The sequence below is a fragment of the Hyaena hyaena genome, unplaced genomic scaffold (assembly GCF_003009895.1).
Source record: "Hyaena hyaena isolate Hyena2069 unplaced genomic scaffold, ASM300989v1 scaffold_39, whole genome shotgun sequence".
NCBI lineage: Eukaryota > Metazoa > Chordata > Mammalia > Carnivora > Hyaenidae > Hyaena > Hyaena hyaena.
Genome location: NW_024080671.1, coordinates 826,021 through 960,812, shown reverse-complemented (window position 1 = coordinate 960,812; position 134,792 = coordinate 826,021). Strand labels below are relative to the sequence as shown.

The 134,792-nt window shown below is 39.8% G+C and overlaps 2 protein-coding genes across 2 annotated transcripts in view; both read left to right on the top strand.

The window, feature by feature from the left end:
* The first annotated feature begins 20,483 nt into the window (after positions 1 to 20,483).
* On the top strand, positions 20,484 to 82,812 carry ABCA9 (ATP binding cassette subfamily A member 9). Its single transcript, XM_039229787.1, has 39 exons — positions 20,484 to 20,515; positions 21,420 to 21,521; positions 23,295 to 23,502; positions 25,511 to 25,675; positions 26,493 to 26,596; positions 27,188 to 27,414; positions 31,880 to 32,021; positions 32,270 to 32,455; positions 33,558 to 33,705; positions 34,546 to 34,714; positions 35,453 to 35,514; positions 36,694 to 36,804; positions 37,444 to 37,619; positions 38,167 to 38,286; positions 38,501 to 38,639; positions 39,463 to 39,553; positions 42,554 to 42,693; positions 45,521 to 45,640; positions 48,044 to 48,242; positions 50,032 to 50,198; positions 50,835 to 50,968; positions 54,824 to 54,961; positions 59,018 to 59,125; positions 61,969 to 62,142; positions 62,330 to 62,443; positions 64,946 to 65,065; positions 67,570 to 67,638; positions 68,101 to 68,192; positions 69,637 to 69,757; positions 70,599 to 70,716; positions 71,442 to 71,533; positions 76,088 to 76,248; positions 76,893 to 76,968; positions 77,043 to 77,137; positions 77,681 to 77,800; positions 77,980 to 78,120; positions 78,954 to 79,033; positions 82,061 to 82,116; positions 82,247 to 82,812. The coding sequence occupies exons 1-39, from the start codon at positions 20,510 to 20,512 to the stop codon at positions 82,343 to 82,345; spliced, it is 4,890 nt and encodes a 1,629-aa protein (XP_039085718.1). The 5' UTR covers positions 20,484 to 20,509; the 3' UTR covers positions 82,346 to 82,812.
* A 30,422-nt stretch (positions 82,813 to 113,234) lies between these two features.
* The window catches only part of ABCA8 (ATP binding cassette subfamily A member 8), a 71,843-nt gene continuing 50,285 nt past the window's right edge, over positions 113,235 to 134,792 (top strand). Inside the window, exons 1-9 of the mRNA XM_039229814.1 lie at positions 113,235 to 113,356; positions 120,424 to 120,525; positions 121,688 to 121,892; positions 125,172 to 125,336; positions 128,889 to 128,995; positions 129,885 to 130,111; positions 132,438 to 132,579; positions 132,886 to 133,071; positions 134,081 to 134,228. Coding sequence (XP_039085745.1) covers positions 120,430 to 120,525; positions 121,688 to 121,892; positions 125,172 to 125,336; positions 128,889 to 128,995; positions 129,885 to 130,111; positions 132,438 to 132,579; positions 132,886 to 133,071; positions 134,081 to 134,228 — 1,276 coding nt within the window. The 5' untranslated portion in view covers positions 113,235 to 113,356; positions 120,424 to 120,429. The remainder of the gene's footprint in view (positions 113,357 to 120,423; positions 120,526 to 121,687; positions 121,893 to 125,171; positions 125,337 to 128,888; positions 128,996 to 129,884; positions 130,112 to 132,437; positions 132,580 to 132,885; positions 133,072 to 134,080; positions 134,229 to 134,792) is intronic.

The following is a 134,792-nucleotide window of genomic DNA, read 5'->3' as shown; positions in this document are numbered from 1 at the left end:
TAGAAATTGAATAAAATTAAAGAATCACCACACTTTCTCCATACCAAAAAAAAAAAAAAAAATCAGCTTCTTTTTTCTTTAGTGAACTTTTTTATTTAGGTGGAATCATAGTGTGCCTAATTTCTTAATTAAACATAGGTGCATATTTACTGATATAACATTGAAATTGTTTTAATTTACTTTTAAACCTATGATGGAGTTCCAGTTTTCTATGTTTGCATTTTATTTTGTGTTAATTATTTGTATTCTTTGTTCATTCATTTTTGTGCTTTAATCTTTTTCATATCCATTTTGTAAACTTTCATACGATTAAATATTTTATCTGCATATATTACATATACCATAATTATATCTGGAACATTATATTTCTAAATCCATGATAATTGATCTTACTGTTTATTCAGGACCCTTCACACCCTGTAAAGACAAATTTATATCATAATGAGAGTTGCATTTAAATTATTTCTAAAACTCAAGCAATAAATTCTCTTGTCTTGCTCAGATGTTTAAGACCACAACGTATATAACCCTTTCACGTAATGATATGATAAAATCTTTGTTTCTATTCATTACAAGTTATAAATGTTCTCAAGTGTTGTAGAAATATGTTTACAAAGGACTGAATCACCAATATCAGATGTTGTGTAAATATTTTAAAAGATTAAACTGGACATGATTTGCTAAAACCATCATAATATACTTGTTTTTGAAAACTTGGGTTTCTATTAGAAATATGTTCAAAAGCAGATACAAGGATATGAAAAGAGAAGGAGATCAGAGTAAAACAAAAGATTTTTTAAAAAGGAAAAATAGTTGTATCATCTCTAACTCTATTGTAGACAGATCTTGTGTTGGTTTTGCTCTTTATTTTCCTACTATACCCTTTCCAGGGGAGGCTGACCACCGTGGACTGCTTCACCAAGTCCCCACTTTCATGGTTGGCTTCCAACTGGGTCTGACCAATCTGACGGGAAAGAGCAACAATAGATGCAAAGGTGGAAGAGGAGAGAGGTCAGAGGATCTCTTCCCTCTTGCTCTCATGTTCATTCCCGATCTCAAGCAGTAGATGTATTCTTCCAGGCTTAGAGCCTTTGCCCTCCACCAGTTACATGTACTTGCTTCTGCCCCTCTAACACTATTGACCCCAGGAATGTCCTGTTCTCACCTCATCTTCACTCAGGCTCCAACAATTCATCCAATTACCATTTCAGGTGTCTGTTCCTAGCAGTTCTTGGCTCTACTGGCTTCTGCTTCAGGTAAGCTGATCTTGGCTACAATTCTCTATATTCACTTGCAATAATAATAATTTTTATTATTATTTATATATTATATTTTATATATAATATAATAATATATATTCGTATATATTATATATAATATATGTATGTATAATATAATAATATATATTCATCTATGTATGAATATATATATAAAGAATGTCTCTGCTCCCAGTTTCTTCTAATATTTGGTCTTGGACCCCAGTTCCTGACACAGAGCTCCTAAGACCCTGAATTTCTTGGATGATAGAAGTCTCTTTTGTTCTAATGAGATGACTCTGGTGGGCTCTAAGATCAGCACTGGTCATCAGAAAGACCAAGACATGGTTAGAAGCTTGGTAGTTTCAGCCCTACCCCTATTCTCCAGAGGTGAGAGAAGGGTTAGAAATTGAATTAATAGTCAATCACCCCTTTCTGATGAAGTCTTGATAAAAACCCCAAAAGTATAGGATTCAGGGAGCTTCCAAGCTTGTGAACACATCAATGTGCTGGGAAGGTGGTGGGTGTCTCCTAGTTCCTGGGTGACTGATGCTTCTGAGCTTGGAACCCTTCCAGAAGTTACCCCATGTATCTCTTCATCTGGTTATTCATTTGAATCCTTCATCATACTGTTTATTATATTATCAACCAGTAAATATAAGTAAGTGTTCCCTTGAGGTCTGTGAACTGTCCTAGCAAATTGTCAAACCCAAGGATGGAGTCATGGAAACTCCATTTAGAGCTGGAAGGCCAGAATCAGAGAAGGCAACAGGGACTTGGGGAAGTCTTGTGAGACAGGGCTGTTAACGTGTAGGATCTGACACTACAGACAGACAGCATCAGGATGAAATCAAATCGTAGGACACCCAGCTGGTATTGGAGAATTGGTCAATATGGTAGGGGGGGAACCCCACACGTTTGGTGGCCAGAAGTGAAGTATGAAAGCAAAGGAAAACACAAAGGAAAAAAAAACCTTGTTGTTCCTAGACATTTGGTGTCAGTGAAGTGGAATTTGCTAGAACAGTTCTGGCTCATGGAAACGCATGATTTGGAAAGAGAAAGAAACAAGGGCAGGGATGAGGGGCACTGATCCCTGAATGGCTACCTAGTCACTCATGGCATAAAACTGTAACTATTCTTCTTCAGTGGAATTAGAGATGTGAGTAGACCCAACTCCTAAGGAACTGGCTCTTTGGACGTTGGATACGTAAGGAAGTGGAAAATAACAAGCATGCTAAATATGCAATCTCTTGGTTTATCATTATCTGTCATAGCTAAAATGAGAGAGAGTTCTGAGTTGGACCTTGATGCTGGAGCAAGTTCAAATTTGGATCAGTGTGAGCTTTGACCACTAGTCTCAAAGCTGCCCACAGAGGGAAAAATTATGCCAGGAAACTGCCTCTTAAGCCTTCTGATCACCAAAAAGGTAGTCAGTGTGGTGGAGGGCGAAACAAAAAAAACAAATAAAGCCAGGGGATATCCTGTGAAAGAGATGTCTCATGTTGTGGATCAAATTATCATCTTCCTGAGGAATCTTTACAAAGACAGACTGTGAGGGTAACTAATTTGGGGGCTATGTCTTTGGTTTTGAATGCTGCAGAGGGGAAGAGCTTGTTTGGTTTGATGCAGGATCTGCAGTCCACTACTGAACAACCACAGAGGGTTATATGTGATTCGGACACACAGACGGTTATTCCTGAAGAATCGACTCCTAGGAGACTGGATAAAAGCCACCCTAAGGTGTGCTTACCTGAGAAGGAGGACTGCCCAATTCCCCCTATACCTGCCAAGTGAATCACTTCAGATGAAGCAACTGATATGCTTTATGGGCAAATCAAGTGGGATTCACCCACAGAATATGCCCGTTATCAGGTTATGGTAAATGCTGTGATTAAGGAGACCCCTGTTCCATAGACATCCTATGTGACATTACTCTTGCAAAACCGAATAGTCTGAGAAGCTTTATCCATTTTTGCTCTCTCAGCTTCACCATTTGGATCTTCCTGATACCAAGGTCACCAAAGTAATTAAAAAGAAAATGGGAGAGACAGAAAGGAAAATCAAGGGACTCTACCCAGCAGTGTGGACATCTTTAGATGGTTACTGAAAATTCAGAGGGATGAATGTGGTGGACATGGACAGTGTTGAAACAAAGAAGTAGATGCAGCATTATTGAAGCTTGCATTGACCGGTGAGACTCCCCATGGGTCCCCCAATATAAGAAGGCCCCCAGACAAGTTCTCTCCATTTATCCCACTTTGGAAGAATTTTAAAAGCCAGACAGCAAAGAGAAACACCATCCAGAATTGCCTGGGATATTGGGTAAGCAGATTAATCAAAGTAAATATTGGAGACGCCAGAGTCTTCTGGCCAAGCCTGGTGGGGACCCAAGGCCACATGCACACACATGTATGGATAAAATGGCCAGGGAGGGGAAGAGGAGGAGAAGAAACATTTTCTTGGACTCCTTAGCACAGGAGTCAATGTACTGTGATTTGAAATCTATTGGTAGGGGCGCTTGGGTGGCTCAGTCAGTTAAGCGTCTTTAGCTCAGGTCATGATCTCATGGTTTGTGGGTTTGAGCCCTGTGTCAGGCTCTGTGCTGACTGCCAGCTCAGAGCCTGGAGCCTGTTTCAGATTCTGTATCTCCCTCTCTCACCCTCCCCTGCTCACACTGTCTCTCTCTCTCTCTCTCTCTCTCTCTCATAAACAAACAAAACATTAAAAAGTTGAAATATATTGGTAATGTCTTAATAGCAGCTTAATTTAAATGAAGAAGATATAGAAATTAAAATGTTGATGGGATTAAGGTGAAAGTTTATATGAAAATTGGGATTTTTGAACAAACTTTATGTGAGGTGGCTAGTTCCCCTTTACTTGAATGTATTGCTGGGGTGGATATTATGTCCAACTAGCAATTACTTCCCCTACCTAATGTTGGAAACAGAAGGCATGACCATCCCCCTCAGGCCAGTCTTAATTGGACACACTAAATGGGAACCAGTAGAATTTCTTGAGCCCACTCAAGTCGTTAATTTAAATTTATTTCTCTTTTTTTTAATGTTTTATTTATTTCTACGAGAGAGAGAGAGATAGAGAGCGTGAGCAGGGGAGGGTCAGAGAGAGAGGGAGTCAGACTGAAACAGGCTCCAGGCTCTGAGCTGGCAGTCAGCACAGAGCCCGACGCGGGCCTCAAACCCATGAACCGCGAGATCATGACCTAAGCGAAAGTCGGACGCTTAACTGACTAAGCCACCCAGGCGCCCCTCAAGTCGTTAATTTAAAACAATGCGGAATACCTGGTGGGCAAAAAGATTACCTCTTTAATTAATGACATGTTAGAAGCTGGAGTTCTGGTATCAATGAATTCTCTGTATAATAGCCCTGTGTGGCCTATGGAAAAGTCTTTATAGCTCATGGAGATGAACAGTGGACCACTACATCAGCAGTTCCAGACATGGCTTCAACCATCCACAAAATACAACAGGTACCCAGTGATTTTTTTTTTTTTTTCAAATACTTTCTTCTCTATCTCAGTCTTGGAGAAGAGCCAACCATAGTTCGTTTTCACATGGGAAGGATCCCAGTTCACATTTGCTGTGCTATCACGGGTCATCGGAACTCAGCAGCTCACTGTCATAATTTGGTCAGAAGAAATTCAGACCTGATACAGGTCTCCAGGGGAATAATACACCATATTGGTGATATGATAGTATGGGAAACTGAAGAGAAGTCTTGGGACTGATTTGAATGCAATGATGACTCACAGACCCAACCAAGACTGATTAATAAATCCAGCAAAGGTCCAAGAACCTGCCCTAGTGATAACATTCTTAGGAATGCCCTGGGCAGGAGCCACAGAGAATGTTCTGCAAGTGACGATTTCTCCCCACCCTTAGGACTGAACAGGAAGCCCAGTGTTTGGTGCTTTATTTGGGTTTGGGGGGATGCATATCCCCCATCTAGGAATATTGCTAGGTCCTTGAAAGAAAGCCATATGTGAGTGGGGACCTAAATAAAAGTATGATATATCTGAATTATAAAAAGTGATAGGTTTCTCCTTTGATCCAGACCTCAAGGCTGTGGTTTGCTCTGACGCATCAATCTCCAGTGGGTCTAGGAAACATCACTGATTTTCAGTTTGTTTGGCTTTTTCTTATTGTTAGAAGCCAGATGACTTCCAAAGTGTTTTACCTGTCAGAGGTAAAGAAACTTAATTTTAAATCTTAATGGTTTAAATCTTAAAATTTAAATTTGAATACCCACCTCAGGCTAGTGGCTACCATATTGGATAATGGGTTTTTAAAGTTAGTCAGGATTTCAGACCTCATCCTAAGTGATAAGATTTCAAGGGAACTGAGTTCTGATCATCCCTCTCTCTTCTTCCATATTATTGCTGTGATATTTTAGTTCCTATTGTGACTAACATCTCCCTCCTACCCCAAACACAAATTAATCTTTGTCACCATTACTTTGCACAATCATATTTGTTTAGTTTATCAATATAATTACTAGTTTTCAACATCCAACTACTTCCTTCTGTGTTCAATCTTTTTCTTCTTGAGGGGTGTCTATTAGTTCTTTCTGAGATGTCTATAAAAGAGCAATCTCAGGGGCACCTGGGTGGCTCAGTCGGTTAAGCATCTGACTTCAGCTCAGGTCATGGTCTTGTGGTTCACGAGTTCATGCTCCACATGAGGCTCTGTGCTGACAGCTCAACGGCTGGAACCTGCTTTGGATTCTGTGTCTCCCTTTCTCTCTGCCCCTCCTGAACTCACACTCTGTCTTTCTCTCTCTCTTTCAAAAATGAATAAACATTAAAAAATTAAAATAAATATTAAAATAAAAAACACAATCTCAGATTTTGTTTAAGGATATGACTGTTTTATTCTTACACATGAATTCTATTTTAGCTGGCTTATCAATCAGCCTTTGCTAAACCACCTAAAATTTAACTGGCTTAAAATAGCAATCTTATTTTAGCTCTGTTTTCCTGTTTCATTTCTGGCATCTGGCTATTTATTTTTGTTTGAATTTGATATCTATTTTTGTTATATTTTATTCATGCATTTAAAGTCTTCGTTGAGAGAACAAACACATCAGCATCACCCAGCAATTGGTAGAAATCTTGTGATTGTCTTAAAATTATACCATGTGTTCTTTTGGATCAATTAAAAGGTAATTGGTCCAACATTTTCTCCAGCTTTTTAAGTGTTACACTAAGCAAACTAGGAAACTTGGAAGAGTAGTTGTGGGGTGGGTTTAGAAGAGTAACAACTGTACATTGTAAATATTTTTAGGTAACAGAGTAGATTTTTGTTTGAAGTTTTCACTATTTTTTACAAAACGGCTGAGCATCTGTGCTTCTTATATAAGAGTAAATAATTTGTGGATATGGGAAGTTAATCAAATGTCTAAATATATATATCTATATATAGCCAAAAATTAGTAGCCAATTAGTAGCCAAAAATGTTGTGGATTGAAGCTTGGATTTTCTAATCTATACTGGAGGAGCCAAATTCCCCAGGCTCCATTCAGGCATTCTGCACTGAGATTGGCATCCACCATTACTAACAAACTCCCTTTTCACAGACTTCCCTGGGATATTCCCCCACTGTCAACAAAATCAAGGAGGAAATCAATGGCAGTATTGCTCAGTTCTTTCAAACCCAGTGAGCTGTGTGCAGCTTCTATAAATCTATCGATAGCTTCGATGTACTTATAACTGGTGATGTGCTGATAACTGATGATTATGTTCAACAAACCCCAGGCTGAACAGGCTTATATAAAGTAAAAAAATTAAAAAATAAATAAAGGAGAGAAACCTGTGTAGACCCAATGACTTTACACATTCAAAATTGGTGAATACAAGTAAAAATATGAAGTCATATTTAATTGTACATTAGGCAAATCACCTTTTGTAAAAAGAACAAAATAGCAAAACTCTTACAAAATTCAGCACATTTTGTATTGCTATTTTTGTTTCCGAGCTATGAGCTGACACAAAAATAGCTCCGTGTCCTGAGTTTGAGTAACTCATTTTGTCCAGTAACTATGTTTTTCCTTTCTTGCTCATTTTAAGTATCTTCAAGTCATTCATGACTTAATCAGTTTCAGTAGCCATTGATACCTTTATTGATCCACCAATGATTTAAATCATCAATAAACAGCTTCTGGAAAATAGGCTCTTTTGGGCCATCAGTTCAGAGGCAAGCTTCACAGATTTTCCTTCTGTTTTAAAGAGTCCTATCAACCTCTGCAGGGCTCTCGGCATGCCTTGAGAGTTGCTAACATGCCTAAGGAAAACTTCTTCCATTCTTCTGATAGTGATGTCAAAACTCTTAACACCATCCTCAGTTGCCAAGCACATCTGTTGGTCTGTTCTTAGAACTTGCTTCCCACTTGACAGGAAAAAAAGAAATCTTAACTCTCAGAGGTGAAATCTTTATGCTTCTTATTTAAAAATTTACTTAGCCCTCTCTTTCACCTCCCTTTTTTCTTGTGACAAAGAAACTCTCCCTTCTCCTGTTCAAGTCTCTTCTCTCATCTGGTTCAGACCCATGCCCATCTTGTCCACCTCCCACTAAGAAAAGGCAATGCTCCATCTGTTACTTAATTTCTCTGGATTATCAGCATTTCCAGTTTTACTTTCCTTTCTAAATACCATCTTTTAAAGAAATCTACTGTGGGTGGCTCAGTCTGTTGAGCATCCAACTTTGGCTCAGGTCCTGATCCAATGGTTTGTGGGTTTGAGCCCCGTGTAGGGGCTCTGTGTGGACAGCTCAGAGCCTGAGCCTGCTTCGGATTCAGTGTCTCCCTCTCTCTCTCTGCCCCTCCCCTGCTCAAGCTCTATCTTTCTCTGTCTCAAAAATAAATAAACATTAAAAAATAAATAAATAAAATAAAATCTGGTTTGTCTGATATAAATATGGCTACTGCAGCTTTCTTTTGAGGTACATTGGCATGATAGATGATTCTCCATCCCCTTACTTTCAATCTGCAAGTATCTTTATGTCTAAAATGAGTCTCTTGTAGGCAGCATATAGATAAGTCTTGTTTTTATATCCATTCTGATACCCTATGTCTTTTGACTGGAGCATTTCGTCCATTTGTATTCAGAGTAATTATTGATAGATATGAATTTACTGCCATTGTGTTACTTGTAGAGATAGTGTTTCTGGTGATGCTCTCTGGTCCTTTTTAGTCTTTGTTACTTTTGGTCTTTTTTTGCTTTCTCCACTCAAAGAGGACCCCCCTCCCTCCTTAAAATTTCTTATAGAGCTCATTCAGTGGTCACAAACGCCTTTAGGTTTTGTTTCTCTGGGAAACTTTATCTCTCCTTCTATTTTGAATGACAGCCTTGCTGCATAGAGTATTCTTGGTTACATATTTTTCCCATTCAGCATGTTGAATATATCTTTCCACTCCTTTCTGGCCTCCCAGGTTTCTGGCCTCCCAGGTTTCTGTGGACAGATTTGCTGCAAACCTTATATGTCATTCCTTATAGGTTAAGGACTTTTTTCCCTTGCTGCCCTCAGGATTCTTTCCTTGTTTGTGTATTTTGTGAATTTGACTGATATGTCTTGGCAATGACTAGCTTTTATTGAATTTATAATGGTTCTCTATGCTTCTTGGATTTTGATGTCTGTGTCTTTCCCCAGATCAGGGAAATTTTCAGCTATAATTTGTTCACATAAACCTCTGGCCCTTTTTTCTCTGTCTTCATCTTCTGAGATTCCTATGATATGAATGTTATTATGTTTTAATAAACATAAGTCTGCCTAAGTCCCTAAGTCTGCCTTCATGATCCCTGACCTTTGTTTCCCTCTTCTTTTCAGTTTCATTATTTTCCATAATTTTATCTTCTATATTGCTGATTCGCTCCTCTGCCTCATCCATCTTTGTGTTTATGGCCTCCATTTGGGTTTCCATTTCGGTTATAGCATTTTTAATTTTGGCCTGACTAGAATTAGTTATTTTATCTCTGCAGAAGGGGATTCTCTGATGTCTTCTATGCCTTTTCAAGCCCAGCTTCTACCCTTATAATCATTGTTTTAAATTCTACTTCAGATATTTTACTTATATCTGCATTAATTAAATACCTGGCCGTTATTTTTTCTTTCTTTTGAGGTGAATTCCTCCAACTTACCATTTTAGAGGAAGAAAACAACAACAATAATTAAAATAATAATAGTAATCATAGAATGAAATAAAAATTGAAAAATTTAAAAAATCAAATAAAGGAAGCTAGATCCTAGGTGTGTTTCAGTCTGCTTGTTAACAGAAGCTTGATAACAAAGAGAGAGAGAGAGAAGAAAAAAGAGTGGAAAAAATAATAAATAATATGATAAAATAAAAGTTTTAAAAATTTTGCCCTTTCTGTGTCCAAGAAACAAAAGAAAAGAAAAACAACAACAATAAAAACAAAAGCAACAACAAAAACAAACAAATGAACAAACAAAAAAACCCAAATGAAGCTAGATCCAGTTTCTCCTAGAGCTGAAACTTTGCAGCACTCTATGGTCAGCAGATAAGTGCATGGAGAGGGATTTGTTAGTCCTCTGGGGAAGGGGCCTGCTGCTCTAATTCTCAGGTGGGCTTGCCCTAGTGGAGATGTGCCTCGCACAGGGTTGTGGGTCTTGGTGTAATGGCTCCATTCTCCACTTGGTGGTCATGTTTAACTCACCGGGTTTGATCAGTGTTGGTGGGCAAATGGTGAAAATGACTTCACTCCACTCTCCAGAGCACGAAGTCACCCCTTCTATGTCCCCTGTTTCTGTTAGCTCCCTGCCTTATCCCTTCTGTCTGAGCTGTCTGCCTACCAGGCAGCATCTCCCTCCAGAGTTTTATCGCAGGCATGGCTGTGTTTCAAAACCCCACACTTCAGAGACCCCTGCAGCTCAGACCCACAGTGATTTTCTGGGAGGGTCTCATCACAGTGTGCCAGCTTCTACCAGGAAATGGTCATATCACCATGCAGTGACAGCAGCTCAAAGTTTATGGTAAATCCCAACACAAAGCCAGAGCCAGAGTTTGCTGCCCTCAGTTGGAGTCTTTGTCCCTATGTGGTATGGTGGCTCGATGGTTGGTACCTTCTGGGTCTTTTGCTCACAGAAAGGCCATATCACCTCTGCCAAACAGGGGAAGTGCTTCTCCCCCATGTGACCCAGGGGATCATCACACCACACTGCCCCACTCCTGGGTCTCTGCCCTGCTTCCTCACTGGAGCACCACCAGGTGCTGACTTCTGAAACTCCAGACCCTGTGCTCCACTCTTTATAGGAAACTGGTGGTATTGCAACCATCTCCTTTTCCCCCATGCATGGCTTCAGGGAACAGTTTTCTTATGCTGTCCCTTGCATGCTTTCACTCTTTCTCTCCACCTGGTTTCAGGGGGAGTGTTTTCTTTTGCAAACTGGATAAGCTGCTCTCTCTCCCCTCTGTATTTCTCCCCTCTATAAAAACGACTCTCTCCCCTCTGTGGCACCATGCTCTTCTCTCCTCTAGTTCACCTCTGCACACCATGTATCTGTCGCATTCTCTCCTCAAATTACACAGATTGTTCTGTTAATCCTCAGATTGATTTCCTAGATGTTTAAAATGATTTGATGTTGATCTAGCTGAGTTTGAGGGACGAGACAAGCCCAGGGTCCCCTTACTACTCTGTCATCTGAACTTCCCCTCATTACATATTATTTTTTAAATAAATGATTTAAGATATTTTTAGTCATAGTAAAAAACAAAAGCATAAACAAAAAAAATCCAGAATGACAGAGCAACAGAAATATAGGCAGAAAAAAATGAATAGATTTATTAGTCAATTTACAAATGTCCAGAGATTATATTAAAATATGCTTGACATCACAAGTAACCTAAGAAATGTATGGTAAGTCATTAAGGGGCTATTATTATTTTATCAATCAGATTAGTAATTTTTAAAAGTAACTATAATTTCCAGGGTAAGCTGTGTGAAATAGACAAAGAGGATTAAGAGTGCATTTACCTTGATGAGCACTGATTAATATATAGAATCATCACATCACCATATTGTACACTTGAAACTAATAAAACACTGTATGTTAATTATACTTGAATAAAAAATACCCATAAATTCCAATTTTGCCAAGGCTGTGGAGAGTATAATAGCTAGCATTTTAATGAGTGTTCACTCACTGCTAGGTACTGTGCAAAATACATGTGTTGTTTCCTTTAATCCCTACTCTACCCCCAAATTCTAAAAAGTTTCAAATCCTAAAAGACTCTTTTTCTTTTTTTAATGTTTTATTTATTTCTAGGAGAGAGAGAGAGAGAGACAGCGTGAGCAGGGGAGAGAGAGAGAGGGAGTCACAGACTCTGAAACAGGCTCCAGGCTCTGAGCTGGCAGTCAGCACAGAGCCCGACGCGGGGCTCGAACCCACGAACCGCGACATCATGACCTAAGCGAAAGTCGGACGCTTAACCGACTAAGCCACCCAGGCACCCCCAAATCCTAAAAGACTCTTTTGCATAGGAGTGTGACCTCTGTATCTTACAGGTGAGGAAGCTGAGGCTTCCTGGGTGAGTCTCTTACTCAGCATTGCATAGCTGGTAAGTAGAACTCAGGTTTGTTTGTTTTTTTTAATGTTTTTTTTTATTTATTCTTAACAGAGAAAGAGCATGAGCATGAGCAGGGAGGGCCACAGAGAGAGTGAGACACAGAATCCGAAGCAGGCTCCAGGCTCTGAGCTATCAACACAGAGCCCAACGCGGGGCTCGAACCCACGAACCATGAGATCATGACCCAAGCAAAAGTCAGATGCTCAACCGGTTGGGCCACCCAAGTGCCCCAGAACTCAGGTTTCAAGGTCAGATATGCTGGCAGACTTATCCACATGGGATGGAATCTAGTCACAGAAATAGCAGGTCATAGGGGGAAGGTATTTAGAGACTTAGGCTGATTTTTTACCTTGCCAGAGCAAGGCAGGTTCAAGTATGTTTGTCAGCATTTAAGGGTGATCACTAGTAGAATAAAAGACTAGAAAGTTCCTACCCAGGACTTTCCACATGAGAGGAGAAAAGGATAAGTGGAACCTAAGAAAAGGAACAGAGAACAAACATGATCAGTGTGGAAATGAAGAAAAAAGAAAAACCACAGGAAAGCTTAATTTGGAGATGGTATAATGAGATGACTGGATCAAATGATGTGGCTATCCCAGGAACTTCTGTCTCTCACAGGAAGTAAAAGATTCACAGACCAGTGAAAAGAAAAACAAAATTATACTACTTCAAGAGACATCCTGTAGACTGATAATAGAATTAGGTAAAAATATATCTGAGAAATGCAAATGTAAATAATAATCAAGGGCAAGAACATATCATACAAAGAATGTTTCAATGCAAAATAGAGAGCACAAAACAGAACCAAGTAGAGTTGTTTCTAATATTTAAAAAACAAAAAAAAGAGAGAAATTTTTGGAGAGTATTTGCCAAAACCCAAATACAGCGAGGTGGCTGGGTCCAAGGAAAAACAGAACAGCAAAGTCTCTGGGAATCAAGCAGATGTCCCCAGCTTCTCTGTCTCTCTCTCTCTCTCTCTCTCTGCTGGGTGGCTCCACTCTTCTTTGTTTGCAAGTCAGGTTTTTCCGCTTTTGCACAAGTATTGAGGGCTGTAACCAAGTCCATGGTGCTATAATCAGCCAGGGAAAAATTCAAGAAGAATGCTTTACACCGCATGAAATCTATAAATTTTCTAGCACTGGAGACTGTTGTTGCAAAATATATGAAGCAAAAAGCAAGATGAGTTGTAAAATATGTACACCTAAGTGAGAATCATTGAATGAAGAGAGACACATACAAATGAGATACCAGAGCATTTGTTACTTAAGCCACAGACTGGAGACGGTCCGAGTTCTACCCAGGATCTGCTACTCACCTGCTGTGTGCTTTGGGGTACATTATTTAAACTCTCTGGGCTTCATTTTTCTCATCTGTAAAAAAAGGGGTGATTATAATAGTGCCTACCTGTAAGACTATTATGTGGATTAAGTGTGTTAATATATAAGTGTGCCCTGTACATTTTAAGTGCCATGTGTGGCTGCTTAGTAATTACCTTTTGCATAAATTCAGTGCCATTTCATCTTCAAAATTCCAAGGGCATGATTTTTTTTTTTAATTGGCAAGCTGATTCTAAAGCTTCTTTAGAAGAGTAAATACATGTGATGAATCAAGAACATGTTGAAAAGAAGATTAATGAGGGTGCTGTTGCTCTGTTACAGAGGTACAGAGATGACAATGTGGCTATGTTGAAGCGAGAAACCAATATTCTGAAGGAAAAGAATAGTGTCTGAAGGGGAGTCGGAGGTCTAGGCTCCCAGTTATGGAATGAATAAGTCACAGGGATGAAAGGCACAGCATAGGGAATAAAGCCAATGGTATTATAATAGCGTTGTATGAACAGATGGCAGCTACATTGTGATGAGCACAGCATAACACACAGACTTACTGAATCACTATGTTGTACACTGGAAACTAACGCAACATTGTGTGACAATTATACTTCAGTTGAAAGGAAGGAAGGGAAGGAAAGGAAGGAAGGAAGGAAGGAAGGAAGGAAGGAAGGAAGGAAGGAAGGAAGGAAGGAAGGAAGGAAGGAAGGGGAAGGGAAGGGGAAGGGGAAGGGGAAGGGAAGGGAAGGGAAAGGAAGGGAAAGAGAAAAGAAAATAGAGTCCAGAAGCCAACAACTATTTTCTAGGGAAAAAGTTACTGAAAAACATTTCTTAGGGACGCCTGGGTGGCATAGTCAGTGAAATGTTCAACTCTTGGTCTCAGTTAAGGTCATGATCTCGAGGCTGGTGAGTTTGAACCCTGTACTGGGCTCTGTGCTGATGGTGCAAGGTCTGCTTGGGATTCTCTCTCCCTCTCTCTCTCTCTCTGTCCCTCCCTTGATTGTGCATGTTTTCTCTCTCTCTCTCTCTCTCTCTCAAAAGAAATAAATAAACTCAAAAAAGAAAGAAATGCATTTCCTAAATTATATTCTGTTTAAAAAATGCTGGTTGATGTTATTAAAAGTGATGATTTTGTATTTTCTACAGAAGGCAGCAGGCTTGCAGAAGCACCCAGCAAATTTGTTTTTTTCTTAACTTCCATAGTCTCATACATTCCATGTACTAATGAGTCCGATCTGTGTCTCCTTTGCTTGCTGAACAATCTTTGGACTCACAATTAGCGAAAGAGTACACATGATTGAATAAACATTAAGGGATGGGAAATAGGTGAGGAAGATGTGATTATCGTGGACAATGGGGCACAGATGAGTCTATTCAGTTTAAGAACTGCGTGCACAGCACACTATTTCTCCTTCAGTTGTGTATTCAGAAAGCATTCAGAAGTGCAGAAGCACCAAACAGACTTACAGACTGCAAGCAGAAAGAGTGTGGTCCTTTTTCACATTTCTTCTCTAGCCAAAAACAAACTGTGCATTACAAGGAGTTTTGGAATTGCCTTGTCTTAAACCAAAATGAAATGCTCAAAAAAGATAGAATGGCAGCTCTTACCTGTTAAAAAGGTTTCTTGAAAACTATGGAGGGGCGCCTGGGTGGCTCGGTCAGTTAAGTGTCCAACTTCAGCTCAGGTCATGATCTCACGTTTGGTGAGGTCGAGCCCCGCATTGGGCTCCTGGCTGTCAGCACAAATCCTCTGTCCCCCTTCTCTCTCTGCCTCTCCCCAACTCCTCTCTCTCTCTCTCTCAAAAATAAATAAACATTAGAAAAAAAAGAAAAATATGAAAAACAGGACACACTAAAATCCAGAGGGTGGTTGTAGAGAAAGGGGTTTGTCTGCTGGGACTTATAGAAACAGCAAGGTCATGGGAATGGCAGACGCTCTTGCATGAGGCGGCTCAAAGGATTTTCCTATTTTGCGCTTCCAGGAAGATGCTGTCAATGGCTCGCATGCAGCTGGGATGCAGATAAAAATTCAGACTTCATTGTTTTCCCCTGAAAAAATTACATCGCTTCATTGCCTATTTCTGTATCTCAGTCTTAAGAACTAAATTTCAGGGAAGGTTCTGAGTTACTTTCTGACCTGATTGTATATTTCTAGCTATCATTTATTTTTTAATCTTTTGTTTTTCATCCTCTCTCTGCTCTGCTTTTCTCCGAACTGTCTCTTTACTTATGTTTCTTTAAAAAGACTGTGCTGGGGGCCAGCTCTCCCATTAGGGCTTTGTATGAAAAAGCTAATTGAGAAAGACTAGATTCTCTTTGGTTTGATAGTTCCTAATGTTTTGATATGTCCAGCCAGCCATCTGCAACTACAAACTCCCTGCTGAGATGCTGGCCGGGAGACAAAGAAATGGAAAACTGCAGAGAAGTCACCATGTGATGTGAGCAGAGAGTTTTTGGCAGGCTGGCTGAATTAAGACCATAATCCTTTTCGGAAATCATTCTAAGACGGAACTATTCACAATAAACATAAAATTAAAAGCATGATGTAGTAGTGACCCAAAAGGAATGTGAATTCTTCTCCAGGACATGCAGAGACCTGTGGATGAACTGTTTCTAGATTCTTGCTCCAGCTTTCCTGAGAGTAAGTTAATCTCTAAAATTATGATTGTTTTGCATATAAAACTATAACTTACGACTTCTAATAGGGAATGCCAAACATTTGGATGGAACCTATTCAAGGCAGTAAATTATCTGTTGTTTTGATTTTCCCAAATCATCTAAGTATTTTCTGTTTTGTGGCTAAATAACCAGTTGGAGAACTAAGTGGGGATGGGTTGTTGTTTTTTTTTTTTTTTTCATTTTTATCCCATGACTAAAGTATGTGTGGACAAATAGCATATATTATCTAAAAGGTATTGGATGAATTGAAAGGAATGTTACTTTCTGTTGCCTCTTTGCAAGTAGGGGCTATTTCCCAAGTTATTAGAATTACTCTTTTTTGTTTGTTTTCAGTTTTACTGCCAGAGGATTTATAAGCATTGGATGGGGGGGACACACAATTGTCTGAGTTTTTCATTGTTTTAGCTCGCTGGAGAAGATATTCAAGCAACCTTAGGGCAACATTTTCATTGAACTTGTTTATCATACTACATCTATAGGAGTCTTGATCTAATTTGTCATACAATGTGCTTATTTTCTGAATATGAGGGATTCTTTCTGGCAGGAAGTGACCGGCTTTTTACAGTCACGTTATTATTTCTAGATCACACAACTTCCTATTCAGAGCAACGTAAGCTAGTTAGAAGTTTTGTGCTACTGTGGTGAATAATAATTTTTCCCCCTGATATTTACATCAGGATGTGTCATGGGGGGAAAGAAATCAGTCTTAACAGTCAGAAGTAATTACCCACAATCATGACAATTGATCATGTTGATTTTTCTATATTCATCAATATTTTCTAGCACATGCATTACTAAAGAAAGAAGGGTGAGTAGGCACATGGACGATGCATTTAACCCTCTCAGATACCCTGACTTACCAGGATACTGATTCTTAATTGGTGATGTCGTAGTGTCATTTCAGTGGGGGTCTCCAGGCCATCACAGCCTGCTCTGATGGCTCTATGGTCAAGAGCTCATCCCCATAGCTTCTGAATCCCTTTGTTCCGTTTTGGACATTTTTTAAAATAAATCTATGCCCTCATTTGTTCCACAAATAACCCTTTGTGTCCTAAAGCCCTCGCCTTCATCTTGTTCTCGGTGTTCACGCTCTCAGACTCCTTGGGTGCTCCTTGTATTAATTTTCTGTTGCTGCTGTAATGGGTGACCATGAACTTCATGGTGGAAAACAAAACAGATTTATCATCTTACAGTTTGAGAGGTGAGAAGTGTGATGTGAGTCTCACTGGATGAAAATCAAGCTGTTGGCAGAGTTGCCTTCCTTTGGCGGTGGGGGGGTATTCTGTTTTCTTGCCTCCTACAGCTCCCAGAGGGACCCGTATTCCTGAGCTCATGCTCACCTTCTCCATCTTCAAAGCCAGCAATGGGTTGAGTCCTTTCAACATCACCTCATCTGACTGCCTTTTTTACCTCCCTTTTCCACTTTTCAGAACCCTTGTAATTACCTGAGACACCTAGATAATCCAGGATTATCACTCTGATTTTGAGTGATTTTGATCTGATTTTGATTAGCAACCTCACTTCCATCTGTTACCTTACTTCTCCTTCCTGTGTAATGTAATATATTCACAATTTCCAGGATTAGAATGGAACCATTATTCTGCCTACCATGTTCCTCTTCGATTATTCCGTGCCTTTCAGACCAAAAGAGCAGATTCACAATATTCTCTGCAAACTACAATGATTACGTTTTATCTCTGACGGTGCCTCCCAAGGCTGCCTTGAGTAGCTGATCTTCCTATTTGAGTACTTCCTGAATACCAGTGGGGACCACCATAGTCATGGCTTTGGTCTCACCCCATGGATAAAATCAGCATTAGGCCATGAATCTAGTAGCCAGAAAACAACCTCATTAGCCATGTTGTGGAAGAGACAATACAGCTCTGTGGTTTCCATCCCTTTTCAATATGGAGCCAAAGGAGAACACGACGACCCTGAAAACCCAAGTCTTGTTGGCCAATTGACCTTGTGCTCTAAGCTTTGTGCCAAAGCTCAAGCCACTACCCTTGGACCATTTCCTGGACCAATTTCCACTCCTAGAATATTGTGTTCCATTAAGTACAGTTATGCTTCATGGTTTCTTTATCAACTAAGATCATTCATGGGCACTCATGCTGTACAAGTCTCAGAGGAATTTTGTTATTCTTCCTGATGGGAAAATAATGAGATAGACCTCTTGCAATTCAGTTATGTAACTCAATCTGGGAGATATACTAGTAATTCTTGGGCTGCACTAAGATGACTATGTAAATAATTGCATCACACTACCACTACCAGACTGAGTGTTATATCTAGAATCTGCTACCTTCACTAGGTTTGAAAGAGATCCTTTCATGGCTGTTGGACAGATATGTCTTGAATTGTTATATAGGTTCTAGATATATAATGCCCTCTGCAAACAATTCTACAGCGTTGCTGATGACTTGGCCTACATATTGGAAACCAACAGTCTGGCTGACTGGTAGACCTGTGTGTAAGGCTGAAGGCTAGTGCTCTCTCCCTGTGAGTCTAGGCCCTTGTGTAGGTTGCCCCCAAGGCCAAGGTTGAGCCCATAAATAGGAGGCAATGGATGACTATTCTACTGACAACAGCAAAATGCCTACATCTATGCCTACAAATAGGCCTATATTGCCTCTGATAATATCCTATTAGAATGAAGCTCCAACTCAAGAAACTCCAACTAAAAATTTACCTGATTCATGTGTCCATTGTCTGCTCACCCCTCATCCCTATTTCCACCTCCCACCTATCTGCTACATGCATGGGGAAATAAGAGGTCATCATGAATCTGAAAATTCTTTTAGGTGCTTCTTTTCTGGTGGCAAGAAAATGGGTCCCACTACCTCACAAGAATCAAATTTGTCTGTAATGACACCATGCACACCTCTTTACCAAACAGACCTTACCACAATAGCTATAATTTTCTGCCCATGCTTTTCCAACAAAGAGCACTTTCACACCACTGGGTTCAACTCTGGCAAGGTCTTGGAAATCTAGACAGCAGGAGGAGGGACAGAACTTCAAGGGTTCTCTCTATTTTCCAGGACTTTTTTTTTTTTTTTTTTTTACCTCTTTCACTTTTGTTTGTTTGTTGTGTTTTAAGAAAATCCAATGTGGCTGTAGGGTGAAGAAAAATTGTTTATGCTATTTTTATTCTTTGCATTTTAGACTCTTTTAGAATCTACTTTTTGCATCCCACCCGTACATCATCTAAGGTTTGATTTTTTTCCTCCTCATGTCTGCAAATACCCTTTGCAGTGGACACATCTTATCTCTCTGCCCACACCCAGCTAAGGTGCTTGCCCCGGATATAGAAGCTACAAGGTTGGCTCTCTTTGCATCCATCATGGGCTTGGTTCTCTTGACAATTCAGGTCATCAAGGTCTCCTTGCATCTGTTGTTTTTTGTTTGTGCGATGGGAAATGTGGTTTTAATTTTGTTTGGGTTATTGTTGTCTTTACCATTGGTGTAAAGATGTTCCACATTCTTCTAAATCCCAGCTGTGGACTTGAAGAAAACAACAGTACTGTATTCGTGTAGATCCTCATCACCTTCCTTGACATTCCACGAGGTGGAACCAGCTGCCATGCTTCTGCCATGGCCTTTAACCCTACAGGTCATTTCAAAGGAAAGAATATTGTGTGTTTTAGGGATTTATTAATAATTTAGATTCCATTAACTTTGTCGATTAATTTTTATTAATAAGCACATTTTGGTCAGGAGAGTTAAAAAAACTCTTTTGTGTATATTTCTTAATTTGAAGCAAAACTTAATAATTTGGTGGGAGGGTATCTGTGGTTTGGGGTTAAATCATTTTAGTTTTATTGCAAATAAATATTTCATCAGTGTTCTTTATTTTTGTCCCTTTGGGTAGATTTTTCAAAGGAAAGTGGACAAGTCTCTCTTTCATTTCCACTTTGAAGACATCAGGCTGATTTTTGTTCCATTATAAATTGGTTACTCATTCCTTCTTGAAATACCCCACCTCTATGCTGTCAACTTGATTCTAACTTTTCCCTCTATCCTTTAATTTTAAAAATATCATTTTAAAAAATATTTTCTGTCATTGTATTTGGCACTTGGAGAGCTTTTTTGGGAAATACACATCTTTCCACTACCTTGAAAAATTAATGCCCATTGGGCTTTTTACAATGTTTTCTTCAATGTATTTTTCTTGCAATTGTGTTTTCTTCTTTTTGGGTATCTCTTTACCAAATACTTTACTTTGGATTCTTTTTTTTTTTCTTTCTACTTCATGTAGTTTTATCTCTCTCATTGTTTTTAAGTGAGTTTTAATTTTCTTTGAAAATTAAATCTGGGAGGATTATGAAATTTTTCTGTGTATCAGGAGATTTTATACTCTTTACTGACTTCAATGGGAATTTTAGGTAGGTTATTGGCTTTTTATTTCTTACCTTTCTCCTTGATTTTAATTAAAGTTCATTATATGAAAGATTTAAAAACTTGTCTTCTGTTTATTATAATAAAGTTGTCTTTTTAAAAAATCATATATTTTCCCTGTGTCTTGAGAGTAATCAATCTCTCCTATGTTCCAGCATTTGGGGGTTCCTGATAATGACTGCACAGAGCAAAGCCCGTGGATAAGTAGTCTGAGTGGATTCCTCCTGGAGCTCCTCATCACCTGTCTGGATGCTGGTAGAATCTCTGATCTTGCACTAAATGGAGAACTGGTCGGGGCGCCTGGGTGTCTTAGTCGGTTAAGCGTCCGACTTTCACTTAGGTCATGATCTCGCGGTTTGTGGGTTCGAGCCCTGCGTCGGGCTCTGTGCTGACTGCCAGCTCAGAGCCTGGAGCCTGTTTAGGAGTCTGTGACTCCTTCTCTCTCTGACCCTCTCCTGCTCTCTCTCTCTTTATCTCTCTCTCTGTCTTTCCTAGAAATAAATAAAAAACATTAAAAAAAATTTAAAAAAATAAATGGAGAACTGATCCACACGATCCCTAGATGAATTTCTTTTTTTTTTTTTTTTAACTTTTTAATGTTTATTTATTTTTGGGAGAGAGAGGGAGAGAGAGAGAAGGGCAAAGAGAGAGGGAGATACAGAATATGAAGCAGGCTCCAGGCTCTGAGCCATCAGCACAGAGCCCAACACAGGGCTCGAACTCCCAGAGCACGAGATCATGACCTGAGCCAAAGTCAGATGCTTAACCGATTGAGCCACCCAAGCGACCCCCTAGATGAATTTCAACAACACATGGCACACTGGTTAAGAGGTCTCCAAAAGTTGGTTATCTGAATTAAAGCTCTGATTCTGCCATCATTAGCTGTGCTTGGCTACTCAGCTTCTGTGTGCCTCATTTCCCTCATCTTTAATATGGGAGAATAATAGGCTCTACCTCACAGGTTTATCATGGGGATTAAACTAATCTATATGTTAGTTAACTTCAACTTCCCTTTGAATGTTTTTAGCTTTCAGGCTCCGTTTTCCACACCTGCAATTGAACACCACTGTTAACAATGTTTTTTGGTTTGATTGTACAACATTTCCTATAGCAGACCTTCACAGTTACTTTCTTTACTTTCTTATTTCAAAATAAACAGGTCAGAATGAGCAAGAGGCACATCAGCGTGGCTCAGCAAACGTGGGCCCTTCTCTGCAAGAGCGTTCTTAAAAAATGGAGGATGAAAAGAGAAACCTTGTTGGTATGCTTTAGAGTCTTCTCATGTTTCAAAGAGGGAAATGTGGGGGTTTTTTGTGGGGGCTGGTACAAACACTTAGTCTCCATTATTTGTTTCATATGTATATTCTATTTTTAACTAGCAGGCTGGATTTCTTTTCCCAAATTCTGGACTTTGCTATTACTTTAAATAAGAGCCCTTTAAATATATCATTAGCATATGTCTTACTGGAGGCTTTCCTTAAATAATTGATGTTTGGAAGCTCCCTGAAAACTAAAGCCGTATCTGTATACTGCAGAGATAATAATTCTTAACATCTGAACTCATTTGAAACTCACAAAGGAATAGGTACAAAAGTTCAGGGTCAAAGTCAAAGAAAGAGGCAACTTTCATCCAAAATTAATGCAGCAAATAATCCAAAATCTGGAAAACCCAACAACTCAAAGGACAAATTGTAGCACTTCTACACAATTGCACTATGGATGCAGACATCAGTTTGAAGGAAATCATGGCTATATAAAGAAACATGAAAAGCAAATGGCATTTTGAACTTTTGCTCTGTTGAGAGAGTACTTCTTTTCTTCTGATAAGAAGGAAAAGACTTGTTTTGTGTGGAAAATTAAGTAAATTGATTAAAATATAATAAAAAAGTTAAATCACCCATAAAATACCCATAGTTCAAGAGTTAATATATTAACTTTGATTTTATGACCATTGTGTGTGTGTGTGTGTGTGTGTGTATTGTTTTAATAAATATGTATCGAATGCTTAGCCTGACAGTAAATAAAGCATACAAAAATCTTGCATGGAGTAAAGATTATGTAAGTATAAATATAAAAGTTGGATTCTACTCTGTATAGGTGTTTTACTTCCAACCTTTTAACTGTTTTTAATATAACCATTATATCTATCAACTGACCTATCTGGACAGATGCATTTGGTATAGGTATAGGGCAGCAGACATACTAAAAGAAGATCAGGGGTGCCTGTGGGGCCCAGTCTGTTAAGTGTCTGACTCCTGGTTCCAGCTCAGGTCATGATCTTGTGGTTTTGAGAGTTCAGGCCCCACATCGGGCTCTGTGATGGCAGCATGGAGCCTGCTTGGGATTCTGTCTCCCTCTCTCTCTGCCCCTCGCTGACTCCTTCTGTCTCTGTCTCTCTCAAAATGGATGGATAAACTTTAAAAAATGTGTTTAATAAGATCGATGGTAAGTAAGATCTATACCTTTTTAAAGCTCATGTGTTTAGATTTGAAGGTAAATAATAACATGTGCTCTTACCTCCAGACTTCAAATGCATTCTTCTCATTTCCAATTTTGGAATGCTGTCACAATGACAAAGGTTTGTAACGTTCTTTGGATGAGCGGTATTTTAGGACTATGTTCTTTCACATGCAGGGTGGCTGCAGATAAAAATATGACCCTCTTGTTGATGGAGCTGGTAACCTATTTCATAATGCATGACATTTCTTTATCATGGACACTCAGGTTTCAGCACGACTATAAGCCATTGGGCCATTCATGAAGCAATCCAGCCTCTAACACTCACATGAAAGTGTGATAAATATAGAGTCTCAATGATAATTGGACCTGATGCCATAACTCCATCTTGATGGATGATGAGTTATTTCAAAATATGCAAATTAAAAGACAAAAGAAAATTGAAACACTTGGAAACTGGGAGAGAAAAATGGTCCAAGCTATACAACAAAACTAAGTGTTTTAAGTTGTTCATAGATGACTTATCTGTGGTTGAACAGCTATTGATTTGCTTTATTTTTCTCTCATTGCTGTGTAGGAATGGTTTTTCTCATTTCTTCTAGTATTGTTTGCATACCGACTTTCCTCCGATTTACATCAAGTTAATGACTCTCCTCAGTTGCCCACAATAGATCTGGGACGTGTAGATCATTTTAATGATTCTAATTATGTGATTGCATTTGCACCCGAATCCAAAACAACCCAGGAGATCATGAACAAAGTGGCTTCAGCCCCATTCATGAAAGGTATGTTCTCTGGCCATTCTTCGTGTTTCTATTTGCCAAACACACACATTTATGTTGGGATTACCTTTTATCCTCATTACAGTCCATATCAAAAAAAAAATAGTCCAGTATTATTCAAATGTATGTTAGTGAGAAGATTCTGGAAGTATTGGACAGCACATGGTTTTTAAGTCTCCTCAAATACATAAAAAAATGAGAGAGAAATTAGATAGCAAAACCAAGAAATCACGGGCAGTAGTTACAAACAAAAAGGTGGCGAAGTGTTTCCCCAAGTCCCACAGTATAAGTGAGAGGAGACAGAGTGCCAACAGCCACCGGGCCTGCGTGGCATCTCTCTCTGGGGTGCTGGGAGAGCAAAGGGAAGCAATGGGGTATCAGAAGGACCTGAGAAGAGAAAAGAACACCTGGAGAGGAAGTCTGCAAAGGAGAGAAGGCCAATCTGCAAACTGAAGCCATCTTACCTGCTGTACAGGTAGGGTAGTATTATAGCGTTATTCCAAAGATGTTATATATAGGAAGTAGGATTTACCAAATAAGTAATTACGGAATAGTCTCTTTCTCTAACCCCCACGTCCTTGAAGCCCAAGAGACTCAGCTCTGGCAGAAAGGAGATGCAGAATTCTTAGACAGGATATCTGCAGGGTGAAGAATGTTGTCATTCCAGATAGCTAGGAAGCCGGCCAGGATGAATAGGTTCTGTCAAAAAGGCTCAGCCGTCAACTTGAAGAGACACCTACTGGTCAATCTTGGCAAATGCTGAGCTTCAACAGGAACAATAAATGCAACCATCTGAAACACAGCCCATGTACACATGAAATCCAGACCTTCATAATGTATTAAAAGAAAAAATGTTGCTTTGGGAGGATGGTACAAAATCAGTTCCTATTATGAAAATCTGCATATAAAGGGAAAATACCAGTATTTATCCTATATGAAGTGTACTGTTGGATCATCACACAGATGATAGAAAGTACTGTTCCACAAACATTTTCTACTAATAAGTAAAAAACATATGATGGGAATATAACATCACCATTTTGAAACTCCCATTGAATTAATGGATCTAGGCACTGAGTGCCCATGGCTGCTGATAATGTCTCAAAAAAACAGATTATCAGAGAATCATGACACTCTGATGAAAGAACACGCACCACCTGAGTCTGATGAAACCTCTGGATGCAGCTGCCAGATTGCAGGAAATGCAGAGACGATGAACATGTTGACTGGCACCCAATAGAATCCAGACTGCAGGAGATTGCATGGTTTAGGTGGCCTGGGTTTGGTCAGTACAGTCATTAATTTACATTATGTCTTTGGAATTAACAAATTATCTTGAGAAAACATTCTCCAAATTTAATAATTTTATGCTGTTTTTGGAAGTTTGGCCACATCAACACCATTGTCAAATGAAAATATATATTTTAATTATTGCATACATTTCAACTTTGGATTGATCTATTTATGCATGAGTGGTGGTGCTATTATCCCTAATTCATTGTGTTTTAAGCCATGGTTTTAAAAGTTTTGGGGGGAACATGATCTATTTATGATAAAAGTGATTGCCACATAACTCTGATTTTCTCTAGATTCTAGACCCCCACCCTCAGGATTAGTGTCTTATTTAGGACAAGCACAGCCTTGAATAAATAAAGAATTTCAACATAGGGGCGCTTGGGTGGCCTGGTCGGTTAAGCATCTGACTTCAGCTCGGGTCATGATCTTGCAGTTCATGGGTTCGAGCCCCTTATCGGGCTCTGTACTGACAGCCAGCTCAGAGCCTGGAGCCTGTTTCAGATTCTGTGTCTCCCTCTCTCTCTGACCCTCCCCTGCTCACGGTCTCTCTCTCTCTCTCTCTCTCTCTCTCTCTCTCAGAAATAAATACATTTAATTTAATTTTAAAAAGAATTTTAACCTAAAATAAGTTAAACATAATTGAATATGGGATACAATCTTTGGACTACATAGAAATCCTCTTACTTATTAGCGATTTGTTTCTTTCACACGGCAGGAAGAACAGTCATGGGGTGGCCAGATGAGAAAAGCATGGAAGAACTGGATTTAAACTACTCTATAGATGCAGTGAGAGTCATCTTTAATGATACCTTCTCATATCATTTGAAATTTTCCTGGGGAAGTAGAATCCCTAAGATGAAAGAACACAGAGACCATTCGGGTAAATTTCCTACTAGAATTTTTTTTTTTTTTTTTTTGCTATAATGTCATTAGTCACTAGAGGTCGCATATGATAACTGAAGTCTACACAAACATAAACAGCATGTACTTTGAATTTCTGAACATAAGTGAGATTCATCTCATTATTATTTTTAAAGTTTATTTATTTTTGAGAGAGAGAGTGTGTGGGAAGGGAAGAGAGAGAAGGAGAGAGAGAGAGAATCCCAAGCAGGCTCCACACTGTCAGCATGGAGCCCTACGTGGGGCTTGAACCATGAACCATGAGATCATGACCTGATCCAAAATCAAGAGTCAGACGCTTAACTGACTAAGCCACCAAGATGCCCCAAGATTCATTCTTACTAAATAAAGCCTGTGTTTCAACTATATTGTTTTATTAAGAAATTATACTTGCTATTATTCTTCCTATGTGACTCCTAAATATAACCTGAAAGAAAGAGAGATTTTCGTTCAGTGATCCCCAAATGTTAAAAAAAAATTAGTGCGTTCTTAGCATGAGCAAACAGAAGAGTAAAGCTCAACAAAATATTCTTGGCTAATTGAGAGAATGATAAGATTGAATGAAAATTGACTGATAACTTGTCTTAACAACATTAAGACACTAAACAATTAAACATTAAAGCAATTCTGGTGTATTCTCCTTGGGTACGCTCTATAAACTTCACCCGAGAAGTCCTACCATACAGTATATTATTGCAGACTTGGCATGCATTTTGGAATATCTGAAGTTTTGATTTTTCCTATAACCAAGACTGTCTCATCCTATTTTAAATGGTGGTGTTCTTCTTTTACTAAAGCTCACTGTCAAGTAATGGAAGAAAAAACCACTTGTGAAGGTTCAATGTTCTGGGAGAAAGGCTTTGTAGCTTTTCAAGCCGCCATCAATGCTGCTATCATAGAAGTGAGTATTAAGTTAAAGAAAGCTAATTGTGCCATAAATTAAATTTTAATGCATGGTGCTATCATGGATTGTCCTATCTTATCATTTAATTTATCCATTAATTTATTTTGCACAATCCACTGAACAACTGCTATATTTAAGCCATTACACCAAGTCCCTGAGGATTAGGAAATAAGTACAATACAAGCACTTTTCTCCAGGGATGCTGAAGAGTGAAGGGATAGAAATATGGATGTGAAGTCATAATAAGAGATTAGGTTCTATCAATCATAGAATTATAAATGCTATGCAAGGCAAACTATGGAGCAGAAGATACTCTGATGAGAAATATCAGAGAAGGTGACTAACTGAGGTGACATTTCAGTGCTGACTTTAAGCAAGAGTAAAATTGTGTCCATTGAAGATGGTAAATAGTCATACTCTAAGGGGTCAGGACAAAACTTGGATGTTTCAGGAAGTACAAGGGGCCAGATCATGAATGAGCATGGATATTTAAATGAGAAATGCACATGATTTCTTTAAACTGACAAAAACGCCCGAGGTTATAATTAGCTCGATGATAACAATTTGTTCATTGATATCTTCCCTTAGATAACAACAAATCACTCAGTGATGGAAGAGCTGATGGCAGTTACTGGTATAAATATGAAGATATTACCTTTTGTTGCCCAAGCAGGAGTTGCGACTGACTTTTTCATATTCTTCTGCATTATTTCTTTTTCGGCATTCATTTACTATGTATCAGTCAATGTTGCACAAGAAAGGCAATACATTAAGTCATTGATGACAATGATGGGCCTTCGAGAGTCAGCATTCTGGTAAGTTATGTGGCCACAATCTATCATGCAACATAAATAAATACAGCAAGCTAGCCACTTGGACTCCCTATAAAGTATCCTATTTAAACTTGATTCTTTCATAAAGCAGTGCATTATAAATGAATAGAATAGATTCAAGTAAGCTTGGTAAATTAAACTTTTCATATTTCTTTCAATTAAAGAAAGCCTGGCTCCATAGATGTCTGCTTATACCCAGGTCACTAAGCAATAGAAATGATGGCTCTCGGACCCTAGTTGCCACACATGAGTGAACCCAAATGTGTAAGAACTTGAGGTTTTCAATGTGTGAACCTAGATGTGTAAAAACTTGAGGTTTCTAATGTGTGAACCTAGATGTGTAAGAACTTGAGGTTTCTAATATTCTATGAAGTATACGTTTCAGATGTCTCATTAGATCAGGGGTTGATATTGCCCCTGCATTGAATAAACCATCATTCTGATGACACTGAATGAACAAGCCCATTAAGCTCTTTAAGCACAGAGATTCCTCAGTGGAGGAAGTTAGAACTGAGGCCTGGGGGGCAGGAAGCCATCGATCTTCTCCATCTGAGCATTACCACCCCAAACAAGCTACTTAATCTCTTTCAACCTCAGTGAAACCTCAGTTTCTTTTCTGTGAAACATTGGTAATAGCATCTGTATCTCATTGGCTGTGAAGAGTACAGAAGGGAATGTATTTAAAGTGCTTTGCATTGAGCTTAACAAAAATTAAACACTGAATATTGGGTGGCGCTTGGTAGAAATCTGGGGAGGATCACAGTCTGAGAAGACAGTAGATGTAAGTGAAGAAACCAAGGAGTGAATCTCCAATTAACAGCAACAAACTTTTAATGAGTTAAGCCAAGGAATGTGTTTGAGATATAGACTTAGTAAAACCACGAGTTCTGGACTGAAAAAAGTCATGATTTGAACGTGCTTTTTTTACACACTGATGTTATTCTCGGTGGTAAACAAGATTTGTAGAATACACAGAAAAGATCTAGACATATGCCATGTAGTCTTTAAAAGAATGTTAGGCACTAGTCAGTTGAGTAGGAAGAGCCCGCACATTTTTTCTTCTTTTTTTTTTAATTTATATTTTAGTTAGTTACCATACAGTGCAATAATGGTCTCAGGAGTGGAATTCAGTGATTCATCACTTACATGTAACACCCGGTACTCATTCCAACAAGTGCCCTCCTAATGCCCATCACCTATTTTGCCCATCCCCACCCAACACCTCTCCAGCAACAACCCTCAGTTTGTTCTCTGTATTTAAGAGTCTCTTATGATTTGTCTCCCTCTCTGTTTTTACCTTATTTCATTTTCTTACCTTCCCCTATGTTCATCTGTTTTGTTTCTTAAATTCCACATATGGGTGAAATCATACGGTATTTGTCTTTCTCTGACTGCTTTATTTCACTTACCATAGTACACTCTAGTTCCATCCATGGTGTTGGTAATGGCAAGATTTTGATCTTTTTGATCACCGAGTAATATTCCATTGATCCATTCATCAGTTGATGAACACTTGGGCTCTTTCCATAATTTGGCTATTATTGATCGTGCTTTTATAAGTATGTGCCCCTTCGAATCAGCATTTTTGTATCCTTTGGATAAATACCTAGTAGTGCAATTGCTGGGTTGTAGATTATTTCTATTTTCAGTTTTTTGAGGAACTTCCACACTGTTCTAGAGTGGCTGCACCAGTTTGCATTCCCTCCAACAGTGCAAATGTGTTCCTCTTTCTCCACATCCTCACCATCATCTGTTGTTTTCTTGGCTGTTAATTTTAGCCACTATGATTGGTGTGAGGTTTTGATTTGTATTTCCCTGATGACAAGTGATGTTAAGCATCTGCTCGTGTATCTGTTAGCCAACCAGATGTCTTCTTTGGAAAGCTGTCTATTCATGTCTTCTGCCCATTTCTTCACTGGGTTATTTGGTTTTTAGGTGTTGAGTTTGATAAGTTCTTAATAGATTAATACTAAGCTGTATCTGACATGTCATTTGCAAATATCTTCTCCCATTCTGTCAATTGCCCTTTGGTTTTATTGATTGTTTCCTTTGTTGTACAGAAGATTTTTATCTTGATGAGGTCCCAATTATTCATTTTTGCTTTTGTTTCCCTTGCCTCCAGAGATGTGTCTAGTAAGAAGTTGCTGCAGCTGATGTCAAAGACGTTGCTGCCCGTTTCTTCTCTAGCATTTTGGGATAGTTTCCTGTCTTATATTTAGGCCTTTCATCCATTTTGAATTTAGCAAATGGCAAGATTTCATTCTTTTGATGGCTGAGAAATATTCCATTGTATATATATACTACATCTTTCTTATCTATTTATTCATCAGTCAATGGACATTGGGCTCTTTCCATAGTTTGGCTATTGTTGATAGTGCTGCTTTAAACATTGGGGTGCATATACCCCTTCGAATCAGCATTTTTGTATCCTTTGGATAAATACCTAATAGTGCAATTGCTGGATCATAGGATAGTTCTATTTTTAACGTTTTGAGGACCCTCCACACTGGGTTCCAGAGTGACTGCACCAGTTTGCATTCCCACCAGAAGTGCAGGAGGGCTCCCCTTTCTCCACATCCTCACCAAAACCTGTTGTTTCTTGTGTTGTTCATTTTAGCCACTCTGACCTGTGTGAGGTCGTATCTCATCGTGGTTTTGATTTATACCTCCCTGAGGATGAGTGATGTTGAGCATCTTTTCATGTGTCTGTTCTTCTTTGGCAAAGTGTCTATTCATGTCTTCTGCCCATTTCTTAACTGAAGACCCCACATTTTAATGCTGCCAATTTATACCAAATTTATTTATTTCCTCCAGAAATGTTTAAGTGAGTACAAAAGTGGAGAAAATAGATTGCTGGATTGGTCTAGAATGGGAGTTTTGTCTGGTGTCTCTCTTTTTGTATTAAAATTGTATAACTCATATTGAAGAAAATTTTGCTCATTACATTTTTAAAAGAATAGACGGGGTGCCTGGGCGGCTCAGTCGGTTAAGTGTCCAACTCTTGGTATCAGCATAGGTCATGATCTCGTGGCTTCGTAGGTTTAAGCCTTGCATCAGACTCTATGCTGGCAGCCAGAGCCTACTTGAGGTTCTCTCTCTCCCTCTCTCTCTGCCTCTCCCTTACTCATCCTGTCTCTGTCTCTTTCAAAATAATCAATAAACTTAAAAAAAATAGAAATCTACAGAGAGTCAGAGAAAAGTAAACAATATGCTAAAAAGAAGAGAGAAACCAAATAGTTCCAATGAGGAAGGGGTTAAAAAAATGAGGACTTTTCCCTCATAAGAAAAGGCTGTGACATTCTATTAATACCACATATAAATGATATTAAGAAGCTTATAGGACATGGAAAGATGAACAATTTCAGATGAACAGAAGTGACTGAGCAAAGGGAATCATTACAATTAGGCAAGACTTCCCAAAAACATGATGGCATTTTAAACTTTGAAGAAACCTATGTGGTCATTGTAGACTCGTTATAAACCAGTTGCCACATTACCTACATATAATGTACAACACTTCACTTAATTCTCTTGTTATTTTTCGATAGTCAATAAGGAAGTTTAGAGAGATTAAATAGCTACCTCTCAGGATCATATAGGTAGAATATAACAAAAAAACCCTGAACCCACATCTGTATGATTAGAAAGCTGTTTCTCTCCCCCAGCAAGAATTTTCTTCCTGTTTCTTTGTCATTGATCACAAGAAAAACACATCTTTATATCCATCTATCTTTCTGCATCTATCTATGTCCTATGACTGTGTGAATATCTGTACCTATATCTATTCTATATCTAATCATCGATATCAAGGGTTAGCAGACCATGGCCCTTTTTTGTACAGTCTGCAAGCTAGGAATGGCTTTTACGAAAACGCCGTAAAAAATCAAAAGAACTAAAATACTTTATGACACTCAAAAGTTTATATGAAATTCAAATGTCAGTGTCTACTGACTGCACGTTGACTGCACGTTGCTCATGACTGTTTCCATCCTATGAAAGCAAACTTGAGTAGCTACAAGGGACTGTATAGTTCAAAAAGCCTAAAAGATTTACTAGCTGGCTCTTCCGAGGAAAAGTTTGCTGAAATCTGCTTCATCATCTGTTTTTTTGTCCCTGGTGTTTATATTTTACTGAAAGAAGTCTAGAAACTACACATCATCATAGATGCCTTCCCAGAAAACCTCTCCCAATTAGCCTCATTATATCATCCAGTCTGTTTCTTCCCGATTTTGCAATTAGCTACCCATTTTACCTGTTTACTTGTTAATTGTTTCCCTTCCCCACTCACCTATGAACTCTGGGGACAGAGAAGTTTTCTCATCTATTAGCTGTTGTATTCCCTTTACCCTTGATTTATGGTAAGCTTCTCAACTCCTCTGCAGAGTAAATGAATAAATACAGTGATAAAGTACCAGCCCTCTGAACTAATGCTTTGTTTCTGTGCCAGGCTCTGCTGGGGTTTGATGTATTCTGGCTTCATCTTCATTGTGGCCACTTTGATGGCTCTTATTGTAACATCTGCCCAGGTTGTCGTCCAAACTGGCTTCGTGGTAGTCTTCACTCTCTTTCTCCTCTATGGGCTGTCTTTGGTGAGTTGGCGAATTTAATCTCTGTCTTTCTCTTTCTATCTCTCTCTCTCTCTCTCTCAGAGTCGTTTCCCTCTGATTCTGTTCACACCTGTTTCTGTTTACAGTATTTGAATATTTGCATGGAGCGGTATCTGGGGGAGTGGGGAGGAATGGATATTATATACTTTGGTATTAGGAAAATGTTTTGATTATGCTGATGATGGTTCTCAGAGAGTTATATACTACCTGAAGTTTTTCTCTCCTCTCAGATAACTTTAGCTTTCCTGATGAGCGTGTTGATTAAGAAACCTTTCCTTACGGGTTTGGTTGTCTTTCTCCTCACTGTCTTTTGGGGGAGTCTGGGATTCACTGCTTTGTACAGGGATCTACCTGCATTTCTGGAATGGACCTTATGTCTTCTTAGTCCTTTCGCTTTCACTGCTGGAATGGCCCAGGTAAGAGTTAATATAACTAGTTTCTTTCTTTTTTTTTTTTTAACAAAACATTAAAAAATATTCTCTCTGAGGAATTCATGCTAGATGTTCTAAGCATCAAAATTTCCATCCACTTCTGTATACATCTAAGATATAGGAGAGGTTTTCTTTTTTTCTCTCAGCATGACTGGCTTGATTTTAAATCACTAAATATAGGCTGATCCTGCATTATTGATATAGTTCAGCTTGTACTTTTAATGGGTCGTTCCAATGAGCATTTAACTGATTTAATGCTCAGGAAACAGGACCTTTAACATTATCGCAAGTATTTGAAAACCAGGAATTCAATAGAAATACACTTTTTAAAATTTTATTTATTTATTTATTTATTTAACAAATTGTTTATTGTCAAGTTGGTTTCCATATAACAACCAGTGCTCATCCCCAGAAGTGCCCTCCTCCATGCCCATCTCCTCCCTTCCCCCCCACATCCATCAGTCCTGTTTGTTTCTCAGCATTCAAGAGTCTCTCATGGTTTGCCTCTTTCCCTTTCCCCCACCATTTCCCCCCAATAGAAATACATTTTTAATTTTAATTGGCCTGTTGAATATGAAAATGAATCTTTTTTCAGTAAATTTGATTCCAGGTGTGACATCATAACCATAAAATTGCTACATGACAGTTACATTTCATATAAATACATTGTATCTCACTATAATAAGAATATTTTTCTTCTGTCTTCTGCCCAACTACTGAAGTACTTTTCACTCCATGTTTCTATTTTCAAATGGTGTCCCCTGTCTAGAATGCCCCTTATGTCGCCCTCTTACACCTGATCAAACCCTATAGGCAACCTCTCCTTGGAGTTTTTACTTCTCAGAGGACTTGAGTACTTCTGCCCATGGGTTTCTAAGCCTTTAGTACCTTTCTCCACTCACTACCCAAATCGCTTTTTAGTTAGATGGTTTCACTGCTATGTCTTCCAATAGATTAGAGCTCTGTAAAGATAGGAGCTATGTTTTATTTATCTTTTCAATCCCCGTGTTTAGCAAAAATAAGACAATAATAACTCTTAATATTCTATTTACCCTTTTAAAATCCAATGTATGTATCTTTTTTCCAGCTTATACATTGGGACTATGATGTGAATTCTAACATCCATTTGGATTCTTCAGATAACCCATACCTAATAATAGCGACTCTATTCATGTTGGTTTTTGATGCTCTTCTCTACCTGGCATTGACATTATATTTTGACAAAATTTTGCCCAGTAAGTCATAACATAATTGTAATTCAACACAGTTTCATTCAGTGCATTTCTTTAAAATATCTCTCTAACACATATCAGATATAAATTATCGGGGATGCCTGGGTGGCTTAGTCGGTTAAGCGTCCGACTTTCACTTGGGTCATGATCTCGCAGTTCGTGGGTTCGAGCCCCGCGTCGGGCTCTGTGCTGACAGCTAGCTCAGAGCCTGGAGCCTGTTTCAGTCTGTGACTCCCTCTCTCTCTGACCCTCCCCTGCTCACGTTGTCTCTCTCTCTCTCCTAGAAATAAATAAAACATTAAAAAAAAATTATCAAGCATGTTTTTTTCAAAATTTCTAAAATGAGCCCAAAGATATTTCACACTTTGTTTGTAGAATTGCTTTCTAAGATCTTGTTCTACCACAACACTTAAGATTATTTCTTTCTAAAAAGAGATATTTGTGGGGTGCCTGGGTGGCTCAGTCGGTTAAGCCTCTGGCTCTTGATTTCAGCTCAGGTCATAATCTCACAGTTTGTGAGATTGATCTCCATGTGAGGCTCCAAGCTCAGCATGGAGCCTGTTTAAAATTACCTCAATTCTCTCTCTCCTTCTGCCCCTCTCCCCCACTCATGCTCTCTCTCTCTCTCAAATAAAAACCACATAAAATAAAAATAAAAAGAGATACTTATAAGAGATTAAGGATAATTATACTATTAGTGTTCTATCAGAACAGCATGGAAAGAGTTAGTGCTTAACAGTGTTTAAATGCTTCCCAAAGCAGTTGCCTTGATAAGCTGTCCTAGGATAACCCATCCTTAAAGTGGTGACTGATCCAATATGCAATTGCCTCCTGTTCATGTAGATGAATACGGACATCAACATTCTCCTTGGTTTTTCCTGAAATCCTCTTTTTGGTTTCTACACCAACGGGCTGATCATGTGGTCTTTGAGAATGAACCAGATTCGGATTCTTTACCTAATGATTCTTTTGAGCCAGTGTCTCCAGAATTCCATGGAAAAGAAGCCATCAGGTAAGAAGCAGATTACGGGAAGGAGAACACAAATGAAGAACAGGTCAGGGAACAGAGATCTATGAGGCAAAACACAGATGTGACTAATTTTCCTGGGTGCCTCCTTGTACCCACCGACATCCAGGCTGTTCTACTTATAAAAGGCCACACTCATTGTCACCATTTATATTTACTACTATCTTATGCAGAACAACAAACATCAGTGGATAAATAATCTTCATATTTCCATTTTTCTCTTTTTTCTTTGTTGTGCTGTTCTCTCTCTTTCTGTGCTTGCTCTCTTTATGACAGGCACTGTCATCATGTCCCTTGTTATCTTATCTCCTTTATCTCTATGATACACGTTGTGTCTCTACTCTCTTCTTCCTGATTGATAAGATGAGAAGGTAGAGGTAGATGATGCAGAAAAGGGGAGTCAGGAATCCAGAGAGATGGGAAGAAACCCTAAGTTAGGGTCCTCAGGGCATGCGTGTCTTCCCTCTGAGATGATGTGCATGTTTTATTCGACGCCGATTGCTCTATTTCCAAACAACTAGAAATCCCTAAATTCCCTGGGTCTCTGCCCAAAATGTGTTCATCATTCAATTTGCCATCATCTCCTCAGTAAACCCTTTCCAGACACCTGGGCCTGGGTGAGGGAAAGAGCCCCTAGATTTTCTCACAGCCCCAAAGACTTGACTTCTCAATCCTCTGTCTACTTCTACAATGTCCCTAAAACATTTTCCTTTCTTTTTTCAGAATAAGAAATCTTAAAAAAGAGTATAGAAAAGGAAATCATGCAAAAGTGGAGGCCTTGAAAGGTAATACGCTAACATCATATTTGACAAAGCTGTTGAATTTGGTGACCATGTCTTCATGGAGATACCAGATTTCACCGCTCTCCTCCATTTGAGCACATCGTGTTTCCTTCCAGGCATATTAAAAACCACAGAACAATTTTAGGTGTGCCTGGGTGGCTTAGTTGCTTAAGCATTTGACTTCAGCTCAGGTCACGATCTCATGGTTTTTGGGTTCGAGCCCTACATCGGGCTCTGTGCTGACATCTCAGAGCCTGGAGCCTGCTTTGGATTCTGTGTCTCCCTCTCTCTGCTCCTCCCCTGTTCACTCTCTGTCTCTCGCTCTCTTTCAAAAATAAATAAACATTTCTTTAAAACCATGTAACAATTTTAGAAAGTCAGGGTGTGCCATGGATACCTTATGGGTTCGAAAGATGTATAAGTGAATCATGATAAACTTTCATTTTAACTCATCCCACTCCCTAGTCCTAATAAATGATCTTTATTTTTTAAATTTTTTTAACATTTATCTATTTTTGAGAAAGAAAGATTAGGGGCAGGGGAGGGGCAGAAAGAGGGCAATACTATGAGCACTAAGAGCACCAAGCCTGATGTGGGGCTTGAACACATGAACCATGAGATCACGACCTGAGCCGAAGTCAAGAGTTGGCCGCTTAACAAACTGAGCCACCCAAGTGCCCCTAAATGATTTTTATTATTGTCAGTCAATTTTTAATGACAAAACTGCTCTTTTCCAAAAAATTGTTAATCACATAATAATATGTCATGACAACGCTACAGCTATAAAATGTATATCATGGGAGATACCATTTTATTTTATTTTTATTGTTTTTTATTTATTTTTTGAGAGGGAGACAAAGAAAGAGTGAGCTGGGGAGGGGCAGAGAAAGGAGAAGACACAGAAGCCGAGGAAGGCTCCAAGCTCTGAGTTGTCAGCACAGAGTCCAACTCGGGGCTTGAATCATGAGACCGTGATCTGAGCTGAAGTTGGACGCTTAACTGATAGAGCCACCCAGGGACCCCAAGAGATACTATCTTAAAGGAAAGAATTTGGGGATGGATTTATTTTTAACACTTGTAGCCAAATATGCACATGCTAAAAGGAATTATAAAACTTTGGGAGAATATAAAGTTAACATGTAACTCTCAGTGGAATTTTTTTTTTTTTTGTAATAATGCCAGGTCTGGTATTTGACATATATGAAGGCCAGATCACTGCCCTCCTTGGTCACAGTGGAGCTGGAAAAACGACACTGTTAAATATTCTCAGTGGACTGTCGGCCCCAACGTCAGGTGAGAAGACAATCATGGGCAAGAACATGGGCAAATGACTTAACGGCGCATTTCATTAGCTAATTTGTTTTGTTGGTTAATTTCAATAGTTAATAGTTTCATTAACTACTAGTCACACTCAAGTACTTAAGAGAAAAGTTTTACAGGTTTCTTCAAGTTATTCTTTTAATAAATGTATGCCCTATTTTTTTAGGAAAATCTCTGTCGTTTAAATATTTCAAGATAAATAGCTTTATGTTTACCAATTGGCATTCCAACTGGTTCAAGTGAACTTTGAACATTACATTTTTAGTCAATAGTGTATTCCTTATAGGTACAATATGCCTATAAGATGCTAGTGAGGGGCACCTGGGTGGCTCAGTCAGTTAAGCATCCAGTTCTTGATTTGGGCTCAGGTCATGATCCCAGAGTCATGAGATTGAGCCCCATGATGTCCTCGGGCTCTGAGCTGAGTGTGGAGACTGCTTAAGATTCTCTCTCCCTCTACCTCTCCACCCTCAGAAAAAAAATAAAATGAAAGATTCTAGTGATTGACATACATTGTTTTTCACTTTAAAATATCTTAAATGAAGCGTGATGTGTTCTCCTGATGCTGTCAAGTGTTGTCCTGATGATGACCATCAACTTTTCTGCTTCTAGGTTCAGTCACCAGCTATAATCACAGCCTCTCAGAAATGGCGGACTTGGAAACCATGAGAAAGCTCACTGGAGTCTGTCCACAAACCAATGTGCAATTTGGCTTCCTCACCGTGAGAGAAAATCTCAGGCTTTTTGCAAAAATAAAAGGGATTCAGCAACATGAAGTGGAACAAGAGGTAGAGAAAAATATTAGATGTCACACAGCCATGAACATGAAATTGTTTATCTACAAAATTCTAAATGTATTTGTGTTACTTCTACATGGTTCATCATCAAAAGGGCAAAAGGCCCTTTGCAACGAACAGCAAAATGATTGTGTTGTTGTTTTGTTTGGGGTGTTGTTTTGTTTTGTTTTAATTTTTATTTGTTTTTGAGAGACAGAGAGATACAGAATGCAAGTGGGGGGGGATGCAGAGAGAGAGGGAGACATGGAATCTGAAGCAGGCGCCAGGCTCAGAGCTGTCAGCACTGAGCCCGACGCAGGGCTCCAGCCCACGAACCATGAGATCATGACCTGAGCAGAAGTCAGATGCTTGACTGAGCCACCCAGGCTCCCTAAAAGTATTTTATAACAAACATGCTGGGTTTTGAACTAAACATCCTTTTCTTTTCTTTCTTTTCTTTTCCTTTCTTTCTTTCTTTCTTTCTTTTTTTTTTTTTTTTTTTTTTTTGATTTTTTTTTTTTTTTTTTTTTTTTTTTTTTTTTTTTTTTTTTTTGATTAGGTACAACAAGTTTTAAGGGACTTGGAGATGGAAAATATTCAAGACATTCTTGCTCAAAACCTAAGTGGTGGACAAAAAAGGAAACTCACGTTTGGGATTGCCATTTTAGGAAACCCTCAGGTAAGTGGGGCCCAAACCACTGGTGAATGAGTTTGAGGACTCTGGAACGACTGTATTCAATCGGACTACATGTGCCAATGGTAAACGTAAGAGAACTATTCAAATGCAAAATTACGTACTAAGATGTTTCGCCCAAATACATTTACACATATATTCCATTTTTAAAAATGTTTGCCCAAAAGGGGAAAATGATTTACATTTCTCTACGGTGCAGGTTTTGCTTCTGGACGAGCCAACTGCTGGATCAGATCCTCTTTCAAGGCACCGCGTATGGAACCTTCTAAAAGAGAGGAAATCCGATAGAGTCATTCTCTTCAGTACCCAGTTTATGGATGAGGCGGACATTCTGGCGGGTAATCATTTTTCTTTTCTTTATGCTCCACATATAAGTGAGATCACAGAGTATTTGTCTTTTTCTCTGACTTATTTCACTTGGCCTAATGCCCTCAGTTTCCATTCATGTCATTTCCTCATGGTTCTTGACTTTCTTTCATGTATCTTAGTGAGAAATTAGGGCACCTGTGTGCAATATGTGTAGATAAATTCCCACACAATTGCCATGTATGTGACTGTCATGAACCAAGACAGGAGACTCCTGCTGTCATCCATTTGAGTGTCCACATGTCCATGTACATTGTCCCCTAGATGTATTCGGAACCTCTTGCAAAGTAACTCATTCGTTGTAAATACATAGCATATTCTTAAATATATCTTCTGTTTTATTCAGTATAGAGAATATGAGGTACCTGGGTGGCTCAGTCCGTTATGCCTCCGACTTCGGCTCAGGTCATAATCTCACGGTTCATGGGTTCAAGCCCCACGTAGGGGTCTGTGCTGACAGCTCAGAGCCTGGAGCCTGCTTCGGATTCTGTGTCTCCCTCTCTCTCTGCCCCTCCCCTGCTCACGCTGTCTCTCTCTCTCTCTCTCTCTCTCTCTCAGAAATAAATAAAACATTAAAAAAAAGAAAAAAATATTTAAAGAGACTAGAGAAAAAACTGACATATCATTTTAGTTATTGGAGGACAATGCAACTGGCTTATCTATGACCAGAAATAGATGCAAATATTTGAGTGGGTCACGCTCCTGAAATACATTATTTATTGATGGATTTGTTCTTTGATAAACAACGAGAGAATTACCTCTTAATGCAACTTACTGTTTTTCTTTTCTGCTTAGATAGGAAGGTATTTATATCCAACGGGAAGCTGAAGTGTGCAGGCTCTTCTCTATTCCTGAAGAAAAAGTGGGGCATCGGCTACCATTTAAGGTACAGCCTGTATTGTGGGGGAAATGTTGAAATATATCAGGGCTAGGAGATCTCAGTGTGAGTAAGTTAGAGAAGGCTAGAAAATTATGAAGACCAGTTCAAGAGAGCTGTGTTAGAATGAATCCACAACCGATCTTTCTTAGCTGAAGGACAGGTGGGATTGTAGACACGGAGAATAGAAGGATGAGTCGCTTACGTTTAAACGCATCACTTGCAAAGAGAAATTTAGCGATATTCCAGCCCTTTCTCATCATTCTTCCAAGGCTTACTTTCGTTCATTGTGACGATTTCAGTAGTCTCCTCTCTGTTCCCCTTGACTTCATCTTCTCCCTCATTCCTTTCTATCTCCTTCTCTTCCTGATAATAATTCGATCGTTATTTAGTAATGTCTATCACTTATTCCATGTTGGCTAAATTCTAGGTTCTTGCTAAGATAATTTATGGAAGGAATATTCATATAATCTTATTTAATCCCTCAGATAACTGCAAGAAGATAGTATTATTAGCCTCTGACATGTTAGAGAGTTTTAATAATCTGCCCAATCTCACATCATTTATAAGTGGTAGAATAAGATTATAGATGTGATATGAATCTCTTCCTATACTTCCCACTAAAATATTAATATTTCCTAAAACATAATTTAAATCACTTCATCCTCAGGGGTTAAATGTGGTTAAGTTCCCTCCATTATTTAGTCTGAGTGTTTCACCTGATCAAATCTACCATCCCATCATGACTACTTAGTCTAATCTAATCAAGTCAGTACCTTCCAACTAAAATGAACCACTGTGGGACACCTGGATGGCTCAGTCAGTTAAGTGTCCAACTCTTGATCTCAGCTTAGGTCTTGATCTTGCGGTTGTGACTTTAAGCCCCACATTAGGCTCCATGCTGAGCACAAAGACTACTTACAAAATAAATAAATAAATAAACTGAATCACTTGCTGTTTTCTAAGTATGTTCCATGATTTTGTTGTCTTCCTCTGCTTAAAGTAGGATGTCTGTTTGCAATGTCCTCCTCCAACCCATTTTAACCAAGTTCAAATCTTATCCATTCTTTTTTTTAAGTTTATTTATTTATTTTAAGAGAGACAAAGAGAGAGAAAGCACATACAGGAGGAGCAGAGAGAGAGGGGGAGAGAGAGAATCCCAAGCAGGCTCTGTACTGTCAGCACAAGGAGCCTGATGCAGGACCTGAACTCATGAACTATGAGAACATGACCTGAGCCTAAGTGAAGTTGGATGCTTAATCGACTGAGCCACCAGGCACCCCCAAATCTTATCCATTCTTGAAATTTCTTTTTTGAATATTTTCTCCTTAATAAGCGTTATCTTTTCTGGAGCCCTGAAAACACTATTTTGAATTGTTGCCTTAGGCAATTTAATTAACTTCTTTGATCCTCAGTAATTTCATTGATGTAATAGTGGTAATAATACCCACATTGCAGTAAAGGCTAAAAATACTGAATAAATGAATGCTTGACAAGGTGCTAAGTGTTTAACTGACTTAGCTCAATTTCCCTCATTTACTTCTTTTTTTTTAATATTTTTATTTATTTCTAGGAGAGAGAGAGACAGCGTGAGCAGGGGAGGGTCAGTGAGAGAGGGAGTCACAGACTGAAACAGGCTCCAGGCTCTGAGCTGACTGTCAGCGCAGAGCCCGACGCGGGGCTCGAACCCACGAACCGCGAGATCATGACCTAAGCGAAAGTCGGACGCTTAACTGACTAAGCTACCCAGGCGCCCCTCCCTCATTTACTTCTATACTTTGGTGCTTTATATTACTGTTATGTTCCAAACTCCTCTAGGGAATGTACTGTAATCTTTCTGTTTGGGATCCTGGATAGCATATCACATAGGGCCTTGGAAACACAGAATAGTTTTATCTAAAATGGATTTTTTAGGTTTATGTCATCAAAGTCAACTATGATGCCCTCACCATTCCGTAGCCTCAGTAAATTTTGATGAGTGTGACTAATAATGGTGTTTCTAAAATCCAGTGATGGGGCACCTATGTGGCTCAGTCCAATAAGCATCTGACTTTGGCTTGGGTCATGATCTTGAGGTTCACGGGTTTGAGTCCCATGTTGGGCTCTGTGCTGACAGCTCAGAGCCTGCAGCCTCTTTCAGATTCTGTGTCTCTCTCTCTAACCCTTCCCACTCATGCTGTTTCTTTCTTTCTTTCTTTCTTTCTTTCTTTCTTTCTTTCTTTCTCTCTTTCTCTCTTTCTCTCTTTCTCTCTTTCTCTCTCTCTCTAAAATAAGTAAAACATTTAAAAATTTTTTAATAAATATAACCCAATGATTCATGAAGAATTTTATTGTTCTCACCACAAAGACAGATCAGCTTTTACTTGAATAATTTTTGGACCAAAAAAAAAGATAAAATTAGCTAACATATTCAGAGTTTACTCGGTGCAAGTCTCGGTATGATCACATGCATACTTGATTTTAGTCTGTCTTTCGAGATTCTATGAGAGCTGAGTATTGGCAAACTTAATGGAATTTTGATGGAAATTTGGAAACTAGGTGCCAGAAGACATTAAGCCTGAGTTCTGGAATGTGTATCAGTGGGACATTAGGACCACGTTCTTAATGACTGTACCAGTCTACCTCTGACTTTGTTTTCACCATGTTCATAGTTTTAGCAAAGCCCCCTTTAATGCAGAGGGAAAATGCAAAACAGAACTTTTGGATAGATGGAGACCAAATCAGGCATTTCTCCCACCTCCCCCCAGCCAACATCTAGCTGATATATCTCTTTCCTCCAAACAATAATCCTTGAGTTATTATTTCTAACACTAGTGCCTCTAGATTATACAGTTTGGACTATATTACTGTGGACTATATTTGGACTATATATTTTTAAGGCTTGCTTATTCTATTATACTATATGCATATATATTTTTGTCTCATAAATATTGTGACAAACATGCTACAATTGTTTGTAGAGATGGTGGTGGATAAAAATGGCTTTAACACACTCTTTTTAAATGTCAGTTTGCATCTGAATGAAATGTGTGATCCAGACAGTGTAACATCACTTGTTAAACAGCACATCCCTGATGCCAAATTAACAGCACAAAGTGAAGAAAAGCTTGTATATATTTTGCCCTTGGAAAGGACAAACAAGTTTCCAGGTAACAGAACGTAGAGACCTTGATGATTTTTAATGATGTTGCTAACAATAACAGTGGCATTAAGAATGATGGCTGACGTCTTTAGGCTTGCTAAGTGCATGGAACTGTGCATTAATCATTTCATGTTCCCCAAAGTCACTGCTCATATTAGCCCCTGACATCCCCAGGTCACCGATGAGTAAGCTGAACCAAAAGATGCTAAATATGCTTCAAATGGCAATATGTGCAGTTAAGATCTGTACTTCCTATAGCAGGAGAATATCCAGGTAAAATTAGGAATACTTAGGACATTTGTTTCAGGACCGAAGGAGAGAGTGTGGTCCGGACAAAGGCCTGTGAAAAGAGCATAGAGTTCTGAATGGGAGCTAAGGGAGTGGCATGCTCTATGTAGATAGATGGTTTTATTATCAACACCATAACACAAGGTTATAATCTAAGTTAACTGAATAGTAATTACGATCCACCTGCATGTGACCAAACATTCTAAATTCACAACTTGGCTGCAAGTACAAAGGCCCAGAAGCTCATTGCTGTTCTCACTTTTCTGTCTGGTCTCTCAATGTGCATTTATTTGCCAAGAGTTTTGAGGTAGATTGCGTTTTTAAAGTGTAAAATAAATATGTGTGTATTTGCACTTCAAGGGGTTTGCCAACTTTTAATGGAGGTTACTGGCTCTGTTGCTACCTGCTTGAATCAATACACCTGCCATAATAATCATGGTTAATATGGAGATACCGCACCAGACAGTAGAGTGCAGTGGTTGAAAGCTGGAATTCTACAGTCAGACTGGGGAGATTCGAATCCCAGCAAGGCTGTTATTAGCTCCATTATCCTGGGCAGGTTATATTACTTTTCGGTACCTCAGTTTCCTTATTTGTAAGTGGATAAATGATAATTTATCCATTATCATTTGGATAATGATAGTCTGAGCTTTATAGTTCCTCGGTTATGAGGATTAGATGATTATATATTTAAATTGTTAAAATATTAAATATAAACACAGCACCTGGAATAATGCCTGACATAGAACCTATAGTAGCTCACAAAGTCTAAAACAGCCTCAGGTCTGAGAGATGCTGCCAAGAAAGACACAGAAGGAAGTAGTGCTGGCACAGACGACCACAGGGGAAAGGAAGGAAACATAAGATAAAAACAGAGAAGGAGGTAAATCATAAGAGACTCTCAAACACAGAGAACAAACTGAGGGCTGATGGAGGTAGGGGGGTTGAGGGGTGGGGTATATGGGAGGTGGGCATTGAGGAGGGCACTTGTCGGGAGGAGCAGTTGGTGTTCCATGTAAGTGCTGAATCACAGGAATCCGCTCCTGAAGCCAAGGCCACATTGTATGTTAGCTCACTTGAGAATAAATTTAAAAATAAATAAATAAACAAGACAAAAATAAAAATAAAAAAATAAAACGACGCGCCAGCATTTCATGAAACATGCTCATTTCAAATATGTTGAGAAATGATGAAATATATTTAACTTAGAATCAGTGAAGTAACTGTTCCATGCACATACCATGTCTGATACATGTATACTTAAGCAAACAGAAATCTTTATGAAGCCCACAAACCCAAGTGGTCCATGTTTTTTAAAAAAAAAATTAATATAGTTTATTGTCTAGTTTCCATATAACACCCAGTGCTCATCCCAACAAGTGCCCTCCTCCATCCCCATCACCCCTTTTCCCCTCCCCCCACCCCCATCAACCCTGTTTGCTCTCAGTATTTAAAAGCCTCTTAAAAAACAAAACTTTCATTTCTCCCAATATTTGAATTATCTTTTATTCTACTTCCCAACTACCCAACTACCCCAAAATTATTACCAGTAGCTTAAAAAAAAAAAAAAAGCAACCTTTAAAATCCCTATAAAGACACACCTACCTTCTTTGAGGACTCTATGTAAACTTCATATCATGGCCAGAAGCTGGAAAAGAGAGACAGAGTGAATGCAAAGTTACATGCATACTTTGTCTTTTCCTTTAATTTATACTTTTTTTTAAACTAGGGATGATTGCATAGCACGTAATTATTTCTACAAACATTAGTTCCTTTGCATTTGTTATTAAACTCCTACCAGTTATTCCTAAGAGCATTCTTCTCACAGTTTATGGAATAATATTCCTGAATTAATGGGGTTTTAGGATTGGACATTTCCTACCTTAGTCAGTTTGAGTTGTTGTAACATGAACCATAGACTGGGTGCTTACAAACAACAGACACTTATTTTTCACAGCTCTGTAGGCTGGGAGGTGTCAGATCTGGGTTCCGGTACAGTTGGGTGCCAATGAGATACATTTTGGCGGTTGCAGAGTGCTGACGTCATGGAGCAACATGGCAGGGAGCAGGAAGACGAAGCCAGCTTCCTTGTGACTCTTTCAAAGGCACAAATCCCATTTCTGAAAGTACCACCCTCAGGACCCAATCTGATCCTAATTCCCTTGCAAAGCCCCCCACCTCCTACTGCCATCACACTGGAGGGTAGGGTTTCAACATATGGATTTGTGGGAGGTACACAGCATTCAGTCACTTTATTATACTCCCTGTAATCAAACAGAATTAATTTTAAATAAAACATAATATTTTTTTAAAGAACGCTGCATATGTAGTTTTCTAAGAATGAAACATAGATGTTTACAATTTTGTACCCAAGACACAAAAACACGTTGTATAGGTTATTTTAGAAATAAGGGAATGTCTGTACCATAGCTGTTTCTTATGAATGCTTTTGGCCTATCACACATGTGTTCTGTTGTTGAAATATATAGCTATTCTCTATCTCATAACACATTATGTTTTTAATATATTCTTGTGCTCACTTTTAGATCTTTACAGGGATCTCGATAGATGCTCTAACCAGGGCATTGAGAATTATGGAGTTTCCATGACAACACTGAATGAGGTATTCTTGAAATTAGAAGGGAAATCAGCTATTGGTGAATCAGGTAAAAAAGGGAAAAAAAAGAAGCTTTAATTTCATCTTTCTGTAGAATATCCTATCTTGAAAATACACTTTGAATGATGAGGTTATATGGTTTTGGAGCTGTTCTGATTCAGTCTGGTCTAGAGAAAACTTAGAGTAGAATAGAGATGTATTTCTTCTGCCTCCTTCTTCCCTTGTCTCTCAATGCTGGCCCCCCTCTTGAATTCCTTATTTTATTAAGGGTGTGAGCTATAGCAAGGCATGAGACTAGATCCTCATGGAGCAGACAATAAGTCTGTAATCTAAGAGCCACAGGGAAAAGAAAATTAGAATTGTACGTTGACAGTTACTTTTCTTGTATCATTTTGAGAAAATCATTCCAATGTCTTCAGGTTCCATTGTTGTTGTCAGAAGATTTGCTGTGAGAATAATTAGCATTCCTTGGAAAGTCCTCTCTACTTAATCTAAGACAATTCCTTACTTCTAATTTATGTATCATCCTACTTGGTTTACTCTTTGCTATGTTCTTTTATTTTTTTCATTTTCTTTTTTTATTGATTGAGTGGGTTTTTAAAAATACCTCTTTCTTGGGGCACCTGGATGACTCAGTCAATTAAGCCTCAGACTCTTGATTTCAACTCAGGTCATGATCTCACGGTTATGAGATCAAGCCATGCGTGGGCTCCAGGCTGAGAGTGTGGAGCCTGCTTGGGATTCTGTCTCTCCCTGTCTCTTTGCCCCTTCTCTCCTCCTACATGCATTTTCTCTTTCTCTCTCTCTCTCTCAAAAATAAATAAATAAACTTAAAAAAAAATCAGGAGGCCTGGGTGACTGAGTCAGATAAGCATCTGACTCTAGACTTCAGCTCAAGTCATGATCTCACAGTTCATGAGTTCAACCTCTGCTGTTAGCTCAGAGCCCACTTGGGATTCTCTCTCCCTCTCTCTTCCACCCCCCCATTAAAATAAATAAATAAACTTAAAAATCAAACTCTTTTTCTCTTTTATCCATTTTTGAAGTTATATACTTTTGATTATACTTAACTTTTAATAGACATATATTATCACTTTCTAAAAGTCTAGAGTATATCAGTTTCTCCAGGCTTGTCTTCCGAAAGAGGTCACTTTTTTTTTAAATTTTCAACCATGGCTACTAAAAAAAGTATTGTCTCTGCCAATTTCATATTGTTGGAGGGGAATTGAGAAGGTCCTATGTATACCAGCTTTTTCACCTCAGTCAGAAGTACTAAGATAGCTTATCTTTTGCAATGAGTAGATTTTTCTAGGCTAAATATGGATTTCTTTTCATGGGTTTCCTTAGAATGAATTAAATCCTTTAAAGCTGTAGACACAAAGCTTTTTTTTTTTTTTTTTTTTTTTTTAAGAAAATAAAAAGGACATCTGGGTGGCTTGGTCAGTTAAGTGTCTGACTTTGGCTCAGGTCATGATCTTATAGTCTGTGTTCGAGCCCCATTTCCAGCTCTGTGCTGACAGCTCAGAGCCTGGAGCTGCTTCAGATTCTGTGTCTCCCTCTCTCTCTGTTCCTCCCTCACTCACACTCTATTTCTCTCACAAAAATAAACAAAGATTAAAAAAAGTTTTTTAAATAAAAGAAAATACAAGATTTCTTTTATTATGTCATTAGTTTTTCTTCTTGTATTAGACCGTATTTATTTATTTATTTATTTATTTATTTATTTATTTATTTTTGCTTTGTTTCNTTTTTTTTTTTTTTTTTTTTTTTTTTTTTTTTTTTTTTTTTTTTTTTTTTTTTTTTTTTTTTTTTTTTTTTTTTTTTTTTTTTTTTTTTTGGCTTTGTTTCCTTTAAAAGTTGCTCTAGGGGTGCCTGGGTGTCTCAGTGCATTAAGTGTCAGGCTTTGGCTCAGGACATGATCTCACAGTTCATGAGTTCAAGCCCCACAATGGGCTCTGTGTGGACTGTTCAGAGTCTGGAACCTGCTTTGGATTATGTGCCACCCCCCCTCTGAAACTCCCCCCCCAAAAGTAAATAAACATTAAAAAAATTTTTTTAAGTTGCTCTAGTAATGCCATGACTTAGGTTATTCACATTTTTGCCCAAGATTTCTTTTTTTTTTTAATGTTTTATTTATTTCTAGGAGAGAGAGAGAGAGAGACAGCGTGAGCAGGGGAAGGTCAGAGAGAGAGGGAGTGACAGACTCTGAAACAGGCTCCAAGCTCTGGGCTGGCAGTCAGCACAGAGCCCGACACGGGGCTCGAACCCACAAAGTGCGAGATCATGACCTAAGCGAAAGTCGGGACGCTTAACCGACTAAGCCACCCAGGCGCCCCTTTTGCCCAAGATTTCTACTCTGACACCTTTTGGTGAAAAGATACGGTCAGAGAAAAATATAAGTAAAGCACATCTAAAATGACACATTATAAATTCCTGCCTCTATGTTTTACAGATACTGGAATTGGGGGAGAGTTACAAAGTCCTAGGACAAAGGACACAGGAAGCCTTGTTGAGTTAGCACAAGTCTTGTCTTCCTTCAGTGAAACAAAGAAATTAATCAGTGGCCTGGCCCTCTGGAGGCAGCAGCTCTGTGCAATAGCAAAAGTCCGCTTCCTCAAGTTAAAGGGTGAAAAAAAATCGCTGTTGACCATGTGAGTACCTGAGTGTTTCAGATATGTTTCATCAGCGCTCTCAAAATAAAGAAAAACAAAGGAAAACTTCTGAGGTTAATTCCAGTACTAATGGTCTTTTATAACCCAGAAAACAATTCCTAATTGTTTTGATGGGTATGTCACTAAACCAGGTAAAGTTTAGGCTTTCTCTGCTAAGTTCGCACAGATAAGAATCTGCTCTTATCAAAGGGTTGAAATCGTGTTTCAAAAGCATGGAAGTTAGCATGTAGGTCCCATCCCCCAAACTTACCTCTTTACCCAAAGAGCTCTGGGCCAGCCTTTATCTTAGCCAAGGCTTCATGCCACTGTCTGGAACCCTCCTCATGGTTCACACATTTCTCTGTAGCTTCAGGCTCTTCATTGAGTAATACTTCCTTGAAAAAACCCCTACTCTGCAGGTAGGACTCATTCATTGAAAAAAGTATTTGTTAGCACCTCTGCATAACACGCTACATTACGTATCTGTAACACTTATCAAAATAAATCAGGCATGAGATCTAGCTCCTGGGGGTGATTAGAAGTACTAAAAATTACAGTACAAATTAGACAATACTGGCAACCAGAGCATTCACTATGAGAAAGATTATGTCCCAATATGGGCATCAGAAAAAATAATGTTCTGTGAGGGAGAAACTGAATCTGGCCTAGGAAAGTGTAACGGTTAGCTAAGGAAAGAAACGAGGATGGAAATTCAGGCAGAGGGGGAGGTCCTGAGTCTGGAGACACCTAAAAGGTCAAAAGAATTGTTATCAATTTGAGTGAATTGCAACATAAAGCACACGGAAAAGTAAAAATAATTTTGATAACATATTACATATACCTGAGGAGTTGGGCTTTGTGAATAATGAGGAAATACTGACATTTTATGTTTTACTTGAAAAGGTGATTGACTTCGTTAGAACAGATTGCCAGGGAACCTAATTGGGCAACAGCAGCACAAAATGGTTTGGAAATAGTAGACCCTGGAGACCAGGAAAACAGTCATTAAGGACAATATTGCAAGAGGTCAGGAAGGAGATCATTAAGGTCCAAACTGGAAAAGTGGAAGAGAAGATGTTTTTAGGCCCGTAATAATGATGATACGATAGACATTTTCAAGCATTCAGAAAAGGGACTTTCACAGAGACAAAGGAGTGGGAAATGATTGGTCCTTGGAACTTGGAGGGTTTATGAGACAACGTTGTCATTGGGAACAGGAGGGGGAAAGATTCAGTGTAGTAATATGCCAGGGTGCTGGTGACATGCCGGCAAGCAGTGGTCCAGAGAAAGGAAGAAATGCAAAATGCAAGCAGAGGGTGAAGTGGGAATCAGAGAGAGATTTAAGAGTCCCACTCAGCCAAGGGCGCCTGGGTGACTCTGTCACTTGAGCGTCCAACTTTGGCGCAGGTTGTGATCTCATGGTTCTTGAGCTCGAGCCCAGCAGGGGACTCTGCTGTCAGTGAGCCCGCTTCAGATCCCCTGTCCCCCTCTTCCGGTCTCTCTCAAAGATAAATAAGAGTCCTACGCAGCCAACATCATGAGCTTGAATGACACTTCCCAAAGGGAAAGGCTGGGAGGTGGAGGCATTTAGAGAGATAGAAAGACCAAGCATAGAGATGTAGAAGCCATTTCATTCTAGAAAGAAGAAATGGGAAGGAGGCGGGAAGCATGATTCATTTGTTTGGTTAGTGTTTATAATTTATTTCTATTATAATATCCATTATCTACCCAAAAGTCTACAAAAGTTGCTATAGATGAATTTTTTTCTTTTACATTTTCCTCCATGCAGATTACTGCTTTTTGGCATCAGCTTTTGCCCTCAGCTTTTGGGACATCTGTTCTATGAGTTATATCAAAAAAGCTATTCTTGGGGACTGACTCCTGACATGTACTTCCTCTCTCCGGGACAGCCACCTCAAGCTCCTCTGACGCTCTTACTGGTCATCAATAAAACAGGTAAACATGAGGCTAAAATGTCACTTTTCAATGTTGCTCCTGTCAAGAGATTCCCCAGACAGCATAAACCATGAGGGGGACAAATAAACTCTGTATGTTTTAGAAAACACATATGAGGCCAAGCAAGCAATTAATTTAAAATATGAAAAATTCAAGACTGGGGAGTTTGTTTTAGGTACACGTTTTTGCAAGGTTAACTTGAATCCTAACGTGTACTGCGCCGAGCAACAAAAGGGGTTGTTGGTAAATCACTGACTGATCTTTGAGGTCTTTCCATAACATTCTTTAAGCACTATGCATTCTTGGGGTCTAGGAAAGCATCTGTTCTAAATTTCTAAGAACATCGAAGATCTTTAAGAATTATAATGTTAATTTTAAATAGTATTTCTACATGAACAGAAATTATATGTAAATGGCTAGGCTCGAGGTAAAGTCATCTTGTCATGGTTTTGACATCAGAATGGATTTGGGTATCACATCATCAATGATGCCTTTCTAAGGAAATCCTTAGTCGGCTATTATGGTACGCTTTGGGTGACATCATTTAGTTTAGTTGTTTTTGTTTTTGTTTTTTAGTGTTACTTGACCATTGTTTTACTTCACTTTTGCTTCTTTTGATTTTTACCTTCCTGGTAGGGTCAAGCATTGATAACTTTATACATTCACTGAAGCGACAGAACATAGCTTTGGAAGTGGATGCCTTTGGAACTAGAAATGGCCCAAACGAGCCATCATACAATGGTGCTATCACTGTGTCAGGTGATGACAAGGTATGCTGGGTGCTGAGCTCACCAAAGATGGGGTACGAATGCCATTTGAATCACACGTAACAACTGACATGAAAGGCCAATTTAACACAAACAGATGGGATAGATCTCATTTTTAGAGGAGAAGCTGTACTATAATTATATATACAATAACATAATGAAATGCTGTTTGATTTCATTCCTTATTAAATGGTATGTGCTGCTGCTACTCATAATGAGTTTAAATCTTATCGTCCGCTGTGTTCCGTTATACTCAGTAATTTAAATCATATTCTCAATTGGATTTCCACTCAAATGACATTCTGATGAATCCTCTAATAATAAATCTGATTAATATGTATTATGAACTTCAGTTTCATTCAGAAAAAAATCAGTTCTCAATTTTTGCAGTAGACTTTTGTGTATTTTTATGGGGAAAAAGCTCAAGTCTTACTTGCTAAACTCTACAAATGGGTCAGATCTTCAGGTAAGTATTTATGCTCAGCTATCTGATATTTTTTTAAAAAAGCCTTCATTTCCTGCAACTTGCAGTTCATGAATCAGCATCAGCAGATTACTTAGGCGCTCGTTTGAAGTGCAGACTTGGGGACACCTGGGTGGCTCAGTCAGTTAAGCATCTGACTTTGGCTCAGGTCATGATCTCACAGTTTGTGAGCTCGAGCCCTGTATCACTTCGGGCTCTGTGCTGGCAGCTCAGAGCCTGGAGCTTGCTTCAGAATCTGTGTCCTTCTCTCTCTGCCCCTCCCCCACTTGTGCTCTGTCTCTCAAAAATAAATAAATGTAAAAAACAATTTTTTTATTAAAAAAAAAAAAAGAAACGCAGACTCTGAAACCCCACTCCACACTTACTGAGCATCTGCACTTAAGATCTGCAGGAGGTTAGTATGCTTATTGAAGTTTGAGAAAGACAGCCTTATTTGGCAATTGGTGTATTTGGCAAGATTGGTGTATTTCATATAAAAAGTGAACTTTCTATGGCGTGCCTGGGTGGCTCAGTCAGTTAAGTGGCTGACTTTGGCTCAGGTCATGATCTCATGGCTCATGGGTCCAGGCCCCACATCTAGCTCTGTGCGGATAGCTCAGAGCCTGAAGCCTGCTTCAGATTCGTGTCTCCCTCTCTCTCTGTTCCTCCCAGGCTTGTGCTCTGTCTCTCTGTCTCTCTCAAAAATAAAGAACCATTAAAAATTTTTTTTAATTGAAATTTCTGGCGTCTCTTGAAAAACCCCTCCATGGGTAATCCTGGCAGTCTGCATTTAGAATTGCAAAACAGTTACCAAATTTAGACTTGGACTTCACTCGTCTGTATACTGTTATCTCCACGCTGCTGCTTCACTTAGGTATATTATCTGCCCAGACCCTGTGGGAATTTGGGAAGAGATCCCTGTGGTAGACAAATGAAAAAAGATGACAAGACAAAATTATACATATAAATCACAGCACGTAATTGTCACAAAGCTTGACCATTCGCAACTTGGCAGAGAGCTAACTTTCAGAAATGATTTCCATTTCAATAATAAAGTTAAAAGTTACCGGGGCGCCTGGGTGGCTCAGTCGGCTGGGCAGCTGACTTTGGCTCAGGTCATGATCTCGCAGTTTGTGGGTTCGAGCCCCGCGTCGGGCTCTGTGCTGACAGCGAGCTTAGAGCCTGGAGCCTGTTTTAGATTCTGTGTCTCCCTCTCTCTCTGACCCTCCTCTGCTCACGCTGTCTCTCTCTCAGAAATAAAACATTGAAAATTAAAAAAAAAAAAAATACCTTCAGGGCACCTGGGTGGCTCAGTCAGTTAAGCGTCCAGCTTTGGCTCAAGTCATGATCTCCAGTTTGTGGTTTGAGCCTCCCATTGGGCTCTGTGCTGACAGCTCAGAGCCTGAAGCCTGCTTTAGATACTGTCTTCCTCTCTCTCTCTGCCTCTCCCCCACTTGTACTCTTTCTCTCTCTCTCTCAAAAATAAGTAAACGAACTTTAAAAAAGTATTTGGGGCTCCTGGGTGGCTCAGTTGGTTGAGCGTCTGACTTCAGCTCAGGTCATGATGTCATGATTCTTGAAATTGAGCCCCACATCGGGCTCTCTGCTGTCAGTGCAAAACTCCTGCTTCGGATCCTCTGTCCCCCTCAGTCTCTGCCCCTCTCCCATTCGCTCTATCCATCTCTTTCAAAATAAATAACAAATAAACTTAAAAAAAAATTTAATAGAAATTACCTTGGATCAAACTAGTTCTTGGTATGTCTTAATCAGGTTAGTTACCAGTGTGCTCAGAAAAACAGTTTTAAAGAAATGGCATTCTGGGGCGCCTGGGTGGCTTAGTTGGTTAAGCGTCCGACTTTCGCTTAGGTCATGATCTCGCGGTTTGTGGGTTCGAGCCCGCATCGGGCTGTGTGCTGACTGCCAGCTCAGAGCCTGGAGCCTGTTTCAGAGTCTGTGTCTCCCTCTCTCTCTGACCCTCCTCTGCTCATGCTGTCTCTCTCTCTCTCTCTCCTAGAAATAAATAAAAATATTAAAAAAAATAAAGAAATGGCATTCTTTATAGCAATAAACATTGCTTTAAGTAATTATATACAATTCACATGATTTATTTATGATTGCAAAACTGCATGCCCAAATAATAATTTACTTGTATTCTATTTTCCGGATTTTTAAAAATATTTATTTTTGAGAGAGAGAGAGAGAGCATGCACACAAGTGGAGGGGGGGAGAGGAGGACAGAGGACCCAGAGCAGGACCCCGCACTGAGAGCACAGAGTCCGACACGAGGCTCAAACTCACGAACTGTGAGATCATGACCTGAGCCGAAGTCGGACACTCAACTGACTGAGCCACCCAGGTGCCCCAACCTATATATCCTTTTTATTTGGGGGGTTAGTAATTATGTTATATATATGTATATATATATGTCCTATGGTTTATAAAAGATAGATATCGATGTAACACTTATTTTACTGTATGTTTTCCCCATTTTATTAAGATACAATTGATACACAGAACCGTATAAGTTTAAGGTGTTCAATATAATGACTTGAATGACATACACAGTGAAATGATTTTAAAATGTCATTTTAAAAGAGAATTTACATGCAACAGTGCTACTGCATGGTCCGCATTTGTGAAAGCCTATGTTTTCATTACAAGAGCCACCTGCCTTCTACTTCCAAGTATCCACACATTCTTAATTGTTTTAATAGTTTATTGTCATGTTGGTTTCCATACAACACCCAGTGCTCATCCCCACAAGTGCCCTCGTCCATGCCCGTCACTCCCCCTCCCCTCTCCGCCATACCCATCAGTACTCAGTTTGTTCTCAACATTCAAGAGTCTTTCATGGTTTGCCTCCCTCTCCCCCCGCTTCCCCCCTTCTTCTCCCCTAAGGTCCTCCGTTAAGTTCCTCCTAATCCTCCTATACGTGCAAACATATTGTATCTGTCCTTCTCTGCCTGACTTATTTCGCTCAGCATAACACATGGCCAGATTTCATTCTTTCTCATTGCCATGTAGTATTCCCACACATTCTTAATTTATAAAATGAATGTATCACACTTTGAAAGAAAGCCTACTATCATGTTAAAGAAACATTGCTCTGTGAAGTTTTATGGTGTTGTTGCTAAAAATCACCTGAGGTGTTTTGTTTTGTGAGAATTGAGGCATAAACAGCCACCTGGCCGATGCTATGGCCAGGAAAGAGCAGAGAAAGACCTCATGGTGTATCGGAAATGAATCAAATAATATGACGAATGGGGATATGAACCACAGCCAGAGCCTTAGCTTGCTTGTACTGTTAACAATTCCAATGATTTTCTACCATATCCCTTCATTAAATTTTGTGTTTGCTTCCTGAGGACTTAGGATGCATGTTTGTTATATTTCAGGGTCACAGATTCTCAATAGCGTGTAATACCAAACGGCTGAATTGCTTTCCTGTCCTCATGGGTGTCATCAGCAATGGGCTACTTGGAATTTTGAATTCTTCAGAACGCATTCAGACGGACAGAAGCACATATTTTGAAGTAAGTATAATAGTTCCTCTCTTATCTCGAGCCCTAAGAAGTTTTCAGGAAGACACTTGAAATGCTTACATAATATGGAGTTTTTAAAATAATGTTTATTTAATATTTTGAGAGAGAGAGAGCACAAGCAGGGGCGGAGCAGAGAGGAAAGAGAGAGAGAGAGAGAATCCCAAGCAGGCTCTGTGCTGTCAGCACAGGGTCCATCACAGAACACAGTCTCACAAACTGAGATCATGACCTGAGCCAAAATCAAGAGTCAGACGCTTAATCGACTGAGCCCCCCAGGCGCCCCAACATCATGTTAATTTTTGTGAACTTGTCCTTGAATACATGTATGTTTTACATGTATATCGTTAACATTTCTGCATTTATACACACACACACATATACATACACACGCTATCTAACAATGATTATGTAACATTGCAACCTGAATTGGGTGGCTTAGAGTCGATGGAACAACAGAAAATATAATTAATTGGGAGAAAGAAATGATGGCTTTTCCTCTTAGATCTGTCACCATCTGTGGCACTAGGTAATGAGACCTCATTAAAACAGCCAGTGTCTTAAAGGACAAACTATGTGGACTTCTTAACAACTTGACTTCTGTAGCCTTTGGTTCAGCAATCCACAGAAAAATACAGATAAAAATTTTCATCACAAGGTTTCTTAAGAAGTAAATAAGGCATTGTAAGCACCAGGTTCAGTTGACTGAGTTATTTTAAAGATTCATAATAAGCACATAAACATAGAAAACCACAGGCACTCAGTAAATTGCTCTTATTAACACAATTGCTCTTAATATTATTTTTCTTGGGAATACAACAAGTTTCCATTAAAGAACATTCAGCTTTGACTGGATCGGAGGACAGATTGAATTAGAACTAGAAGCAGTTCTTATTTAAAATATAATTTCCTTGAGGGTGCCTGGTGACTCAGTTGGTTAAGTGTCCAGCTCTTGATTTTGGCTCAGATCATGATCTCACAGTTTGTGAGTTCGAGCCCTGCATCAGGCTCTGCACTGTCAGCATGGGGATTCTGTCTTGCTCCCTCTCTTTCTGCCTCTCCCCTGCTCATGCATGCTCTCTCTCTCAAAACAAATAGATAAACTTTTAAAAGATAAATAAAAATTTAAAATATATATATAATTTTCCAGGTCTGCTGACATCCTGAGTCAGAATCTTCACAGTGGGGGTGGGTGTGCAGATCTATCACCTAGGCATGTTGAATCTCCCTTCACCTTTTTTATTATTTTTATAGTTTATTTATTTTTGAGACAGAGAGAAACAGAGCATAAGTGGGAGAGGGGCAGAGAGAGAGAGAGAGAGAGAGATAAAATCTGAAACAGTCTCCAGGCTCTGAGCTACCAGCACAGAACCCGATGTGGGGCTCAAACCCACGAACTGTGAGATCATGACCTGAGTCGAAGTCGGAGGCTTAACCAGCTGAGCCACCCAGATGCCCCTCCCTTTGCCTTTTGAAATGATACCTTGGGCCTACTCTGAAGCTTCCTGGTCACTCTTTGGTATTAAGACTTATTCCAGTGCTGTCCAAAACTTCAATTTCCTTTCCAATTCAAACACCATGGGGTCAATTTGTTGACCTAATGGATGTGGACTGGGGTGGGTGGGTGGTGGTTGACTTTGGTCTTTATTTCCCCCTCTTATAGTCTAACATCTTGGAGCAGGAAGGAGAGAGTGATCTTGCTCTAGACTCCCGGAACCCCCTTTCTTCTCCCTTCTGAGTAAAACGCTGCTGGAGCTGGAAACAGCAAGGACGGATGGAGAGATTAAGACAGAAAGAAATGGTGCTGTGGAGACATCCCTTCTTTCTCTAGTTGTATCTGCTACCGGTAGCTTCTACATATGTTGTCGCCACAGCCTTGGTGACCTGTGTGATAGTCTTGGGTAGCGCTTAGCCTTGACCCCCATCCCTTCCGTAGATGAAGATGCGCTCGCTGTTGCTGAGCAGAATTTCCCTTCAGCCGCTGCCCAGATGTCCTCACTGCCAAGCTCTCTCCAGTTTCCCTTGTTCATTGTTTGACGTGTCCATCATGCAGGTAGTTAACAACTTCCACCCCTTCTCTAAGCTCTGTGCCTCTTCAGAAAGAGCTGTAAGAACTACTGAGTGCCTCTTGCACGCTGTTTGAAAGCTATAGAGATTTGGGGTGTGATGAGGGCTGCCCTACATTCCTCATAAGCACTTGATGCAGTGTTTTCTCCAACCACATCACAGGAATCTCTCCTCCCAAAATCTCTTAAGCAGAAACAACTGCCTCCCAGTTTACAGGAGGCTCCAAGTGAACTTCAGATATTTAGAACATTTACTGTGTGATTTATATGTATTATCATATTTAAATGTCCTAATAAGACTTTATGATGGACAGTATTATTATTATCATTATTATTACACATTGAAGGAAACTGCAGCATATAGACATACTCATATGTTTGCTTAACTATTATATCTGAAGTGGCTAGTGAATAATCTGGATAACCAAGAATGAGTGCTCCCAAGAATGAACAGGTCACCTGCACTGAGCTCCTGCCTTTACAAAGATGTAACGACAAAGTATTTGCTATCCACCAGCCCAGCTGACCTTGAGTTCATGAGTTGATAAATTCTCTTTGAACAACCCCTGCTGATTTCCACACCCAGGACCTGGCATCCTCCTACAGCTCTGCAAGCCCATCCCCCATGGTTCTAAAGCACAGAGCTTGCTGTCCCCAAGAGTTCCTAACCAGTCACCCCTGCATGTCCTCACCGGACCAAATTACCCAGTTGATGTCAAATGTCTCTGTGGGTCCCTCCAGGCTGAGCCCTACAAAACTCTGACTCTGGGGGGTGGGGTGTAATCTAACATGGACATAGCATGTTGTTTACAAACCAAGTTGTGAGTAAGGAGGCTGGCTGTTTAGACTAATTGGCAATTTTTCCATTCCTAAAGATCTGCCAGATCTGGAAAATCTACAAGGTGGTCACAGGCAAAGGTATCAAATGGGTGATGTGGTCCTTGGTATCTTTTCTACCACATCCAGGGCTGTCTCTCTACATAAGCATCTTTACTTGGGCAGTTTTTATGTGCTCAGAAGGGCACTGAGGTTTAGGAGGGGCTGAGAGGAGAGGGAAGTAACACACGACACATGACCTCAGATGACCTGCTGCGTAGTAAGGCCACTAATCGTATATTAAACTAAGGCTTCTAGCAAAGCCCAAGGTGCTCCTTACCCTGTATAGGATTTTTAATTTTTTAAATTCACTGTCCATATATAGAGGTGTGCTGAGCATTTTTCTCCAAGACCCACCACTTATTTCCTCATATCCACCCACTCATGAATTTCTATCTGCCAGATCCCTGAAGACATTTGAACTTGCCACTTCCACACCACATTGAGCTAGATGAATGATGCTTCGTAAATGTTGAACTGAACTGATTTGTCCCCAATTACTGAGAGTAGTGAAATAGCTCCTCCCACTGACAGTGCACCAACTCTGTTGTCTATTAAAACATGGGCTAATTGGGGGCGCCTGGGTGGCTTAGTCGGTTAAGCATCCGACTTTCACTTAGGTCATGATCTCGCGGTTCGTGGGTTCGAGCCCCACATCGGGCTCTGTGCTGACTGCCAGCTCAGAGCCTGGAGCCTGTTTCGGAGTCTGTCACTCCCTCTCTCTCTGACCCTCCCCTGCTCACGCTGTCTCTCTCTCTCTCTCCTGGAAATAAATAAAAACATTAAAAAAAAATTAAAAAAAAAAAAAAAACATGGGCTAATTGTTGCCGATGAGGCTTCGTGCCTGCCTCACAAGCTATTAATTGGGGACCTTAGCCAGTGGCCCCACACGGACCATGGAGTTTGCGCCTTCCTAAGTAAATCAGGAGATGTGTTCAAAATCCCCGCATTCCTGTGATTGAAAGAACGTGGGTAAGGAGTTGCATATAGGACCTTGGGAAGTGCTCTGGGTGGTTAGACCAGTTCACATATTCAAATGATTTAGTTAAGTACCTATGAACCATATGTCCAACTGCCATCAGCTCACATGTTCTGCTCATGATTTCAGGAGCACATGTCTTACGACCATGAGTACCTGAGTAACGCCTTCTTCTGGATCCCTGTGGCAGCCTGTTTCACGCCTTACATTGCAATGAGCAGCATCAGTGACTATAAAGTAAGTAGAGTTAAAGTTCTTACCTGTTCTTGTCACTCACAGACCCCTTCTCCACGTTATGACCATACATTTACATGGAGGCAGCGCACCTAGTGTATGTGCTTGCAGCAATGCATCATCAGGCATTTTAATAAAAGGTTGATAAACGATGCAATGGCAACTTTTCTGAAACAAATTTGAGACTTCAGGAAGGACAGCTTGGGACGTTCCATCTGCTAACAGGGAACGACAGCCTTCCTCTGGTTTATCACTTAGATTTCATGGATAACCATAGCCCTCCAGCATCATCACAATGTGTCCCTCAGGGATGGTTTTCGCTTTAAGATGGTGGTGAAGTTAGGTTAAAGTCCTAACCAACTCAGCACAGCACTTTGGCAAGTTGTTTTAAAAGATTGCCCTCTAAAGGTTCATTCTTACTTCATTCCATTGGAACATACCTGTAGTAAAAAAATTTTTTTAAGGTATTTATCTAAAATTCAAACTTGTGGCGCCTGGGTGGCTCAGTCGGTTGAGTGTCTGACTTCAGCTCAGGTCATGATCTCGTGGTCCGTGGGTTTGAGCCTCGCATCAGGCTCTGAGCTATCAGCTCAGAGCCTGGAACCTGTTTCAAATTCTATGTCTCCCTCTCTCTCTGCCCCTCCCCAGCTTGTGCTCTTTCTCTGTCTCAAAAATAAATAAACATCAAAAAAATTTTTTTAATAAATAAAAATAAAATAAAATTAAAAATTTATCTAACGTTACCAATTCCATGGTATTGATATCACTTTCTCCTTAACCTCCACAGCCGACTAATGGTGATGTCTTGGAATTTGCTTCTGAAATATGTCTAGAATCTTTCCACATTCCTCCACCCTCTCCTTCAACACCCTAGTCAGGGTCACTGTCATCTCTCTCCTGGACGAGCACATCAGCCTCCCTAACTGCTCACTGTGGATCCTCGTTTGTCTTCTCCGTATCCATTCTCCACACAGTGTGACAGACCAATTACTTAAAAGCACACACCTGACCATGTTGATCGCCTGCCTAAGTCCCCTCAGTGGTTTCTTGCCAAACCAAAGAGTAAGAATGAAATCCTTGCTGCACAACCTGAGAAGCCATGCATGGTCTAGACCCGGATGTCTCTCTCCAGTTTGATATAACACCCCGTCACCCTGATGACTGTGTTTAGCCTGCTGACTTCTTTCCAGTTTCCTGAGGGCATTAACTGTGCCCACTGCCTTCAGTGCTCCCTACCGATCACGCGTATCACCCCTACTCACTGCTTAGACCCTAACTCCGGTCCTTCGCAAGAGAATCCTCTATGATGGATACACTAATTACAGCTCACCTCCTTTATTTTTATTTTTTTTATTTTTTAATGTATATTTATTTTTGAGGGAGAGAGAGAGAGAGACAGAGCATGAGTGGGGGTGGGGAGGTGCAAAGAGAGAGAGACACAGAATCTAAACCAGGCTCCAGGCTCTGAGCTCTCCACACAGAGCCCGATGTGGGACTCAAACTCATGAACTGTGAGATCATGACCTGAGCCAAAGTCAGACACCTAACCAACTAACTGAACCAGGTGCCCCCAGTTCATCTCCCTTCTAAAGGCTCTCATGTGATTCTTATCTTAATATTTTTAATTTTACTTCTTAAATTTTATTTTTTATTTGAGAGAGAGAGAGATCCAGGGAAAGAGAGAAAAAGAGACAGAGAGAGAATCCAAAGTAGGCTCCATGCTCAGTGCAGAACCCAATGCAAGGCTCGATCCCATGAACCTGAGATCATGACCTGAGCTAAAATCAAGAGTCAGACGCTCAACCGACTGTGCCACCCAGGCGCCCCACTTCTTAAATTATAATTAAAAATTTTAATTATGTAGCTTTTGCTATATTTATGTGCATATTGCTTTTATCTCCCTTCCTCACTGCAACTCAAACAACCCCATGACCAGTACAAAGTCAGGCACATGGTCTGCTCAGTAAACAAACACATCAATGAACAGAAAATGTCCAACTCTCTAACACACCCTCACTATTATTCTCTTTCTTGCTTTTTTTCTGGGTACATTCCCTTTCTCAGAATATTTGTCTCCATTCCAACTTTTGTCCTAATGAATGTCTTTATATAGACGTACTTTTAGATTTAAAATTTTCATTACTTGTGTTTCACTGTTAGGAAAATTCAAGGAATATTGTAAGCCTTGTGTTAAAACCGTCACTGCAACCATATAGTTTATAAGTGGGTCACAACATCAAAATCTACTTCCTAGCTTCTCTATGTAATAATGAAAGATGCAGTTTACTTCAAGACAATAAATCAAGACCATTTTTATCTTAGTGATTTTAGCAGACATCTTCTTATGCCAACTTTAAGACTGCGTAATGAAATGGACTTGTTAGAAGATCATTCCTTGGGCCTAAAATAAAATGTCAATTATAAAATGGACTGTTCACATCCAGCATAAATTTTAAGAGTCTTATGGGAAATTATAAACCTACATCCTTTGAATCTTTGTACAATTTGCGAGTCCTCATTAGTGTCAAAAGGAAGAGTAGCATTGCAAAGAAAAGAACAAGAATCTTCTCACTGAGGCGATGCCCCGTCATTCTGTGGGAGGATGTGAGCTGGTTATGGTGGCACATTTCCATTTTGGATGATGAAGTCACCTTACAGTCTAGAGTGTCACAGTTCCCCTGATGGAGCAGGATGGTAAGTGACAGTGTCATTCACTATTCACTAAATCAACGTGATATATGAAAGGAACACAGTGGGGGAAAACGGATGATTTGTGGCCACATATCTGCAATTTCTCAAACCTCAATTATTCAGCACTTTTGATGATCCTTCCTTTTCTTTACCAGAAAAAAGCTCACTCCCAGCTCCGGATTTCAGGCCTCTACCCGTCCGCTTACTGGTTCGGCCAGGCGCTGGTGGATATTTCACTCTACTTCTTGATCCTCCTTCTCATGCAGATAATGGATTATGTGTTTAGCCCAGATGAGATTATATTTATAATTCAAAACCTTTTAGTTCAGGTAAGTGGTAAAAATTATGAGATGGTTTTATTAGACTATATTTCATGAATGCAATAACATGATTAATCTTAAACTAAAGAACTTCAAATTACCTTTCCTGTAGCATAGTTTGGAAAGGTGAGGTTCAAGTATGAATACTTTCCTAGATAGTAGTTATCTTATCCAACCTTCATATTTCTATTTTCAGATCTTGTGTAGTATTGGATATGTCTCTTCTCTGGTTTTCTTGACATATGTGATTTCATTCATTTTTCGCAATGGGAGAAAAAACAGTGGCATCTGGTCATTTTTCTTCTTAATCGTGAGTATGCATTCAGTACATATTTTTAAAATTATTTTTAAATAATTTAAGAATATATGTTTTAAAGGCAAAATCAACAAGGGAAAGAATATCAAACTGAAAAAGCTTCTGCACCCAAAACAAAACAATCAACAAAGTGATAGGGCAATGTATGGAATGGGGGAAATATTTACAAGACATATATCTAGTAAGGGGTTAGTGTCCAAGATATGTAAGGAACCTATATAACTCAATAGCAAAGTAAGCATCATCATCATCATCATCTGATTTTAAAATGGGTAAAGGACCTAGATAGACATTTTTCTGCAGAATACACCCAAATGGCCACAGGTAAATGAAAACAAGCTTAATGTGACTAATCATCAGGAAAATGCAAATCAAAACCACACTGAGATCCCATCTCACATCTGTTAGAAAGGCTATCATCACAAAGACAAGAGATAAGAAATGCTGAATGCTGACAAGGATATGGAGAAAAGGGAATCCTTTCCACTGTTATTGGAAATGTAAATGGGTGCAGCCACTATGGAAAACGGTATGTAAGTTGCCCAGAAATTTAAAAAACAGAAGTACTATATGATCCAGCAATTCTGCTTCTGGATATTTATCTTAAGGAAATGAAATCACTGTTTTTTAGAGATATGTGTACCCCATGTTTATTGTAGCATTATTCATAATAGCCAAGACATGGAAACAACCTAATTATCCACTAGGTGAATAAAGAAAATGTCATAGATACATAACAATGGAATATTATTCAGCCATAAAAAGAAGGAAAGCCTGCCGCTTGCAGGATGAATCTTGGGGAGATTGGGCTAAATGACATAAGTCAGACAGAAAAAGACATATACTGTATGATCTTACATGTATCTGGCACCTAAAAAACCAACCTCATAGAAACAAAGAAATGAATGGTGGTTACCAGGGGCTGTGGGTGAAGGAAACGGGGAGATATTGGTGAAAGGGTACACACTTCGTTATCAGATGAGTAAGTTCTGGGGATCTAATTTATAGCATGTTGAGTATAGTTAACAGGACTGTACCATTTACTTGGAAGTTGCTAAGAGAGTACCTCTTAAATCTTCTCATTGTAACAACAAAATGGTAACAATGTAAAGTCAGGGATGTGTCAACTAACCTTATTTTGGTAATCATTTCACAATACATATGTGTACCAAATCATCACTCTGTACATCTTAAACTTACACAATGTTATATGTCAGTAATATCTCAAAAAAGCTGGGGCAAGAAAGATGAATCGTTTAAGAATGAAATTAATCCAACCAAGAAAGAAGCTAAAATAAAGAATTTAAGAAAATAAGAAATGCTATATAAGCACTGGTCAGGACCACTGAATTCTGTTAAACATGCATGAATATTACATAATTTTGGGGGTCATGGTTATAACACATTTATATTTTAAAAATCCACAATGTATAATAGTTCCTTTTATAAAGTGAGCATAACTTTAGTCACAGACTCTAAGAAAAAGTAAAAAAGGTAGTCAAATTACCTTGGAAAATCAAGGACAGTTCCCTAAACAAAAATATGACAAAGCAAACTCAGAAGTAAGTTAAAAGAAGAAGAGTAGGTCAGTGATTTATTTCAGATTGTGACGATGGCTCAGTATTAGCGGCTATCAAACTAACAGAGGAAAACTGAATGAATTAAGAAAACACGATACAACCCCTTTAAAAATGCCCAGCTAAAAGTATAAGCACAGGAAGGACAAATTACTAAAAACCAAACTAAAAACTAAAAGCAGTAAACTTATACAGCTGTTTGCTTAATGCCAGCAATAAAACAAAGATACCTACAGGAATTAATTATAGTGCCCTGTATCAGTGAGGAGGCGTAACATGGACATTAATTCATGGTTTATAAGAGAATAGACTGTCTCCATCTTTTTGAAAAATACTCTGTTAGTAACTGTTGAAAATTTGAATTCACATTAATGCTAACCTTCATTTACACCTCTCAGAATCTTTCCTTAAAGACTGTAAGCGTCAATCTATAAGGATTTATGCAGACCATCATTTATAGGAGCAGAGAAATTGAAACAACATACTTTATGAAGGCAAATTTGTTGAATTCTTGCACATTCCATCAAAGTACTGTGCAGCTATGAAAATAAATAACTGGTGCAACTAAACCCAAACAGATGTCTATGACCTACTGTGAAATGGAAAAAAAGAAAATTCAGAGTAATATGTAAGAAATAGCCCTTTTGTCAGAATCTGAATTTCAGCAAGAGCTCCAGCTGATTTGCATGCACACTGAATTTAAGAAGCCCTGTTGTGTCTTAAAAACGTCAGTCACTCCAATATAGAATTATGACACAATCTTATGTAGCAAAGAAAAGAAAAACATGGTGGCAGTATGGCCTTACGAGGCAAACGTTGAAAATAAGAACATTTATGAGATGAATTCTCACCCTCTTGGAAAACATCCTACAATTCAGATTGTTTCACATTAGTGAAATGAGGCTGCACTTTTTTTTAGATCACCATCTTCTCGATAGTTGCTACGGATATAAATGAATATGGATTTGTAGGGCTGCTTCTCTGCACCATATTAATACCACCTTTCACACTGATTGGCTCTCTATTCATTTTCTCCGAGGTAAGTAATTTCACACCTGCCCTAGGGTCATGAAATGTGTGGCCATTGGAGATAGCCTAGAATACTGTAAAAATGTAGGTGGAGTCCTTATCTGTATAATATTTGAAGTCTCTGTCTTTGGAAAGATCATTCTCTTACCATAAGCAAGAGTCATGCCAGTCAATAAGGAAGCTCTGACTTGGTTTATGAAGGTCAAAGCCAACTCCACAGTAGTGGAATTTTATAATTCTCATGATAATCCTCTCTCCTGGGAAAAATGACCCTAGTGGGAGGGTAATGAAATATGCTTTTTCTGTTCATTTTGGACATATTAGGTTTAAGGTTCCTAATAGGCATGCAATGGGAAATATCAAGTAGCCAGTAGGATGTCTGAGTCTGAAATTCAGCATGTGGTTACTGAGATTCATTAGCATAGAAGGGATATCTAAAGCCATGGGACTAGATTATTTAACCTACAGAGTCAGTATAGTTAGAATAAAAATTGTGCCAAAGATTTGACCTTGAACTCCAAAATTTAAAGGTTGGGAAGAGGAAGAGTCAGCAAGTCAGGTTAAGAAGGAACCCATGAGGTAGGAGAGAAAATGAGGGGACCGTTGCATGCCAGAATCTCTTCTCAGAAACCCTCCTTAAACACTAAAATCTGTACAGTGGGATGTGTGCCAGATGTCAATGAAGAATGTTTCAGGAAGGAGGGAGTGATTTAGCCACCAACAGGGAGGTCTTAAAAGTTGACAACTGAGAAGAGACCACTGGATTTGACTACATGGAAGTCATTGGTGATATTAACAAGATAGAATTCAATGAAGATTGAACATAAAACCTAACAAGAGTAAGCTTAGTAGATACTGCGAAATGAGGAAGGAATGCAGGGTGTAGAGGCAGCAATTTCTGGTTTTACTAAAAAGGATAACAGAGAGATGGAAAAGTAGATGACTGAGAATATATTTTTAAGAAGAGAGATAACGTGCTAATATAAGAGAAATTTTTGATGAAAAGAGAGACATGAACTACCTAAGAAGCCAAGTCCTTGAATAGCTGAGAAAAAAAAAGTCATATAGCACTCAAAAGAGAGGTCGCCTTCCATAAAGGCAGAAACATTCCATCTGTTTATCAAGATTGTGGCCAACAGCAGATAGTTCAGTGGCTTTGATGGTAGAAAGTTGCATGATTCGCTTATGACTGATCCTATTTTCTTAAAGAGGTGAAGCTATCCACTTAGAGTAAGGTAAACAAGGGTGTTGGGGTTTTGAGGATAGAGGAACATATGTAAACAATCATTTCAGAAAGTAGGTCCATAGAATTGACAGGAAGTGCTCAAAGGGTCCTTGCCCTACTTTTCAAGTGAAGTCAGCAAAGTTGATGTTTGTTTGTTTGTTTGTTTATCATAGTCTCCTTCTCAGATGCAGTTCAGGGTGGGTGGAGTCGGGTTCAATCAGGGTTAGTGTTTTGCCACATGAATCTGACAAAGAAAAAGGTAAAGGAGCAGCAGTTCTGTGTAAGGAGGAAATGTAACCACAGATCGTGGAATGATGGAGTTAAGGAAATTAGGAGGCTTATGGACAGCGAGAAAGTGGTTGGGTTGGTGGACTGGAGGGTCATCAGCTGCAAATGATGGAGTTAAGGATAGTAGAGCAAAGAAGCTGAAGAAATAAAACATGGTAGACAGGGCAAAGATCGGGGGGTCTAAAGTTGATTTGGGATGTGGTACAGTGGTTGGAAGTGAGCGACCAAGGCACGTACAGGACAAGACCCTTTGAAATAACATCAGGGTCCTGGCAAACTCTTCAATGAGCAAAAACAAAATCATCTTTTCTAGATGGTGGATGGCTGTGATAGAGGTTTACCAAATTAGCTTAAAATCGTTCAGAAAAAAAGGTCCTGGAAAATGTAGTTCAGGAAACAAAATTGGCTCTTTACTCACTAAAGAGCTGGGGGATGTTTCAAAATGTATTGTGAATCTAATGAAAATCACGCACTGAAGTATTATGCCTGTGTATTATGTATGCACGTATTGTAAATCTAAAGACAACCATGCAAAACTCCAGGCAAAGAGCTTTGTCTTTAGCTCTGACTATTCTCAGAGCACGTGGAGCAAGGGACAGAGCAATATAAGGGCTCCAGGGTCCTTGGAGAAGAGACGGAAGGAACGCAGATGTAGAGAGCAAGGCAGGTAAAGTTAGAGGAGAGGCTTTGTCCTAAGACAAATCTTGCCCGTGGCTTTGATGGGTCCTCCCCTTACCCACTGGGATTCTCCTAGCAGGGCAAATCCTGCTGACTCACAGTGTTACGTATAAAAGCATCTGAACTTAGAGCCAAGCACAGGGTAACAGGGCACCGAGTGACCTTGAGAGCAAGGAAGGCACATTACACAGAAATTGACTTTTACCTGATGCACAAGAGAAAACTCTGGCAAGGTCATTTAATGGACATTAATTCATCTTATATGAGATGAGATTCAAGAACAGGTAAAGGTTCATCTAAACATGCCTTTCCTCATTTTACAGATTTCTCCTGACTCTGTGGATTATTTAGGAGCTTCAGAACATCAGATTGTGTTTCTGGCACTGCTAATAGTAAGAATACATTTCCACTGAAATGTGCTTGCATGAGAGGGGCGCATGTGTATGCTTAGCGTTAAGTTAAAAAGTTTAATTTTGGCACTTAAAAATCCAGCATTTTAGGCATCTGAAACACCACACACACACACACACACACACACACACACACACACACGGGCTTTAAAATCTGGACCACTGTGTTTATAATCATCACCTGATGCTGAGTATGAAGCCCAAGTTCTCAATGAAATGAATAGTCCTGGGACCAGCTTACTACTCTCTTGTCTGTTATGGTTTCTCTGAAGAGCAGTGTTTTTGGCTCTGAGAGCTTCATTGGACATTAAGTAGATTGTCTTTCAAACTTGTGAAAACATTATCAGGTCTATCTTCATGCTCAAACACCTCAAATAAATTCCAATATTGAAATTGTTGCTTTTCTGGTGATTTCTAATATTGATTGTCTTTTTTTCCCCTTAGCCTTACCTTCACTTTTGCATTTTTGTTTTTGTTCTACGGTGTCTGGAAATGAAGTTCAGGAAGAAACTAATGAGAAAAGATCCTATGTTCAGGTTGAGAACATTCAAAGAAAATTTCATGTTTTATTTAAATACTCATTGTTTAAAACATGTGCCTAAGATGATTAAGTAAAAATTACTGCATGGTATTGTTCTTTTTTAAAATTTTTTAACATTTATTTATTTTTTGAGAGACAGAGACAGAGTGTAAGCAGGGGAAGGGCAGAGAGAGAGGGAGACACAGAATCTGAAGCAGGCTCCAGGCTCTGAGCTGCCAGCACAGAGCCCAACACGGGGCTTGAACCCACAAACCGTGAGATCATGACCTGAGCTGAAGTTGGACGCTTAACCAACTAAGCCACCCAGGCGCCCTGCATGGGGTTGTTTTTTTAGGAATTGTGTACTATACAAAATTATTATAATTCATGCTATTTTAATGAGCTTCCTACCTGGTAAGAGAAGCTACATTAGCACACATAAAACACTGAAAAATTAAGGTAATTTCACTTACATGCTAGAAGAAAGTTATATGTGTGAGGTAAAATCTTTAAAATAATGGGTAAGCGTGGATAAACAATGGCCAATCCAGGAAGATAGAATTGTCTAAGCAAAAGAACAAAAGTTGATATAAACAGCACCTTCCTATAGATTTGAGAAGGCAGCTGGAAAAAAACCTTAAGGTTTGTGCCAGAGGATAATGGAAAATTACATTGAAGCTAAATTTTGGAGGGTTTTGAGAGAGAGAAGCACCAGGAAGTCTTTGCAAATTACATAATGGGAAACAGAGGCAAGTGTGTTTCAGAAACCTCACCTAACTTACCAAATACGAATCAAGTTCAAGTGTGAAGTAGGTGGCAGAGCAGGAGTGTCACGTGCTGACAGCCATGTTTTAGGAAATGTGTTTACAGCAGTAAAGTGTAACAGTATGAAGGAGGGAGCTGAGAATGGACAGTCGTCAGTGGGGGGGATGATGAAGCAAAGAACTGGATGGGTCGCAGTCAGGAATGAGAGATTCTGACACCTATTCCTAAGAAAAGACAGTGCTCACTTGCTGTTAATCATGCGCCCTGGATTTTCTGGTATTGTGTCCCTGATTCGAACTGTTTTAATCCACAGTTCTTGCAATGTCTTCAGAATTCCAAGTTATCTGTGTCAAAATTCTAGCTGCTAGGTGCCTTTCTCATGCAAATGTGGCCCCAAATCCGTTGCCGGAGAGCATGTACTGTTTTATTGTTCAAAAAAAAAAAAAAGCCACAACTGATGCGGAAAATTAAACTGAGGCAGAAAGCAAGGACGATGTAGGAGTTACATCATTTGGCTCATTGATGGAAACCAGGCTGTTTGCCAGGCAGATGGGACAGAGCAGAAAAACGGTGACTGTGTTGTACTCACGGTTCATCTATTCAAATAGCTGAGAGCAGTCTGAAGAATGTTCGCTAATTTTGCAACAAGTCTTTCAACTGGAAACCTGTTATTAACACACTGTTTTGACTTGTAGAATTTCTCCAAGAGGCAGTGATATTTTTCCAAACCCCGAAGAACCTGAAGGGGAGGATGAAGATGTTCAGATGGAAAGGACGGAAACCACAAATGCAATGATGGTTGCGGATGCTGAAGAGGTCGAGCTGCTAAAAATGTTCATCCAAGAAAGGGGGCTACCTCCCAATCTTAATATTTTGAGAAACACTTTGAGGTTCTCTCATCCTTGCCCATGTAGCTCAGTACTTGACTTCAGTGGCTAAGCAATGCCCGCAGAGAGAAGAGAACGAGGGAAATACACACACAGAAACACAGACACAGCCTTGTTAATTTATTTTCCGGGTCGTTGTGTGGGGAAGCAGAGCTTAACATGACAAAGCCTAAGTGAGACTTTGTGAGTTGAACGGGCTGACTAATGCTTGCTGCGAGAGGAGACTGTTCATCTGGGGTATATGTGTGTTTGTGTCATGTGTGTACACGTGTGTGTCTTAACAGCCCTGTTGATTTGGTGGATGTCTCTATTCTATTTCCTAAGGAAGGGCGAGGACAGCTCGTGCGATACGGTGCAAATGTTATTTCCTGCAGGGCTACAGACTGGGAGAGTTCACTTGAAAATGGCAGTGGAGGGAGGCAAACCACAAGAGACTCTTAAATACTGAGAACAAACTCAGTATTTAAGTTTGTTCTTAAATATTGAGGGTTGATGGGGGTGGAGGAGGGGGAAGTGGGTGATGGGCCCTGAGGAGGTCGCTTGTTGGGATGAGCACTGGGCGTTGCATGGAAACCAATTTGACAATAAATTATATTTAAAAAAGGAAGCGATGATACTCTCACTTTAAGAAAAGAAAAGAAAATGGCAGTTTCTGGGGCCTGTCTGAGCTGTGATGCTGCACAGGGAAAAATGTGGCTGGAGGGAGTGTGGAACACTCACTCATTTCAAGGTGAGAATAAAGGCCCATTGTTACTTGCTTGTCTCTGCAGAAACCGGTCATCATTGCGAGCTGTCTGCGGAAGGAGTATGCAGGCCAGAAGAGAAACTGTTTTGCCAAGAAGAAGAAAAAAGTGGCCATAAGAAACGTCTCCTTCTGTGTTAGAAAAGGTTGGAGGCAGTAGTTTTACCTGTCAGCAGAGCCAGCTCAACCTCTGGAGATGAGTTCTTTGGGAGGGAATAATACTTCCTGGAGATGGGGCCATGTGCTGATGAGCATACAAGGCAGCCAGCTCATCGCCACATCCATCCTGCTTAAAAGCCTCAGTGATCATATAACCATGGCTTTTTTTTTTCTTTGCCTAAGAAGACAGTTATGTCTGTTCTATAAAAACAGGCAAATAGCCAATAAAGAATAAAAGTAAAACAAACAAACAAAAAACAATAAAACACACACACACAAAAGGAGTTAGTCTTTCTATTAAGAAGGCTGGTATAGCTTTTAAAGTAATATCATTTATTTCACCCCAGGGAATGTGCACAGGAGGGACCTCATTGCGGCCCAGGAGTACACTGTTCATTCTAACAAACAGCACATTTTGTGCAAGGGTCCTTTAAATGCAACAGACTTTGGGAACAAAATTTGTTTCAATGCCAGCTCAGTATCTTATTGGCTCTATGTCCATGGGCAACGTCCATATCCTCCTGAGTTTCTTGGCCTATAAAAGGAAGCCAGTAACAATGCTAGGTTTGTGTGTGAGTGAAGAATAGGTAAGATAATATATCTGTGCACTTGACACAGAGCTTGGCGCATCGTGAGCCCTCCAGCAGGATTTGTTTATATTTGCACTATAATTATTTGAAGCTATAATTCTAAGCCTACCTATTTCTTCCAGGTGAAGTCATAGGGTTCTTAGGACACAACGGAGCTGGTAAAAGTACAACTATTAAGATGATAACTGGAGACACAAATCCAACCTCAGGGCAGGTCAGTAAACACACAGAAAGCTGGTCATTAATGCTGCCTAGAACAAGCATTAACCAATGAATATTGATGACAGTCTTAAAAATACATAAATGATCCTTTCTTATTAATCCATTAATGTATGCATTGAATGAAGAGGATTAATTAAAAATTTCTCTCCTTAATTCCAAAAATAGTTAGGTGCTGGAAAAGGGCTACCTACTATCTGTAATATCCTTTTTATTGAATAAAAGGTAGCGACATTAAAAGGAAATGTTTGGGTAAGTTAAACTAAACATTAGCTTTATTCATGGTCAAAGATCTTCGGGTTTTTTTGTTGTTTGCTTTTTGTTTTTACTTGTGTATCCTGAGAACTTGTTGAATTGCCAAGATCCAGGCCTTATGCAGAAAATAGAGATGATAGATTAGAGAAAAAAATAATGATTGTCTAAATTCCAAATCAAAAACTAGAATGGTGTGTGAATGCCACTTGGCAGTATGTCTAGACCAAGTCAGATAAAATAATGGATAGGGTCCAAAGGACCACAGCATTGAGGAGGAGCTGCTGCTGACATGTGACCGAAGTTTAAGGGCACAGGAAGCAATCATGAAGAGAAGTTATACAGTGGTGTGGATTGCTACAGAGGTTTCCAAACAGTCTTTCCATTTCTAATCTTGCCTCACGCAGCAGCCAAAGTAGTCCTTAAAAGATGCAGATGAGATCATGTTTCTATCCTACTTAGCATCCTTCTCTTATATTTGACCCCAAATCTTGGGGCGCCTGGGTAGCTCAGTCGGTTGAACATCTGACTCTTGACTTCATCTCAGGTCATGATCCCAGATTGTGAGATCAAGCCCTGTGTCAGGCTCCATGCTGAGTGAGAAGCCTGCTTAAGATTCTGTCTCCCTCTGCCCCTTCCCCTCTCTCTCCCCCTTCTCAAAAAAATAAATATAAATAAATAATAAATAAGTAAGTAAGTAAGTAAGTAAATAAGAAGATCCAAAACCTTTACTATGACCAAAAAAGATCCTGCAAGATCTGGGCTCTGCTCACCCCTTACTCACATTGGCCTTTGGTCATCTTCCATCTCTAGGATGTTTGGGTTTATTTTTCCATTGGCCAAGAGTGCTCTTCCTTCGGCTTTGCATGTACTTGGTTACCTCCTTCTGGTCACCTCAAAATTTACCTCTCCAAAAGGACTTTCCTCGACTACATTGGATCTTCTTTATCACATTTGTTGCCTTGAAAGTATCAAGCAAGGACTATAATTCATCCCCATATGTGCTTACTTGCTTTTATTTCCCCTTTCTCTCTCTAGATTGAAAGCTCTGTGAGTCCACATTAACTAGTTCTCTCCTCTTTTGTACTGGGGAGACACAATATAGTGTCAAGGTCAAGGGCTTAGATTCTGAAGGCAGATCCCAGCTTTAACCTCCCCGGTTTACCTTGGGTGACCTTCTGCCCAGGTTTCTAAAATCGATGCACACATTAGTTTTCTCCTCTGTTAAACAGGGATGATAAAGCTAATACCTGCGTCAAATATGGTTTTTCTTTTCTTTTTTTTTTTTTTTTTTACAAATAGTTTATTGTCAAATTAGTTTCCACATAACACCCAGTGCTCATCCCCAAAGTGCCCTCCTCCATGCCCATCCCCCCTCCCCCCCACATCCATCAGTCCTCAGTTTTTGTCAGCATTCAAGAGTCTCTCATGGTTTGCCTCTCTCCCTTTCCCCCACCATTTCCGCCCTTCTTCTCCCCCTTGTTCCTCCGTCAAGTTCCTCCTAATCCTCCTATACGTGCAAACATATGATATTTGTCCTTCTCTGCCTGACTTATTTCGCTCAGCATAACACCCTCAAGGTCCATCCATGTTGCTACACATGGCCAGATTTCATTGTTTCTCATTGCCATGTAGTATTCCATGGTATAGATAAACCACATCTTCTTGATCCATTCATCTGTTGATGGACACTTAGGCTCTTTCCATGTTTTAGCTATTGTGGAGAGTGCTGCTATGAACATTGGGGTACATGTGCTCCTATGCCTCAGCATTTCTGTATCCCTTGGGTAAATTCCTAGCAGTGCTATTGCTGGGTCATAAGGGAGTTCTATTGTTAGTTTCCTGAGGAACCTCCACACTGTTTTCCAGAGGGGCTGTACCAGTTTACATTCCCACCAACAGTGTAGGAGGGTGCCCGTTTCTCCACATCCTCGCCAGCATCTAGAGTTCTCTGATTTGCTCATTTTAGCCACTCTGACTGGCGTGAGGTGGTATCTCAGTGTGGTTTTGATTTGTATTTCCCTGATGAGGAGGGATGCTGAGCATCGTTTCATGTGTCTGTTGGCCATCTGGATGTCCTCTTTGGAGAAGTGTCTGTTCATGTCTTCTGCCCATTTCTTCACTGGGTTGTTTGTTTTTCGGGCGTGTAGTTTGGTGAGTTCCTTATAGATTCTGGATATTAACCCTTTATCTGATATGTCATTTGCAACTATCTTTTCCCATTCCGTTGGTTGCCTATTAATTTTCTGGGTTGTTTCCTTGGCTGTGCAGAAGCTTTTAATCTTGATGAGGTCCCAACAGTTTATTTTTGCTCTTGATTCCCTTGCTTTTGGGGATGTGTCAAGTAAGAAGTTGCTGCGGTGGAGGTCAAGGAGGTTGTTTCCTGCTTTCTCCTCTAGGGTGTTGATAGTTTCCTGTCTCACGTTCAGGTCCTTTATCCATTTTGAGTTGATTTTTGTGCATGGTGTGAGAAAATGATCTAGTTTCATTCTTCTGCATGTTGCTGTCCAGTTCTCCCAACACCATCTGTTAAAAAGGCTGTCTTTTTTCCATTGGATATTCTTTCCTGCTTTGTCAAAGATCAGTTGGCTGTATACTTTTGGGTCCACTTCTGAGTTCTCAATTCTGTTCCATTGGTCTATGTGTCTGTTTTTGTGCCAATACCATACTGTCTTGAGGATGACAGCTTTGTAGTAGAGGCTGAAGTCTGGGATGGTGATACCTCCCGTTTTGGTTTTATTTTTCAGTATTACTTTGGCTATTCGGGGTCTTTTGTGGTTCCATACAAATTTTTGGATAGTTTGTTCTAGTTTTGAGAAGTATGCTGGTGCAATTTTGATTGGAATTGCATTGAATGTGTAGAGTGCTTTAGGTAGTAATGACATCTTAACTATATTTATTCTTCCTATCCATGAGCATGGAATGTTTTTCCATTTCTTTGTGTCTTCTTCAATTTCCTTCATAAGTTTTCTATAGTTTTCATCATACAGATCTCTTGTATCCTTGGTTAGGTTTATTCCGAGGTATTTTATGGTTTTTTGTGCAATTGTGAATGGGATCAGTTTCTTGATTTCTCTTTCTGTTGCTTCATCATTGGTGTATAAAAATGCAACCGACTTCTGTACGTTGATTTTTTACCCTGCAACTTGGCTGAATTCTTGGATCAGTTCTAGTAGGCTTCTGGTGGAGTCTGTCGGGTTTTCAATGTAGAGTATCATGTCATCTGCGAAGAGTGAAAGTTTGACTTCCTCTTTGCCAATTCTGATGCCTTCGATTTCCTTTTGTTGTCTGATGGCTGATGCTAGGACTTCCAGCACTATGTTAAACATCAGTGGTGAGAGTGGACATCCCTGTCGTGTTCCTGATCGCAGGGGGAAAGCTCTCAGTTTTTCCCCGTTGAGGATGATGTTCGCTGAAGGCTTCTCATAGATGGCTTTGATGATGTTTAAGTAGGTTCCTTCTATAAGGATAAAGTAATTCAAAACACGTAGGGTGCTTAGACTCTGACACCTAGTAAGCCGTGGTCACACCACTTGTTAATACGATCATACAGTACTGTGACCGGCTCGTAAAAATAAGTGCTATCTATTGGTATTTATGGGTTCCTGTGTGCTAGACTAGTGCCTAGGACTTGTCATTTATTACCTTAGTTCAGGATTTCTCAGGTCTGGCACCAGTGACATTTTGGACTTGATGACTTTTATTGTGAGGAACTGTCCTGTGCATTGTGGGATATCGAGCAGCCTCACCGACCTCTATGCACTCGATCCCAGCAGCACCCAAGTGTAACAACCAAAAACCTCTGAAGACATGACCAGACGTCCTCTGGAAGGAGGATTGGCCTGAATTCAGGATCACTGCCTTATTTTACAAGAAACTTGTGAAACAGATCCTATATCTATAGCTAATTTGACATTGGGGAAATAGAATCCTCAATGAGTATCGAATCCTTTGAATGTTTGGATCAATGAAAGAAGTCAAGCAATGGACAACCAAGTAAACAACCCTGAATTCAATCAAGGTAATGGACTTGGTAATAAAGTCTAAACTACAGTAGAGGGATATGACAATGTAGAATATCTTCCTTTTGATTTACGGAGTTATTACCATCTTTTTCTTAGAGCTAAGTGATCCCTTATTTACTTTTGCACTCTTGGCCACCACAGGTGTGAGAGAAGGGGGTCACAGAAATACACACTCATGTGCACATACACATGTATACACAATTTTGGACTGAATGTGAGAATGAACTTTTTGTTCATTGAAAAGTTCAATGAACAATGTTCATTGTTCATAGGTGATATTGAAAGGGAGCGGTGAAGGGGCCTCCCTCGGGTTCCTGGGGTACTGTCCTCAGGAGAATGTGCTCTGGCCCACCCTGTCAGTGAGGGAACACCTGGAGGTGTTTGCCGCCATCAAAGGGCTGAAGAAGGGAGACGCCACAGCTGCCATCACACGGTACATGGGGGAGACACGCCCATTCTCTACTGGGGGGATGTGGTAGGAATGACTTTGACACAGAATTAAGGAAGGACTAAGGTTCCTAACTGACGACTCCATGCTTGTAGGAGAAGGCTTAGTCACCAAGAAGCCAGTTCGGTGCTGTGTTCTCGCACATTAAGCCCAGAGAGAAAAGTGTCATATTATTCTCAATATGGAAAGAAGTCATTGCAAATATGAATTTGACAACCAAGAAAGGTTCATAAATTATCCTAGGTAGTTTCAATTTTATGATCACTCCGAATATGCTGTTTTTTTAAGAAAAATTTTTTTAATTTATTTATTGTGTGAGGAGAGAGAGAGAGAGAGAGAGAGCACGACCAGGGGAAGGTCAGAAAAGAGGGAGAGAGAAGCCCAAGCAGGCTCTGTGCAGTCAGCATAGTGTCTGATGCAGGGCTCGATCTCACAATCGTGAGATCATGACCTGAGCTGAAACCAACTGTCAGATGCTTCACCCACTGAACCACCCAGGAGCCCCGATCACTCAGAATAGTCTTTTCCCAATGTCTCTTAATATAGTGTTTGCTCAATTTGTCAGTTATCCTACATATATTCCGCATAGTGTGGCAGTGATACAGATTGACTCATTCTGATTCCTTCAGGTTGGTGGATGCGCTCAAGCTGCAGGACGAGCTGAAGAAGCCGGTGAAAACCTTATCCGAGGGAATAAAGAGGAAGGTAAGGGAGGGGGGCTTAGTGTTACTCTGTGCACCCCACAGGTCCGTGCCAGACACCTGTTCCTCTCGTTCCAGCTGTGCTTCGTGCTGAGCATCCTGGGAAACCCATCGGTGGTGCTTCTGGATGAGCCGTCCACAGGGATGGACCCTGAGGGGCAGCAGCACATGTGGTGAGGGATGTCATGAGTAGCCCTAAGTGAATTTATTAATCCTACACCAACTGACCTTCAAACTCATTGTTTATAAGGTGACAGACACCACATTATCAGGCAATGAAATACTAAAGGGGGAGAAATCGAATGTCCTAGCACAGCCAGTTTTTATTAAGGAGAAAAAGATCATTCTAACACCCTAATACGCTAAGAATTTCATTTTCGTGGTAGATCTTCTGGGTATGCATGGCCAACCAAATCCATCTATTATTATTCAGGCTTGATTTCTGCAACATCACCTGATACACAGTTCTTACAGAGAAAAAAAAAAAAATCCCAAGTCCTTAGGAATATTCTGAGAGCATTGAGCCCCAGCCATGCTCTGAATAATATACTCCACCGAATGGTTTGGTTATTTACATGGCTGTTGTCCCTCCAAAACTCCTTTCTAATCTGAATTCACTACTTGTTTCATGTGTGCCAACGGAAGTGTGTCTAAATGTCTTTTCATCTTACCCTGAGCTTTCCCATTAGTTAATGTGCCCTTGGACCTAACTTTAGGCAGGTGATCCGGGCCACCTTCAGGAACACGGAAAGGGGCGCCCTCCTGACCACTCATTACATGACAGAAGCTGAGGCTGTGTGTGACCGCGTGGCCATCATGGTGTCTGGAAGGCTGAGGTGGGTGCCCCCAGTGGGACCTGAGCTAAGGACATCTCCTTGCACTGGGTTATCACCGTCAGGGGCTAGAGTGGCTGGCTGCCCCTGCTCTGCGTGGCTCTGGCCTCCAGAGGCTGAAATTCACCAGCAATAGATTTATCTTCTCCCTCTCTTGCTTGGCTTCCTCCTCCTGCCTCCAGATGTATTGGTTCCATACAATATCTGAAAAGCAAATTTGGCAAAGATTATCTGCTAGAGATGAAGGTGAAGACCCCCACCCAAGTGAAGCCCCTCCACTGTGAAATTCTGAGGCTTTTCCCCCAGGCTGCTCGGCAGGAAAGGTAAACACAGGTGTTAGTTTGTTTCCTCTTTCTGTTGTTCTGTTTTCTATTTCTATCTGTTTTGCTTTTCTATTATGGCGAAGGGAACTAAAAGCTTAACTTGATCTTTTGTTTTTTTAACTCTATGGTCATTGCAGATACTTGAATTATTAGAGAAAGGTCCAATTCCGAAGGATACCACAGGAGGGACATAAGAACAATGTACTGATTTGGAAGCTGATTGTTGTAAGGGAATTCACATACGTTCCCAATGGTTCTATCATGTGCCAGGTCCTAATGCACGCACAGACCTAGGTCATCACGATCCTTTCCAGAGGGTGAAACTAGCCCCATTAAATGCAACCACTTGTATAAAGCCCATGCCCGGTACCAGGCATCGATCAAAGCTCAGTGAGTGATGGCTCTTAGCATTTTTATTATTACCAGTAATGGCACCTGAGGCTCAGGTAGGTGAGATAATGCCAAATCCTAGAAGTGGAGCCCGGGGGTGAACTAAGTCCTTTTTACTTAAATGCGATTCTCTTCTCCTGGAGAGGAATGATAAGGAACCCCCCTGTTTCTTCCCTTCTTGAGGTGTAGATGCTACCCTGGTATCCTCCTTTCCGTCTTCCATGCCTCCCAAGAGTCAAAGGGACCCTTATTGTAAGAGCCTCCTCACACTTCTGCTTTAGTAAAGTGACTTCTTGTTGATTCAAGAGCATCCACACATTGGCTACATCCATCTGCAGATGCAGATAATTGTTGGTGACATTTTCGCTGCTTTTGAGACATGCGTTCCTCCGTGGTTATCTTCTTGAAGCCAGAAGCTCAGCCTCACTCTCTGTTTCTCATAGGTACTCCTCCCTGATGGTCTATAGGTTGCCTGTTGAGGATGTGCGACCTTTATCACAAGCTTTCTTCAAATTAGAGAGAGGTAAGAGTGACTATTGAGAGACAGGACTCCAGGAAACAGAGAAATTCAAGTCTTGCGTAAAACCAGGATAGAGATACACAGACATGAAATCGTACTGTCATACCATACATAAAGGATTAAGACTTTTAATCCAGTGGTTCTCACCCACGAGTGATTTGGCAATGCCTGTGGATCTTTGGTTGTCACAACTGGGGGTGGCATTGAAGGGTGCGACTGGTATCTCATAGGTCAAGGCCAGGGATGATGCTAAACATCCTATAATGCACACAGGTCAGCCCCTCCCATTGCAAAGAATGATCACACTTTAATATCATTAGTGCCAATGCTGATAAATCCCCTCCTAATTGAATGAGGCTTTGGGGGAAGAAATCATTGGCATTTGGGGCTGGAATATCCATAAATTCATACAAAAAAGTAAAATCAAACAATATGCAATGGTTTTCATCCATTTGTACTCTTAAATAGCACTAGACATTGATAAGGAGGTATCTCTCTATTGAGATGGGCTAAGCCATAATTCTTTTCAAGACTCTTGGATTGTGATCTTTTTATACTGCCATGGACTTGGTGTGTGCCTATCACACCAGTGTATGAAATCTGATAAAAAGTTGAACACCCTCCCCCTCTTCTTGATCTGTGCTTTCTTACTTGCCCCGTGCCATGATTAGAAGCCCCGGAATTCTAGTTCTTAGACAAATTTTTCTCCTTGAGACAAGGTTATGATTGCCTCAGATAGTTTTCTCTTTACATTTCCTTCCGCCGTCATCCCTGGTCTAGGGTCTATGTATCCATTTTTCACAGTGAGCCATTTTGGCCTAATGACAAATTTTGCATCATTCCAGTGGGAGAGGATCCCACAACAGACTCAGATCCACACGAAGTGTTTCATAAGCAGTTAGGAGCAGGGAGGGGGATGTTCCCAGAAGGCAGCCTCCCTGGAGTACAACGGAGCCTTTTCTTAAGAACCTTCTAATGGTTCTGCTTTTAAAAATGTTCCTCCCACCTCAAGTTCCTTCTGCTGCATTTAATCTGCTGCAAGCAAAGTTCTCATTTGGAGGAAAGACCTAACTTTTTATCACAGTTCCCTGCTCCCCTGTGTCATGGAACTATAAGTTATCATTTTTTTTTTTTTTTACCTCTCTAAGTGTTAAGTTACACACAGTCACCTTCTCAACTGTGATACATTTATTGAATGAGGTGAGCCCAATAGTGTGCCAGCACAATGCAGGCCCCATGACCATTCCTTTGTCTTGCTATAGATACTCATTCTCCCAAACCATCAGATCACTCTGGGGTTCTGCAGACTGCAATACTCCAGCCTCACATGCCCACTCCAGGTCGGAGTTGCTAAATATTTGAAGACCTGAAGTTAGGGAGGTAGGATGATTGGTCTTATCTCCCTACTTACCCTTTTTCCTCTTCTGCTCAGAGCTGATGTTTTAAGCCTCTCCAGTGTGGAGTATAAGGGGAGAGAAGAGATAATATGAGAGCAGTGTTAGATTAGATTAAGCAAAGCTTAAGCTAAGTGCATTAGAACTGGTACAGGGCCTCCTGTGCAGAGATGATCGATCACTGTCCTTTCTCTCATGGGGTGCTTTTGTGAGTTTCTTCAGGACTCCCTCTCCCTTGGGGTGCCTGCGTGGCTCAGTTAGTTTAGCGTCCAACTTCGGCTCAGGTTGTTATCTCACGGTTTGTGAGTTCAAGCCCTGCATTGGGCTCTGTGCTGACAGCTCAGAGCCTGGAACCTGCTTCAGATTCTGTGTTGTCTCTCTCCCTCTCTCTCTCTCTGCCTGTGTCCCACTTGCACACTGTCTTCCTCTCTCTTAAAAATAAATAAACATTAAAAAATTAAAAAAAAAAAAAAAAGACTTCCTCTCCCCTCCCATCTACAACCCCTGACCACAACTTCCACCCTGGAGTGGGCAATGCTTTCTCCTCTTGGTTTCTTGGTTTCTTGCAGCCCCTGGGCCACTTCTTGGAATTCACTTACGTTTCAAAAGATCTCTTGGTGTATCCCCCCATTGGACGCACCACCTACACCTCTCCAAACTCTGAAAGTGCAGGGCCATCACCATTTACAATTATTTATATGTTCCCAGACATGAGTCAAGGACCCAACCCCATGTGCCCAGATTACAAGCCCACCCTACTACATCCTCTGTCCGTAGGCAGGAGAAAGGAAAGACCACAGCAATCTGATAACTGTCCACAAGAAACCTTTGCTTTCTAGTCTTACCTCTCTATTCATTAGTTTCTTCCTTTTTTGTGTCTGCTCACTTGGGGTCCTAATCACGGTCCACATTGATAACAGATGGTAAAAAAAATAAATTAGACAAAGTTTGGTTTATGAAGGGACCATTTGCAAAGGGGCAAGGCTCAGTGTATTACCCAAGGCTAGAAGCAGGAGACATGTTGCCATTCTTAGGTCCAAAGGGACTCAGAGAGGAAGCGGTGGCTAGAACCCAGGAGTAGAATCGTGTAGAATTTCCACCTTGTGGGAAGCAGGGACTTTCAATCAAGGGACCAAGTTGACGTGAGGGAGGGAGAAAGGAATAAAGGCCTTGAGCCCCCTCTCCTCTGTCTCTCCTCATGAACTGCGCCTGGTGGAAACCACCAGAGAAAGCCTCTTCAGTCAGCCTGTGGAACAAAGATCGGAGTAAAGAAGAGGGAAGGCAGACACAGAGAAGCGCACGGGAGTGTTCTAGCACAAAGGGAACCATCTCTTAGCTTACCCTGCCTTGGTGGCCTGGAACCCCTGACCCTGTTTGCCAGTCTTGCGTGTCTCTGCCCCAACTCTGAGACAATGGGAGAGCCTGTTACAAGACCAGATAGTGAATTTGCCTTTCCACATTTAGTACATGCGCTGCCGAAGCGAGCACATGCCTTTCCATACTTAGTCTGAGAATATTTGTTACCGTGTATTTTAGGTTTAAAAATCTATCTGTGTGTACATTTTGTACAGAGCTTGGTAAAACTCTCCAAATGAAAAGTATATGAACCTCCTAACGTACACCCATCCTTCCGCAGTGAAACAGAGCTTCCACCTGGAGGAGTACAGCCTCTCGCAGTCCACGCTGGAGCAGGTGGGTCAGTCTTGGGGACTTTATTTCATGCGTGGAATAGAAACGTACAACCTGTGCCCCTGCTTTGCACTCACTTGGAGCTGCAGGAGGCAGCGTGAATCTCTCTCTCTTCATTTCTTGCCCCCGTCAGGTTTTCCTGGAGCTCTCCAAGGAGCAGGAGCTGGATGACTTTGATGAAGAACTTGACCCCTCAGTGAGATGGAAGCTCCTCCCACAGGAGGACCCTTGACGCGCCAAATACCCCATGTTTCCCTTTAAGCTTATGCCTCTCTTTAAAGATAATATTTTATATCATTAATACATCATATCTCAGACATGATACAACATGTTTTTGAAACTCATGCCACCATTTTACTCAATACTATTACATATGATGGGACTAAGGAGCAAAGTCAGTGAGAACAATCGTGAAACCAGACTGCTTGGCTTCTATACCAGCAACCAAATCCCACATGTCAAAGAGTAGTAAATTAAAAATGCATTTATTACAGAATGTTTGGGTTTCTGAGGATGATACAGAGATTAGTTTTATTTTGTCTTCAAACATCAAAATAATGCATGCCTTCTTATCCTTTTGAATACAGTACATAAGTACAAAGGAAGACCTAATCCTGATTTTGGGGGAAAGTGATTATTCAGCAGCACAGTATTTGCTTTTTTTAAAAAATTTTTTTATTTGAATTCCAGTTAGTTAACATACAGTGTAATATTAGTTTCAGGTGTACAATATAGTGATTCAACATTTCCGTACACCACTCGGTGTTTATCACAAGTATTTGCTTTTGGTAATTCAGTTCGTTTGTTTCTTTTTGTTGTGGTTGTTGGTTTTGAACACATACATTTTCCTTTTCTGTCATTTTTCAGATCTTATGTTGTATAGTCTATATTTTGTCTGTTGTGACTATAAAGGAAATTTGAAAGCTATTAAGGAATTTTAGTAAGAATTTCAATAATCAAGTTGGTGAAAGTTTAAAAATTACATATCTTACATAAAATTTTGAAACATATTTCTGATTTTATGTTTTCTTATGATGCAAGGGTCTACCCTCATGAAGATCTTAATTTCTCAGGCTGAATATGTCATGAGCTCTCCAACTGGTGACCCTGTAGACACCTTAAAACCAATGCAATATACTTGTATACTCTAATTTGGGTGAGTTTTTTGTTGTTACTGCTGCTATTATTGTTGCCAGCTGTTATTGACTGAATTGTGTTTCCCCAAGTTTCATATGCGAAAGCCATGAAGTATGTGATTGTATTTGGAGGTAGGACCTTTAAGAAGATAATTAAAGTTCAATGAGGTCACAAGATGGGGGCTTTAATCCAATAGCGCTGGTATCTTTATAAGAAGGGGAAGAGACACTGTATCTCTCTGTGCGCCAACAGGGAAAAGATCTCATGGGGACACAGGAGGTGGCCACCTGCAAGCCAGGAAGAAAGATCTCACCAGAAACCAAATCTGGCACCCATCTTGGGAGTTGCATTGGAGATGAGCTGTCTACAGAACCACCTGGGCTGCACAGCACTGGGCCGTGAAACACACACCTACACGTACTCAAAAACAAAACCAAAAAAATGCAACCACTGCAAAACACTCTGTGGTATTGAGCTACTGAGATTAATGAGCTCATGGGGTTGTTTGTGACAACAGAGAGTCAACATGATGTTCACTAACCCAGATCATGCCAGGAAAGGGCTGGGGACAAAAACCTGGAGTAAATATTTCTTGGTCAGGACACTGATGCAATTGCCAAAGACGTTTGAACTCTTCTAAGCTGCATGTCCCCAGTCCTTGCCTGGATCAAGATTCCTCAAAGGCGACCCTGTCTTTACTCTCAATCCATTTGGGCCACGCCATCCTCAGAGTATAGCCAAACAACGGTAGCTTCCAACCCAAGACATGAAGCCTTGGAGTGAGACTACCCTTCCCTATATTGTAGAACACCAGGAAGGAATGACCTAACTTGGATATACAAAGTTTTATTGAGTGACTGCTTGGAATATTTGAAGTAGCAAGTAAGAATCAGTTATTCCAAGGGCTTAATAAAAGAAATCATTACACAGATTGTGAATAAATAATTTTAATGACATGGGGTTTATTTTTCTCATAGTAGATGTACGTTTCTCACCGGTGGCACTATTGATGTTTTGTGCCAGATAATTCCTTGTTGGGGGAGGGGGAACAGAGGGGCTGCCCTGTATATTGTAGAATATTCTATGGCAATCTTGATCTCCACCCACTAGATGCCAGTAGCAATCTTCACCTCAGTATAACAATCAAAAATGTCCCTAGACATGGCCCAGATCAGCCCACTGCATTATAATGATATACCTTTAAACCAACTTCTGCTTGAAGTTCAAGTCTCTTTGAACTTTTTAAAGAGAGCAAAAGCTTCAGTAATGTGTTGCACAATGGTTTGTAAATTATTTCAGTGAGAGAAAATAAAGAACTCAGCACATTGGTGTGTCCAGAATCAATGGAGCCTCTGAAAAAGCAAGTGTGGCCAAAAGTATTGAAAACTAAGTGAGATTCCTCACTTAGTTTGGTGTATTTTAATATACTTTTTAAAGTGTATTTATTTATTTTGAGAAAGAGAGAGAAGAAGAAGAAGGGGCAGAGAGAGAGGGAGAGAGAGAATCCCAAGTAGGCTGCGCACTGTCAGTGCAGAGCCCAACGCAGGGCTTGAACTCATGAACCGTGAGATCATGATCTGAACCAAAATTAAGAGTCAGATGCCTGACTGAGCCACCGAGGTGCCCCTGTTTGGTGTATTTTAAAATATGCCTCCCCAATTATATGTGGAAAGCCTTTCCTTTGGGTGGTGTCTTGATAGGAAAGGTAAATTTTGAGGCAGACACATCACCACATATGGAAAAACCTCCTTCCCCATCACTGACTCCTTACCTGGGGTTTAGAAGTACATTCATCAATATAAATTAAAATTCGGAGTAAAATTCGGAGCTGAAAATGACTTCAGAGGTCCTACCATCATTTGCTTATTTTTTAATGGTAGGAACTGACAGATAACATGACTTGCTCATGGAGCATTCAGAGAATTTTATCTTAGGTCATCATAAATTTTTATAGACTTAACCTTTTGAAAATGCAATATAGGATGAAAACTCATTGTTTACATTGCTGATTCTATAGGATTTAGTCTATAGACTATAGGATTGTAACTTAGGCTGGATTATGGTTTGCAGCTCTTTCCTCACTAATGGACATCAAGAATATTGCAACCTGTTCAGTTACAAGAAAATTCTCTTTTATGGTTGGATTATTTTGGATGTTAAGTCTCTTCTCTGTAGTTCATGCTGCTCTTGAACTTCATTGCCCAGTTTTCACAAACTGACAAAACTGAGTGAAGAAGTGGAAAACACCTTGATATTGAAAAAAATTTTAAGGTGGAGCCCATTGACTTGTGATGTTGATTTCAGCAAATGATGAGCAGGAAATAGTGAAAAAGACTGTCCGAAAAAAGAAGGAAAGGTTAAGCAAAAATAAAAAATATTCCTATCCCTTAAGGCAGATTTTATATTGTCCTTCTCATCATTCATTTCCAGCTATTAGAATTCATGTGGTATCTATCACTTTGTTTAAACACTTTGCTCTATATTTGCTTATTTTCTCACTATTTTCAAACTCTGTCCTAGAAATTCTCTAGGTCATTTTTTTAGATAATCATAAGATAACATAGTTTCAAGGCCCATCCATACTTTGACCCGCCTTCCACCCCAAAGCAACTTTGTCCACTCTCTTTATCATTTGAGTCACATACATTGGGCACATTTTCCCTCACAACCATGATCTCTTGCCACACCCATTCTAAACTCCCAAACCGACCCGTGAGCTTCCATCTTTGAGAGTGAGCATTGGCAGAGAAAATCAGTTCACTTGCTCACCAAATAAGTGTATATACTTATTCCATTTACATCCCTCAACATACTGTAGACACAATATTCTTGAGCACTGAAGACATATAAAAAAATTGCATATTTTTTATATTTTTTAAATGTTTTATTTATTTTTGAGAGAGAGATAGAGACAGCATGAGCAGGGAGGGCCAGAGAGGAAGACACAGAATCCGAAGACAGGTTCCAGGCTCTGAGCTAGCTGTCAGCACAGAGCCTGATGCAGGGCTCAAACCCATGAACCATCAGATGATGACCTGAGCTGAAGTTGGACACTTAACCAACTGAGCTACCCAGGCACCCCAAGAAAATTGCATATTTTAATGTCATTTTAGCATTGAAAAAATAGACTCTAAAATCTTTTTAAAAATCCACACATGTATATGTTTCTCAACCAGATCTTTGATTAAAATTTGGATCTATTACTCAGATTTAAAGTCTTTCTCAATACTCAGGAGTATAGGTGTTCTATGTTCCTGATTAGAAGACTGATATTCTATTTTTTTTTTTTTTGAGAGAGAGAGAGAGAGAACGTGGGAAAAGGGCAAAAAGGAGAGGAAGAGAGAATCTGAAGCAGTCTCCATGTTCAGCGCAGAGCTTGATGTGGGGCTCAGTTTCACAACCATGAGATCACGACCTGAGCCAAAATCAAGAATTGGACACTTAACCAGGTGCCCCAGAAGACTGGTATTCTTAATGCTCAACTGAACATGTGCTACATTTAAGTAATATATACAAAGGTTAGAAAATACGTTCATTCCACTTCTACCAAAAGGAACAGGGGATTTTAAGAACACCTGTGGAGTTCTGTGTGCTGCAGGTCAGACTTGTTGCTATAGTATCATTCCTCTACTACCACCGGATTCCTAAGATAATCCACTCAAAGGCAGCAATTAAAACGGACTACAGACAGATACTTTCTGAAATACAAAAACGTGTTATGTGAGGTTGCAGAAATGTTAAATGTCTATAAAAGCTTCTAAAGCATACTCTCACATTCTTGGCTATTTCAACCATGCTTGAGTAGTTTGGCCTAAGACCATGACGTACAGTGCCTGAGGATAGTGTCTATAGCAAAAAGCACCACTCATCATGGAAGATTGTAAAGGAGCATATATAGCCTAGTCTGGCTCATATTACACTATATCTTCATCCCCAGTCTTGCTACTATCCAAGACTCCAAAACAGTAAATACCATTTCTCCCCACCTAGTTTCTCCTGCTCAAGCACGCTCATCTTGATTATCTTTAGTGTGCCTTCCTGACTCAGATTATAATCATTCACTTTATAACCATGCCATTTTGATTCTCCCAGATTATCAACGACAGGAAGCTTAAGGAGACAGATCAACAGGTCATGGGTTTTGAACCCAGCTAAAATGTGTCTAAATCTCAATTTCAGGGGGAGAATTCCCATTCCCTCAAGCATATCACAGCCTTTCTGTGGTCGCCGGTGACATCTCTTCATGCATCGAATCAATTTCTGATTGTAACAAAACATCTACTCTGGTGTATTATACACAGAAAAGGTGGAACTAACATTCCATACAGCAAGAGCACTGATGATGGTGACTGGAAATTCCACAAAGAGTTGAGGTATGTTGGAGCTTCTTTCTTGTAGGCCAAGATGATAAAGATAGTAAATAGTGTCATGCTTTGATGGAATAAGTTATGGGTATGAAGGAATATTCCAAAATGTCAGGATTAAACACTGAAGAAATTGGATGATTCATTACTGAAATGTTGCTAAGGTTTTTCTTGTCAAAATGCTTCTGAGATGTTAATATTTGGAAGACATGCAAAGGTATATTAGGACAAGTTTGGTTACAATATCAAATCAATCCAAAAGAATGGAATGGCTCAAACAAATGAGATTAGTCTTCCCTACAAAAGAATTCCAGGTGGCTATGCCTGGCCAATGGATATCTTTGCTCCAGTGGTGATTTAGAGAAGTAGACCCGCCCACCTGTTGGCTCAGACATCTGCTCTGGGATCCATGGAAAACATGGTGAATTGGGCAAACCCTATCCATAAAAGCTTGACTCAAAATTGGGTCCTGGGGCGGGGGGGAGGGGGAGCGCCTGGGTGGCTCAGTCGGTCGAGCATCTGACTTCAGCTCAGATCATGATCTTGTGGTTCGTGGGTTCAGGCCCCGCATCAGGCTCTGTGCTGACAGCTAGCTCAGAGCCTGGAGCCTGTTTCAGATTCTGTGTCTCCCTCTCTCTCTGTTCCTCCCCTGCTCATGCTGCCTCTCTCTCTCTCTCTCTCAAAAATAAATAAAACATAAAAAAATATTTTTAAAAACTGGGTCCTGGGGTGCCTGGGTAACTCAGTTGGTTGAGCATCTGACTTTGGTTCATGGTTCATGGGTTTGAACCTCTGTGCTGACAGCTCTGAGCCTGGAGCCTGCTTCGGATTCTGTGTCTCCCTCTCTCTCTGCCCCTCCCCTGTTCACACTCCATCTATGTCTCTCAAAAATAAGTAAACATTAAGAATAAAAAAATTAAAAATAAAAAAGCTGGCTCCTATCACTCCTACTTACATTCCCTTATCAAGATCTTAGTTTTCTGGTCACACCTGACTGCTGAAAAACTGTGAAAAGGAATATAGATATGTGTTTGGGGAGAAAAAAATAGAAAATGACAACAACAGCAATAGCTACAGTGAACAACCAAAAATGTCCTTTAGGGAAGAGCTAACATCATCAACCACAAATGGTTAAGGCTCTAAGGAGCCAGGAAGACTTTTAAAGAAAAGCATAAAAGAATCATTTATCAAAATTTCTTATAAATCTCTGTAATTCAGACAGCGAGGAAGGGATATACAAAGGGATTCATAGAAAGGATAGAAAGCCTGAAAATAAGAGGGAAACACATTTAAAAAATCCATGAGAAAAGAAAGAAGTAAAAAGTAAATGGTGGTATGACAATGAACCTGACAAATCCAGAAGAAAAAAAGTTAGATCCCCACCTTCTACCTCACACAAAAACCAGTGTAGGTGGATTCAAGAGAAAGTGTGACAAATAAAACTTGGGAACTGTGAGAAGAAAACATGGAAGAATATATTTTTATTTCCAGAGAGGAAAGCATTTCTTTTTTTTTTTTTTTTCTTTAAATAGTTTTTATTTTTGAGACAGAGAGAGACAGAACGTGAGCAGGGGAGGGTCAGAGAAAGAGGGAGACACAGAATCTGAAACAGGCTCCAGGTTCTGAGCTGCGAGCATAGAACCTGATGTGGGGCTCAAACCCAGGAACCGTGAGATCATGACCTGAGCGGAAGTCAGACACTTAACCGACTGAGCCACCCAGGCGCTCCGAGGAAAGCGTTTCTAAATCAGGACACCCACGGACACACAACCCTAGAGTAAAAATTACAATGTTAAATCATAACAAAATTAGAACCTACATACAACAGAAGAAATGATAAAAATTAAGGAAGTTAAAGAGCAGGCAAGTGCCTCAAGAAGTTGTCTGAAACAAACAACATAGGAAAGGAAATACCTGGAATAAAGAACTGCTAAGAATACATTAGTTGTAAAAGCCAAATTGTTAGGAGGTCAGATAATAGAAAGAACAGCTAATGAAAGAGGAAATCTACATGAGAAGATACTTGACTTTTCTGGAAAGCAAGGGAATATGGCCTCAAAGAGCAAAGGACAGATGGGCAGAGAGAATGGCAATACTCAGCGTTGCAGTGGATATAGGAGAATAAATTCTCATGTGGTCCAGGTGGGAGTACAAACAGAGAACACTGGGGATATGGGCGTGCGCGCGTGCGCGCGCGCGCACACACACACACACACACACACACACACACACCTTCCTACCCAACAATTCTGCAACTTCTCTTCTAAGACCATTACCTAGATACATTCTCTCACATTTCCATAAAAAGGTCTATGTTGGAACCTCGGGGGAATGCTCAGTCAATTGGATATCTGACTCTTGATTTCGGCTCAGGTCATGATCTCATGGTTCATGGGATCAAGCCCCATGTAGTGCTCTGTGCTGACAGTGCGGATCCTGCTTGGGATTCCCTCTCTCCCCCGCATCCCACCCCCTGCACCTCCACTTTCTATTTTTTTAATAATTTTTTTAACATTTATTCATCTTTGAGAGACGGAGAGAGACAATGTGCGAGCGGGGGAGGGGCAGAGAGAGAGAAGGAGACACAGTGTCTGAAGCAGGCTCCAGGCTCTGAGCTGTCAGCACAAAGCCCGATGTGGGGCTTGAACTCACAAACAACGAGCTCATGACCTGAGCCCAAGTTGGATGCCCAACCGACTGAGCCACCCAGGCGCCCCTACCCCTCCCCTTTCTGCATGCACTCATGCACTCTCTCTCTCTCAGAATAAAAACAAAAAGGTCAAGGTCTGTGTTATTCTTGATGTAATCCTTATATTGCCAAAAAGCACAGAATCATCCAAGTTCAAAAATCTGGTAAGTTTTCTGTTTCAATACTGCAGTGTTTTCAAAGAATTGAAGTGACGATTATGTTTTCCTCACAGGGAAAAAGGAATTTGATAGTCTCCCCGTATTGAGTTAGTATAAATAAAATAATCTCAGAGAATTAACAAAGTATCCCTTAAATTGTGTTAGAAAAATCAATTTCTAAAGATTGGTATTTACCAGTGTATTAAAAATGGCTAAATATTATAGAGAATCTAAATTAGAAGGGCACCTGGAGGGCTCAGTTGATTAAGCATCCGACTCTTGGTTTTAGCTCAGGTGATAAATTCATGGTCATGTCAGGCTCTCTCTCCCTCTCTCTGTTCCCCTCTCCCACTAGTGCTTGCTCTCTCTCTCTCTCTTTCTCTAATAAACATGTTTAAATAATTTGAATCCAGATGCGTTAATACATATTTATGGAAACAAGAGACATGTACTTATTTTCAAAAGTACACTATTGTACTTTTAAAAACAGAACCCAGGCATGAGGGGCAGCGTGATGGAGGGGAGCAGAGAAACACCTGTGTGATAAATTTGGCACTCACACATTCTAAGCAGCTAATTCAAACCATGGAATAATCAGGCTATGACTGATTTGCAGGATGTTTCTTTGATTCAAATGTTAAATTTCTCTTCTCTTCTTTCTTTCTCATTAAACAGGGCAAGCGGTTAAAAGAGAAAGAAGTGTAAGTTACCAAACATGAGCAAAAACTTTCTTGAGAAAAAGGGAATGAAACAAGACACTTTAATGTTCGTGATGACGCGAACAAAATATACTGCCCCTCAGTAGCAAGTTCCTTTGTACTTGTTTCCTGAAAAATAAGGCCACATCTTTATAAACAAAAGCAGAAGTCCATCAATTACAGGCTAAGAATATAATAAAGCAAGTCAGCAGCTGGGAATTCAACAAAAAGTTCAAAAGCCTTTGATGGCACTCTTTTGTTTGTTTTTGTTAATGTTTTCCACTCATTAGAAGATTAAGATAGTGACAATTTGAAGAAATGATCACATATTAACCAATAGGCACAGGTAACAGAGATTTTCATGTTTGGATCTCTTTCCCTTTATAAAAAAGCATTTGCGTTTTCGAGAAAATAGTGGAGAATCTGGAAAACTGATAAAATGTTGAGAAGAAAAATCCCCATAAGTTGTTATAATCTTACCATCTTCAACATCAGGTAGCTATCAGGTGACCTTTGCTAACTAAATTGTATTGTATTGAATATATAGTGTCAATTTTGTTCTAAGACCAAGCCTTTTGGAAATAAGAAGTAAACGTGATTCGTTATTTGCAGTTTGTAAGTTTCCAGGGTTGAGACCTAACTAACCAGGATGATGTTCTCTAGATTCTGTTTCCTGGAATTTCCACTCTGGAATCTTGGCGTGTACCTGAATACTGATCATTGCCGAGTGAGCAGCTCCTTGAAGCTGTGCCTGCCGCAGACAGATTTACAGCAAAATCAAACACAGCCATAGTGCATCATCAAGTTTATGCTCCTCCTAGTAATTTATCACAGCCCACAACTTCACCCTCCAATGCTCTTTATGATCCAGGGTATACTTTAGCAGCCTCACATTGGAGACCAATAAACTTGAACTTCCATTAAAAATCCATGGGAATTACCAGTCAGTGGAGCAGTCAGAACACACCCGACCCCGACCATTTGGGCGAGGTTTGTTGGGCCGCAAAGCAATTACAGTAGTAACATCAAAGGTCATGATCACGGATCACCGTAACAAATGTAGTAATCATGAAAATTTTTGAAATGTTGTGAGAATTACCAAAATGTGACGCAGAGGCATGAAGTGAACAGATGCTATTGGAAAAAAATGGTGCCAACAGACTTGCTTGATTCAGAGTGGCCACAAACCTTCAATTTGTAGGGGAAAAAATGCAATATCTGCAAAGTATAATAAAGGACAGTAAAATGAAATATACTGGGGGCACCTGAGTGGCTCAGTCAGTTAAGAGCCTGATGCTTGGTTTTAGCTCTGGTCATTATCTCGCAGTTTGTGAGTTCAGTCCCTGCTTGGGATTCTCTCGCTCTCTTCCTCTCTCTCTGCCCCTCCTCTGTTTGTGTTCTCTGTCTCAAAATAAATCAATAAACATTAAAAAATTAAAAAAAGAAATATGCTGGTAGTCAAAAGACATTTACGATTCCTTTTTACTGCTTAGAGAACATTTAAATATAAAACAGGAATTTTTGTTTTCTCTGCACATTCTTTTTTTTAAGGTTTTTTTTTTTTAATGCTTACTTATTTTTGAGAGAGAGACAGAATGCGAGCAGGGGAGGGACAGAGAGAGAGACAGAGAGAGATTATTTGAAGCATGCTCCAGGCTCTGAACTGTCAGCATAGAGCCTGATGCGGGGCTTGAACCCACAAACCGTAAGATCACAACTTGAGCCGAAGTCTGAAGCTTAACTGACTGAGCCACCCAGGCGCCCCTCCCTGCCCATTTGTAATGGTGAAGGATTCACTGATTACTGGTAGAATTTGGTAACACTGCATTAATTTGTGCTCAGGCACCAGCAATTTTATTCCCCCTTCGGGGTGGTAGAAGTGTCATTTTTTCCCCTCTAAGGTTCTTTTCACTGGTTTATTGCACATGCCTGGAGGCCCAGTTAGGACACTGAGACCCAAACACACCTGAGGCAGGTAGTCTGTAAGCATTTTAGACAAAGGGACAATAAATTCATGAAGAATTGACAGGGTAAAGGAAAAGATAATTGGGAGTTTTAATTAGTAAGGAATTCTAAGTGGAATTTGGGCTGAGATAGTAGCTGATAGTAAAAACATTTGTTTCTACAGCTTTCTCAGTTTCCAAGTTCCTACATCTGGTGATAGTGACATCTTTTTACTTCTTAGTACACAGGAAGTGCGCCTTTCCTATGGAAGATTTATCTCCTGCATTCAGAGGGACAGACGAGGGTCTGAGTGTCTTTGTGTAGGCTGTTTCCCAAGTAGCTTTAATTCAAAATAATTAATGTGCCATATTGGCATATTTGGGCGGGGGGGGGGGGCTGTCCTGGGCACTTATACCCCACTGGTGTGAACGTTAACACATTTGGTCCAGGTTACACCATGATATTCAAAACAGTTATTCAACACTGAATATTTCAACCATACTTGGGTTGGTTGCTGAGGATTCTTCTTCTTTTTTGTTAATGTTTATTTATTTCTGAGAGAGAGAGAGAGAGACAGAGAGAGAGACAGAGTGTGAGTGGGGGAGGGGCAGAAAGAGAGGGAGACACAAAATCCAAAGCAAGCTCCAGGCTCCGAGCTGTCAGCACAGAGCCCAACGTGGGGCTCGAACTCACAGACTGTGAGATCATGACCTGAGCCAAAGTCGATGCTTAACTGGCTGAGCCACCCAGGCACCCCAAGGATTCTTCTTTTTTTTTTTTTTCCCTCTGTTTGGATGTATATTTTATTTTTATTTTTATTTTTTTTACAAATAGTTTATTGTCAAATTAGTTTCCACATAACACTCAGTGCTCATCCCCACAAGTGCCCTCCTTGTTCCTCCGTCAAGTTCCTCCTAATCCTCCTATATGTGCAAACATATGATATTTGTCCTTCTCTGCCTGACTTATTTCGCTCAGCATAACACCCTCAAGGTCCATCCATGTTGCTACACATGGCCAGATTTCATTGTTTCTCATTGCCATGTAGTATTCCATGGTATAGATAAACCACATCTTCTTGATCCATTCATCTGTTGATGGACACTTAGGCTCAAGGATTCTTCTTTAAAATACATTTGGTTCAAAAAAAACCCCAACAGAATCTTAAATACAGAACATAAAGTAGTGTTTGCCAGAGAGGAGTTGACTGAAGGGATGCGTAAAATAGAGAAAGGGGATTCAGAGTACACGTAGAGAACTAAGTGATGTGTATAGAATTGTTCAATCGTCTTATCATACACCTGAAACCAAAATAACACTCTGTGTTAATTATATTTCCATTAAAAAGTCATTAACAGGCTGGAAAAAAAACAAAAAACAAAAAACAACCCAACCAGATCTGGTTCCGGGAACGGCAGGTACCAATACCCGAGGAACATAAGGCAAAACATACCAGCAAAACCTGCCACATCTACACACTTGTCTACCCGAAAGGCATATGTTTCATTCTGCAGATGAAATACAAGCTCAGGCTTCATGCTTGCAGCTGAACTTTTATTGCTGAAGTGGCACCGCTTCGCTGTCCATAACCAGTTCTCACCCAGCAAGCATTAGGTGATGTCAAGTGTGCAAGCCTTTATTCGTCTGCCCGGTTTGGGGTGACTTTCTTTAGCCAACGCGATGCAATAACTTACCCGATGGAGTGCTCTTGTGGATTTTCCTTTATTGTTTAAAAAGCTGCCATGGTTTTTGGCTTTTGAACTGCTCACAGCATCTATGTCTGAAATACTAGATTATTTTTCTTGAAGCGCTGCATGATTGTTCTCAGAATGATACCTTCACTTACACGGCACCTGACTTCTCTTAAAAATGTTCTGCAGTGGGGTGCCTGGGTGGCTTAGTTGGTTAAGCGTCCGACTTTCGCTTAGGTCATGATCTCGCGGTTCGTGGGTTCGAGCCCCGCGTCGGGCTCTGTGCTGACTGCCAGCTCGGAGCCTGGAGCCTATTTCCAAGTCTGTGTCTCCCTCTCTCTCTGACCCTCCCCTGCTCACGCTGTCTCTCTCTCTCTCTCTCTCTCTCTCTCTCCTAGAAATAAATAAAATTTTTTTTGAAGAAAAAAAAACTGCAGTATACGGCACAATAAGAAAAATGATTAGAGCCACAGGGGAAAGATAGCTTTTGTTAATCTTTGTTTCTTAGGTAAAGCTTCCTTCAGCTGTTTTTATTTTTGTGTTAAAAAAATATTTTTTTAATGTTTATTTATTTTTGAGAGAAAGAGACAAAGTGCAACAGGGGAGGAGCTGAGAGAGAGGGAGACACAGAATCTGAAGCAGGTTCCAGGCTCCAAGCTGTGAGCACAGCGCCCGACACGGGGCTCAAACTCACGAACCACAAGATCATGACCTGAGCTGAAGTCAGCCACTTAACCAACTAAGCCACCCAGGCGCCCCCATTTTGTGTTTTTAAAATAGATTCTTCCCATCCGCCAATCAAGGAGCTTAGCGATGAGAAGAGAAAGCAAGTCTAATCTCCCTTTTTTTTAACATAAAAATATTTTTAAAATCATGAATATTTATCATTTTGGAATAAAATACCGTTAAACTCTAAAAGAATAAGAATGTGATATAATGGAAAGTTTAGATGAGTTCTCAAAACATTTTTTTATTTTTTTAATTTATTTCTGAGAGAGAGAGAGACAGTGTGAACAGAGGAGGGTCAGAGAGAGAGGGAAACACAGAATCTGAAACAGGCTCCAGGCTCTGAGTTGTCAGCACAGAGCCCGACATGAGGCACGAACCCACAAACTGTGAGATCATGACCTGAGCCGAAGTCGGATGCTTAACCGAGTGAGCCACCCAGGAGCCCCACAAAACTTTTTTAAAAAGTGAGAATGATGATTTCATACCATGTTTTCATGCAGGTCCCAGGAAAACTCTGGGGTTTCAAAATAACTTCACTGGACAGTAACGAGGTCACAGAGATTGCAGCAGATGTAACTGAAGACAGCTGTAAACACACAGAGTTCGTGCTAAGAACAAACTGACTTAATCTCTAAAACATACATGTATGTTGTGTTTTTTCAGGACATGTCCCTAAAAATCATCTCTTCATACAATTTACTTGTCATTTACAGAGCCTGGTCATTCCTGTCAGCTGTCTGCAAGGAGTATTTGGACCAGAAGAAATGCTTCTTTTCCGGCACTCGAAGATATTTCTTGTCACTTCTATTTTTGGCTCCAAAATTTCCTGCAAGCGTAAAGATCCTTGACCAGAGGAGTTCCCTGCTCTTAGAAGCTACTGCCATCTCATTTAATGTGCAAGCCGGTCACCAACTGTTTCTTTTCCAGTGAAAATTTGTTGTCTCCTTGAATAGGGACAGAATCACATCTACACCAAAACCACAAGCTTTCTTTCAAAGGAAACCATTGAAACCACAGCCTTTAGGCATAACTGACATAATTGACTAATGGTCAATATGCTGTTAAAAAACTAAATTCAACCGGTAAATGTGAAGATCGAATTGGCCTTATTAAACAATTCATGAATTGGAATCATTGAACAAGTAGTCGGGAGGAGCTCTCTGCTGAGCTAAAAGAAAGAAAGCTTACAAAGGCAGAAAGGGACATTTAAAGAAAGAAGAAGAAAGGAAGGAAGGGGAAAAAATGGAATTTATTAGCAAGGAATGCCTTGCTTAGGAGAGGTTACCCTCTTAAGGAGAGTGGAAGGGGGCTGTCAGTAAATTTCCGAACACTGACCAAGAAATTCTATGTTGACTGGTTAAAGGTTACATTCTGGAGAAGTTGAAACTGCAAGTAGGTTAGGGATTAAGTCTGGTTTAGTGGGAGACAAACCATAAGAGCCCTTAAATAAAGGGAACAAACTAAGGGTTGCTAGAGGGGAGGTGGGAGGAGGATGGGCTAAATGGGTAATGGGCATCAAGGAGGGCATTTGTTGGGATGAGCACTGGCTGTTGTATGCAAGTGATGAATCACTGAATTCTATTCCTGAAATCATGATTACATTCAAGGAACTTGGATTTAAATGTAAAACTTAATTAACTTAAAGAAAAAAGTCTGGTTTCCTGTGCGTGGCCTAAGGGGAACTATTTGGGGCCTATGGTTTTCTTCTTAGCACTGTTCACAAGGAAATTGCCATGAAGCCTTGCCAGGACATGCTGAAATCGTAACCAACCGTTACAAGAAAAGCCTATTTTGCTGACTCCTGCCTTCCTCCGTTCAACAAAGCTGGCTTTGCAAATGTGGCTGTCATTCCCCAAGTGTGCAAACTTGAGAAAGTGATCCTAACCCTGAGAGCTTCTGTCCTCAAATCTAGAAAGAAGGGATCATATGGGCACCTGGGTGGCTCAGTTTCTTAAGTGTCTGACTCTTGATCTTGGCTCAGGTCTTGATCTTGGGGTGGTGAGTTTGAGCCCTGCATTGAGTTCCATGCTGGGCATGAAGCTTACTTAAAATAAACAAATAAATGAGGAAAGAAAGAAGGAGAGATAGAGAGAAGGAAGGAAGGAAGGAAGGAAGGAAGGGAGGGAGGGAGGGAGGGAGGGAGGGAGGGAGGGAGGGAGGGAGGGAGGAAGATTTGTAATCACACCTCTCAGCTTGACAACTAAATAAGATACTATATATAAAGCATGTAACATAGCTCTTGCCACATACTGAGACTTCTAATCTTTCCATTATCATTAATATATTTTTTCCAGGTGAGCTTTTAGGGTTATTAGAATGACAAAGCTGGAATATTATAATTACAACATCATACGTGCTCTGAGAAACACAGCACGGTTCTTCCGGTGGTGGAGAGAAGGAGAAGGCTGGGCAATGGCATGTGGGTGAGCCCGCCTCCCCATCACGGCCTCTGCGTCTCTGCATGTCACAGCTATTTTTCTTTTTTTTAACTCAACATTCTGTGTGAAATCTGTCTGCATGGTAACGGATCGCTTTTATTTGTTGTTGTGTGGTATTCCACTGCATAAAATACACCATAATTTATTTATCCACTCAGGCTATTATGAATAAACCTGCTGTGAACACCCTATTATAGGTCTTTCGATGGACATTAGTATTCATTTCTGTGTATCTATGCCTAAACTCCACATGCTGGTCTTAGAGCAGGCACACACTTACCCGTAGTAGATATGGTCAAACAGTTATGAAAAGTGGTTTTACAAATTCCTTTGAATAAGTTTTAACTTTTCCTTTCTAATAATTATGACTTCTAGGCTCCATTTGTGAACTGCTAAGGCCTCCAATACAATACTGAATACCTATACTGATTGTGAACGTCCTTCTTTTTCCCACTCACAGGAGTAAAGCCTTCCCTATTTCACCATGAAGAGTGATATTAGCTGTGTCTTTAAAAAAAATCCTATCATGTTGAAGAAGTCCCTTCTTAGTCTGCTGATAGTTTTTATTATGAAGGGGTATATAATTTTATGAAATGATTTTTTTCTCCTAGTGAAATAATCATGAATCGTTAGTGGTTATTATGATTAATTAAATGGATTGATTTTTTAATGCGAGCCAGCCTTGCGTTCTTGGACCATGATTATCTGGATTTGATTTGGTAACATTTGGTTAGGATTTTGTGTCTATGCTTATGAGGCACGTTGCTCTATCATATTCATTTCTTGAAATACCCTTGTCTGATTTTGGTATGCAAGTAGTCCTGGCCTCTTAAAACACATCGGAAACCTGGGTGGATCACACAAGGTCAGATGTCTGAAAGGGGCACTCCGACTCATCACATAAGCTTTTAAAGGTATAGGATATGCTGGACTAGAGGAAAGCTTAGGCAAGCAAGCATTGGGCTCTGAGAATAGTGCCCTAGGGCTTCTTTCTCAGTCATGTGGAATGCGCTTCTTTGCCTTAAGATCTACCAAGATATGTGCAGGAAATATGACATCAAAGAAGTCTGGGAAAAAAGTTTCCAGCAAGATCGTCTATACCTCACTGCTCATGACAGCAAGCTATCTTCAGGAGTTGGGCCAAAAAAACCCTGGCCTTCCCATCATTCTGAATCATAATTCTTTCCTTTGTCTCCCATCTTTTCAGCTGGCTCAGGCTTTGCAGGAATTGTAGATTCCTCTTTTGAGTAATCATCAAATATTTACAAAGTCACCAATGGCAAAGGTAAATGGAGCAATTTTCACCGGTTCAGTTGCAGCTCTACATGTCGGTGGGGCATTGGGTTCATCTACTCTCTTTCGTTTTCCAGGAAAATATTAGCAATCACTCTATCCATTTCTTCCATTTTCATGTCATTTTTAATGAACCTTCTACACAGTCTACAGCCTCAGAAGGAGTCTTTTGCTCCTATGTATGACTGGAGTTGGACAGTTCTTTTTTCACTGAGCTCATACAACCTCACATATACCCTGGCTAATAAATTGGGGATGGGGTGTCTGTCCCTTTATACAAATCTCCGCAAAAGCTGCTGCTACCGGAGGGTCTGATTAAGATGAACCTTCCCTCCCACTGGGGTGTATCTTTGGTATTCGTATGTAAAATCCACTTCAGCAGATGGTTCAAGAGGGAGTTCCTTGGGGCCCCTGGGTGGCTCAGCTGGTTAAGCATCTGACTCTTGGTTTCAGCTCAGGTCATGATCTCACACTTCCTGAGACTGAGCCCTACATCGGGTTGTATGCTGATGGTACAGGGTCTGCTTGGGATTCTCTCACCCTCCCTCTCTCTCTGCCTCTCCACTGTTCATGCTCTCTTTCCCTCAATAAATAAATAAATAAACAGATAAACAAACAAACAAGTAAAAAGAGCGAGTTCCTTAAGATCGTTCACAAAGCAGTCTTTTTGACCACAGCTCCCTGTGTCTGGGTGGTCTTGATTCTCCTCTACCTCGCTGCTACCTATATAATCTTTTTGGTGATCATTGATGGGATCGGGACCCTATGCCATCAAAACAGACATCCCCCAAACTCCTTACGATGTCATGTCCCTCCCTTATAGACTTCGTCACCAGCCAGAACTCTGCAGTTCTGGCAGCCCCACGCTATTTCTTAGTTACTTTCATTTTTGGCAAATGAACCCAAAGCAGCCAAGGTACCATTTTCTTGGCTGACCTCAGCTTGAATTTCTTTTGTAAAATACGTTGTAATTTATAAAGACATACTGACACCAAAGCCCCAGATAAATTTTCTTTTTGTGTACAACTACAGTTGTGCACCAGGGATGGTTACGAAACGGTTATGAAACCCAGCAAAAACAGCGGTTCTTTGACACCTCCCCCTTCTGGAACCTTTTGTATTTGTCTCTCTCCCACACAGAGCTACACTGTGGAGCCAAGGATACTTTAAAAAATTTTACACGTGGTGCCAACTCCATAAATTGTATAGAGGCAGAAAATTGAAAGGACTCACAAGACCCTTTGGGGTGTGTATTTCTGTAAGGTACAGCAGGAGAAAATAAAGGGGGCACAGGGAAAGTATCTGGGGACTGAGAAAATTCCAGAAGTAAATCCCCATAGTGCTTTTTCAATCACACAGGTTACTGTTTGTATTTTAGTGATCAGCCACCAAGATATGTGCAAGGGATACTGGTTCCAGGAGAGCCCAGGTAAAAGTATACAGCAGCATGTTACCCTCCCACCCTGGTGATTTATCCAGACCAGGCTGTGTAACTGGTTAAATTAGATATAAACTATCACTCCAACATTGCTATACAGTGAAGACAAGGTAGTCCCAGGTACTGACGTTGGTATTTCACACTTTAAGTGGCATATTATAAATTACTAGCTGGCCCTCCTAGTCTTCTCTTAGTTAGGGGTCAGTGACCAACTTCCAGTGTCCCTGAAGATGAACATGGACCCATCCAGTCCAACAGTAAACTCTTTACATATGGATTCCTTCTATTCTATGAAAAGTGTGTGTAAGAGGGTACCAGTTCCTCCTTAATTATTTGGAAAAATTTTCCATCTAGACCTGGACACGTCCCTCTTCTCCTCCAGGGAAAGGTTTGTGGTGATGCATTTAGTTACTTAAATTGTTCTAGAATGATTAAATTTTAAAAATTTCTTCTTGTGTGACTTTTGGTAAGTGTGTTTTTAAGGAAAGCTCATGTAATCCGGATTCAAGTTTATGAAGACACAGTAGTTTATAACACACTTGTTCCTTTAAAAAAAAAAGTTTATTTATTTTGAGAGAGAGAGAAAGAGCGCAAGTGAATGAGAGGCAGAGAGAGGGAGAGAGGGGATCCGTTGCTGACTTGACGCTGTCAGTACAGAGGCTGATTGGGGGCTCGAACTCATGAGTGGTGAGATCATGACCTGAGCCAAAACTGAGAGTCGGATGTTGAACCAACTGAGCCACCTGGGTGCCCTTTGTTCCTTTTCTATATTAGTAGGATTGATAAGGAAACTTTCTTGTTTATTCCTAATAAATACTTTGCTTTCTATTCTCTTATTTTCTTACTCAGTCCTCCTAGAAGATAATAAATTTTTATTATTATTTTTCAAAAATCAAATGCTGGCTTTATTGGTCTTTCTCTTTGGGGCAACTAGACTTCTCTGTTGGGTTAATTTGCTGTTGTATTTCTAGCCTCTTAAGACTGAAGCTTCATTCACTGATTTTCAAACCTTTTCTTTTTCTAATATATCCATTTAGAGCTATAAATTGCCTCCTAATCATTACTTAGGATATAGTCACAAGTCTGATATGTTGTATTTTCATTATCATTAAGAAATAATGTTGGGGCACCTGGGTGGCTCAGTCGGCTAAGCGTCAAATTTCAGCTCGGGTCATGATCTCGCAGTTTGTGGGTTTGAGCCACAAACCGTGTCAGGCTCTGTGCTGACAGTTCAGACCCTGGAGCCTGCTTCAGATTCTGTGTCTCCCTCTCTCTCTGCCCCTCCCCTGCTTGTGCTCTCTCTCTATCAAAAATAAATAAACTTTAAAAAAGATTTTTTTAAGAAATAATACATTCTAATTTTTCATTTTGATATCTTTTATACTATCACTTTGACATCTTTTTTTTTTTTTTGGTCCCATTTCTTATTTAAAATCGCATTACATAATTTCCAAACATTTGTGCAAACACATAGACGTACGTATGTATACACATCTGCACTCATTACTATTATATTTTAGAAAGTATTTCATGTTACTCTATATTTTCTTTTAGGCTCCCCAAATAATTAAGTTAGCTAGTGCTTTACGTATTTAAAAAAAATTTTTTTTAATGATTTTATTTTTGAGAGAGACAGTGCAAGCAGAGGAGGGTCAGAGAGAGGGGGAGACACAGAATCTGAGGCAGGCTCCAGGCTCTGAGATGTCAGCACAGAGTCAGAAGCAGGAATGGAACCCACAAGCTGCGAGATCATGACCTGAACTGAAGTCAGACACTCAACCCACTGAGCCACCCAGGCGCCCTAACATACTTTTAATTATTTATTTAAAAGTTTTTGGTTAATTAGTGAGATCTACTGTTTTACTGTGCTGCACTCACTAATTTTTACTTTTGTTTTTCTGGACTCTTTGCTTTGGCTTTCTTTTTGGTTTATTTTGTTGTTATTTTTTCTAGCTTTCTGTGCTGGACATTACATTTTGATTTTACTTTAGATTTTTCTTGGATAGGAAGATTGGTTGGAGGAGGCTATCAAGAGGACATTAGTGCCCTAGGACCCTGTGGCTGGCCCCAGCAACCGGAGGCGGCTGGCCCCTCCCCTGTCTCTGGAATGTATGCCCTTCCCCCTACGCCCACCCGGTGAGCCATTTTGAAGGTCGAGACCTTGAGAGACAAATGTGCTGCTGAGACCATTTCCAGGGTTTACATGATCAAACCCCGTTAAGGACTCTGGGTAAACACTGCAGGTTCCGGCGTGGGTGCAGAGATCCCGTCCGGAGGTGTGGGAGACAAGCCTTATAAGTAAGTCCCTTTGCTTCTTAAACCTGACATCTGCCCATCTGGAATGACCTGCCTTCTGTCGTTTGTCTCTCCCTGTTCTCCACCTTAGGGGCCAGTTTCAGATTTCACCTGGGAACTCTTGAAGTTGTGAACCAACTCTATTTAAGGTCATGAAGTTTCCTTTAATCACTTCTATAAATATATGCCACCGATTCTGATATGTAGTGTTTTATTATCATTACATTTTATAAAATGTTTAACTTCAATTTTTATTTCCCTTTCTACTCAAGAGACGTTTAATAGAAGGATGTGCAGTTTCCACGTAGAATGCCTTTCAAGTTCTGCTACTCATTCTTAGTTTTATTATGTCATTTTCTGAGAATACTGTTTATAACATTTCTCTTTGATCTAGCACTTGGTGATTGATTTTTGTGACCCGGCATAGGATCACTACATCTGTCTGGTTGATGTGCACAAGAGAGATGAAGCTGTTTTCTCTGTAATCAGGGTGTAAAGTTACTTATATTGACATATGATACGTTCTGACATAAATTCAGATTTATGGAAAGGTTGCAAGAATATTTGCACACATGCAAAATACACAAACACACACAGGCCCAGCCATAGATACATATATACATGATTCATGCAGTACCTTGTTCATTGTGATTTTTAAAAGATACATAGAACTGTGTGCAGGTATAACTATAGTCTTATGCATTGGTATCTACATATAGTACCGTTTTAAAAATGTGTATTTATTTTTGAGACAGAGACAGCGTGAGCAGGAGAGGCAGAGAGAGAGGGGGACAGAGGACTAGAGCGGGCTCTGCACTGACAACGAGACTGATGCGGGGCTCCAGTTCACGAACCAGGAGATCATGACCTGAGCCAAAGTTGAGTCTCAATGACTCAGCCACCCAGGCGCCTCTATATATATATAGTACCTTTTTTATTCTGCTGTTCACATCTTCTGAATTCTTACTATGTCTTGTCCAGTTCCTCTGTCTCATGCTCAAGGTGGTGTGTTAAAGTATTCCACTGTTGAGGGGTGCCTGGGTGGCTCAGTCGGTTAAGCGACGAACTTCAGCTCAGGTCATGATCTCACAGTTCGTGGGTTCAAGGCCCGTGTCGGGCTCTGTGCTAACAGCTAGCTCAGAGCCTGGAGCCTGTTTCAGATTCTGTGTCTCCCTCTCTCTCTGCCCCTCCTCTGCTCATGCTGTCTCTCTCTCTCTCTCTCTCTCTCTCTCTCAGAAATAAATAAAACATTAAAAAATTAAAAATGAAATAAAGTATTCCACTGTTGAGATGCCCTGTTTCTGTCTCCTTGCATTTCCTTGTAATTTTTATTTTATAAAATTGGTTGATGGGTTTTTGGCCAATAAATATCATAATCCTTATATGGGGCACCTGAGTGGCTCAGTCAGTTGAGTGTCCGACTTCAACTCAGGGTGTGATCTCACTGTTCGTGAGTTCGAGCCCCACAACGGGATCACTGCTGTCAGCCTGTCAGCCCATTTCCCACTTTCCATCCTATGTCCCTCTGTCTCTGCCCCTCACCTGCTTGTGCTCTCCCCAAAATAAATATTTTTTTAAAAAAATAATTATTATAAATTAATTGCCCTGTTCAGTTTTTTATTTGAGTTGTATTTGCTTGATATCAGTATTCCTACATTGGATTTCTTAGTGCCAATTACCTGGTATATTTTTGCCAATCTTTCATTCCTGCTACTAACAATTTGCATGTTTGTGTGTTTATTAATGATTAGATTAGCTAGAGCTCAGTGATGTTATCAGTCTTCACAAAGACCACAAATTCTAGTTTCATTGAAGTTCTGTATTATTTTCGTATTTTATTCTAGCCATCAAAACTATAAATTGTCCTCTAAGTACTGCTTTAGCTGCCTCTCACAAATTTTGATATATCGCGTTTCACTTTTATCTCTTCAAAATATTTTTCTTTTTAATATATTCTTTGAAAATGCATGATTATATATATGTTGCTTAATATCCTATTATTTGGGCATTTTCCAGATAAATTGCTATTTTTATTTTCAATTTAATTCCCTTTTGGTCACAGTGCACTTATAAAATATTTTTAGTTTATTAAATTTATTGAGATTTGTTTTGTGTTTAATATACATCTACTATGATGACTAGTCCATGTGTATTTTTTTTTTAATCTGTTTTGGGGGCACCCCGGGTGACTCAGTCGGTTAAGCATCTGACTTCGGCTCAGGTCATGATCTCATGGTTCATGGGTCTGAGCCCCACGTCGGGCTCTCTGCTGACAGCTCAGAGCCTGGAGCCTGCTTCGAATTCTGTGTCTCCCGCTCTGTCCCCACCTGCTCGCGCTCTGTCTCTTACTCTTTCAAAAATAAATAAAACAATAAAAAGATTTTTAAAAGAATCTGTTTTGTTTTGGTTTTTTGCCTAGAGTGTTCCATAGTTAGTTCAAGAAACAGGGTTGTATTCACATTTCTGACATAGTTGCTGATTTTATCAGCTACTGAGCCACAGCTGTTGAAATCTGCAGATTTTACTGCAGACTTGTTTGTTGGCCTTTTCGGTTCTGTTTTTTCTTTCTTTCTTTCTTTTTTTTTTTCTCTTTCCACTCATTTTTTTATTAAACAAATACAGCTGCTAGTAGTTCTGTTTTTTTCACTCATGAGTTTCCAAGCTCAGCTCTTAGGTCTATACACATTTAGGTTTTTAATGTCTTTTAATGAATTAACCTCCACATGATTAGGAAAGACTCCTGTATCACCGGCAATAATTCTTGTCCTTCAAGCAGAAGAACCGCACCAGTTTTCTACTGTGATGAGTCTTTCATGGTGTTTCTTCCCTGATGTTTTTGTTTTCATCTTTGGGCCTTTAAAGTGTGCTTTCGTTTTTTGTGGATAGCACGTATTTGTGGCCCTTTTACTTAAAAAAATTTTTTTAACATTTATTTATTTTTGAGACAGAAAGAGACAGAGCATGAGCTGGGGAGGGGCAGAGAGAGAGGGAGACACAGAATCTGAAACAGGCTCCAGGCTCTGAGCTCTCAGCACAGATCCTGATGCACGGCTTGAACCCACAGACCATGAGATCATGACCTGAGCCGAAGTCGGATGCTTCACCGACTGACCACCCAGGCGCCCCTTTGGTAGCCTGAGGAAATACAAACTCCTCACCTAACAGTTAAGAGTGCGTTTTAGCCAGTATCAGAATATAGTCATTGTATACAGACCTGAAATTATCCATAAGGATCATACTGTCATTTGCTAACTTTACACATAAACTTATATGCATATGTGAGACAGAGAGAACTTTATTATAGGCATGGGCTCTTGTGTGTCATTGAGGAGTCCTCGGGGCTTTCATGTCTGGTTTCCAGTTGTCTGTTGCTGGACCTCAGCTGCAGGATGTTAACAGTGTTTAGCAATAGCCATCAAATATCGTCATTTGTGTATTTACCTGTTGAGACACCATAGTCTCAAATGCCTTATAGATATGTACCTGCTGGTGCCTTCATTTCCACCAGTGCATCTCCTAATTCTCCAGTGATGAAAGTTTTAATACTTGGTCCACCACCGCCTCGTGTATGGGGCCGTGTTCTTCTAACACCATACTACCCAAATAAGCTAGGTTTCCACTTCCAGCCAGTAAGTGAGTGATCCGGTTGCAAAATCTCCTTTCATCGCTTGCTTTTCTGGACCATGTCTGATATTAAAGGTTAGATTCTCTGCTGCGCTACACTGGAATTTTGAGTGCAAGATAATAAGAGATTCATATCTCATAAAAGAAAAAGGAAGAGAGAAGATGGGAGCAAAAGAGATGTGGAATTGTGATATAAGAGCAAGAAAGCCTCAAGCAAGCCACCAGAGAGCTCTAGACGGGTTATGCCGACAGAGCTGTCCACATCAGGTTGAACAGCTGGGTTTTGGTCCTAGCCTCACTCAGTCATCACTGGATGCAAGTAGCCCCAAGGAAGATTGTGAGGTTGTGCAGCAAAGGTAGATCCAGAAGGAACTGACAGCCAAAGGCCGTCTACTCATCCTGCCCCCAAGAGCGAGGCAGCGATTTCTTCCTTGAATGGAGAATGAATGAACCAGCTTCATGCCTTTCACAGTCATATGAAAACGCCGTGAGTGATAACTCAACTAGTGTACAGCGCTGGGCACCTGGGTGGCTCAGTTGGTTAAGCAGCCGACTTCATCAGGTCATGATCTCGTGGCCCAAGAGTTCGAGCCCCACATCAGCTTGGAGCCTGCTTTGAATTCTGTGTCTATCTGTCTCTCTGACCTTCCCCCGCTCATGTTCTGTCTCTCTCTCTCTCTCAAAAATAGATAAACATTGAAAAAAAAACCCTCTTTTTTTTAAACTCTTACACTGAAATTCAGGAGCATGAAGCCAGGGAGGTGAGGTATTCTGTTCATTTGTATGTTGTTGCTGGGATGGCTTCGTCTTTTGCTTTGTTATTTTTTTTGTTTTTTATTTGATTTTTCATTGTTTTGCATATTTTTGGGGGGTGCAAGATAAGACAAAACCCAATTATATACCCTATATATATTTTCATTAAAAGAGATTATCTTTTTTAGAGCACAGAGACACACACGTTAAGAACAAAGTATAAGAAACATCCCTTTGGTCCCGATATTATTTTTTTGGTCTACATGATGGGTTAACAGGCCACTCATCTCAATGTGAATAACACATTCTCCTCAGGCTGGTTGCACTTTACATGTGAGCATCTGGCATCGTTCCCTCCAGCTCAGTCTTCTGGTTTTGTGTTTGTTTTTCTTCTTGTTCATGACCTCCTCCTTGCGCTGCTTTCCTTCTCATCAGTCAGTGATGCCCTTGCTTGTCACCTGTTCTATGGAAAATGTTTGGGTTTCCTGGTTCTGGAAGACTCTTATGACTCCTGTGAATAGCAGCTGTGGTCACAGTGACACATCTTCTCTTCATTCCTTGATGAAGCCAAGCACCTCAACTTTCTCAGTGACATGGTCATTGGTCCGTTTCCGATTGGCACTGTGGTTGGACTGGCCCACCGCTGTTGGTGGTGTCCTTTTGGTCTCTTGGGCTCCACTTTGGGTTCTAACTGCCCTCCGGAGCCTATTTTGGTCAATGACAAGGGTGTTCAACCCAGTTCAGGGCAGTGGTCTCTCAAAAGGGACACAGAAGGGTATCTGTTCCCTAGAAAACCACAGATAATTCAGCTGCATGATCTGATGTTTCCCTTTTCAAATGTCCCTTCCTCGTGCTTCCTACTGCTTCCTGCTGCTGTGCTGAATGTGTTAAAAACACTGGCTCATGTACAAGGAAGGAGCTCTCTAAGCAGTATTTCCTTCCCTTGATGGGCAATGTAGAAGCACTTTTTGTTTTCTCAAACATAAGCTAACGCATTACATAGTTTAACCCTGGGGCAAACTCCGTCCGTGAATGTTTATCATTTTATCTTGTTCCTCAACCTTGTTGCTTGTACTTGGTTGATTTTTCAGATCATCTGGATACAAAAATGTACGAAGATGTACAATAATTCTATCTTTTTATTTATTTTTTTAATGTTTTATTTATTTCTAGGAGAGAGAGAGACAGCGTGAGCAGGGGAGGGTCAGAGAGAGAGGGAGTTACAGACTGAAACAGGCTCCAGGCTCTGAGCTGGCAGTCAGCACAGAGCCTGACACGGGGCTCGAGCCCACGAACCGCGAGATCACGACCTAAGCGAAAGTTGGACGCTTAACCGACTAAGCCACCCAGGCGCCCCTAAGTCTATCTTTTTAGAGTTAGAAATTCAACCTGGAGGAGGAGCTCAGTGACAGGGCTCTCCAGGTAGCAGGGCTTGGCTGATTCTGATGAGGACGTTGATTGCTTGGTGAAGGGGAAGCTCCTGGAGGAAAACCTGTAAAGCCCAAATAGCCTATGGTTCTGTTTAAGTCTCTGCCCTTTTGTAGGAGAGTTATTTTCATAGCTTTCATATTATGCCTTAATGTTTAACAATTATACCAATTATTTGGCATAAACTATCATGGAACTTGTGTTAGAATTTTAGCAGAAATGCTGAAATGAGTTTTCAAGCCAGAAGGCAAGTCTGGAAGGAAAGTCAGCGATAACATTGACTGACAAGATTACCTGGTCATAGCCACAATGAAGAGATATGGATGGCTCTTTCTCTGAGAAAGAGAGGGTGAACTGACATACAGATAACAGATAGTTCTCTTTGATAACATGTTAAACTGGGAAGTGTACAGGGACTGAACTTGAAAAGCGTTGCAGCTCTCATTTAGGCCAATGTTGGGTCTTGGCCTGATTGTTATGCTATGTGCCAAATAGAAAAACGAAACACTAATTCCAGTTATTTCCTGGATGCCCTTTCAGTTTATGATAAAAGTAAAAATAAAATAAAATGAACGATGATCAATTTGGAGTATAATCCTCAATGACCTACTTGCTAACGCAGAAGGTGAAGCATCTCATCTGCCTTTGTGTAATTTGGGGAAGGGGTTGGAATTTGGAATGCCAGGTCCTCTGAGGCTGCGTTGGCTTCTCTCTAGATACATGATTGAGAGTAAATCCCGTAACATTACCGAGTCTAGGGGCCTCTTTATCCTATGTACCCACTAGGTTGTACGGAACTCAAATGGGAAACTGCAGGTGGGAGTTTTTGTAAACCATAAATCTCTCTATGCAAATTACCTACAGAAGCAGAATGCACATTTTTATGATGTGCAAAGCTGACTGAACAAAATGATTTCCATTAACTTCTAAAATCTTCATCGGTGAAGAGATCACAGGCCAGTAAATCGCTGCTCTATTCCCCATGGACAGGAAGCCCACACAATGAAACATTCTCATTTTAACAGAGTTTTCCCACCATCGACCCCTCTCATTCAATAGGGCCTGTCAATCCCATGATAGAATGACAACTATCTGCAGAACATGATGTACCAGCTGGAAAGTCCATTCCTACTCCAGGCCTTACTCAAAGATGGCGGCCTTCCCTGTCAGGCAGTGTATGTGCTGGAGAAATATTACTAGATGTTGAATGTGTTGCTTCCAGATTCCAAAGAGACATACTAGGTACTACTGCCAATCGGTTGAGAATGCAAAATGTGTCAATTGGTCTTTTACTTTGGAGGAGATATGCAGAGCACCCGTGACCACTGGAGCCATAAAGCCTTCAAGTGACGGATGATAGGTTCCTTATCCTCACAGGATTTGTCTCCTACTCTCTGGAGCATTTGTGTCTCACCATGTCATCTCTTATCCTGATAGGTCAGCAAGTCTTGATAGATCACTTATCGATATATCAATATGATGTTCTGTGAGACACTCCCGATCGCTTTTAAGACTATAACAGAGGTAGGAGAGTTAACATAGCCCTGAGGCAAAACTACAAAGGAATATTACTGTGTAATTCACCTGAATGTGAACTCTTTTCTAATCAGAACTGAAAACAAGGCCTCTGGCTAGTCACTAGATGAATGTCATGGACCTGTTCTAGAAACAGATACCATGTCTGACAAAGCAGCTGCCACTACCTGTTTGAGCTTTAACAGTCTGGTTGTTGTTCAAGACCCATCTGGTTTCTAGAGGGAGGAGACTGGCAAATTAAATGAAGATTGATACACTCTCTTTGTGTCCTTTTTGGGGGAGAGGGGTACAAGTGAGTGAAAATCAGAGAGAGAGAGAGAGGAAGAGGGAGAGAGAGGAAGAGAGAGAGAGAAGCAGGACTCACTGGAAGCAGGTCTCATGGAACTTGAACTCACATACTGGGAGATCATGACCTGAGCTGAAGTCAGATGCTTAACGAGTGAGCCTCCCAGAAGCCCACTTTGTATCTTTTATGTCATTAATGGTCTCTACTTTCCCCCTCTTCAAGATACAGTATTGTTCTTGATTCAATGTCTTGGCTGGGGGTGGGGTTGAAGGAATTGCCAGTAGTATCCACTTTCCCTTTCCCATTATGAGACTTCTTACCAACAGGCAAAGGACCCAACATGAGAATTATTCCAAATACCAAGTATGTTAATTCTGATGATGTACCTGGTGTTAGAGAAGTGGCCACTGGGTGGGTTTGTGTTCATAGACCCAGTGGGACCACCGAAAGCTGGGTTTTAACCACAACTCCATTTATTACCTTAATTTCATGCACCCATTCTAACAATGGGGTCATAGTGACATTTTGGTTTTCTAGGTATCAGTGTCCATTTAGGCCCTATGCCCAATAGCTCTTGAAATGTCAGACGATTTTTCTTTCTCCAGTGCACAGTGATCCAAGTAAATGGCTATAGGCCTCTTGAGTAAGGCCTAGGGGAAATCATCAGAGTATATACTTGTCAAGATGTTTTGGGGATTCTTCTGACTACTTCTTCAGACAACAGATTCTGGACCTTAAGATTAGCTCAGAACTGGCAAATACACAAGGGATAATAACTTTTTACTGGGGTGATAATGACTGTCCTTAGCCTCTTACTCTCCATTCTTGACTCCTGGTTGTATCTATTAAGCAACACCCTGTTGGCTGCCTACCTATTTTGCCCCTATATGATGGTAAGACTTCTACATTCTACTTAAAAAGGTTAACTATTCCTTCCAAGTAGACTGTGTAAAGTTAAATGTGTCTTTTATAATCCCTAGGGTATATATATATATAGTTGTGTACTTATTTTAGTGATATATATATATATATATATATATATATATCGTTTGCCATCACAATGGGTAAATTGGAAAACTAAAAATGTTCAGAGAAGACCAAAGAAGGCAGGAAATGGGAAACAGAAAGATGAAAATCAGAGAAAACAAATAACAAAACGGCAGACCTGAATCCTAAAATATTAGTAGTTAGGTGAAATGTAACTGTTCTAATTATGTCCATTAAAAGACATGTATTTTCAGATTGGAATTAAACAAACACAGGAACAAAAATGACATCACTTGAGCTGTCTAAATGAAGGTCACTTCAAATATAAGAATACATTTAGTTGAAAATAAAAAGATGGGAAGATATACTATGGAAACACTAATCAAAAGGAAGTGGGAATGGTCATATTAAAATCAGGCAATGTGGACTTCAAAACATAGAAAGTCACCAGGAGTAAAGATGGGCATTGTTATCTAATGATAAAAAGCCAATCCACCAAGAAGACATACCAGTCCTAACTATGCATCAAACACCACAGCTTCAAAGTGCATGAGACAAGACTAGTTAGATCTGAAAGGAAAAATGGAAGAATCCATAATTTTTGTTAAAATCTTCAGTATTTGAACAAAATATGAACAGACCTAGTAAACAGAAAGCCAGCAAAAATATAGAAAAACTCAACAACACCATCGACAAACTGGATCTCTTTGATATTTATGTAATACCCCCCTCAATAGCAGAATGCACTTTTCTTCAAATGCATAGGGAATATTCATCAAGATAAATCATATCCTGGGTCATAAAACCAGTCCTAACAAATTTGACATACAAAATAAGTTTTCTGACCACAGTAGAATTAAACTAGAACTCAGGATTCCTGGGTGGCTCAGTCGGTTAAGCATCCGACTTCGGTTCAAGTCATGATCTCGCAGGTTGTGAATGCAAGCCCTACATCAGGCTCTGTGCTGACAGCTCAGACCCTGAAGCCTGCTTCAGATTCTGTGTCTCCCCCTCTCTCTGCCCCTCCCATGTTCATGCTCTGTTTCTGTCTGTCTCTGTCTCTCTCTCAAAAATAAAGAAATATTTTTAAAAATTCAAAAAACCAAAAAAGAATGAAACTAGAAATCAATAACCAAAAGATACTAGGAATATCACCAGATATTTGGAAATGAAACACCACACTTTGAGATAATTCACAGGTCAAAGAGTAAATCTCAAGGGAGACTAGAATCAAAATGAGAAACAGAGAAATGAAAGTCCTGATTATCCAAGTGATGATGTCAAGCAGGCAGCACCGACCTCTGTGTAGAGAGGAGCTTTTCTCTGAACTGTTTACTTTCCCTTCAAAGGCACTGCTTAAATTTTGATATCAGCCCACAATTAGCTTGGTCATACCAGACAAACGCTTAGGAATATTGGATCTCCTTGATAAGATTGCTCTTTATAATATGACATGGCCGGGAAGCGAAGTGTAAATGTAAATTTCCATGCTCTGCAAGGAACTGGCTGAATAGAAGTGAAAACACCAACAATCCAAGAGAGATCACGTGACTGATGTTTGGCAGAGCTGTGGGACTGAGGTCACAAGCTGCGGAAGGCAGTCTTCGCAGGGATTTTTCACAGAAGTCAAGCATTGAAAGTAAATTGCAGAGAGGCGGTAGAAACGAGGGAAAAAAATACGAACCCTTTTCTTCTAGATAAGGACATCAGTGGATAAAGTGTGAATCTAGTTTCCTTGCTTCAGATTTCTCAAAAGTAAGTTCATTGTATTTTTTCTGTTTTGTGAATTGTTTCAGGGTTTTCTCTTTTTCCTCATCACAAATTTATAAATTTGAATGCTAATCCTCTGTGGAGAAACTGTTTGGAAAATGAATGGGTTGTTTTGACGTTTTGAATACTCTGTGGTTAACATTATAGAAATGAAAGCATTGTGTTAAAATATAAAGTTCTTAAAATTATGCAACTCTTAATATGATTTTTAACCAGAAACCGAGTGTGGAAATAAGCTGAAATTTCCTTAACATATTGATAGTGAAGAAGTAGGGATCTTGGGGATCGATTTGTAAACCTGAATTGTTTTTAAAGCGATAGTTCTTTACTTTCATTGCTCAATAATTTGTGGCTATTTTGGATAAGCTGTTCCATGACTTTTAGACTGTTTACCAAAAGCATTTACAGAAATCTGTTTATTGTCTCTGGCTCTCACTCTTAGGCTCTGAGAATTTTAGAAACGTGAGATGCTTTCTGAGCACAATGTGGGCTGAATCAAAATTGACAGCCGCATTTCCTTATCTCAATATTATTTCAAATGTGCATTACTTCCCTAAACAGAGATTTCAAGCTCTACTAGTATAAGCATTTTGCTCTGAATTTAACAACTGGGTAAAAGGAGACAAAATCAGAGCCCTTACAAAATGAAACTATCTACTACAGGCATAATAAGGAATTCATGTTAGGGTTAGTCTTTTGATCAACTATAGAACGTACACGAATGGCGCTGGGGGTGGGGAATGAAGTAGGCAATACTAATTCCCAATGGAAAATCTGAGGGATTGGAGCCACACTGAAGTTTCCACACTGAATTGGGCTGTGCCTGATTCCACAGTGAGATCACTTTTGGGCCAGCTGACCTCCTACACAGCGATGCCCAGTACCCTTAAAAGTGTCTACACTGAATTCTCTGCACTGGGAACAGCCTATGGGATCTTCAGTCTTGTTATTTCTGGATACCTGACCTAATGCTTTTTTTTTTTTTTTTGCCTGGGAACTGTCTTCCTCCCATCACCTGCCACTCCCTGGACTTTCTAACCTCTTCACCCAACCTGCTTCCACCTAGATTTGCGTCTCAGCCTCATTAGCAGACATGTGTAAGGTTTTCCCCAATGCTCACTGAGACTTTATTTGCCTCCCATTGGAACTGGCTTCTGGACATCTTCTATGAGCTTCGTCTCTAAGAAATAGCACGGCCTTAAGCGTCATCCTGTGGCATGAATGGAATGACAGATTCAGGCGAAGACACAGCCATTCCTCATCACTATGGAGAGGTTCATGGCCACCATGTGGTTTCCATCCCTGGCCAACATGACATGCACGTAGGAAGAGGAGAATGCTTGCTCCAAATTCAGGACTTAAGAGCCATATTTGGGGCACCTGGGTGGCTAGTTGAGCATCCGATTTCAGCTCAGGTCATGATCTCACAGTTTATGGGTTCAAGCTCTGCGTCGGGCTCAGTGCTGACAGCTAGTTCAGAGCCTGGAGCCTGCTTCAGATTCTGTGTGTCCCTCTCTCTCTGACCCTCCCCTGCTCATGCTGTCTCTCTCTCTCAGATATAAATAAAAAACATTAAAATTTTTTTTTAGGAAAAAGAGCTAAATTCAAGGTGGAGCTGCTGGTTCAGTGCTCAAAAGTCTCAACTCATTCTTGCCATTTATGTCCCTGGCATGCTTCTCAGAAAACTGATGAGCATTCCAGGATACCTGTACTTTCTATAATTCAACTTAGATACACTATTTGCTCCTACAGCAAGGACCTTTTGAGAGCCCTCAGTTTCCACAGTTTTCCAGAGAACCTCCGCAAAGCATCTTTGTGCAATATTGGTTGATTAGGGCTTTGGAAAGATGTGGTATTATTATGTACTGAGAAACTTCCTTCTGGGAGGTATTTTGGGTCTCTGCAAAAAAAAAAAAAAAAAAAGTATAAATTTCCCTACCTAACCCTCACCGCCACCACCACTAGCTCACATATACACACATGCACACACACATACACATTCATAGATGCTCTTTGCCCAGGGGAAAGGGGCAGTGTACTCCTAGACTGGTCTCTGTGATATTGCTGGAAGAATAATGCTGCTCTCTGCAGGCAATTTTAGGTAGAGTCCCTGGGATGTTTTCACAGTGAACTAGCCTACATACAAGTCAGAGTCCTGGGTTCTTAATCTGGCTAAAGCCTATCCAAGCCTAGTTCAAGTGGTGTTTCTATCCTCCATCTCCAGAATAAGTTCAAGTTTATCACAGACTCCCCACAGGAACCTTATGGACTCCACTGGCAAATTTAATTAACTATAGGTGACTGAAATAAATCTACTTTATGTATCCTTTACATTATATGTATTCTTTAAATTAAAGATTGAACCTAATGTCTATAACAATAACCAGAATGATCAGATTTGAAATTCAGCAGAGAGATAATTGTCTAGAAAGTGTCTGTTTGTAAGTGGACAGTGAAAATAAATGATGTGGAGTTTCTACCTAAGAAAGAGATTTTCCTGGGAAAGTCCAAAAATTAAGAGCCATCATTAAAAGAATATAAATTTGTTTATATTCGTTTAATATAAACAGGAAAGGAAACGTGGAGGGGGTATCTCGATAAACTTCAATAGTAGGTAATTGGGACAGAAGAAGGAACAGAGGCAAAGTAGGTTTAACACGACAATAAAACACAATGAAAGATCATCCAAAAAAAAACATTTATATGTGACTAAATTCACCTCTTAAAAATATAGCATCTAAAAAAATCGTATCTATCACTTTGGATTTCTAAAAATTAGTTATGAATTTTTCCTACATTAATCACACATTTAAAATTTTGGCAAAAGGTTAAAAATAAAGAGATGGATAAAGCTATATTAGGCAAATAGTAAGCTAAAGAAACTTCATGTCTCTTTGCTATTATCAGAAATAAGGGCAACCTACCATTAAAACTGAGCCTGGGTGGCTCAGTTGGCTGAGTGTCTGATTTCAGCTCAGGTCATGATTTCACAGTTTGTGAGTTTGAGTCCCATGTCAGGTTCTGTGCTCAGAGCCTGGAGCCTGTTTCAGATTCTGGGTCTCCCTCTCTCGGCCCCTCCTCTACTCTCTCTCTCTCTCTCTCTCTCTCAAATAAACATGAAGAAAAACTTTTTTTAATACAATACCAAAAAAAGCAATAAAGCAAGGTTTTATACACCTAACCACTTAGCTTTTAAAAATGCACTGACTAGGGATGCCTCAGTGGTTCAGTCAGTTGAGCATCTGTCTGACTTGATTTTGACTCGGGTCATGATATCAGGGTCAGGGGATTGAGCCTTGGGTAGGGCTCCATGCTCAGCACAGAGCCTGCTTAGGATTCTCTCTCTCTCTCTCTCTCTCTCTTTCTCTCTCTCTCTCTCTCTCTTACTCTCACTCTCTCTCTGTTTCTTACTCTCACTCTCACTCTCTCCCGCCCTCTCTCTGTCCCTCTCCCCCTCTCACACTTGCTCTCTCTTGCTCTATGAAGTAATAAATAAATAGGGGCACCTGGGTGGCTCAGTCAATTAAGAATTGGACTTCGGTTCAGGTCACGATCCCACAGTTTGTGTATTTGAGCCCTGGTTTGTGTATTTGGTCCTGGGCTTTGTGCTAACAGCTCAGAGTCTGGAGCCTGCTTTCGATTCTGTCTCTCTCTCTCTTTCTCTCTGACCCTCTTCTGCTTGTCTTCTCTCTCTCAAAAAAAAAAAAATGATAATAAAAAATAAATAAATAAATAAAAGAAAAACAAACAATTCTTTAAAGTTTAATAAGCAAAATAATAAATAAATAACAACACACACTAAAAAGTAATGGAGGGGTGCCTGAGTGGCTCAGTTGGTTAAGCATCCAACTTTGGCTCAGGTCATGATCTCACAATTCATGGGTTCAAGCCCTGTGTCAGACTCATGCTTACAGCCCAGAGCCTGTGGCCTGTTTTGAACTCTGTGTCTAGCTCTCTCTCTCTCTCTGCCCCTCCCCCTGCTAACACTCTGTCTCTCTCTCTCTCTCAAAAATAAATAAACATTAAAAAATTTTATAAATAAATAAATAGACATTAAAATTTTTTGAAAAAATATAACAGACATGAAGAAATTGGCAAATCCATGATCGGTGGAACACAAATATAAAATATATAAAATAAATATAAATGTAACATAAGTTAAATATATATAATAAATATATCTAAAATATATAAAATATAAAAACAGATATAAAATATTCAAAGAACAAAAGTATACAAAAGAAACTAAAAGATGACGTGGTTATTTCAAGCACACATGGATATCTCCAAATATTAAAATATGCGATACCACTGGGGAAGTCTCAGGGAATTTCAAAGAAGTGATGTCTTACAGAGCAGCACTTCCTCAGACCACAGCGTGATCACGTTAGAGACCAAAAGTTTAAAAAGCACTGAAACCAAAGAAATGCAATATTGTAGGAGTTAAGTAGGGTATCCTAAGTCACATATCTTGTCCGTAGCTATATTTACATTGCACAGCAAAACTAAAAACAAAAGCAACAAATAACACACAGCAATAAACATTTATGGCCGGGATGTGTTAGGTAGTTTTTAGGTGGTTCTGCCTATCTTGGATATGCTTGCTCAGATCTCTGGGGTCTGTCTGGCCGTCGTCTGATGTCTTCTACTCTAGACTGGGATGATTGGGATGACTCTGCTGTTTTGTGTCCTTTTCATGTCTCAGAGGCTAGCCCAGGTATGCTCACATAGCAATGGCAAGGCTACAAGAGCAAGATAGACTCAAGGTCTCATGAAATCTAGGCTCAGAACCTGCACAGTTCAGGGAACAGAGCACTCTCAGCCCTCTCTGCAGTCAAAGTTATAGCCTGACTTCAAGGAAGGAACTCCAGAGTTCCCAGACAAAAGGTATGGACAAAAGTAGAGGTGAAGAACTGGGGCTTCTATGTTAAATAGGAGTGGTAAGAGTGAGTGCCCTTGTCTCGTTCCTGATCTTAGAGGAAAAGCTTTCAACCTTTCACCATTTAGTATGATGTCAGCCATGGCCTTTATCATGTGGAGGCTTCTTTTTTTTCTCATGTTTATTTATTTTTGAGAGAGAGAGAGACAGAGTGCAAGCAGGGGAGGGGCAAAGGAGAGAGGGAGACACAGAATCCCAAGCAGACTCCAGGCTCCAGCTGTCAGTACAGAAGAGGCTGATGTGGGGCTTGAGCTCACAGACTGTGAGATCATGACCTGAGCCAAAGTTGGACACTTAACCAAGTGAGTCACCCCAGGTGTCTTGTGGTGTATTCTTTCTATACCTACTTTGTTGAAAGTTTTTATCGTGAAAGGATGTGTATTCTGTGAAATGCTTTACATCTATTGAGATGACCATATGGTTATTACTGTTCTACTTGTGTGCTGTATTAGCTTTTCAATTTGCATATGTTGAACCATCTTTGCATCTAAAGGGTGAATCCCACGTGATTGTGGTGTGTGATCTTTTTCATGTGTGGTTGCATTCAGTTTGCTAACATTTTGTTGAGAATTTTTGCATCTGTGTTCCTCCGGGATATTGGTCTGTGATTTTCTCTTCCTATAATGTCCATATCTGGCATTGGCCTCGGGGTAATGCTGGTCTCATAGAATGCCTTTGCAAGTATTCCCTCCCCTTCAGGTGTTTGAAGTCTTTGAGAAGTACTGGCATTCATACTTTTTTAAATGTTTGGTTGAATTCACCAGTAAAGCTGTCTGATCCTGGGCTTTTCTTTGTTGGGACGTTGTTTAATTTCAATTGTAATTTTTTTTTTCATTTGAGGGAGAGAGGGTGAAAGTGTGTGCGCACGAGCAAGGAAGGGGCAGAGGGAGGGGGAGAGAGAGAGAGGGAGAGAGAATCTCAAACGGGTCCCCATGCTCAGGGTGAAGCCCAATGTGGGGCTCCTTCCCACAGTCTTGGGATCATGACCTGAACCAAAATCAAGAGTTAGACATTCATCCAACGGAGCCACTAAGGCACTCTTGACGGGAGATTTTTGATCACTTATGCAGTGTCATTCCAGCTTTTCTTTTGTTACTCATTTCTAGATTCCTATCCTCATGGTCAGGAAAGACACTTTATATAATTTCACTTTGCTGAGAGTTGGTTTGTTGCCTGTAGTATGATCTATCCTTGTATCTGCCGGGAGGTCTTGGGTATGTGAAAGTATCTTCTCCCTTCTTTGAGCGATAGCCTATCTTTGCTTTGTATCAGTGCTGGATTCCCAAGAAAACCTCAGCAGTAACTCACCTTTGCCTAAGAACGGGGGCAGGGAGGTTTCCCACCCCACCCTTGATGGTCAATGGCCACTGCTTTTTACCTCGTGCAAGGGTCAATGCATCAAATAAGGTGCATTTAGATGGTGGTGTTGCAGTCCAGTGGATGGCAGGGAAGCCTGGATGTCAAGCTATGGACACAAGGACTGGAGGGTTCGGTCTTTGCAGTAGAACAGCAGAAGGAAACAAAACTCTGGAGGAAAGACTCCAGCTGTCTCAGGCTCCCAGATACATTACTGCTCTGGAGCCAAGAGCTGTTGGAAACACACAGTAAAACCTGTACCATCCAGGCACTTTGTGCTGGAGAACATCATTTCCTCTGAGCAGTGGGGAAGCAAATACATTCTGTAAGACCCGGGAAAATGAACCACCCTGATGGCCAAAAGGAGAGCCTCTTCGTCCTTGCACGGCTCTTCAGTCCTCTCTACTGACAGCTTTACATCATGCCGGCTGGCAAACGCAAATATTTCCAGGGCCCAGATCCACTTTCACAGAGCAGGCTTCAAAGGCTGAATTTTGAGCTGAGAGGCAATAAACTGATAATCGACACACTACATGATGAACAAATGGGGGAGTAAAGAGTTTGGAGGTGGGAAGAAAAGAAAGCCAGAGGAGTAATGAAATGCCAACTTCGGAACTCTCAATTCCTAGCACTCATTTCTAGCACTGCAACCATCAGCCTACTCTTTTTTGTTTGTTTGCGGGGACATTTCTGGGGGTATTTCTTCACATTAAAACCATCACGTTTACATGATCTTCTTTTCTTTCTCATTAAACAGGGCAAAATGATTAAGAGGGAGATAAGTGTGTGTCAACAAACATGGGCATTGCTATGCAAGAACTTTCTTAAAAAATGGAGAATGAAGAGAGAGTCCTTGATGGTATGCCTATTCCTTTGTATTTACAATATGGAAATGTATATTCTTTGGGAAATAACTATACTTTATCTCCCTTCAAAAAACAAAACAAAACAACCTTTCTATTACAGAAGAAGCTGTTCCTCAAATGCAATCTGTCTACAGACATAGATCCTAAATTGAGGTCTTAAAGCACTGAAGCTGGCTAGCAATAGAAAATCCAATAAACGTTTTAAAAGTCAATGGCCATGGGGCGCCTGGGTGGCTCAGTCGCTTAAGCATCCAATTTGGCTCAGGTCATGATCTTACAGTTCATGAGTTCAAGCCCCGCCTCAGGCTCAGTGCTGACAGCTCAGAGCCTAGAGCCTGTTTCAGCTTCTGTGTCTCCCTCTCTGTCTGCCCTTCCCCGCGCATGCTCCTTCTCTTTCTCTCTCTCTCTCTCAAAAATTAGTAAACATTTTTTAAAAGTTTTTAAGTCAATGGCCACATTTTTGCTAGTGCTCCTACTCATGAATAATCAGTTTCAGATGCTGAGATTCTAAACGCACGGTAAATCAACCCGCCGCAGTAGGTAGCGGGCACTTCCTGTTTTGAATCTCTTTTTAAAAATAAACTATTCTCTTCAAACTAGTAGAAAGCTTGGAAATATCATTAGTGCTACGAACAAAGTTAGTAGTAGCTTCTATAATTTTAGCATATAACCAAAATTCTGGTTAAACTTCAAGATCTTTTTAAGATCAGATAGTTACAGCTTCTCTGTTTGCCTGAATTGTTTGGAGTTTTCAATACCAGACTCGTGCTCTGTAGTCAATGTATTATTACTGAGGAAGCAGTGACTTGGAACGGTCTCCTGGAACACTAGGCTTTCAGCAGAATCAGGTACGGCATGAGTAGTTCATACCCGCTGGTGATAATTTATGATAACTTGCCACCGTTGTCTCTCATACTTTCATGATCAGTGCAAGCTTTAGATTGGTGGCTGTGGATCCATACATTTGAATTCCTATTAATAGCTTATTGGAATTACTCTGACTCCTGACTTTTGTGAGGCACATATCTTAAACAGTTCATAATCTGGCATATATTGAAATCAGAAAAATGAACGAGACAAACTGTGTGACCAAATGATTGCGGATAACTACTTCAAAATCATAACTTTCTTTATTCTTTGTCTTGGATTGTGTAGGAATGGCTAAGCTCGTTGCTCCTACTACTTTTTTTGTATCAATATCCTATTTATCACGAAGTTTATAATTTTTCTCCACTGCCTGCCATGGACCTGGGACCGGTAGATTCATTTAATGATTCTACATTTACCCTTGCGTTCACACCAGTCACCAATACAACCCAGCAGATCATGGATAAAGTAGCCTTAGCCTCCTTCATGAAAGGTGAGTTTTCTGGTAACCGAAGGGAAATACTTCTGATGTCAATATTTGGTTCATGTGACTTCAGAGGCATGCATTTAATTTGCATTTCAGTTGATAAACCATGTTCATTGTCAACATTTCTAGATTATGTGAAAATGGAGTGCACAGTCTCTCAAGAGAGAGCTCTTGACTTTACATAGGGTTTGGGGAAGCATGAAATACAGAGTTTGGCAGACTTTGAAAAGCAGGAGTATTTAGGAAATCACTGACAGATAGCTGTGGAAGCATTCTTACTCAAATGAGGCTATCCCTCGAGCATTTGCCTGTGACGCGTGACGAAAACATGACATAAACAGCTAGTCTTTTCTTGAATTTGATTATACAAATTCTTTCTCCACCTTTTTCCTACCAAAAACAGCCTTACTATATTTGAAGATTCTGTGCAGGAGTATTCATTCTGTGTTTCAAGTTTCTGCCCTTCAGTGTTAAGATACTTATCAATGGAAAATAAGAAGAGCGTTATCACTGTCAAGATCACTTCCCTGAAGAATATTTTTCTGAAATCAGATGAGAGGCAGCCTCATGCAGAGGCAGAACTAGTCTTAGTGTCAAAGAGCATTTGACTAAAAGTGCTTCTATGACTTGGTTTGCTATGCATTTTGCAAGTTGTCAACTTCTCCGAGCCACATTATCACCTTGTTCAAGATAAGATGAACAATACTGTTTTTCATGAATATTTCAGTTGAGAATGAGAGAATCCCAATTCAGCTGGTCACAAAAAAAGGGGATACGTCCTTTTTCTAGCTTAAAGGAAAAGAGTATGGTTAGAGATGTCTCAATAACAGAGGAAGAAATATGTCTCCAAGTCTCAGATCTATAGTATTGCATGCCGGCCTCATTGTCAGGTTGGCTCTCCCCAAACAGAAGCAGACTTAGTCTGTAGAATCTTCAGATTTAAGCCCTATCCCAAACAACCCCGGTGAAAAGTGTACAGAACAGTTCAAAATGATTTCAGAGATTAGGCCTATTGGAAAAATGGTCTACTGTGGATTAGCATTGGTCTTGGTCCACCAAGAACTAGCCTCATTGGATAGAAGAATATAATATTATCATTGCCCACTGGCTGGGTTCCAACGTCACTTTGCAAACCATATCCAAACCACATGGTATAAGAGTGGAAGAGCTCAGTATCCCAGATGAATTTCAGAGTGTTTACTAGAAAGGGGAGTGAATGTAGGGCAAATAAAAACAATCCTTTGCAAATATAAATGCATACCTCAAAGAGGGATCTGTGGTGATTTCCCTATAATTGTGAGTTGAGTAATAATTTAAAAACGGGTTAGAGCTTGCACAGCTTTGTGAATGTGCTAGAAGCCATGAAGTTGTACAGTTTAAAAAGATGAATTTTATGTTCTATGAATTATATCTCAATTTTTTAAAAAGAATATAAAAATGTGACCTGGAAGGTACTTCATATTAACTTTGAACACTGTAATTCGCCACCCAGAATATGACTGTGAGGACAACTTTTGAATCTTGCTCCACCAGTCACTGGAAATTGACATTATGTCTTCTCTTTGTCACCTTATGTCCACGATTGTAATACAGCTTATATAACCGTTAAATTTACGTGCTTGGATGCTAACTCCTTAACTGTATTAAGTATCCCGAAGTCCACTTCTCTGTGATCTATATTTGGACTTTCTGTGGTAACAGTTCCCAGATTATGTTGGGCTTTTCCTTCCTGCCCATGCTTCACTGCACACTGCCAGGATGGGTGGGTGATTTACAGCCAAACTTGTTTTCCTGTCATGCATCACCAACCAACCACCACTTCCTTCTAAATCGGAACGTTTGCACTGTGCATCTCACCTGCAAACACTGACTCCACTTCAGAGTCCAGATCATAGCCTGATCACTGTCCACCTAAGGTCTAGTCTCTTTGTCTATCCCAACGCATACTTGCCTTGGTCCACAGATGTCCTCCTGAGGAGTCACAAAAGCTCTGGATTTGTGCCTCTCCACAACACCCTGGTTCAAAGTCCCATGCAACCGGGTTAATAAATAATCATTAAGTGACTACTGTGCACAGGGTCTTTACATCAAGTTTATCTTTACAGTGAACGTGGTATTTTCTTTGTTTCATAAATAATGTAACTAAAATTATAAATATTCAGTAAAGGCTATCATGTGCTAGATTTTTATAGAGACTTTATTCTGTAGTAATAGAATATGATTCTGTAATATTGTTAATATTATGTATCATACTTTTCTATTCCCTAGTAGTACTCTGTACTACTAATAATAGATATTATTATGTTTATTTTACAAATAGTGGAGATTGAGTAATAAAGGGTATGTGACTTGCCCAGGATCACCCGGATTTAAGGAATAGATTTCAGGAAAAAAAGTAGTTTTATCAAAATACATGCTGCCTTCTTTGTTGACTTCACTTTCGACACTCCCATCCAATCCAGGACTTTCTTTGTATTCCTTCTCATTTTTTCAGTCTTGATGAGACATCTGTATTGCATCGAAGACAATATCTGCAGAAAAGAGGGATTATTTTAGTGACATCAACATAGTCGACATATTTTTAAATTTATCACTCTTGTTTTTAGTCTATTTAGCAGACTGGCAGGATTGTTAAAGGAAAATGAATTTTTATAATCACTCTACCTGCTGTAAACCAGAGACTAATTGTGATTTTTAATTTTTATTTTATTTTTAATTTTCTAAATTTATTTATTTCTGAGAGACCAAGAGACAGAGCACGAGTGGGTGAAGGGAAGAGAGAGAGAGACACAGAATCGGAAGCAGGCCCCAGGCTCCAAGCTGCCACATAGAGCCTGACACGGGGCTCGAATTCACAAACCGTGAGATCATGTCCTGAGCTGAAGTTGGACACCCAACAGACTAAGCCACCCAGGCGCCCCTAATTGTGATTAAAAAAAAAAAAAAAAAAAGAGATATGTATGTGTTTACTACCATTGGAGATTTATGGTGATGCTAATTCTTAGGTGAATAGTTTAACTGAAATGGAATAATATCATATGTGATTGAAATTGGTTCAAGAACTACAAATGAAAATAAAATAATTTTCATGGAGTCCTTCTGAATGTGTCTAGAGAAACATTAGTAATGTCTGTTCCCAAGTTTTACTTCTTCTGACTCACTCAAAGTTGATATTTGATTTTGTTTTATTTCCATAAAAATTCTAATAGAAGCAATTTAACATGGCTTCCTAAAGTTGATCTCTAGCAATTTACTCACAAATATATTCCTTTCTTGTAACCGCAGATAAAAAAGTCTTGGGATTGTCCAGTGAAGAAGATATTCAGAAACTAGTGACAGATTATCCTGAGGAAATAATACAAGTCAGCTTTGCTAATACATTCTCATATCATTTGAAATTCTTGCCGGCATACAGAATCCCTACAGTGAAGGAACACAGGGACCATACAGGTAACTTGCCAGCTACCTAATTCCACTGCTCTCTATTACAGTTATGTTATAGGCTGTACATGTGAACGTACGGTAACACAACAAATTTAACAATCCCTATCTGTGATGTGATGTCAATTGGCTAATCGACACATTTTAAAACTGTACAGTGGTTTTTGGGTTTATTAACGTACTATATTGGATGGTTGTTATATATGGTTATACATATATACATATATTCACACAGGTATTACACACATATGTTATATATGCATATATAATATACATCTCTTTACACAGATACGTGTATATATACACACATGCACATATATGTATGCACATATATTGTATGTAATAATGCAGTTGTAAATATACTATTGTTAAAGGAAAGTATATTTGTTTATGGATAAAATAGAATAAACTCCTCTTCAAGAGTCTGACTAAGTTTATTCTGGAGGGCCCAAAATGAAGAAGTCACCAAATCCAAAGTGATTGGTTATCATTAATGCTGTCTGATTTTGCCAGTCTCAGTAACCAAGAGGTTTAGGTTTTAGCTGCATTCAGACAGGTGAGAAGATCTTGGGTTTATAGGAGATTAAAGTTTCTGCATTAATTTGGAACCTGAAGAGACTATATACTCAGTGAAAAAGTAGAAAAGAAAAATGCCAAGAGGATCTTTAAAAAGAATGAAATTATAAGTAGTTAACACAATATGCTATTGCCATAGTAAAAGACAGACCATTGGAACAGAAAGAAATGTGGAAAACTCTCATAAACATGAAAATTAATGTATGCCTGAGAAGATGTTGTGATCAGTGCTGGGAAAACTATCTCCCCGTAAAGAGTAAAATGAAATTATCTCATACTTAACAGTCAATTCCAGGTACAGAAATCAACGAAAAAAAATCCTATAAACTGCCTAGAAGTCAATATAGGAGAATATCTTTATAACTGTGGGATAAAATAGAATTCTTAGAGAAAGCAAAAAATACATCAACTATAAAAGAAAAGATTGTTAAATTCAACTAGATAAACATTATCTGTATCAAAATTATCTTTATCAAAAGACATCAGAGAGAGAGTAAAAAGGCAAAACTTGTGATGAAATGTTTCTACAAATAAAACTAATGAAAGGTCAATAACCAGAATATAGAAAGATTTTCTTTGCATAAATAAGAAAAAAACATAGAAAGAGGAAAGAAGTAAAAGATATAAATAGTAACTTTGTAGAAGGAGAAACACAGATCAAGAATAAACACATGGACAGGATGTTTATCTGCATTAGCATTTAGGCAAATGCATTTTGAAACCACGTGTGATATCATTTCACATTTAACCAGATTGGCAAAGAAAAGTAAATAGAGCAATACAAAGTATTGACAAGGGTAGGTAGCAAAGAAAATCCAATTATTATAAAATATTTTAATACCACAATGATTGAGAAATTTTATTTTTACATTGAATATGTGTATACCTATAACCTAACATCATAGGAATTTTATCAGGGAGAATCTTATGCCTATTAAAGATTTGCAGCCTATCCTCTCCATCTTGAGGGCATAGAATAATTGTTTTCTAGCTATAATTATATACCTAGACTCAAGGCATTGAAAAGCATATGTGAGTTCTCTACAACCTTTCCTCACATACTTCTGCAAGCCAGATAGAAAGTCTGTCACCTTGGGACCCTTAGGTGTCAAACAGAGGATCTTGCACCCCTCCTTCCAAAGACCTGTGCTGAATCTATACTCTGAGAAATAAACATTTGCTGTGCCAAGACATTGAGATCTGAGAGTTGTTTGTTACTAGGCATATTGTAGACTATTCTGACTGATACACACATATAATGAGAAGACATATGTAAGAACTTTCATAGCAGTAACTTTTTTTTTGCAATAGTAAGAAGGAAAAAAAACTAACCAAATTATCAATAAGAGAATGGATAAATACACTGAATTCCTTTCCTTCAATGTGGTTCTACACAATCATAAGAAGAAGAAAAACTTGGGCCATAAATTTCAAAATCATAATATAGAACAAATGAAACAAAATGCAGAATGATCGCTATGATGAGATATAAGATAAATAAAGTTAAACAATTAAAAACTTTTTAAATGCTTATTTATTTTTTTGAGAGAGACAGATTGTGAGTAAGGGAAGGGCAGAGAAAGAGGGAGACACAGAATCAGAAGCAGGCTCCAGACTCCGAGCTGTCAGCACAGAGGCCGATGTAAGGCTAGAACTCACAGACAGTGAGATCACGACCTGAGCAGAAGTCAGACATTTAACCGACTGAGCCACCCAGATGCCTCCAAAACTTTTAACAATTTTAAATTACATGTATAGTTTTGAGATACATAATAAAAGCTTAAAGGCATACATAAACACAAAGTTCAGGGAAGCAGTTAGCCAGTTAGGGACTTGGTGCTTAGAAAAGCAATGAGATCATAAACAATATACTGAGGATTCCAATTGTATTTGTAATGATCTCTTTATTTTTAAAATTTGGCCATGGGTACATGTGTGTTCATCATTTCAGGCCTGAACTATTTTAAAGTGATTTTTAAATGGCTAAAATTTTAATGAAACATACATGTAACTCCAATATTCAATTTTAATTTTTCATGTTAAGTAGCATCTCTTTTTTTTTTTTTTTTAATGCTTATTTATTCAGTTTTGATAGAGAGTCACAAAATCCAAAGCACACTCCAGGCTCTGAGCTATAAGTGCAGAGCCCGATGTAGCATTTGAATTCACAAACTAAGAGCTCATGACCTGAGCAAAGTCAGACGTTTAACTGACTTAGACACCCAAGTGCTCCATACATAGTACCTCTTTAATACAGTTTCATACTCAATGGACTGGGTAGCCTTTTTTTTTTTTCCGTAAGATTTTTTTTCTTCAAAAGTTGTTCTGATTGACATGATTTAAACATAGTAACTCATGTTCTCCAATCTCCCAGTTGCTCATTACTACCTGTGGTGTATCAATGCTAAGCAAAGCTTTAGTTCTCAATCCATATGAGACCTATTAATCTTTGAAAAACACAAAAAGATTTTGTTTTGACAATAGAAAATTGTAAAGAGAAGGGCTCAACAAGATTCTTTTTTTTTTTTTAATTTTGTAATGTTCATTTATTTTTGAGAGAGAGAGAGAGAGAGCAGGGGAGGGGCAGAGAGACAGAAGGAGACCCAGAGTCTGAAGCAGGCTCCAGGCTCTGAGCTGTCAGCACAGAGCCCAACATGGGGCTCAAACTCATGAACCGCAAGATCATGACCTGAGCTGAAGTTGGACACTTAAGTGACTGAGCCACCCAGGTGCCCTTGATTGGTGAAGAAGCCCAGAAGATAGTCATATGAGAAAGCATGGTGAAATCTAATTTAATGCAGAACGTTCCTTATAAGTAATTTGCCTGCCTTGCTTTAAGAATCATTACTTCCATTTATATTTTCTTAGGCTTTGACTCAAAACAACAACATTTGGAATGTGCAGCCATTGTAAAGTACACCATCTCCTGTGATCAGAACTCAAACCATCCATAATGATAGTTATGACTTTCTTTTCTCCTTAAAGGTTATTGTGATGAAATGAATAACAATAGTGTTAACTGCCATGTGTCAGAATATTGGGATAAAGGTTTTATGGCTCTTCAAGCTGCTATCAACACTGCTATTATAGAAGTGAGTACAGAGTACAGATGTTCCACACTAACTAACGTTCCATGCAGATTAAGGTATGAGAAACCTCAAAAGTTTCATGTAAGATTATAGAAATGGGTAGCCTTGTTCTTTCGCTTAATCACTGGCTTCTTTATTTTTTTAAGTTTCATTTATTTATTTTTGAGACAGAGTGTGTGTGCTCAAGTGGGGGGAGGGGCAGAGAGGCAGTGAGACAGAGAGAATCCCAAGAAATCCAAGCACTAACAGCGTGGAGCCTGATGAGGAGCTTGAACCCACGAACTGTAAGATCATGACCTGAGCCAAAATCAAGAGCCTGATAGAGCCACCCAGGTGCCCTAATTACTCGTTTCTTTAGATCGCAGTTTATTTAAGTTGATACATGCCATGGGGGCTGTAGACATACATGGAAGAGAAATTTTCTCTCCCAAGGACTCAGCCTTGTCAGGAAGCCAAGCATTTCATAAGAATCTTGGTAGAATGGGAGAAGGAGATAGAAATAAAGTCCCTGTAAGTAAACAAGTAAAACTTCTCAGCCTAGAATGCCATGGGAGAATTCCTGATCGAAGTAACATTAAAAATGATGCTTAAGGTAAGATTTGCCAAGTGTGTAAGATCGTAAAGGCACTCCGAGCACATTGTAAGGCAGAGTTAGGCAGGGAGGTGACAAAACACATAGTAAATTTGGAGAAGTGTGAGAAGCTCAGAATGTCGGGAGTCGAGTCTCCATGTGAGCCAGTGGTGGAAGATGGGAGTGATAAGTTAGGCTGACATCACAGCCAGACTGACCCGTTATGTATTCAGAGGAGAACAGATTATTGAAAAGGAAACAGAACATGCTATCCATTAATGTACAAATTTTGTTTACTAATTTACTAATGTGTTTCTTCAGACCACAACAAATCAGTCGGTAATGGAGGAACTGATGTCAGCTACTGGAAAAATTATGAAGATACATCCTTTTGTTAGTCAAGGAGGTGTTGCTACTGATTTCTTCATTTTCTTCTGCATTATTTCCTTTTCCTCATTCATTTATTATGCATCTGTTAACATTACAAGAGAGAGGAAGAAGATAAAGGGCTTGATGAGGATGATGGGTCTTCGAGATTCGGCCTTCTGGTGAGTAAAGTGTAGCACAAATCAATAAGTGTAGGGATTTGGGGAAAGTGGGCTTCTTCAAAGCATCAGTATTCAAACCTAATGATTTTCTGACTCTTTTCTACGAATGGGATATAAGGCTGTGGGTTAGTATGCTTTTTGGACTGAAGGAAAAACATCAGGATTGGGTTTGCAAGGTGGTTGTGAGGCAGGGATGATGAAGGATGGCCATTGAGTCTACTGGTAAGAGACACATGGTGGAAATGGTAGATTTGGGTATCTAAGCCAGAAGGAAATGGAATTCAAGCCAGGATGGGACTGAAAAGGGGAAGAAGAAGTCAAAGATCAAGAACTCTTTTGAGACTAAAGTTCTGGTATGGTGGATATATTTGAGGGAACAACCTGGCAGTACAAGATCGTGAATAGGGGCTGAGTAGGTTGAGTCTGAAATCTTGAAAGCTGGGTACTTCCAAGGATGGACAAAGCCCTGTATGAGAGAGAACTTGAGAATGACTGAAAAAGCATAGAGGTGATGTTCATTGTGAGGAGAAAGTAAAATAACAGAGACACTAGGAGGTCAGGTGGAATATGGAAATGACAACAAACTTGGAATATGAAAGAAAATCCTATAGATTAATATTGAACTCTTTTTTAAAAAAGTTTATTTATTTGTTTTGAGAGAGTATGTGTGAGCAGAAGAGGGACAGAGAGAGAGAAAGAGAGAGAATCCCAAGTAGGCTCTATGAGGTCAGCTAAGAGCCTGATGCGGGGCTTGAACCCACATACCATGAGATCATGAACTGAGCCAAAACCAAGAGTCCGATGCTTAACCGAGCCACCCAGGTGTCCCATTAAACTCTTTATTGAATTAAAACTGGGAGTAGGTATGACAGTGAAATCAAAGGACTCCAGAGCCAAAATGCCTGGACTTGAAACATAGTTACTTAATGTCTTTGTTCAGTAAGTTCTTTGTCTATAAAATGAAGGAAATAATGATACTTCTGCATAGAGCTATTGTGAGAATAACATGATTTTATATTTGTGAAGTCTGTAAAACACTGTCCAGCACAGAGTACTTGCTATATATGTGGGCTATTATTTTGTTGGTTTTGTTGCTATTTTTGTTTTTTATTATTTTATTTTTTCCTTCAAAGAATATTAATCAACTTGATAGAAAAATTGAAGAAAGGAAAGTGAACTATCTTTTTTTTTTTAATTTTTTTAATGTTTTATTTATTTCTAGGAGAGGGAGAGAGAGAGAGAGACAGTGTGAGCAGGGGAGGGTCAGAGAGAGAGAGTCCCAGACTCTGAAACAGGCTCCAGGCTCTGAGCTGGCAGTCAGCACAGAGCCCGACGCGGGGCTCGAACCCACGAACCGCGAGATCATGACCCGAGTGAAAGTCAGACGCTTAACCGACTAAGCCACCCGGGCGCCCCAGGAAAGTGAACTATCTTATCTGAACAGTAAATGGATGGAGTTAGAGGCAAATATGTAGACTACTTGGTGTATGTATCCAGAGAAAGAAGAAAGCTTTTGCAAAAAGGGAAAGTAACAGAACTACACATAAGGAAGAATTTTTTTTTTAATCTCTGAGGAAATTCATGAAGCTCCTCACCCCTAGAGAGGCCCCAGAGAGGAGAAAAGATCTGAGATTCAGGGCGCCTGGGTAGCTCAGTCGGTTAAGCATCCAACTCTTGATTTCGTTTCAGGTCATGAACTCACGGTTCATGGGATTGATCCTTGCGTCAGCTTCTGCGCTGACAGTGTAGAGCCTGCTTGGGATTCCCTCTCTCCCTCTCTCTCTCTGCCCCTCCCGCATGCACTCTTTCCCTCTCTCTTTCTCAAATAAATAAACTGAAAAAAAAAAAATCTGAGCTGCATGGAGGGGTTACTCTGTACTAGGACAGGGTCCTGCATAGATAGACTTCATTGATCTAATACTGTAATATTATTCCTATTGTCCAGAGCAATAAAAAAAAAAAAACAAAAAAACAATGAAGGGTTACAAAGTTTGCCCATAGTCACAAAGTATAAGTGCAGCAGAGAAAAATGTTTGAACCAAAATCAATCAGACTGGAAGACTATTTTCTCCTTTTCTCCACAATGCTGTGTTTATATATGCATGTATTTATGGGGGTGTATTTACGAAATTAATTTTGGGACAAAGAATATCCCTAATTCCTAAAGAATTCTTCCCAAAACATTCTCCTTGTATTTGCATACCCTAAAACTCAATGAATATCTACGGAAAGGATGAAAGAATCAATGAATAATGTTAGAATCAATTCCAGGTCCTCCTTTCAATGGAATGTGAAATACTAAAATAAGCTCTTGTTTCCACATCAGGCTCTCCTGGGGTTTGCTCTACTCTGGATTCATCTTCATTATGGCGCTTCTCTTGGCACTTGTTATAAAATCTGTCCAATTTATCATTATGACTGACTTCGTGGCGACCTTCATCCTTTTTTTCCTCTATGGATTGTCTCTGGTGAGTTGGTGAATTAAGTCACTTTCCATTCAACTCTGACCCTAAGGATCTAGTGTTGGCTTCCAGTTAGGTCAATTATTCTCCATATCCCTTCTCTTCACTGTCTGCTTGTTTGTCCGAGAACATCTACATATGTGATTTATAGTGTTTTGTAATGCCAGTTTATAGTGCAGTTTGTAGGGACTAGCTTTATATCCTAGATTAAAAAAGATATAACTCTAATTGTGTATATTAAATCCCATGTTTTATAATGCTAATACTAAGCCTTAGAGAAATATAAAGCAAATGGACCTTCTCTCGTTGTAGATAGCTTTGGTTTTTCTCATGAGCGTCTTGGTAAAGAAATCTTTCCTCACTGGTCTGGTCGTGTTCCTTCTCACCACCTTTTGGGGAAGTTTGGGATTTATGGCGTTGTACAGGCACCTTCCTACATCCTTGGAGTGGATTTTAAGTTTTCTGAGCCCCTTTGCCTTCACGCTTGGAATGGCCCAGGTGAGAAACAATCTACTTGTTTATTGAAGACATTCCAGAAGCATCATTCGCCTCTGGAATTCAGTTGTCTGTAGTAATCTCTGTGATGAGTATTGTGAGATTTAAAGCCCTAGTGTGGAGCACTTGGGAATTGTAGAGCTTTTAAAGACCTGGACACACTGAGCTCAGCAAAATAAGCCCTTTGGTGAGTGAAAAAATGGAAGGTCAATATATAATCCATTAGAGACGATCTAAAGTGTTTTCTTTGACTATTAATTAAATACGTATTTGATGCTACAAATCCAAGTCTAAATCATTATTCCAATTTGTACTTTGACTTAGTAATTGAACAACTTAGTAATGGATGGTCAAAAGCACAGTGTGAAAGAAAATTAAAAGTTAAAAACATCTTGAAAATACATTAGTTGATCACTGAATTACATCTTTGTTCATCAAATGTCCTTTGTCTTTCTCTGAGTCTCACAGTGAACTCCCTTTGCTGTCCCTCCAATTAAATGGCAGTGTCAATCATTACATACATAATTCTTAATGAAATGCTTATTAATTATAGAATACCTATTAACGTGAACATTATAGACAAGCCCACTTTTTCCACTGGTTCTCCTTAAACACACCAGTTGTTCTTTGTTTTTTTTTTCCCCCAAAAGCATGAATTCCCTTTCATGTAGTCATTTTCAAGCAAGACCATACTTTTGTCCTATTTGGTAAAAATTTATCTAAGGTTAAGCTCAAATGTCATCTTTTCCTATACTTCCCTTCCTCCTCCTAATGCTCTGTTTTCACTTGGAACATACTTTAATCATAGCAGTTATTAAATTTCATTACACATGGTCACATCCGTCTGCCTTCCAAAGATTTGAGAATTACAAAGTATGCCATTTCATTCAACTCTCACTATGTACTCCCAGCATGGGGCAAAAAGTAGCTATTTTATATTTATGCCAAATCTAACTGTTCAAAATTTATCATAACCCTAACTTCTTTAAATTGGTTTCTTTTTAATTTTCAGCTTTTACGTTTTGAGAATGATTTGAATTCTAATGCATTTCCTGATCCATCACACTACTCAAATCTGATAATAGCAACAAATTTCATGTTGGCTTTTGATCTTTTCCTCTATGTGGCATTGACGATTTATTTTGAGAAAGTACTGCCAAGTGAGTAGTGGTACATTATTTCCTAAAACAGATCTCCTAACACATGTGTTATTTATACTCTAAACACTAGTTTATGCAGGAAGGAAATAAACAAGGTCATTGCCAATGGTTCAATTAGTTATTTCTTGCTACTTGACTGGTTAGAACTACAGCTTAAATTTTGTTTATAGGATCACTGATCTTTGAACTCCACTATGCTCTAAGCATATGGTTTGTTTCTTTTTAATATATATATATATATTTTAAAATATTTTTATTTATTTCTAGGAGAGAGAGAGAGAGACAGCGTGAGCAGGGGTCAGAGAGAGAGGGAGATACAGACTCTGAAATAGGCTCTAGGCTCCAAGCTGGCAGTCAGCACAGAGCCCGACGCAGGGCTCGAACGCCCGAACCGCGAGATCATGACCCAGGCGAAAGTCGGATGCTTAACCGACTAAGCCACCCAGGTGCCCCTGGTTTGTTTCTTTTCAAAGAGGTGCTTGAAAGCTATTTCCTAAATGGGTCTGGCGTGATACTTATTTAGTTCAGCAGTTCTTAACCCTGGCTGTATGAAAAAAATACCTC

Excerpts from the sequence above, each read along its gene's own strand:
- ABCA9 (XM_039229787.1), top strand. Across the intron at positions 42,694-45,520 it reads AAGGACAAACAAGTTTCCAG|ATCTTTACAGGGATCTCGAT; the intron begins GTAACAGAACGT and ends GCTCACTTTTAG. Across the intron at positions 77,801-77,979 it reads ATGGTGTCTGGAAGGCTGAG|ATGTATTGGTTCCATACAAT; the intron begins GTGGGTGCCCCC and ends TCCTGCCTCCAG.